This window comes from Osmerus mordax, chromosome 27 (assembly GCF_038355195.1).
Source record: "Osmerus mordax isolate fOsmMor3 chromosome 27, fOsmMor3.pri, whole genome shotgun sequence".
In the NCBI taxonomy this organism is placed as follows: Eukaryota; Metazoa; Chordata; class Actinopteri; order Osmeriformes; family Osmeridae; genus Osmerus; species Osmerus mordax.
Genome location: NC_090076.1, coordinates 1,620,478 through 1,761,888, shown reverse-complemented (window position 1 = coordinate 1,761,888; position 141,411 = coordinate 1,620,478). Strand labels below are relative to the sequence as shown.

At 41.0% G+C, this 141,411-nt stretch overlaps 1 protein-coding gene across 4 annotated transcripts; it reads right to left on the bottom strand.

The window, feature by feature from the left end:
* Positions 1-34,118: 34,118 nt before the first annotated feature.
* Positions 34,119-119,697, bottom strand: lrrc39 (leucine rich repeat containing 39). Of its 4 annotated transcripts, XM_067230689.1 has the most exons (9): positions 119,559-119,697; positions 116,240-116,372; positions 87,370-87,475; positions 87,100-87,256; positions 86,703-86,839; positions 78,625-78,770; positions 78,376-78,528; positions 77,063-77,182; positions 59,509-59,561 (listed from the first exon to the last, which is right to left on the bottom strand). In XM_067230689.1, the coding sequence occupies exons 2-8, from the start codon at positions 116,359-116,361 to the stop codon at positions 77,110-77,112; spliced, it is 894 nt and encodes a 297-aa protein (XP_067086790.1). In that variant the 5' UTR covers positions 116,362-116,372; positions 119,559-119,697; the 3' UTR covers positions 59,509-59,561; positions 77,063-77,109. The 4 variants fall into 4 exon arrangements, with proteins under 4 accessions (XP_067086792.1, XP_067086788.1, XP_067086789.1 ...); XM_067230691.1 differs by lacking the exons at positions 59,509-59,561; positions 77,063-77,182 and adding an exon at positions 34,119-34,501; XM_067230687.1 differs by lacking the exon at positions 77,063-77,182 and having other exon boundaries at positions 58,828-59,561.
* Between the last annotated feature and the right edge of the window lie 21,714 nt (positions 119,698-141,411).

Here is a 141,411-nt window from a genome sequence, read left to right as displayed (position 1 = left end):
GACCTATTGTTTGTATGACACAGACACATTGTTTGTATTGTTAGTATTCTTATTATTATTTTTCCACTTCTCCATGAAATGGCTCAATAGCTCAAAAAGTCCTTGAACAGATTTTTTTGGTCCAATGATGCAACAGGTCACTCACTACTCCCAGATGGCTAGTGGCCCATGTGCGCCCATAGGTGGCGCTATAAGCCACGCCCAAAGTCTACGTGATTTCCCCAGCGCCCCATTACTCCATAATGCCTGAAAATTGGTATACATGCCTTATTTCTCATGGGGAACAAAAAAGCCTCGAGGACCCATAAGGTCCGCCATGATAGATTTTGCTGTACTGTCCAAATTTGGTACAACCTCCAAAACGATCCAATCGATTTGAAATTTGTTACAGATTTGTAGAATACATGTCTTTCTATAGGGTCAAATTGAATAAGAAATGCAATGCAAAATGGCTGAAAGAAGTTTATTTATGTAAATGTCCACATTGCCACAATATCTTTGTGTTTATAAATCAAATATAATTTTGACTGATGGTTTTTCAAACCTTATTGGCTTCAAGAGGACATCATTCTGAAGTACCATACGCAATTTCACATTGATATGTCAAAATATAATTGAATTCAATTGAATTGCTCCACAGCACACGCAGACACCTGCCCCTTGACACACGCGCGAGCTTGGCGAGACACACATATCGTTTCTGGAAATTGTGGGCTGACCAAGACCCCATCCTCACTCCTTGCTCCTGTTTCATTTTGCTTCCAATCGCAGTTCGCCGTTACGAATATAAATTATTTTTCGGCGGCCATTATTCTTAACAAAGACTGTTAAGACTTGGCCTGATCATGCCTCTCAGCAGCTGCAGGACTGTTTTGAAAACACCAACTGGGATATTTTCAAGCACCAGGACCTGGAAGTGTACACCTCAACTGTTCTGTGCTACATCAAACACTGTGTCGACGCTGTCACAGTGGACAGGCGCATCCGGGTGTATCCTAACCAGAAGCCCTGGATGACAAAAAAAGTCAGTGCTGTTGAAGGAGAGGAGCGGTGCCTTCAGGTCTGGGGATGAGGCACAGCACAGGACTGCCAGAGCCAACCTGAGGAGAGGCATTGTTGTGGAAAAAACATCACACTTGTAATTATGAGGATGGGTAATGATTATGGATTTATATGATTGAAAATGAACCTTTTTAATCACTTTTTTTTAGCATATGCTATATTACCGAAAACCAGATGCAAAGCTGTTGACTGATGAGTATCACCAATAATATGTAGAAGATATTAAGCCCAAAATGTGAAAATCTGGATAATTAGCGTCTGAGTGTGAGACGTGTATATGCTTCTTTCATAGAAAACTACAAGGCCTAGCTATCAGGAGGCATAGTTATGGCCCTATGTCCAGACAGGGGCGTGTCTAGAACATTTTGAACAGGATGGCCAGCACAGCCTCAGAGCAGGGTGGCCATCAACCACGAGACTCAAGTTCACATTTTTTTATCTACCCTTTTTGTTGTAGGTAATGAAACACTGCGTGTTATATCTCAATAAACTAAGCATTTTCTATTAACATTTTCCTCCTGTGTGTAGTTGTTAGTAAGTGGTCACATCCATAATCTAAATTGAGCATCCCGCATATGGGATTTCCCTATTGCAAATTATGATTTATTCTAATGTATTTATAATTATTTTCAACAGTCTAGAAATTAGTCTACAGTTTCTTCGATGGATTCCGTAAGTTCTACCAGTCATACACGTCAGAAACATTCTAACTGCAAACTTGAAATGACAGATTTATTATTTGCAGGCCTACTCATACATTTAGAACCATTTATTCAGTAATTTTACCATTATTTATAGATTCCTAGAGTAATAACAAACAAACAATATAACTGATATCATACCTTTACTGTATTACATACTTATTATATCTTACTGATGTTCAGAGGACATACAGTTAGGTCCATAAGTATTTGGACATTGACACTATTTTCAAAGCAACCAAAGAGTTTTTTAAGGCAAAGAAGTGGAATGTTCTGCAATGGCCAAGTCAATCACCTGACCTAAATCCAATTGAGCATGCATTTCACTTGCTAAAGACAAAACTGAAGGGAAAATGCCCCAAGAACAAGCAGGAACTGAAGACAGTTGCAGTAGAGGCAAAGGATTTGCAACCAAGTATTAAAAGTGACAATTAGATTTATGATTATGTTAGTTTGTCCAATTATTTTTGGTCCCTTAAAAAGGGGGGGGGGGCACATATAAAATGTATTGTAATTCCTACACCGTTCACCTGATTTGGATGTAAATACCCTGAAATTAAAGCTGAAAGTCTGCACTTAAAGCACATCTTGATTGTTTCATTTCAAATCCATTGTGGTGGTATACAGAGCCAAAATGATGAAAATTGTGTCAATGTCCAAATACTTATTGACCTAACTGTACCTTGATGAGCAGACACTGCATCAGGCACTGTTGGGGGCTCATTGCTGCCTGTGTCAGTCATTTCTTTGTTCTTCAGAAAGTTCACATTGTTCAATAATATTATGTTCACGTCAGCCCTATGTAGAATTTTTTTTTTTTTTTCTTTTGCATTGTATGTGGAAGTAGGCCAGACATTATTAGAATAATCTGGTGTATATTTGAGAGTTTTTGACACCATTTTGAACGAGTTAAAATTAGTGAGGATTAAGCTATTTTCAGAGATGAGTGATTTTCTATAATTTTGTTTGAAACTTAATTGAAAAAGTAAAGGCTGAAGAAGTAGGCCTACACCAGACATTGTTAGAATACTCTGGTGTCCGTTTGAGGTTTTATATTCATAAAAATATAAGTCATCATTTGACAAAATTGTATAGGTAGTTATTGTGAAGAATCACAATAAAAGAAAAAATATGCTCCGTAGTTTCAATTTCAATTCCACAAAATTGACAAGAGTTTTCAACAATATCAAACTTTGAATTCTTTAGATGGGTATGTGTCATTCATCATTTTAAAATGAAGTTCTTTCACTTTAGGGAGACTGGGAAAGGTAAGATAACTCATTCTCAGTTCCTTCACCTCCTATTTCTCATATATTTGTTGTTGCATTTACATTTATTCATTTAGCAGACGCTTTTATCCAAAGCGACTTCCAAGAGAGAGCTTTACAAAGTGCATAGGTCACTGATCATAACAAAAAGATAGCCAAAAAACATCGCGAGTAGCCAAAACATGAAGCACACATTGTGAACAACCAAAGTAAGTGCCAAAGGGAAGAACCATAAGAGCATGTAGTTAAACAAGTTACAATTAAACAACATGAACCGCTATAAGTGCAAGTGTACCTGTGGAAAAAAGCAAGCAACAGTAATAAAAACAATATATCATTTATTTAACAAGATCATTTATGATCTTTAATAGAAAATTCACCCAGACAAGGAGATGGGAGCGAGAATGTTACAGAGTGATGTGAAAGAATCCCTTTTACCAATAATACTACACTGTAAAAAATGATTTGACCAAGTCATGGTAACTTGTTTATTTAATTTACTTCAACTTAACATGATGCTTTCTGCAATTTCAACTGATTTGTATGAGTTTTCAGTATTCAAATTCAGGTTTGTAAGTCAGTTCAATGGAATGCAAAAAAATCGAGTGGCTGGTGAAATTGATATTGTGAGTACACCACTCACAATGTGGGGGGGGCTGCTCTTTGCGCATGTGCGAAAACACATTTTAGCAGACACCTTACTGAAGGAAGGAGCCAAAGGAAGGAGCCGAAGCGACTTACTTAATATCAAGGTAAACTAGAGAGGGTACAATTTCTGGGGAAATTGTAGGGTGTGCTTGCTTGCGTCGGTTGCACAGGGGTCTGTTTTTGAATTACATTTTTACAACTGATATTTTTGTATATTTTATATAAAAATGCATACTTATTATTTATAAAGATTATAGATTTAAAAGCATTTTTTTTGCTGCTCATTTACAACTGAAAATACGAGTGAAGTGTAGAATGAAATAGATGTCTTCTCATTTCCCCTGCAAGAGGCAGCCTCATCGTTGAATCAAAACGAATAAATTTGGCAGACCGGTGTACAAATTGACCTAATCTCTATGACTTAAACGTCATTTTAAGTTTTTCCCGTCATGATATTTTCAGGCATTTAGCCTACTCATTGCATTCATTAATAAAGAACCCCCTTTGAAGATTATTCTACGACGTTACCCGGCAATAGAAGATGGAATCGCGATTCAAACAGTACCATCTGCTAACTGAAAATATGCCCCCAAAAACGTAAATAAGCTTGACATTTATTTAGTGGAAAATCGCTCATTCATAAAAAGCTCACTGGTAGTGATCATTGTCAGTAACAACGCAAAATGCGATATAGCCCTGTGTGGAGAAGCTGCCCCGGTAAATTGTACTACTACGGTACAGTACTAGACTACTGCTGTGTTCGTCTTGGTAGCGATTGCGTTGGTTGAATTGGATTTAACGTTCCGTTGTACGGTTTAAGCTGAAATTAATTATTTTCATGAACAGATTGACAACGTTTAGGCTGTGGCAATGAAGTTCAGGTTAGTAGTTAGATAGACTTTTGATTTAAGTAAGGGGAGTGCCGAACATGTTCTGTCGCCGTTTGACTTCTTAAACAGCTGTGTAGTGTAGATGTTTTTGTAGTGTCTCGCGTAAGCTACAGCGTTGCAGTGAGCTACACTGGTTTGAAACCACAGGTAATGGTAATTTCACCAACAAATCGTTTACTAATGTCAGAATAAATCCTACAACGAAAATGTATATGTGAGGAATGTTTATTTTAACGATTGAAAACAGATAACGCTACATCATAGACCACTGTAGTATGTGTTGCCCGGGCAACACAGGCTAATGTCATGATGCTAATACTTCAGTGAAATAGTAGACTACTGTTTCCGAAAGTAGATGTACTTCCTTAATAATATCAGCTTATACTGTACATTACACATCACAATTGTGTGTCATATCACAAAGTAAAATGAGTAAATATTTATCACCCTGGCCTCTTTGCTTGTGGCGTTTCTGCAGCTGCCTTGCAGTAAAGCTATAGTTAGCCTAGCTATCCCCCAAGTTAACAGATGCGAAACGAATGTTCTGCCAAAGGTAGTCACGCGTGTTTTCGTGACGTTAGTAACGTCAGTGACTGTGGCTAGCAAATTAGCCACCGTTAGCTTCACTTTTCGCCACAAAAACTTAACTTAAGCCTAAACCATGCAACGGAACGTAAATTCCAATAGAAGCAACTCAATCGCTACCAAGACGAAACTTTTGACACCTACGTTGTCTATGTAGGCCAAATATTGACTGAGTTTTAGGGGGGCAAAAAGAAAAAAAAGAACAAATAATAATAACTAGAAAAGGCTGTTCCTGCGAAACAGCAGTGAGAATGCTGAAAACCTGAATGGGGATAGCTGACCATGCTAAAAAAGCGGAAAATTGTGAAAATTTTGTAGAAAGTTATAAGCTGAAGCTTCAAAGCAACCGAAAGGTATTTTTGAAAGGGGCTGGAGCAGCATTCCAACAATGATTTGAAAGGATTTACCATTACTTTTAAAGGGAGAATAATTTGCACAAAAACCTTAATATTTAAAAAAGTATAAAAGTGATAAATGAGAAAATACCCGCAAGCTGAAATGAATTTCAAAAATGTGTGAGTCACACGAAAGAGGCAGTGTGGAATCTGAACTGCATCATCTAACAACGCTAACAGCTAAAATAGCCTACAATGCGGGAGAAGCTGAAAGCTGAACTGTTAAACAGAAGAAGTAGGCTAGCTAGTCGTAACAAGAATATTATCGTTTTAACAGCTGAAATTATAGTTGGGATAGTAATAGCAGTAGCAGATGTAGCCTACCATTGAGTGTGTTTACTTGGCTTTCTTAGTAGGATTCAATGTGTTGATGGAATGAAACATACAGCAGTAGAGCCGATACAGGAATACACGGCGACACTTTGTTGCAGAAGGATGATGGTGCAAGTTTTGGCCGTGGAGCATACAACGATTAATAAAAAAGAATCATGTAGACGCGTTTATTGAGTAATCGCATAACTAATTACACATGTAAACGGAGTAATCGTATTATTGGTATAAACCGACAATTGCTAGTAATCGGGTTTCTCATGGTCAAGTAAACGTACCAATCACTTGTGTGAGAGACTGAGTGGTGCGTGTCTGTCGTTACGGTGATGGTGCAGCTATGATTGCTAACGCTCTGAGGGCAGATAATAAGAGAAATGTAGCTAGAATCCACACCTCAAACAAGATAACCTAGACGCAGAACTGTACGTCCAATCCAAAATATAAGGATATTTTCCGAGACCCAAGACTCTGCCGAAACCAGAGATATTCTTTATATGTCTGTGCAGTCAGAAATACGACTCTACCTGCAGTTTCAAAAACGTGTTCCTTCTGCTTTCCTGGTGCGTGTTTGTTTGGTTACCACTGCGATGGAGCAGCTGTGATCGCTAACGAGCTGGGCAGAGAGAATAACTAATGTAGCTAGAATCCACACCTCAAACAAGATAACCTAGACGCAAAACTGTACGTCCAATCCAAAATATAAGGATATTTTCCGAGACCCAAGACTCTGCCGAAACCAGAGATATTCTTTATATGTCTGTGCAGTCAAAAATACGACTCTACCTGCAGTTTCAAAAACGTGTTCCTTTTGCTTTCCTGGTGCGTATTTGTTTGGTTGCCACGGCGATGGAGCAGCTGTGATCGCTAACGAGCTAGGCAGAGAGAAAAACGAACATTTACCTAACATCCACACCTCAAACAAGTTGACCTAGACGCAAAACTACACGTCCAATCAATAAAATGAGGATATTTTCCGAGACCCAAGACTCTGCCGAAACTAGAGATGTCCTTTATATGTATGTGCGGTCAGAAATATGTCTCTACCGGCAGTTTCGAAATCGTCTTCCTTCCTGCTTTCTCTGACGGATTTTACCCACCTCTCCATTGAAGTTAGTGAGAGAATTTGAAAGGCTACTCTCGCTTCAAGGCCCATAGCTGAAAATCTGTAAATGTGAGCTCTTTAGTAGTTACATTTGCTGAAAGAGGACAATTTTTCCTATATTTTAAGGTATAACTTGTTTCTGTACGTTAAACTATATGAACGTTAGAGGAATTTGTTTGACAATTTAGTTGAATATCAGAAAAAGAGCAGCCAGCAGAGTGCCACTCTGCTGGCTGCTCATTCATAAAAGTCAAGAAGGAGCAAACATTTTAATGTATTTCAAACTGTCATAATTCAAAATTGGCTGAATATTTGAAAAAGCTGAATCATTTGGGAATAGCTGAATGTCTTGTGAACATTTTAAAGGTTGAATGGTGTCTCTAGCTGAAAGTATGCTGAAGTAGTTACGTTTGAAAGAGGAGGAAGCTTTTTAATGATTTGAAAGGATTTACCATTACTTTTAATGGGAGAATAATTTGCACAAAAACCTTAATGCCTTAAAAAGTATAAAAGTGAGAAATACCAAGTCATAGCCAACATCTCCTGAAGGAGCTGAACGTTTTGATACATAAATTGTAGGAATCGGTGAAAGTATGCAGAACTAGTTAAAGGCCAAAAAACGGCGGAAGAACTAAGAAGTTGATATAATAATAATAATAATAAAGAGAAACAGGAAAACAATAGTGAGAATGCTTAACAGCATTCCCACAATAATAATAATAAAGAGAAACAGGAAAACAATAGTGAGAATGCTTAACAGCATTCTCACAACTAGAGAGGGTACAATTTCTGGGGAAATTGTAGGGTGTGCTTGCTTGCGTCGGTTGCACAGGGGTCCGTTTTTGAATGAAATTTTTACAACTGATTTCTGTATATTTTATATGAAAATGCATACTTATTATTTATAAAGATTAAATAGATTTAAAGGAATTTTTTTTTGCTGCTCATTTACAACTGAAAATACGAGTGAAGTGTAGAATGAAATAGATGTCTTCTCATTTCCCCTGCAAGAGGCAGCCTCATCGTTGAATCAAAACGAATAAATTTGGCAGACCGGTGTAAAAATGGACCTAATCTCTATGACTTAAACATAAGTTTTTCCCTTCTCGTGATATTTTCAGGCATGTAGCCTACTCATTGCATTCATTCATTAATAAAGAACCCCCTTTGAAGATTATTCTACGACGTTACCCGGCAGTAGAAGATGGAATCGCGATTCAGACAGTCCCATCTGCTAAGTGAAAATATGCCCCCCAAAACGTAAATAAGCTTGACATTTATTTAGTGGAAAATCGCTCATTCATAAAAAGCTCACTGGTAGCGATCATTGTCAGTAACAACGCAAAATGCGATATAGCCCTGTGTGGAGAAGCTGCCCCGGTAAGTTGTACTACTACGGTACAGTACTAGTAGACTACTGCTGTGTTCGTCTTGGTAGCGATTGCGTTGGTTGAATTGGATTTAACGTTCCGTTGTACGGGTTAGGCTGAAATTAATTATTTTCATGAACAGATTGACAACGTTTAGGCTGTGGCAATGAAGTTCAGGTTAGTAGTTAGATAGACTTTTGATTAAGTAAGGGGAGTGCCAAACATGTTCTGTCGCCGTTTGACTTCCTACAGCTTTGTAGATGTTTTTGTAGTGTCTCGCGTAGGCTACAGCATTGCAGTGAGCAACACTGGTTTGAAACCACAGGTAATGATAATTTCACCCACAAATCGTTTACTTGTAATGTAATGTCATAATAAATCCTACAACGAAAATGTATTTGTGAGGAATGTTTATTTTAAAGATTGAAAACAGATGCATCATAGACCACTGTAGTATGTGTTGCCCGGGCAACAGAGGCTAATGTCATGATGCTAATGCTTCAGTGAAATAGTAGACTACCGTTTCCAAAAGTAGATGTGGGCCTACTTCCTTAATAATATCAGCTAATATTGTACATTACATTTCATAATTGTGTTTCACATCACAAAGTAAAATGAGTAAATAGTTATCACCCTGGCCTCTTTGCTTGTGGCGTTCCTGCAGCTGCCTTGCAGTATTATATAGTTAGCCTAGCTATCCCCCAAGTTAACAGATGTGAAACGAATGTTCTGCTACAGGTAGTCAGGTAGTGTTTTCGTGACGTTAGTGACGTAGTGACGTTAGTAACGTCAGTGACTGTGGCTAGCAAATTAGCCACCGTTAGCTTCACTTTTCACCACAAAAACGCAATTTCTACTTAAACCATGCAACGGAACGTAAATAAAAATACCACCAACGCAATCGCTACCAAGACGAACCTTTTGACACCGCCGTTGTGTATGTAGTCCAAATATTGACTGATCCTTAGGGGGGCGAAAATAAATAAATATGTGAGAGAACAAAGGTTGTGCTCTCGCCGAAGGCTTGAGCACACCCAACTAGAGAGGATACAATTTCTGGGGAAATTGTAGGGTGTGCTTGCTTGCGTCGGTTGCACAGGGGTCTGTATATTTTATATAAAAATGCATCGGGCCTACTTATTATTTATAAAGATTACATAGATTTAAAAGCATCTTTTTTTTGCTGCTCATTTACAACTCAAAATACGAGTGAAGTGTAGAATGAAAGATGTCTTCTCATTTCCCCTGCAAGAGGCAGCTGACAGGCTGAATCAAAACGAATACATTTGGCAGACCGGTGTTAAAATGGACCTAATCTCTATGATTTAAACGTCCTTTTAAGTTGTCCCTTCTCGTGATATTTTCAGGCATTTAGCCTACTCATATTGCATTCATTCATTAATAAAGAACCCCCTTTGAAGATTATTCTACGACTTTACCGGCAGAAGATAGAATCGCGATTCAAACAGTACCATCTGCTAACTGAAAATATGCCCCCAAAAATGTAAATAAGCTTGACATTTATTTAGTGGAAAATCGCTCATTCATAAAAAGCTCAGTGGTAGCGATCATTGTCAGTAACAACGCAAAATGCGATATAGCCCTGTGTGGAGAAGCTGCCCCGGTAAATTCTACTACTACAGTACAGTACTAGACTACTGCTGAGTTCGTCTTGGTAGCGATTGCGTTGGTTGAATTCGATCTAACGTTCCGTTGTACGGTTTAGGCTGAAATTAATTATTTTCATGAACAGATTGACAAAGTTTTGGCTGTGGCAATGAAGTTCAGGTTAGTAGTCAGATTGTTTCAACTATTGAAAGACTTTTGAGTAAGGGGAGTGCCGAACATGTTCTGTCGCCGTTTGACTTCCTAAACAGCTGTGTAGTGTAGATGTTTTTGTAGTGAGGAGTACTGAGGAGTTTTTGTTAGCTACTCACACTAGTGTCTCGGGGAGGCTACAGCGTTGCAGTGAGCTACACTGGTTTGAAACCACAGGTAATGGTAATTTCACCAACAAATCGTTTACTAATGTCAGAATAAATCATACAACGAAAATGTATATGTGAGGAATGTTTATTTTAACGATTGAAAACAGATACATCATAGACCACTGTAGTATGTTGCCCGGGCAACACAGGCTAATGTCATGATGCTAATACTTCAGTGAAATAGTAGACTACTGTTTCCGAAAGTAGATGTACTTCCTTAATAATATCAGCTTATATTGTACATTACACATCACAATTGTGTGTCATATCACAAAGTAAAATGAGTAAATAGTTATCACCCTGGCCTCTTTGCTTGTGGCGTTTCTGCAGCTGCCTTGCAGTAAAGCTATAGTTAGCCTAGCTATCCCCCAAGTTAACAGATGCGAAACGAATGTTCTGCCAAAGGTAGTCACGCGTGTTTTCGTGACGTTAGTGACGTAGTGACGTTAGTAACGTCAGTGACTGTGGCTAGCAAATTAGCCACCGTTAGCTTCACTTTTCGCCACAAAAACTTAACTTAAGCCCAAACCATGCAACGGAACGTAAATTCCAATAGAAGCAACTCAATCGCTACCAAGACGAAACTGTTGACACCTACGTTGTCTATGTAGGCCAAATATTGACTGAGTTTTAGGGGGGCAAAAAGAATAAAAAGAATAATAATAATATATATGTGAGAGAACAAAGGTTGTGCCCTTGCCAAAGGCAAAGCACACCCAACTAGAGAGGGTACAATTTCTGGGGAAATTGTAGGGTGTGCTTGCCTGCGTCGGATGTCTTCTCATTTCCCCCTGCAAGAGGCAGCCTCGTTGAATCAAAACGAATAAATTTGGCAGACCGGTGTAAAAATTTACCTAATCTCTATGACTTAAACGTCCTTTTAAGTTTTTCCCTTCTCATGATATTTTCAGACATTTAGCCTACTCATTGCATTCATTCATTAATAAAGAACCCCCTTTGAAGATTATTCTACGACGTTACCCGGCAGTAGAAGATGGAATCGCGATTCAAACAGTACCATCTGCTAACTGAAAATATGCCCCCCAAAACGTAAATAAGCTTGACATTTATTTAGTGGAAAATCGCTCATTCATAAAAATCTCACTGGTAGCGATCATTGTCAGTAACAACGCAAAATGCGATATAGCCCTGTGTGGAGAAGCTGCCCCGGTAAATTGTACTACTACGGTACAGGGCCCCGTTCGTCGTAAGGGTTGAAGCTAAGTTAATCAATTGTCCCTTTAGCCCGTTAACATTAGCGAGATGAGTGAGAACAGCAAATATCGGTTCGTCAACGGCTGATCAGCATCCAAATCATGTGGTTAATTTCAATCAGGCTAAACTTATCAGGGAAATTGCACGTGCACGTCCTACTTCAAAAGGCAGGAAAGGTCGATCACCAAAACCGTGATTTTCTAACGGTATGATGGCGGAAAAGACGAAAGAGAGAGCGGTGATAGGCTATTCTCGCCATCCGAGCAAACTATTATAATGAGTCTGTCTTTGCGAAGACAATAAGAATATTATCATGGCTAAGTCAAACACCGCCGCTGCCAGAGCAAGACAAGCAGCTTGGCAAAATTTCCGATAAGCTATAAATGCGAAAGTTTTGGGAAATGTATAGGCTCATCTTAAGTGCCTCATTAGCCCAATCAGATCACATTTCTTTAAATGTGCCTGCTGGCAGTAGGCTTAATGGAAATTAATAATCGAATGAGATCTTGCAAGCGAAAATAATGATCTCAACTCTTTCAGAATAAGTAGGCTAGATAAAAACAAGGCCAAAGAGTATCTAATTGATACGAATTCATAGACACTTATGAGGATATATGTAGGCTACTGAGCTTATATCATGTACTATATATGTGTATATGCATGTAGGCCTATGGGTAAATCCCTCTTTGATTTAATTGACTGGGACATGGCCAGGGAATATGATGAATTGATTCATAAGCTGGTTAAGCGCCTAGTACACTTTTCTTACAGCAACGCATGCTGCGGCTTTGCCAATGTTTTCTGCATCGCCTATACTGTATAAAAATTTCGCCTATACCTGACGCAAAAAACCTCAAGGCTATGCAGAGTCTGAAGCACAGTTAAAGTTTATTGTCAATTTCTTCACATGTCAAGACGTAAAATGGAATCGATATGACGTTTCCCACTCTCCCACAGTGAAACATAAAAAGCACAGGCACAACAGATAAGACAAGACATTTCCTAAAACATAGCGTTACATATTCACATACAGCAGCATAAGCTCATAATAAAGCTTGCTGCGGCGTGTGATATTTGCAATGTACGGCCCGAGAAGGTCTTGCAAATAAATGAGTCCTTGTCCGCTAAATCGATATCGCTCAAACAACAACTCATCCGTGAGAAATAAAGGATCTTGGCAATCGCGAAGAACTCTATTGGTATGGAAAGCTAATCGAACTAAAATATAGCTCCTTGGTCAACTGGGTCTCTCAAAAAGGGAGCTGCCATGTTATTTTCCGGGGGTGTGGCAAGCTTATCCAGCTACACTTACGTTAGCCTGCTCTGGAGCAGGTTAGTGCTAATTGATATGTTACTATGGTGATTTATCGAAAGTTCCTTCCACGAACCAAAAAGAGGGGCGTTTTTTATCTTAGCCTGAAAATTAGCTCGCTAAACCGCTTAGCGAGCTACGACGAATACCCCCCAGTACTAGACTACTGCTGTGTTCGTCTTGGTAGCGATTGCGTTGGTTGAATTGGATTTAACGTTCCGTTGTACGGTTTAGGCTGAAATTAATTATTTTCATGAACAGATTGACAACGTTTAGGCTGTGGCAATGAAGTTCAGGTTAGGAGTTAGATAGACTTTTGATTTAAGTAAGGGGAGTGCCGAACATGTTCTGTCGCCGTTTGACTTCCTAAACAGCTGTGTACTGTACTGTAGATGTTTTTGTAGTGTGTCTCGCGTAAGCTACAGCGTTGCAGTGAGCTACACTGGTTTGAAACCACAGGTAATGGTAATTTCACCAACAAATCGTTTACTAATGTCAGAATAAATCCTACAACGAAAATGTATATGTGAGGAATGTGTATTTTAACGATTGAAAACAGATACATCATAGACCACCGTAGTATGTGTTGCCCGGGCAACAGAGGCTAATGTCATGCTAATGCTTCAGTGAAATAGTAGACTACCGTTTCCGAAAGTAGATGTGGGCCTACTTACTTAATAATATCAGCTAATATTGTACATTACATTTCACAATTGTGTTTCACATCACAAAGTAAAATGAGTAAATAGTTATCACCCTGGCCTCTTTGCTTGTGGAGTTTCTGCAGCTGCCTTGCAGTAAAGCTATAGTTAGCCTAGCTATCCCCCAAGTTAACAGATGCGAAACGAATGTTCTGCTACAGGTAGTCACGCGTGTTTTCGTGACGTTAGTGACGTAGTGACGTTAGTAACGTCAGTGACTGTGGCTAGCAAATTAGCCACCGTTAGCTTCACTTTTCACCACAAAAACGCAATTTCTACTTAAACCATGCAACGGAACGTAAATAAAAATACAACCAACGCAATCGCTAACAAGACGAACCTTTTGACACCGCCGTTGTGTATGTATCCAAATATTGACTGATCCTTAGGGGGGCGAAAATAAATAATAATAATAAATAAATATATATGTGAGAGAACAAAGGTTGTGCTCTCGCCGAAGGCTTGAGCACACCCAATAATATATATGTGAGAGAACAAAGGTTGTGCCTTTGACGAAGGCAAAGCACACCCAATAAAGATTGTATTTTTATACTTTTCTAAGAACCTGTGTCTGTACAGATTATTAGTTCAGAGTTCCCCTTGCTCTGGCATTAGCACAGACAAGTTTAGCTCAAGGGGTGGCGTAGTCTGCTGTATACTAACAGGGCAGATAGCCGATTTACATGGAGCTGAATGAGCCATAGATTTATATTGAATGAGCACAGGGAGAAATGGCTTGAGTTGCCTGCCCTGTTGTAGCAAGTTTAGCAAATGGTTGTCACACATAAATGAAATGTTGTTAATATAGTTTATTAATTATTTATTATTAATTATGCACAAGCATAAAATAAATAAATAAAAATCTCTGCGCCGCGAAGCAGTTTTCTCTTTTCTATCATTTCACTGTGTGGGGAATTGGCAAATTGGCGCCCCCTTCAGGCAGCTGCAGGCACCCCTGCTAGCTGAGAAGGTGCCGTGCACAGAAGCTGTGTGAAAAAAGGGGAGAGGGACAGACAGCTCATCTGACTGGGTTTCCCAAATGGAACGGACAATTCATAATATTATAAATATAGGCCTAAAGTTCCTGCACATTTTTGTTTTTTTTTATTGTGTGAAATGGCGAATAGAAAAAAAAATGGGTATAGGCTAACTCTTACGTTTGTTAGCCTTTTTGCTATTTACATTTACATTTAGTCATTTAGCAGACGCTCTTATCCAGAGCGACTTACAGTAAGTACAGGGACATTCCCCCGAGGCAAGTAGGGTGAAGTGCCTTGCCCAAGGACACAACGTCATCTGGCATGGCCGGAAATCGAACTGGCAACCTTCTGATTACAAGCCCGCTTCCCTAACCGCTCAGCCACCTGACTCCCTGCTATGATGCTTGCTATGCAACAACAGTATTTCGGTTTTAACTCAACAAACACGAGATAACATTTCACCATATTAGTGTGCTTTGCAACAAAACTGTTACAAGTTCAGTTATTATTTATTTTCATTTTTTAGGTTAGGCCCTGTAATTAGCCAACGGAATTTTCAAATCTGTAGGTAGTTTCAAAGACGAAAATTTGCTATTTGCTACAACTATATTTCGTGACAAAGTATAGTTTAACGTCATAACTAAAAGTGTTCCTCCCTAAAAGTTATATTAATATAGCATGTAATAACAGACATTTAGCGTGTAAGGGCATGTTTATGTAACCCTCCTATTATGTTTGGTGTCAATTTGACCCCAGGCTGTTTTAGCTGTATAGAACATAATCGGTCTTACCATAACAGCCTTTTGATTTCAATGGGGGGGGGGGGGGGGGGGGCGCGAAGGGCGTCTCGCCCTGGGTGTAATTCAATGTAGAACCGCCACTGGTTTCACCCACACTTATATCTGATGGAAACGTCTTGTAGCCTATATAGTTCTGTTAATATGCCCCTTTCAAAGGTAAATGTTCAATAAAGTATATTTTAGACACACTTCTCAAGCTTTTATTTATTACATTATTACCAAGTCTTGTTAGATCACGTTATATCCATTAATAGGCGTTTGGTTTTGTTTTGAACATATAAAACACAGGCCACATTTCTACACTGATGTCAAATTGAAGGCAGTGTGAATTTCGTGGCATTTCGTTTAAATATAAAGTTGACAGTAAGCTATGGTAAGTCTGCATTATGGAAGATTTCTGTTACCAAAATAACTATTAAGCTTTCTTTGCCTGGCGAGAACAACGACGGAGCTGTTCATGTTAACAGTTTATTTAACCCTTGTGTTATCTTCGGGTCATTCTAACCCATCAGTCATTGTGACCCACCGTCATATTGCGACAACTTTACCGCATACAAAAACAAAGTGAAGCATTTTCTTTTAACCGTTGGGCTGTCTCAGACCCCCCACATTGCAAAGGTTAAAAGAAAATCATTTGTTTTTGTATTGGGTAGAATTGGGTAAACACAACGATGGTTCGTTATGAATCTTTGGGTCATGTGACCCGAAGGCAGCACAAGGGTTAATCCGATACAATGCGTTGGAAATCATACTCATATCACGAAGAAAAAAAGCAACATATGTGATGAGTTCCATCTAGAATAGCCCTATATTTAGCCCTATAACCTATTTCAAAAAAACAAGTGAAAGGAATACTATACAGTGACAGCATACATTTCCGTAAAGTTTGCATCATGTCTCTGATTCTTATCAGACCTGTACCCCATTCTGCCACTGCAATGCCTTAGATCACACGCTCGCGACCATACAAGTCTATGCTCACGACTGGTTGTCGCAAAGTATGACGTGTACAGCTAGTTGCAAGTGTGCACGACGAGTCTCGGAGCTAGGAGAAAAGCGCGCCACTGTTTAACGCTAAACCGGAAGAGTCGGAAGTGGAAAGATGGCGTGGTCCGGTTTCGCGCTCTCGCTTGCCTCACTGCGCCACTGAGCACTTTTCATAGAAATGAATGGGGATGCCATCTTGGAAGACAAACGTTGCTTCCTCTAGTAATATTAACTCTATGCTCGGAGCTAGGAAAAAAGCGACCCACTGTTTAACGCTAAACCGGAAGAGTCGGAAGTGGAAAGATGGCGCGGTCCGGTTTCGCGCTCTCGCTTGCCTCACTGCGCCACTGAAAATGAATGGGGACGCCATCATGGAAGACAAAAGTTGCTTCCTCTAGTAATATTAACTCTATGGCTGGAGCTAAGGCATTGCAGAAAACTGTCAGAATGTGGTACAAGTCCGATCAAGAAGCAGATACATGTGAACTCAATACTATTAGTACTGTCGTATTATACGTGCAGGGCCTATACGTTGTTCTTTTTGCTTCTGTTTTTAGTTTGACTGCTTAAGTATTGTGTCGGATTAAAGAAACTGTAAACTTGAATATCTGGCTCCGTCGTTGTTCTAGCTCGGCAAAGCAAGCTAAATTAAGCATGTTACTATTACAATGATGATGAGTGTTGCTTACTATTAATAGCTTATTGTTAATGCCATTGTTGTGGTGTTAACTGACATAAAATTCTAAGAATATAACGACCATAACAATATTGTGGTTGTCAGACATGATTTATACATCTTCGTCTTTGCTCCAGAATAACATGTCAACAATCTATAATGACGCCGTAACATACCACGATATTATAACTAATTATATTAGGCTATAATTACGTTCGTCATGCCATGAGCATATAATAGGGTTCATTACAAAATCGTTAAATCTGCTTTAAAATAACGGAAATAAACTCTACAAACAACCGTCATGTATGTGTGCAACCATTTGTAAAACTTGTTAGAAAGGCAGGCAACTGTAGATTATCAAGCCCTTTCTCCTTGTTCTCATTCAGCTCAGGTAAATCAGCGATTTGCTGATGTTCCCTTTTGTGCTCGTCCCCTGTTCGTATCCGCGAGCACGTTAACAGGCAACTTTTCTTGACGTAAGCAAATAAATGGGGTGCTAGTTTACCCATTTCAGATTGGTTTCGAACTTAGCAAAAATCAGGAAAAAAATTTCTATTAAAAAGCTAGTAGTATGAGCCAGGTACAAGAATCAAACAAATTATTGGGGGATATCGTTTTAGATATGTTGACTGGAGTTAATAGAATAAAAACGACCGGACGAGTCAGGTAGCAAATCGGGAATGCAATACCACTTACATCCACCGGGGCTGTTGCCTCAAGTCAAGGGGCGAGGGGTGGGGGTCTGGTCTTCTCTCATGCTTCTCCAATGTAGTTGTTGAACATACCGCTCAGCCTGAACTCCCGCCCCTCATATTTTAGATTTTTTTTCATTGGCCAGTATTCATGCATATGGACAAGACTGTCAGCAAATAGCCGATCGCATGGTAGGGGTGGCACCAGTGGTGTCCAATCACTTTTCAGTGGTGGCCAGTGCCACCCCTGGCCACTCCCTTGACACGCCCCTTTGCCCAGAACCTAGCAGCTGGTCAGAGCAGGCCTAAAAAAATGGTCGAGTTTTCTATGTAAAAAGGCACCTGCTATCATAATGTATTCTGTGACCAACACGTATTGTACCAATGGCAGAACCTCATAAAATAATTGGTAAAATATATAAGACGAATGTCCGGAGAAAAATTCCAGTCTGATCCCGGGATCTTGCTCACGTTTGTTGGAGTCTCTGTCATTCTGAATTCTAATAAACGCTTTGCTTCAAACTTGAGTTACAGTGCTGTTTCAAACTTTGAGAATTGGTTGAAGACGTACAATATTTTAACCACGTCAGCATCAGGGAGGCCAAGACAGCATACAAGAGGAGGATTGAAGACCACTTCAGCAGCAACAATATACGGCAGGTGTGGCAAGGGTCCAACACATACCAACTACAGGTCCAGCAACGGTGATGACTCGCTGGGTGAGGGACTAAACTGCTTCTTCACCCGCTTTGAGGTTGAGACACCGGATGTAACCACACCACTTCCACTAGACCCCAGTAGCCACACCCTCACAGTGCAGGCACAGGAACTAAGGCATGTTCTGCGGGCAGTGAACCCAAGAAAAGCTGCTGGACCAGACGGTGTGACTGGGAGGGTGCTGAGGGACTGTGCAGACCAACTGGCTGGTTTGTTCACCAACATATTCAACCAGTCCCTATCCCAGTGCTTGATTCCACCCTGCCTGAAGTCCTCCACAATCATTCCTCTACCAAAAAAGACCACTGCCAGCACCCCTAACGACTACCGACCAGTGGCACTGACACCTATCATCATGAAGTGTTTTGAGAAACTGGTCCGGAGTAACATCACAACAAGCCTGCCACCCACTTTTGACCCCCACCAGTTAGCAAACAGGGCTACAGAAGATGCCATTGCCACAGCTCTCCACACCACACTTACACACGTGGAACAGAGATAATTACACCAGGCTGCTCTTACATTTACATTTATGCATTTAGCAGACGCTTTTATCCAAAGCGACTTCCAAGAGAGAGCTTTACAAAAGTGCATAGGTCACTGATCATAACAACGAGATAGCCCCAAACATTGCGAGCAGCCAAAACATGAAGCATACATTGTGAAAAAACAAATAAGTGCCAAAGGGAGGAACCATAAGAGCATGCAGTTAAACAAGTTACAATTAAACAACATGAAACTCAAAAAGTGCAAGAGTGTACCTGTAGAAAAACAATCAACAGTTGAATATTTTACAGCGAGTACAAGAATTTAAATCTGTTACAACTAACCAACAAGAGCAACAAGTCTTTCAATAAGAGTCATTGTGATCCTAGAGGAAACTAACATCAGGTCCAGCCAAGCATTCCTAAGTGCCGTTGTACTCCCGGAACAAGTTCGTCTTGAGCCTTTTCTTGAAGGTGGGGAGACAGTTAGTGTCCCTGATGGAGGTGGGGAGTTGATTCCACCATTGGGGGGCCAGACAGGAGAAGAGCTTGTGTTGGGACCGGGCGCTCTTGAGCGGTGGGACCACCAGACGGTTGTCAGAAGAAAACCGTAGGTGGCGGGTGGGGGTGTAAGGCTGGAGGAGAGACTTGATGTAGTCGGGTGCAGTCCAGTTCACCGCTCGGAAGGAGTCTTGAATCTGATACGGGCCATGATGGGAAGCCAGTGGAGGGAGATGAAGAGCGGGGTAACATGGGAGCATCTGGGTAGACTGAAGACCAGACGGGCCGCTGCGTTCTGAATCCTCTGGAGAGGGCGGGTTGCGCATGCTGGGAGACCGGCGAGCAGCGAGTTGCAGTAGTCCAACTTTGAGAGGACAAGTGCTTGGACTAGCAGCTGGGTGGAATGCTCAGACAGGTATCTCCTGATCTTCCGGATGTTGTAAAGGGTGAATCTACATGACCCTGAGACCGCAGCAATGTGGGCTGTGAGGGAGAGCTCGTCATCCATGGTCACCCCGAGGTTCCTGGCAGAGGATGAAGGGGTCGCCATCGCCGATCCCAGGGTGATTGAGAGATCGTGGGAGAAGGAGGGTTTGGCCGGGATGATGAGGAGTTCTGTTTTGGCGAGGTTCAGCTGGAGGTGGTGCTCGGTCATCCAGGCGGAGATGTCTGTGAGGCAGGCCTCGATCCTAGCTGAGATCCCCGGATCAGTCGGGGGGAACGACAGGTACAGCTGCGTGTCGTCAGCATAGCAGTGGTAGGAGAAGCCATGGGAGGTGATGATTGGCCCAAGCGAGGTGGTGTAGAAGGAGAAGAGGAGGGGTCCAAGGACGGAGCCTTGTGGGACACCAGTGGAGAGCTGGCGGGGGCCTGACACTTTGCCTCCCCAGGAGACCTGGTAGGATCTTCCCGACAGGTAGGATGAGATCCACTGAAGTGCAGTGCCAGTGATGCCCATCTCAGAAAGTCTGGCCAGCAGGATTTGATGTTTAACCGTATCAAATGCTGCAGAAAGGTCCAGCAGAATGAAGACGGATGACCTCGAAGCCGCTCTGGCAGACTGGAGGGCAGTGGTGACTGACAGGAGGGCAGTTTCTGTGGAGTGGCCAGTCTTGAAGCCCAATTGGTTGGGGTCAAGCAGGTTGTTCTGAGAGAGAAAGTTTGACAGTTGGTTAGATACAGTGCGTTCGATTGTTTTTGAAAAGAAGGGTAGCAGTGATACTGGTCTGTAGTTCTGGAGGACGGCTGGGTTAAGGGAGGGTTTTTTGAGTAGGGGGCTAACTCTGGCCTGTTTGAAGGCAGAGGGGAAAGTACAGGAAGTGAGAGAAGAGTTAAGGACATGGAGAATATGAGTTATGATGGAGGGAGAGATAGTTTGAAAGAGAGGGGAGGGGACTGGATCAAGGGGCCAGGTGGTGGGGCAATGAGAGAGAATGAGGTCAGAGATCTCTGCCACGGAAAGGGGAGAGAAAGAGTTTAGACATTTAGTTGGGTCAGTCATAGAAGGTGAGTGGGTAGGAAAGGTGGCAGCAACTTTTTTCTCAAAGAAGGAGGAGAAGTCATCTGCTGTCAGGGTGGAGGGGGAGGGTGGGGGAGGTGGGTTAAGAAGGGTGGAGAAGGTAGAGAAAAGTTTGTGAGGGTTTGAGGAAGAGTTAATTTTGTTCAGGAAGTAGTGGGTTTTAGCATCAGTTATGCGGGCAGAGAAGGATTTGAGGAGGGAGTGATACTTATCGAGGTCCAGACCGTCTTTGGACTTGCGCCATCTCCTCTCAGCTGCCCGAAGGATGGACCGTTCTTCACAAATCACATCCATGAGCCACGGGCAGGAGGGAGAAGATCGCGCAGGCCTGGTTGACAGGGGACAGAGAGTGTCAAGTGATGCAGTTAAAGTGGATAACAGGGTGTTGGTGGCAGTGTCAGTGGGGTGGCACATGAAACCGCAGTGACAAGATGTCCACACCCAGGCCAACACCTGAAGTCGGACCAAACGAGGACCCCCACAGCGCATGGCAACAGCTCAGCGGCAGAGGGGTCGTGCACTCAAGTCATCACAAGCGACACACACGTGAAGAACAACAGCAGCACTGGGTGAGAGATGGTGGAAGACTGGAGAGAAGATCCAACCTAAATGACCACCTAGAAGGGAGGGGAACAGAGGATCTAGACGATCCGATCCAGCAATGCCCACTGGTGGTAAAAGGACCTGGACAAGATCCCTTGTACGTGCCATGGTCGTTAATGGGCATGATCGGCCTGGCAGGGAGACTGCCTACACTCACTGATGGAGCTAACAAATGGATAACAGCACTGGAAGAGGGCACAGCAGGGGAGACGCTGGCTCTGGGAGATATAAAGGCTCTGCTGATGCACACGGCCGGAAAAAACAGATAACAGATAACAAAATGCACAACTGCCAAGAGCGGTAACCGGAAACCAAGTGGACAACGTAGGGTTCGGAGATCACCACAACCAAGTATGGGCAGAGCTAAGGAAAAACTACCCAGAGAAGATGGATCCCTCCAAGCTAGATAGCGAAATGCTGAAAGACAACGAATGTCCATCTAAGGTTCTGCATGCTTTTCAACGCAGGTGGAGAAAAGAGACTGGGAGTGCCTGGAATACAAACAACACTACACAGAGACTGTTTATGCTGATGGTGATGAAGGCAATGCTTCAAGATGTACAAATTATCTAGACGGTGTGGTAGGCCTGATGAGAATGTACTGGCCATTGCTCTCAGTACACATAGTCATCACGTCGATAACTGCAGAAAAGAAAAACAGGAAGCGGAGGCCCAGGTTCCCGAGAACCTGACGCCCCTGTGATGTTCCAGCCACCTCCCCACATCCTGCTCCACCAGAACCAGTGCAGGCAGCACCAGTCAACCTCCCAACTACCGCCCTGCCACCAATCCAAGTGCATGGTGGCCCCTCAGATGACAACCACCAATCCTGGAGGGGAAAAGGTGGACCTATGCAATGTGGAGGGAGACCCCGTGGGGGGGGGGGGGGGGAGATGAGGCCCACCCCCACAGCAGGACAGAAAAGCGTAGTCCAACCCCAATCTGACTGACAATCAGCAAACGTGGGTGTGCTGGGGATGTAAACAACAAGGACACTTCAAAAGAGACTGTCCATCAAACCCGTTCTTTGGGCCAGCTGCAGGCTGGCAGTGGAGGTGCCCAGAGGAGCCTGAGGGGGAAAAGATGTCACCAATAATCTCAATACCAGCACAAAAAAAATGGAAGAAAAGGGTTCAATCTCCCCCTCTCAAGTTCATCCATCCGAACTGTAGGCTTTTCTGGGAAAACACAAGTGATACCCCTTACAGAGCCACTCACAATGCAAATTGAAGGAAAAACTATTGTAGCACCTCTACTGTACTCAGCACACACTCCCAACAATCTATTTTTGGAAGAGACATTCTATGCATATTAAAAGCCAATATAGTGTGTACCCAAAGCGGCCTGCAAGTGCAGTTTCAAGAAGATCCCTCAGTAAATCAGATGATGCCAGTGACGGTTCAAAATAAACTACAATATGTCTTAAGTCCACTAATGAATGTAACAACACAAGATCCCCACAGCCAGACACCACCACTAGCGTACTGGCTACAATTGGCACCGCAAGAATCTTCACTGACCCAATCATGGGAAGAATGGGAGCCATGGATCCAAGCATTAGTAGGGAAACCAAGACCACAAAAGATGCCACTGCACTCTTCTTTATGATGAACATCAAGGTCACACGGACTATGCCGACTGTTGGATAGGGTTGATAACAAAATAAAAAATAAAACTGTCCTCTATCATCAACCAGGATATCTCAGGGAGTCAGTTGGCTGAGTGGTGAGGGAATCGGGCTAGTAATCCGAAGGTTGCCAGTTCGATTCTCGGTCATGCCAACTGACGTTGTGTCCTTGGGCAAGGCACTTCACCCTACTTGCCTCGGGGGAATGTCCCTGTACTTACTGTAAGTCGCTCTGGATAAGAGCGTCTGCTAAATGACTAAATCTAAATGTAAAATGTAAATATCTTTGTAGGCCCAGAAGGAGCTGCCACAGCTATAACACTCCCACCAGAATAAAAAGAATGGTATCAAATACAGGATTCTGCCCCTACGTTACATTAATGACAACTGAAGGACATAGATCTTATGAATTAGGACCAATGATAAAAGTAGCTTTACAGGTATTAGAATGGAAGCCCACATAATAATACACATATCCCCTGACACTTTATTATAGAATTTCAGGAAAATTACAACGTAGGGACAGCTGAGACAGTGGTAGTGAATATAAAAACACCAACAAAACTATGTAAATGTAAAAATGTGATGTCTACTCTCAGAGCATGAATATTTGTTAGGACAGGTACCCCCAATGTTACGGTACCCTACCAGAGACAGTACCCACTCCGACACCACGCTATAGATCGGATTAGACCCACTATTAAGGGTCTAGTGAATGCAGGAGTCCTGATATAAACAGAAAGCTCCTGTAATACACCCATCTTTCCAATAAAGAAGCCACACTCTAATGATTATCGATTGGTACATGATCTGCGGGCTATTAACTCCACTGGAGACTTTCCAAAGGCGATTGTTCTAATGCACACATATTACTTTACAACATTCCGCCAGGCACAAAATGGTTAACAGTTGTTGACCTGTGCTCTGCATTTTTATGTTTCAGCACATCCAGACTCACGATACCTGTTTGCTTTCACCTTTGAAGGTAAACACAGTACTTAAACTCTATTACCCCAGGGATTTTTGGACAGCCAAGCTGTGTTTGATCAATGTTGGCCCAGGACCTGCAGGTTACCAGTACCGTTATCCAGTAGGCTACAAGTTACAGTTTTGTCAGACAACAGTTGATTATCTGGGCAGACAGCTTAGTGGGGATAAGAGACAGATAGCCCTGTCACGGATAGTCACCATAGCCAATGCTCCGAAACAGTAGGGCAAATGCTTACCTTACTGGGAATGGCGGGATACAGCAGACCATGGATTTGTGATTATGCCCTCAAATCAGCACCTTTACGAGCCCATACTAGGGCTGCAGGGCAGGCAAGTAATGCTGCTACATTGCAGTGGACCGAAGAGGTGGAGGGAGCTTTTTTAGCTCTCAAAGGTAACATGCAATCCGCCCCCGCCCTTGGCAATCCCGATTAATCGAAACCATTTCATCTATATGTTGCGGAACGATCTGGATATGCTACTGCTGTATTGTTGACAGACACGCCCATGGGGAAAAAACGTTAACCTATCACAGTACATAACTAGATAATGTAGAGGCAAGACTTCCACCCTGCTATCAGGGACTGGCAGCCGCTGTTTTTGCTTTCAAACAAGCATCATCACTGACAATGGGACATCCACTAACTTTCTACACATCCCATCAACTATATGCCTTACTCACAAGCCCACGATTTGTTTTAACAATGGCCAGAAGGACTGGCTACGAGGTGATACTGTCTGCTCCAGAACTAACCATTCAAAGGTGTGGCACGGTGAACCCAGCAACTACCACACACCTGTGTTCATGTAACTTTGCTATTAGGGATGTGCATGGTGGTCACCATTACGCCAGGGGGGTGATTATAGGTCACCTTCGAGTCGTACGGGGGTCATCATATTTAGCAGCCACAGTTGATAGTGTTACGCGAATGCAAAGTATGTGCACATTATAATGTTAGGAAAGCATTTCTGCTCCCATTTCACCCATTCCAACAGCAGATGAACCATTTAGGCATCTGATGATAGACTATGTAGACAATATGCAACATATAGGAAGACTGAGATACATCTTGGTAGTGATCTGTCAGTTCAGTAGATGGGTAGAGGCAGTGCCAACTGCAGGTCCATATTCCCGATCAGTAGCAAAATTCCTGTGCAGGGAGGTCTTTCCAAGATTCGTGTACCAACTGCCAAACGTTTTTGTCACCGCATGAGATGGCTGCTGGAAGGCCCCTTCCAGCACCTAATTTAGAAGGACCCATCGAGGGTCCTCCCCACGAAAAATTTGAAAGGGAGCTGCATAGCTACCTACTGCTCTTAACACAGATACGTAAGGTAGTGTTTTCAACACGTGAAAGGTGTCACCAAGGAAAGGGAAGCAGAGATTCCAGAGAACCTGCAGATGGTTGCACCTGGAGATTGGGTCTACGTGAAGATGAAAATGGAAGACGATCCCAACCGGCTGAATGACCAACAACCCAGACCGCCGGCAGAGACCCATCTCTACCAGCCCTACTGGTCCAAGCCCCGGTGTGGCCACCACCTTTCAGTTCAACAGGACCATCACACAGAATCCAACGGCTCGATGACCCAGGAACCACCAGGCTACGATCCAATGACCAACCACCACCTCCAGGAGTCCAGACCATGGAAGTTGAAGCAGAGGATCCAACGGGAGGAGAATCCCAGATGGAGACACGGATGAAGACACGACAAGCTGCTCACCAGACCCTGGACCACTGAGACCACACGGCGGATTGGGGACGTGTCACTGGCTAAGTTTAAGAGCCTCCAGAGACGAGTGTCCAAGAAGATATCACAACATTTCAATATTGCAAGAAGGAGAGGACGGGCACTTCAATGGTGGAGGCGTTGCTACAAGAAAAAGCGTCAGAGATGAGGTGATGGCATTTCAGCACCGGAACCAGGTGCTAGTACATGCTATATTATTGGAAAACCAGATGCAAAGCTGTTGACTAATTATTGTTATCCATAGACAATGGTAGAAGAAATAAAGCCCAAAATATGAAGATCTGGATAATTAGGGGCTGAGTGGGGTAGAAGAATATGTGTGTGCTTCCATAAAGAACCAGGAAGCCCAGCTATAACTTATGAGACATATTTGTGGCCTTACGCCCAGGAGCCTAGTGCAGCTGGCTGTTACAGGTCAGAGTGGGCCTCAATTGGGAGAATTGTCTATGAAGGAAAGTACCTGGATTTTGAATCCCCTAGAACAAGGGACTAGTTGGGTAAGAATGCATAATGTATATGTAACCAAGTATTGTACCATATTACCATACAATGGGAAGAAGACTATAAAAGTGAAATGTCCGGAGAAAACTTCAGTCTGATCCCCGGGATCTTTCTCACGTTTGTTGGAATCTCTGTCACTCTGAATTCCAATACAACACTTTGCGTCAAACTTTGCTGAGTTCCAGTGCTGTTTTTTAAATTTTGATATTGATTGAAGACGTAGAAGATATTCACAACAGACTGATTAACTAATTCAGGAGATACTACCATAATTTTTTAATTAACCTCAGCCTACCATTGAGTAGTTCTCTTAGTGACTGCTGTTAGACTTACAATATGTTAGGCTATGGTAGATGATGGTCTATTTCCCTGTTATCTAACTAAAAAGGCTATGATCGTTTTCTGTTGCACGAATCGGATGGCACAGACATCAGCTTTTGACAGTGAAATGGATAGCGCGCTCTAGTCTAGCGCTACTCAGCTAGGCATTCACTCAAGTAAATTTGCGTTGAAGATTAAACCAAGGTTGTACATCAATCATCCATCAGCAATAGCCTACAACTATCTTTTGCTTTTCCTATTTCTTCCCGAAGCAGAGTTGAAGAGCAAGCAGGGTTGGTAGCAGAAAGGTAAATGTTGGATGAATCATAATTTAGGGCAGGGGTACTCAATTAGTAATCCAAAAGGTCCACTCACCAAATTTCCATTCAGTCCAGGGTCCGGAACAGTGATGGTTTATTTTTCTGGCCCTTACCTCAGAGTTCTGGGGGTAATTATGTTGTGTCCATGCTTTGTGACGTTTTACATTACCACTATTGACAAGGCGGGCAACTGTCTCCTCAGGGGCGCCGTATAGGGGGGAAAAGTTAGGACGATTCTAAGGGCCCCTGACTGACAGGGGCCCCAAAAAATAGGCAAATAGTAATATAAAATGATATTATATAAACCATCATCGAGTATATAATACATTTAAAATATAATAATACAATGAATGATCTCTTTGTTTTTATTTGTGTTTGGCAATAAAGGTTAAATATCCCTATTGACCGACCATCCCCCTGTATCTGCATGAAATGGTTTGATCCTGCCTTAGCGCACTTATCGGTGACGGTGTTTAGTTGCAGTTAGTAGATGCGCTAGTCGCTAGAATGTCGGGCCGTAAACACAAATCAGGGTTTCGGAAAAGATCAGAGAAAAAAGAAAGAGAGGATAGACAAAAGAGAGGGTTTCAATCAGTAACCCAGTTTTTTTTTTTACCAAGAAAGGTGGGTAGCCAATCTGTGAGTGGTATTAACCTGTTGGTTTAATGTCCATATAAGCTATCTAGCTACCCAGCTAACAAGGGACGTCCTGGGGACGTCATTTTGTTAGCTGGGTACAGTGTTAGCCTACATTTCATCAACATTTAATCAGTGCAGGGAAACATTTAGCAAGATATTCAAATTAAATCATTGTCCCGACTCCCTGCCCCTTTAACAGACTTAACAACAGATGAGTCAGCAGCACCCCAGTCTCCCCATTAGTATCGAACTCCAAGAAGCAATCCATTAACTAAAGAGGGTACAATTTCTGGGGAAATTGTAGGGTGTGCTTGCTTGCATCGGTTGCAGATGGGTCCGTTTATTAACTGTAATTTTTACCACTGATATTTCTGTATATTTTATATAAAAATGCCTACTTATTATTTATGAAGATTGCATAGATTTAAAAGCATAGCCTACATTTGTTGCTGCTCATGTACAATTCAAAATACAAAAAGTGAAGTGTAGCATGTCCCTGTACTTACTGTAAGTCGCTCTGGATACGGGCGTCTGCTAAATGACTAAATGTTATGTAGAATGAACCTAACCTATATGACTTAAACGTCACCTCAAGTTTTTCCCTTCTACAGTAGTGATATTTTCAAGCATTTAGCCCACTCATATTGCATTCATTCATTAAGAACCACATTTGAAACAAGCTGAACCCCCTTGAAACAAGCTATTCTAAGTAACAACGTTGTCACCGGCAGTATTAGATAGAATAGCTATTGAAACAGTACCATCTGCTAACTGAAAATATGCCCCCAAAAAAACGTAAATAAGCTTGACATTTATTTAGGGGGAAATGGCTCATTCAAAATAAGTTTGCTGGAAGCGATCATTGTCAGTAACAATGCCAAATACGACCATTTGATCTTAGACTAGAGCCCTGCACGGTGGAGAAGCTGACCTCGGTAAATTGTGCTAAACTAGCCTAGCTCAGTAGCTGCTGTTGCTAGCCAAACTTAAGGGGATTGTTTGAATGCGCCGGAAATGAAAAACGTCTCTTTTGACATCAAGTTTAGGCTGTGGCATTGAAGACAGCGACACACCACACAAGCTTGAGTTTAAATACATTATTTAATGTGAAATTACTTACTGTACATGCAAGTCTTGAATTACTTAAATGTGTGATGCTGCCAGTAGCCTACTGTGCGCAACAGTCTTACTACATCTATGCACGTTGTAGTTAGAATTTTTGCCATGGGGCCCGAAATTCCTGGCGGCGCCCCTGTGTCTCATTGCAGATTAAACTCATCGGTTTTGTGCTCCCCACCGGCAGCACAAATGCATACTTGTCTGAAATGAGCGATTTTTGGAATCAACTTTTCGCTTATTGTCAGGTTAAAAGCACGCCATGTCTTTCGCCAAGGAAGAAACAGGTACCGTTAGCAAATCGATTAGCCTGCGTTGTTGCGAATGACACACACAACCGTGACCCACAGGTTGCGGCCAACGTTGAGTGAGTGAGTTGTCATGGTGATGACAGTATTACAGCTCCTGATTGGACCTTTGGACTGGACACGGAAGATAGAAACCAAATGAACAAAAAGATGTGCCGGTTAAAATGGAAACGTTCCATCAAAATGAATTAATTCCATAATAATATATCGGTTATAGGTCCGGGTCCGGATAGGGAACTGCCTGGGTCCGGACCCGGACTGCGGTCCGCCAATTAGTGACCCCTGATTTAGGGGATCATTAAGATTTCCTCTTAGCCGTTTTAATATTGGTTGTTTGCTTGCACATTCTTCCAGTCACTCTGCAATTTAACAGAACCACTTTTTTTGACATTGAACACTAGGGACCTGACAGAGCAAAGCAGGAGAAGTGACTGCAAGGAGAGGGAGCCCAAAGACAGGCAGGAGCATCCAGTCCAGACAGAAATAAGGCAGGCAGTTGCTTTCAGAGACAGACTGAGGGAGAGACAGAAAGTTTTCACATGAAATATGTTCTTCAGTTGGACAAATATGATTCCAATAGGTACATTAGTAAACTGAAGCTCTTGTTTGAAGATCAGATTTGTGCTGAAAAGAAAAACACTTACCCTAATAAATGTTTATTGAATGTTGCAAAAATCTTTGTGTACCTCTATGCTCCAAGAATGAATAATACCTTACTAGTTATGTTAGGAAAGGTGCTGTTTATACAGTTGTGGTTTAGGCAAGTTCTAGGTACGGCATTAAGGGGGGAAGAACATGACAATGAAACCAAGTAAAATTGTATACAAAGATAATGGACATTTATTAAAGATGTACATATTTCTCTTATAACTAGGGATGCACCGATACCGATACGAGTATCGGGCCGATACTTAGTTAAAATACTCGTACTCGTATTTGTTTTCAATTGCCGATACCAAGAACCGATACCACTCAACAGTATTTCACTACAACAAACTGGTCGCGCGCGCTATGCGGACAAAAAATTTGATTTGTTGTCCTACCTGACTTCAACGTCTAGGGGGAGACGATGAGCCGGAAACTTGGAGATTCGGTCAAAAAGCTTGTGTGCGCGAAAGTAAGTAGGCTACAAACGGAAGAGTAGCCATGTCAGCGATTTGGGATCATTTTAGGATAAATGACGATGACAGGAGTAAGGCACAGTGTAAAATCTGCACTGCTACGGTGTCGAGGGGAGGAAAGGAAAGTGCTTCGTTTAACACAAGCAATTTGATAAAACATCTGAAGACGCACCATAGTGCTAAGCAGAGGCGTTGTTAGACATAAAACTCAACTGGGGCACAGGCCCCTATTCCTTTTTTCCATATATAGAAACTCCCCTTGCTTAACCTTTAGATGCGCGAGTTCTAAATATTTCCGACGCTCCCACCATAGTGAGTTATTTTTCCGAAACCGAAGCTAGCTAGCTTTAGTTAGCTTCCGTTACCTAGCAACCTAGCATAATACTCGTAGCAATGCTACTACCTGCTAGTGTTACTTGTTAGCCTCCTCATTGTACATTTTGAAGCCATACTATAGCGCTTGTCATGTAGTTTTTGTCTATTGGAAAATAGTAAGTTGCAATGTTCAAAATCGCACATGTGCGACGTTACTCAGTGAGACCCGCATTCGAACGATCACATATGTGCGATGCTACTCCTTAACGGGTTAACCAACCATACAACAGTTCAACGACACAAGTTTGATATCAGCTTTGTCAGGGACATCAATAGTTAATGCGAGCGAGCATGTTTTAGTCAAAATAAGATGATCGGTAGGTCTATCATTTCAAAACGATCTTTAGTTTTGTAATGTTTTCTTAGCCTACCTCAATTCTGACTTGTGTGCCAAGTCCGACACCTGGACTTCTGTGTGCGTCCTGCAGTGGCTATTTGGCAAGCTCAGATGAGCGCGCTGACATGGAATTCTGCGTGCATCGGTTTGTGTTTTCGGTTAAACACTTTTACAAGCGTTGATTGGGATACTGCGTTATTTTTTTAATGCTAAATATCTAAATGAATGCACTGACTAATAAAGAAAATTGTTAAAACTCAAACTTTTGATTTTACTGGGGCACAGCAGATTTATACTGGGGCACGTGCCCCAGTAACAAGGGTCTAACGACGCCCCTGGTGCTAAGTACGAAGAGTTCACCAATGCTAGTGGCGCAAGACCAAAGCAACCAACCTTAACTGAGGTCTTGAAAAAGCGAGAGAAAATGTCCAAAGACAGCTCAAGGGCCATAAAAATAACAGAGGCACTTACTAACTTTATAGTGCTCGATGACCAGCCACTTTCGGTTGTTGATAATCTTGGATTTTGCCGTCTTCTCGATGTGCTAGAGCCGAGGTATGAAATGCCTAGTCGCCCCTACATCACAGATGTGATGTTGCCAAAGGTGTATGATAAAGTGAATAATCACGTTAGGGCCTTGGGGCGTTATGCTACGGCAATTAGCTTCACAACTGACATATGGACTAGCAGTGTTTGTCCAATGTCTCCTCAGTTTGACTGCTCAGTGGATAGATGAAGCGTTTACTCTTCACCACATCACCTTGCACGCAAAACCATTTCGGGGCTTTCACACTGGCCAAGCTATAGCTAATATATTCGAAGACATGCTACAAACTCCGAGATAATGCACGAAACATGATTGAGGCCATGACTGATGCTGTTCTCCCTAGCCTGCCGTGTGCTGCGCACACTCTTCAGCTGGTGGTTCACGAGGGCCTCCTCTCGCAGAGAAGCGTTTACATGATCCAGTCCCTGGTCGAACAGAAACGGGCGCTAGGAATATATGCGTCTGAATACGATCTCCCTGACAATCTCATAACTAGCCAGTGGACACTGTTGGAGAAGACGGCATCTGTTCTGGGTCCATCTGAGGAGTTGACGCGAAAAGTCAGCTCTTCGGATGCTATGGCAGCAGACCTAATTCCCGCGATTACTGTGCTGCGGAGATTTCTGTCTAGAGAGACAGAGGAGGACCATGGCATCAAAACTATGAAGGGGACCTTGTCTGCTGCTGTCATGAAGCGATTTTGCGATGTGGAAGGAAACCCGCTCTACAGCCTAGCAACTCTCCTCGATCCAAGGTAGGCCTACGTATGCGTGTGTGTGTGTGCGCGTACAGAGCAGTGAACGCTAGGATTCCATGCAAGTTGCTTCTTGGCTGGGATTTTTTGGTGGAATTCCTAAATGGCCACACAATGACCCTAAATGTCTGTTTTAGATATAAAAGTGTGTTTTTCTCTAACACCAAACCTGCTGCAAGTGCCAAGGAGATGCTGTTGATCGAGCTGCAGAGGCTGACTGCAGAAGAGGACCAGCAAGAAGATCACAGCCAACCACCTACCAGAAAACCACGCAGGGACCAGGCCAGCAGCAGTTTAGACTGCATATCTGATGAAATTGCAAATGAGCAAGCATCAGTAGCACTAACCCCAGCTGCTGTAGGGGTTACTGCACAATGAGAGACATACCTTGGGGAGGCCCCAATGGCCCGTGAGGTCAAACCACTGCAATACTGGGAGGTTAACAAAGCGCGGTTGCCTTCTCTGGCCAAAATGGCATGCAGATACCCATCAGCACCGTGCAGTAGTGTTGAGAGCGAACGGCTGTTTAGCTCAGTATCACATATTGTGAATGAAGGCAGAAACAGGCTAACACCTGATAATGCAGAGATGATTCTGTTCATCCAAAAAAATCTGCCACTCACTTTCCCCCAAAATGCATAGCCTAGTTCAGAGGTGGCAACATTGTGTGATAGTCATTTGACACACAAAGAGAGAGAGAGGTAGAGAGAAAGACTAATAGTGCCACATAGGTTAAGTATAGATTGTTTGTGTACTTGAGCAGGAGACTCTTTTGATCCTTTTGTAACTGAAATGTAATGTACATGTGCTAATGTGCTAATACAGTAATAGTTCTGTTCACTTTGTTAAGTAGACCGTGTTGTTAACCATGCAGCAAATTGAATTGCCTTTATCTGGTTATAGCATTTTGTCTAATGTGATGACATTGTCTCTTTAAAGGCTTTTTTTGTTGTCAAAACCAGAAAGCTGAGTAAATTTTTGGCTTGGGATAGGCTTCTGTTAATTTTGTACTATAGGCTTGACATAATCTGCAGAGGATAAAATAAAATCTGCCTCAAAATTAATTGCACTTTCATGGAGACCAAATCTAAGAAGTATCTGTATCGGTACTCGGTATCGGCAAGTACACAAATAAAAATACTCGTATCGGTTTGAAAAAAAGTGGTATCGGTGCATCCCTACTTATAACAATAAGATGAATACAATAATAAATAAAATAATCCAAGAGGGAGCGTGTTTTTCAGGATTCTAAAGATCTTGATCCGTTCAATAGCTCGCTCCACATGAATACGCAATGCTGAAAGTTGGCGGACCCTCTCAACATCACACCGAGGTAGCTGCTTTCTCCCCTTCAAGAATGGAGGCATGACCAGTGTGGCATCAAGTCTTGCCAGATTGACAGAAAACCTCTATCTGCCTCTATCCGCCTGGATTAATCTTCATGTAAAAGCCAGACTTACCACTGATCTCTTTATCTGATATCCTCCCTCCCCACATTTTGGAAATAAATGATGTTGAGCCATAGGGCGTGATACCCATTAGATCCTTAAGATTATTATAGTGTTTATAATTTGACCAAGTCTGGTCTCTAACCCTGAGATTGAATGGCAGTCAATGATAACTACGCATTTCTTAAACCTCTTCTTGAACTTCTGTGGCATGTTTGTCCGAAGAACCTCTGCAGATGGCCAGGAGATAAAAAAATTGGAGACCCTTTGCAAGGACAGGTATGACTTTGTTGATAACATTTGAAATACATGCAGAGGACACACTGAACCGGAAACAAAGGTCTAAATGGCAAAGTCTGTGTCGGAGCTTCATCAAAGTTAAAAGAAGTTGATTCTCCTTGGAGATAACCTTTATTTCTGAAATAAGCAGTGCAATTAAGTTTAAAATCCAAATAATTTGACTAGCTGCATCATTCTCTGTGACAATTAAATGTTCTGAAGAGATGGACAATTTTGACAGCTTGTCTTTGTAAGTCTCTCTAAACGCAACTTATGTACCTCTTGCTGTTGCATTTCACACAGATGACATTGTCCCCCATTGTCTTGGTTGTCATTCTTCCTGGTTGTCTTCTATGTCAGGAACAATCTCTGGTTCTGGTCCTGGTCCAGCTACAGAATAAAGCTGTCTCTTTCTCACTACTCGATGGTACCAACCATGTTTATCTGCTGCTCTCTTAGCAGATGCGGTTGGATCGACTAACTCAGGTGTTGTGAAGGAGCAAATTCAAGGTGGTCGGGGTCAGGGTTCGGACAACCTGCATAATAAACATAAAGACATAGACAATTTAAGCATGTGCTCTTAACCCTTGTGTTATCTTCGGGTCATTCTGATACATCAGTCATTGTGACCCACCGTCGTATTGCGACAACTTTACCGCATACAAAAATAAGTGAGGAATTTTCTTTTAACCGTCAGGCTGTCCCGGCCCCCCCACATTGCGAAGGTTAAAAGAAAATCCTATTTGTTTTTGTATTGGGTAAAATTGGGTAAACACAACGATGGTTCGTTGTGAACCTTTGGGTCATGTAACCCGAAGGCAGCACAAGGGTTAACCCTTGTGTTATCTTCGGGTCATTCTGACCCATCAGTCATTGTGACCCACCGTCGTATTGCGACAACTTTACCACATACAAAAACAAAGTGAAGCATTTTCTTTTAACCATTGGGCTGTCTCAGACCCCCCACATTGCAAAGGTTAAAAGAAAATAATTGTTATTTGTTTTTGTATTGGGTAAAATTGGGTAAACACAAAGATGGTTCGTTATGAACCTTTGGGTCATGTGACCCGAAGGCAGCACAAGGGTTAAGTGACTATATTTTACCAAATGTTATAGATATATCCTCTTAACTACTACATTTATTATTTTAGTTCGGATCTCTAAGACAGTGTTTCCCAACCTTTTTTCAGTCATGGCACCCTTAGAAAAGTTTCAAAATGTTGTGGAGGAATGTTTTTAACTCTTCCCTCAGTTCGTAGAGTCGTGCCAAAACCTTGCATCGTGATAGCCATCGAACGGCCGTATGTAATAACAAGCTCTGATGTTCCGCTCCCATTTCCTCGCATAAAATCGAAAATAGATGGCTCTTCAGTGGGCGTGCCTTGATGAAATTAACTATGCCTATATCTACTGCTCTGTCCAGTACATCAGAGTTCCTTCGGGAGCGTCTTTGCTACCAGTGCCTCCCTATGTAAAAAGCAGTGAGTGGCTTTCACATGTGGGGTTTGCGCTCTGACTCTGCTAATGAAGCCCATCGTAGCCTACTCCCCGTCATGGCAGCGGCCCCCAGTCATGGCAGCGACCCCATCAGTACATAAACTGTGACAGTCCTTCCAATTCAACCCCCCCTGTTCAAGATACTCTGTTGTCACACAATATTTTCTTCTCCTGTTGTTTTGTCAGGCATTGATTTACAAAATAAAAAAGTTTCTCTAATGCTGTCGCCATCTACGAATCAAATATTTGTCAGGAGCTGAGCGTGCGTGCCCACTAATGTCAGTCGACTCATCCAGCTACAAGGAAAATTTGTTGAAGGCAGGGACGGACTGGGAGTAAAGGGTTAAAAGTCCCTGGACTTTAATCCAGACTGGCCCACCAGAACCGGCCCCCGTATACGCCACCACAGCTGCCCTGCCAATGCATCCACATTCTGTGTTTGATGTAATGCAAGTTAGGGAGTTTCACAGTTCATGCGAGCGCGCAAGCTAAATTCTTGGGCCTTTATTTGAGCGTTGCTCAATTGGTAAAACGTTGTCTAGTGAAGATGATGTATTTTTGTCTCTTATTTTTCAGCCCCTTACGTTTCTTAGCCTGGTTTTCAATCGTTATATAGTCTCTACTAGCTAGCTTTCGATCTCAGTGTCACTGTCGAGTGTAAAGGCCGCAGTATGCTTCTACGACTCCGTTAACGGATGGGCGGGCTTAAGGCCAAAATATGCTTCTGCGTTTTTCGAAAAACGGACACATGGGAACGCCCTCGTCTCCGTGGAACGCCCTCTACGAGCTCTCCGTCAGCCCTCGGAGAGCCCCGGAGAGCTCGACGTGCACCTCCTGAATTTTCTAACTATCCGTCGTAATTTCGGAGGGCGACGGAGAGCTACGGAGACCCCCTTGGCTGTGATTGGTCAGTATTAAGAATCGCTTGCGTCAGGGGCGGGGTTGCCGGGATAAACAGGACGAACAGAATCCTTTGACCGCCATTGCTGTAAGTTTTAACAATTCATATTTCAGCTAAACAGTACATGTAAATCAGCATCTGAATTAAAATGTGACGAGAAATGGGCAGTGTAGTTGCTGAAAATGTGCGTATTTTATTGATGAAACGGCTAATTTGTACATTTGTTCCGACTTCTCGATAACCTAGGTAAATCATAGAGTTAATATAACTAGAGGAAGCAACTTTTGTCTTCCAAGATGGTGTCCCCATTCATTTCTATGAAAAGTGCTCAATGGCGCAGTGAGGCAAGCGAGAGTACAAAACTGGACCGCGCCATCTTTCCACTTCCGACTCTTCCGGTCTAGCTTTAAACAGTGGCTCTTTTTTTCCCTAGCTCTGAGACCTCGTGCACACTTGCAACTAGCTGTACACGTCATACTTTGCGACAACCAGTCGCGAGCATAGATTTATATGGTTACGAGCGTGTGAGCTAAGGCATTGCAGTGGCAGAATGGGGTACAAGTCCGATAAGAATCAGAGACATGATGCAAACTTTACGGAAATGTATGCTGTCACTGTATAGTATTCCTTTCACTTGTTTTTTAGAAATAGGCTATAGGGCTAAATATAGGGCTATTCTAGATGGAACTCATCACATATGTTGTTTTTTTTCTTTGTGATTTGAGTATGATTTCCAACGCATTGTATCGGATTACATAAACTGTTAACATGAACACTTAGCTCTGTCGTTGTTCTCGCCAGGCAAAGAAAGCTTAATAGTTATTTTTGTAACAGAAATATTCCATAATGCAGACTTACCGTAGCTTACTGTCAACTTTATATTCAAACGAAATGCCACGAAAATCACACTGCCTTCAATTTAACATCAGTGTAGAAATGTGGCTTGTGTTTTATATGTTCAATTGGTTTTGTAGGGTTAACCCTAACCCAAACGCCTATTAATGGATATAACGTGATCTAACAAGACTTGGTAATAATGTAATAAATTGAGAAGTGTGTCTAAAATATTATCTACTTTATTGAACGTGCCTTTGAAAGGGACATATTAACAGAACTATATACAAGACGTTTCAATCAGATATAAGTGGGGGTGAAACAGTCACTGAGGACCTTCATTGTCCCACAAAAGCAGTTTGGCTTTGACACGATCAAAAAAAGAATAATGAGTGTGTTTAACAAAAGCTTCTGAAAGCAAGACTAATATTATTTAAATATATATATCATTTCCTATTGTGGTTATCAGTTAAAGTACTATTAATCTTCGTCTTTGCTCCAGATAGACATGTCAACAATCTATGCTCACGCTTAACATAATATAATATTTGCCATCATGTCATGAACGTTTATACGAAAAATCAAATCTATTTGAAAATAACGGGAATAAACTATATTAACAACATTTAATGTATGTGGGACAACCATTTGCTAAACTTGCTACAACAGGGCAGGCAACTCAAGCCATTTCTTTCAGCTCCAGGTAAATCGGCTATCGGCCAATGTGAACTTTTGTGCTCGTGCCCTGTTAGTATCCGCGAGCACATTTGCAGGCAACTTTTATTGACGTAAGCAAATAAATGGGGTGCTAGTTTACCCATTTCGGATTGGTTTCAAACTTAGCAAAAATCAGGAAAAATTCTTCTATGAAAAAGCTAGTAGTATGATCCAGGTTCGAGAATCGAACAAAAATTATTGGGGATATAGTTTTGTAAATGGTGACTGGAGTTAATAGAATAAAAACGACCGGAAGAGTCGGAAGTCAAACACAAAATGCAATACCACCTACATCCACCGGGGCCGTTGCTTCAAGCCGAGGGGCGAGGGGTGGGGGCTTGAGGTAAGTAAACACTCGACGACGACTTACAAAAAACCGTTGCGCAACCTATTTTTCTGGCGGTGAATTGTTTTCAGCACCCACAGCCTTCGGAGTACTATAAATTCAACCAATCCGTCCGACTCCGTCCGTCTGTCACGGAGTCGGAGAAGTATAATTCGGCCTTTAGACCGTAGAACAGTTTCTCTTCCGTTTTCAGATCAGGTTTTAATGGGTGGGGCCAAAAAGTTACCCATCTACCGTCGTCATTTCGACCCATCTACGTCAGATCACTGAATGGCTCCTCCTGCTCTACTGTTATTGTAGCCTACATCAGCTAGCTAGCCAGCTTACATTTACATTTAGTCATTTAGCAGACGCTTTTATCCAGAGCGACTTACAGTAAGTACAGGGACATTCCCCCGAGGCAAGTAGGGTGAAGTGCCTTGCCCAAGGACACAACGTCATTTGACACGTCCGGGAATCGAACTGACAACCTTCAGATTACTAGCCCGCTTCCCTCACCGCTCAGCCACCTGACTCCCCCAGTCAGGTTCAGGATGTCTCCCTCCACCCGCAACTGCATCTTCCCTAGATGCAAAAACTTCAGCTGTGCTGTAACGCTATTTAATTTCCCTATTGATGAGGAAAGGAAAAATAGGTGGATTGATTTTGTGAAGAGCCACGCTGATGGAAAGCTTCGGATAAACTCCAACAGCCGCATCTGCAGTGACCATTTCACGGCGGATAGTTTTAACATGGACCAGAGACAGACGGGGTTCGTGGACACACGGCTTCTCTTGCAGCGCGGAGCCGTACCGAGCATCACCCTCCCGGCCGTTCATCCTCTGGTCGCACCTGGACCATCCACTGCCGCCAGCAGTTCATCACTCAGTTCTGTGTGCTTGTTATAATTATACTAGATAACTTTTCCAGAGGTATCTCTGCTATGAGTTAATGCAAACCGCTAACTTGATATTAGGCTACTCGGTGTAGAATGATGGTATTTTGGTGAAATGGTAGCTAATGTGTTAGAAGTAGCCTAGTTGAAGAGCTCACTGTCTGCTGTCTCTGGTGTCAATTTTTACTGTTACAGCTCAGGGGAACATTTCATTTATATGCATCTGTATGTTTCACTCATTGAACAAATAAATTCTAATTCTATACGTATTTTTTCGGCTTGACGTAGCGTCCATTATCAGGGTCGTAGGTAGGCAGCGAGGGGCAGAGCTTCAGCTCCTTCAGGCGACACGCCCCCCCAGTCTCAAGCAGAGAAGACTGCTGATTTTCTCACGATTTCAAAGCCTAATTTAACATACTTGTCAGTGTTCTTTTCCCATTTAAATTTGGATGGGTAGTTAATAACACATTATTCTGTGGTGTGGTGAACTTAAAACTCGTTTTCAATTCCACTTTACAGGATCTTTAAAGACAGTGGGTTTAGTTTACATGCCAAATCAGAGATGCATTTGAATGCAATGGTTGCATGGGGTGAGCACAAAAGAATGTCTGAAAACAACACATCTGTCCTAGGAATGATGAGTGAGGAAAATAAGCAACAAGTAATAAATAATCAAAACTATATAAAAACGTTGGCTGAGGTTTTGCTGCTCACAGCCACTCAGAACATTGCACAACGTGGACATGACGAAACAGAAAGCTCAAAGAACAGGGAATTTCGTTGAGATCTTAGAACTTTTAGGTATACATTATCCGTTGGTGAAAAGTAGATTGTCACAGGGGCCCAGAAATGCAATGTACACCAGTAAAAACATTCAAATTAGATCTTAGAATGTTTAGCAGGAATGGTGCGGGAAGAAATCATTAAAGATGTAAAAGACAGCGAGCAATTTTCTATTATAGCAGATTAATCCAAAGATGTGAAAAAAAGAGCAGATATATTTTGTCCTGAGATACTATTATGATGGTGTAATACAGGAGAGCTTTCTCAAGTTCCAGGTAAAAGTGGGGACTGCAATATAGAAAGAATCTTGTCGGCCAAGAATATGATGGAGCAGCAGTCATGAGTGGCAAGCACTCTGGTGTACAAACCAGAGTTAAGGAAGTGGCCAAGTATGCATTCTACGTCCACTGCAATGGCCATTGTTTAAACCTTGTTATTGTGGACTGTGTTAAAAATGTCCATGAAGCTGGATGCTTTTTCTCTTTGCTTGAGAAACTTTATGTATTTATGTCCGCCGGCTCATATGTCCACACAAAGTGGCTTGATGTACAAAAACAAATGTTCAGTGATGCACCAAGGGAGCTTCCAAGACTAAGTGACACCAGATGGGCCTGCCGATTCTTTGCGTGTCGAAACCTCATGGATAGATTGCCAGCTGTTAGAAGAGGGCTTCTCTCCCAAGAGGGCTTCTCTCCTCTCGCAAGAGGGCTTCTCTCCCAAATTCAGTTGAATTTCATAGGGCTACTTGTTGTATTTAGAAAGGTCCTTGTTAATATAAAGGGATTATCTGACATGTTCCAGTCACCAAACCTTGACCTCACAAAAGCAGTAGATCTTATTGAAGCCATTAAACAAACGTTTGAGGAGTATCGCAATACAGATGAAAACTTCAATGAGCTGTGGGATGCAGTAATAGAAATGTGTGATAATTGCAATATTCCCACAGTCATCAAACCAAAAAGGTCCCAACAGACAACAAGCAGACTCCAACATAGTGTTGTCACATCCACACTTGGACAGCGAGCTCCACCTAACAGCAAAGACAGCTTTCGAGTAAACACGTTCTTTCCCATCATTGACGCCATACTTGTTGAGATGAAGAAACAAGTTCCTCCCACCCTGGACACTCCCTGTTTCAGTCACTCCCCTCCGGCAGAAGGCTGCGGTCCATCAGGACCAATACCTCACGCCACAAAAACAGTTTCTTCCCTTCCGCTGTTGGCCTCTTCAACAAGGCCAAGGGACCACACTGACTCTAATGACTTCTTGCTTAAAACACACTGCTTTTTGCACTGCATTACAATAATGGTATCTTGTACATTTGTATTTTTTGTAATATTTGTATTTTTGTATTTTTATATTGTAATTTACGGCAACTTATATTTTATTTTATTGTATATTTAATTATATTCTAATCCCACTTAGTACTGCTAGTTTATGTACCCTTAGTATAGATAGTCCACATATTAAAATTTTAGGTATATGTTTATTGTATGCACCTTCCTGCCAAAGCAAATTCCTTGTCTGTGCAAACTTTCATGGCGAATAAATCCCATTCTGCTTCTGATTTCTCTAAGTCCAACTGCAACATAATGATTGGCATTCAGGCACTAACTCCATCAAGCAGCAACTTCCTGAAAGAAGAAATGGACTTGTTACTGGCAGAGGCATATGGATCTGATCTCCAAGACCTGAAAAGTGAGCTCCGTCAAACTAAACGAGTTATTGAACAGAATATGGCAAAGGGGAAAGACAATTCTGCTGATCTGATTGGATTCATCAAGTTCTTAGAGCCGTTCAAGGAGGTGTTCAGTGAGCTTTTTCGTTTATGCAAAATAGCTGTGGTTTTACCAGTCAGTAGTGCTGGGTGTGAGCGCAGCTTCTCAACATTTAAACTTTAAAAAAAATCACGTGCAAAAGCACTGGACTTGGACAAATTTGTTAAACGTTTTTCTGAACTGCATAACAGCAACCACCGAATTATTTTGCTTTGAGAATGTTGAACAGTGAGAATGTAAATCTAAATCTTTTCAAGAGCTTTATGACAAACTGTTATATCTGTATCCCTGTATTTTGACCCTAAAATCCTTAGTTGTCATGTCGGACGCTAAAATAAAGATACATTGTAGAGTGTCATTTAAAGCAATTCCAAAATGTATTTGAGGTTCTTTTGATTAGTGAGTTTCAACCTATAAATTCTTTTTGTAGTGTATGGCAATGTTTTCATGCTTAATGCAGACAACAGGATAACATAATAAATATGTTTAAAAGAACCAAAAATAAATACTTCAGGTACAATTACAAATGTGTCTAGTAGATTTATGTCATATAACATATATATTCCCTGTTAATATGCTGTAGCATTAAATGTTCAAAAAACACAAATTGTGATATAAAAAGTTGTGTTACACAGACATATATTTCCAGTCAGATAAGTTTGATGTGACACAGTTATGTCTGGTGTACTCATGAATTTCATCTTACCGTACTGTACTAAACAAAAAATGTTGTGTGCAAGCCGTTTCCACAATTTTTTTATGTTGAGTGAGCAAATTGGGGTTTACAGTGTAGGCTATCTTATGTCATGGATATTTGAGGAAAACAGGCCCCTGTATGTAAATACAGCTAACTATATGACACTGTTATATAAATAATAACTGCATTAGCCAAGGTAGTCAATGATCTACTGTTAGCCTCTGACGCGGGTTCTATCTCTGTCCTGGTTCTTCTAGACCTAAGTGCAGCTTTTGACACGGTGGATCATGAGATTCTCTTGGAACGTATGGAGAACTATGTTGGGATTTCTGGTACGTCACTTCAGTGGTTTAGATCGTATCTATCTGATAGATCACAATATGTCCACTATGATGGCTGCTCATCCAGGAGCTCCACTGTAAAATACGGAGTACCACAGGGTTCAGTTCTAGGTCTGATTTTCACTCTATATGCTGCCTTTAGGAAACATAATTAGATGCTCTGGGGTAAATTTTCACTGTTATGCAGATGATACTCAGCTATATGGCTATAGAGTCTGGAGAATTTCCACATGCTATGGAAAAATGTTTTTCTAGGTTGAGAGCTTGGATGAAATTCGGATAAAACCGAGGTTCAAATTTTCGGTCCTAAAAAATATAGAAATAATTTTTCCAATCTGACCTTAGACCTAGACGGCGTCAAAGTCTCTCAAAGCCAGCTGGTAAAAAATTTAGGAGTCACAATGGACCCAGACTGTTAAAGGTAAGTATGTTACTAGTTGGAGGCAACGGGGGACGGGTTGTTTCCATCCTTATTCTATAAGTATAACTTATTTTAGAGTTCTCTTCCCCTGGAACAGATTTCATGTTCCAAACGAGGGGGGCTGTCGCTGTCTTGGTGTGTGGGTTTGCATCAAATTCCCCTTTTTTGCTCTGTTAAATTGCTGCACCAGTCCACACTTGACCGGTGGGGATCTCATTCTATTATGACTGTAACTGTTAGCTGCTCCTGGCATTCTCTAATCCCTGCTCTCCTCTCTCTGTCCCCCCCACACACATCCCTTGTGGTGTGGGGGGTTTGAGTTGTCAGCACCTGCCTGGTCGTCGGTAGGCCAACGCTGGACCTGGTCGCGAGTCTCCCGGTCCTGTCCTACATCTATAAAGTTGAACAATGGATTTTGGTGTTTCAAAACCCATCGACACTGTATGACTATGTTTAGCCTGTGTTCTGCTCCTCTCTCTCACCAACCGTCTCTGGAGGAGGGGATCCCTCTCTGAATTGCTCCTCCCAAGGTTTCTTCAATTTTTTCTCCTGTTGAGAGTTTTTGGGGGAGTTTTTCCTTGTCTTCCTTGAGGGTTTAGGTTGGTTGAGGGGCAGTTCTATGGGCGTATGTGAAGCCCTCTGTGACATGCTTGCGTGTAAAAAGGGCTATACAAATAAATTTGATTTGATAATAAATGAATGTGCCACATCACAAATACCTCCTCCCTGCCACCCCTTTGCCACCCCAGGTGAAAATGTCTATATCCGCCCCTGCTTAGGGGGGCAAAAATAATAATAACTAGAGAGGGTACAATTTCTGGGGAAATTGTAGGGTGTGCTTGCTTGCATCGGTTGCACAGGGGTCCGTTTTTTAATACAATTTTTACAACAGATATTTCAGTATATTTTATATCAAAATGCATACTTATTATTTATAAAGATTACATAGATTTAAAAGCATTTTTTGTTTGCTGCTCATTTACAACTCAAAATACGAGTGAAGGGTAGAATGAAATAGATGTCTTCTCATTTCCCCTGCAAGAGGCAGCCTCATAGTTGAATCAAAACGAATAAATTTGGCAGACCGGTGTAAAAATTGACCTAATCTCTATGACTTAAGTCCTTTTAAGTTTTTCCCTTCTCGTGATATTTTCAGGCGTTTGGCCTACTCATATTGCATTCATTCATTAATAAAGAACCCCCTTTGAAGATTATTCTACGACGTTAGCCGGCAGTAGAAGATGGAATCGCGATTCAAACAGTACCATCTGCTAACTGAAAATATGCCCCCAAAAACGTAAATAAGCTTGACATTTATTTAGTGGAAAATCGCTCATTCATAAAAACTGGTAGCGATCATTGTCAGTAACAACGCAAAATGCGATATAGCCCTGTGTGGAGAAGCTGCCCCGGTAAATTGTACTACTACAGTACAGTACTAGACTACTGCTGTGTTCGTCTTGGTAGCTATTGCGACGGGTGGAATTGGATTTAACGTTCCGTTGTACGGTTTAGGCTGAAATAAATTATTTTCATGAACAGATTGACAAAGTTTAGGCTGTGGCAATGAAGTTCAGGTTAGTAGCTAGTTAGATAGACTTTTGATTTAAGTAAGGGGAGTGCCGAACATGTTCTGTCGCCGTTTGACTTCCTAAACATTTGTGGAGATGTTTTTGTTAGCTACTCACTGCCGTAGTGTCTCGTGTAGGCTACAGCGTTGCAGTGAGCTACACTGGTTTGAAACCACAGGTAATGATAGTTTCACCCACAAATCGTTTACTTGTAATCTAATGTCATAATAAATCCTACAACGAAAAATTATTTGTGAGGAATGTTTATTTTAATGATTGAAAACAGATGCATCATAGACCGCTGCAGTATGTGTTGCCCGGGGAACAGAGGCTAATGTCATGATGCTAATGCTTCAGTGAAATAGTAACGTCACTGTGTCCAATCCCGACCGCTGTAAACTACTATTGTCCAAACCCGAACGGGGTTTGGACACTCAGTTTCCGGTCTTTTTGCCAGCATTTTCTTTTGCTATCGCCAGCAAAGTGTAAGTAGTATTATTTTAGGCATACCAAACAATCTACGTGTAAAATTTCATGAACATATATGGACGTTTACATGTCTAAATAATATAGGAAGTTTACTTTATTATAAACTGCAAGTGGCAGCTCGGATCTAAGATGGATTCGAGAGACCACAGATAGAGTGCGGCTAGTTTTGTTTGTTAAACGTTTTAGATCAACACTTGTATTATTGTTTTTGTTGATTTTATGTAAAGCACTTTGAACTGCAATTCTTGTATGAAAAGTGCTATATAAATAAAGTCTTACTTACTTACTTACTTACTTTGGCCGAAAGACCACTCGGCGACACTCGGGCGACGATCTTTACTCTGACAAGTGTGTCTGTGTTGTCATCGTACTGCTACTATGGGTTAGCATATGAGTGTATTTCAATGCTAGCTTAACACTACTTTGTCTTGCCAATGAAAATACACGATCATGTGTGACATGATCTGTAGTCGAGGGGAGGAAGGGATGGGGGCTAGCAAACTTTGAGAAGAGTTCAACAAAACATCCAGCAGGTGGTGGTATACAGTCAAATTGAGATTTTATCATGTAGTTTGGAGATGTTGAAGCGTGATATCTTATTGTGGAGGACATAACTACGTCCCCGGATATGTTGACAGCATTGATGGTCAGTTTGGTGACCCTGGATCAAGTTAATATCCCCAGAAAAACAGCAGCGGCCAGTGTTTAGAAGTGCGGTCGGGTTTGGACAAGGGTAGCGCACGGCTAATTTACCGGCGCCAGCGTTTTTGACCGGCTCTAGTAAAGGCTAAGCTAACTCTAAATTTTTTAACAACATTTAGCTCGAAAGGTAAGAAGTTAAAGCTTAACGTGAAATCAGTAAATCAGCTGAAAACGTGATACGATTATTTTTATCAATATTTGAATAGGCATTTTATCAGAATGTTAGCTAAAAACCGGTCGGGATTGGACACAGTGACGCTAGACTACATTTTCCGAAAGTAGATGTACTTCCTTAATAATATCAGCTTATATTGTACGCTACACATCACAATTGTGTGTCATATCACAAAGTAAAATGAGCAAATAGTTATTACCCAGACCTCTTTGCTTGCGTTTCTGCAGCTGCCTTGCAGTAAAGCAGTTAGCCTAGCCATCTCCCAGAAGTTAACGAGCTGCTAAACTAATGTTCTGCTAGAGATAGTCACGCGAGTTTTCGTGACGTTAGTGACGTTAGTAGCGTCAGTGACTGTGGCTAGCAAGTTAGCCACCGTTAGCTTCACTTTTTGCCACAAAAACTTAATTTCTACTTAAACCGTGCAACGGAACGTAAATACAAATACAAGCAACTCAATCGCTACCAAGACGAAACTTTTGACACCTAGGTTGTCTATGTAGTCCAAATATTGACTGAGACTTAGATGTGGGAAAATAAACTATAAAAATAAAGAAATATATGTGAGAGAACAAAGGTTGTGCCCTTGCCGAAGGCAACGGACACCCAATAAGATATATGTGAGAGAACAATGGTTGTGCTCGCCGAAGGCGTGAGCACACCCAATAATAATAAGAAGATATATGTGAGAGAACAACCATGAGCCTGAGCCAATTTTGCATGGATTTCTCTACTTCAGCTTCGGACATGTTTGGCAGGACTCCATTTCTAAGAACTGACACTAGAACAGCAAATATGAATCAAAAACTATCTGTTCAATTTAAACAGAGTGGTGATGGGCTGTAGCCTCATTTCTATGGCTCTGGTCCTAACCAGACTCTCGTACATTTCATGTGTACAGAGAGGGTGTGTCTATTACCGAACACTTTAAGAAGTACACTGCAATACAGTGCACTGCAATACAGTGCACTTACATCTGTAGTGCACTCCGTCGCTGATTAGTGCTGTCTCAAATAGAACACTTACGTTAACCACTTGGCAGAAGTGACGGACGCAAATCTGCTCGCGAGTCATTTCGTCCGCCATTATTTTAGAAATGAAATGAAAAGCTGCCGAAAGGGCTCCTCCTCTTCCGCTACGTAGCCAAGATGGCGCCCGTTTAGGGTGAGTAGTGTCCATTGTTGTACACTGCATTTTTTGACCGTTTGCAGTGCGCCATCTGGGTACTTTCAGTGCCCTGAATTCTGCTGGTTCTGTCAGTGTAAGCGCCCTAAGCACTGAAAGTAAGTGCTCGGTAGTAGACACACCCAGAGTCTGGGCTCGCTCCATTGACAAGCGTTGACTTCCTTTTAGGCGGGTACTCTGTTGAAGTTTAAAACTATTGGATCTGCCTAGAGCCACTCTGATCTGTCATAACCAATTGCTAGCGTTCGCCTTAGCCAATTCCTTCACCACTACTGTAACAGAGCTAGCTGCCGTAGCTGGAAAATCAAACTGTTCCCGAACCCCGTTCATGCGTTTTGCAATGGAATTCTAACGATTTTTCAACGTTAGTCAACTCTGATATTTCTACAGACATATCTGATGGAACTACTTAGTAGGTGTACATTATCACCGGATAACGGTGACATCCCTGCAACCAATCAGAATCAAGTATTCACCCAGACCATGGTAGAAAATGATACAAATATTATAAATATTAATAATAACATAATAGCCTAACAAGGATAAGGATATAAATAATAACAACAATATGATACAAACGATATAGCACCATTCTAGATGCTCAATGTGCTATTTGAGGGGAGGGGGAGTAGCCATTTAATCAGCTACAGAGATGATGAAAGGGGGGGGGGAGTCGTGCAGCTCATCCAATACTAACATAATGTGATGCTCAGCAGCCAGTAAAGGTTTGAACTTACACAGTATATTTTCCTTGACTGGTCTTGACTTGATGCCAGTCTTCTGTCCTCTCCCACACTAATTTAATTTGGTGGCTAGTTCAGGTGTGAAGACCCTCCCGCACATTGTTCTTTTAACAGAGTTTCCCCCAGTTATGGACAGTTTTGCAATCTGTAATGAAAATACGGCATTAAAGCATTGAGTGTTACAGACAATGCAAATCCTGTTGTCTTTCAAATATGTCCGTTACTTTCAGAACACATTAGTTCATAATTTCTTGTCTGGATTTTTTCAGCCCAGCACCAACAACTGACTCAACTAATCAGCTCCCCACTGAAGTTGAATAAGGTGAATTTCTTGTCCCATTCCCCAGGGACTTCCAGCCATTTCATATATTTAATGTATTCCAACACTGGAATAACTGGTGGGCCCTGAGGACTGAGTCGAGAAAAAGGCTGGGCTACAACACATGAAGGTTGTTAAGAATTATACTGCAACACAATAAAGCTATGGATACCCCTTTGTGTAGCCCCTCAAAGTATTAGAGTACATAACACACGTTTCTTAAAATCTCTGTACTGGCCAAGTCTTTCATCAAATGTATTTAGCTTTTCTAATGTGGAGATTTGGTTGTGTTCATTGCTTGCGGGTTGTTGGTCTTGAACTCTGTTGTCACTGAGTGACTGTACAATGGCCACCTTGAGGTGAAGTTCCCCCAGCTGTTCCAGGAGGATCCTTTCAACTGCTGTTAGAAAAAACGGTGCAAATTACATTTGTAAACTAATCCTAACACAGCAGTTTTCTGATTTCAATAGAAAGATATGGCCAAATGTACCAGTGCAGTTAGGTGGGATGAGTTGATTGGTGTTAAGAAGGCGAGATCTTGGACCTACGGAAAGTAGTGATACAGGTACCATTGTAAGTACATGAAAGTGGCTGTTTTGTTTGTTTTCCTCATTTAAATAGCTTACGTTCACAAGAGCCCAGTCCATCATCATCATGCCATGCAGTTGGATGCCGGGCATCCATCTCCAAAGATCAAATTCATGGTCACATGTATTTTGATATATACTATAGATGCTCAAAGAAGTCTATAGATTTCTACTGTTTCAAACCATCAACTTCAACTGGTTAGGGATATGCTCACATCTATAAACCATCTGTAAGGGACACTTACGTTCTGATAAAGTTGGCCCTTGATGGCAGTATGTCACTGGTCTGGCCTCCAATTCCGACATTACATTAACTCAAACACATTACATTAACTCAAAACGGAAAGGGTAGGTACAACACTTCGTCGCTGAATGGATGCAGTAACTAACAAGAAATTGATCGACAGAAGTACAAAATGCAATAGCCTGACAGAGTTACGTGCAGGACATTTGTTTGGCTATCGAAGCATGTAGCAAATAGTAGGCTACTTATGCAAAAGTATATATTGCGTGTTAAACGAAAAAATCGATAGCCAAACAATTATCCTTTTTTCTCTGAAAAGTCCTGCTTCCTTCAACTGTGTTTTTAGGGTGCGCATAGGCTACTTATTTTAATGTTGTGAAATGTTAACAGCATATCTAAGATTATTTCATAGGAATGTCCCTGTTTAAAATAAAGTGTAGTGCAAGTCATCACTCTGAATTGTTAACACAATGTTTTTTTCTTTTATTCCAACCAAAACAATCAACTTCATGGTAATGACAGAGTTACGTGGACCAGGATGGTTGTTTCGCCATCGATTTTGACATTTAACATGCAATTTATACTTTTGCATAAGTAGCCTACTACTTGCTACATGCTTCGATAGCCAAACAAATGTCCTGGTGCATGTAACTCTGTCAGGCTATTGCATTTTGTACTTCTGTCGATCAATTTATTGTTAGTTACTGCATCCATTCAGCAACGAAGTGTAGTACCAACCCTTTCCGTTTTGAGTTAATGTAATGTGTTTTTGAGTTAATGTAATGTCGTTTCCCATTTGGGGGAGCGTGTCCTTGTATTGGGGGGAGGTGAGCAAATCATCCTATTTGGGGGGAGTTGACTCGTATTTGGGGGGAGTCTTTTCATTTGGGGGATGCACTCATGTTAGTGGGTGTGATTTGCACTTCAGGGCCACCGTACCTGACTCCTGTTATCTTTTTAAGCCAATTTTAGCAAAGTTGACCTAGCCTGCTGTCAAAGTTCGTCAGGCCACTGAGATAGGGAAGGGCAGCCACAGCGAGCTTGGGAAGTTGAGTGTGTATTTGTTTTTTTTTGGGGGGGGGGGCACCATCATAACTTTTTTTGAGCATTTAAATAGGCTATATCTCTTGTTCTGCCTGTTTTGTAATATATGTGCCTAATATTTCTATACCAAAATAATATCGGCATTATAAGTATTATAACTATGATGATTTTTCAGTTGGCTAATTTTTGGTGCCCCCTCAAGAGTTGGTGCCCTACGCACAGCGCGTAGTGCGCGTTATGGGAGCGGTGGCACTGGCTACTAGACTACATAAACACTGTTTTTGACGTGATTTAACATAATATTTTGATCGAACGAGTTGCAATAAAGTACTCACATTAAGGAAAGTTAGGACTGCGTTCATAAAGTGATATAACATTTTAGTTGACATTGTCCAGGGCCCCTTAAATGTCATGTGCCCCTGGGCAAGTGCCGAGTTGCCCTAATGGTTAATCCGGCCTTGATTGTCAGGTTTTCATCTAAATCTGTTGAATCTGTGTTTTGTCAATGGCAGATTAAATTGTTTTACTATCTTTGACCACTAGATGTCATATTTATGTACAAAGATAAATGTAATTACTGTGTTATAAGTAGGGTTGGGTATCGTTTTTATTTGATTTATACGATTCCGATGCTGAACCGGTGCTTTTAAAACGATTCCGATTCCTAAACCGATTCTTGAGAAACTGAAAAATGAAAGTAGGCTAATCAAAGAGAGGCTCTTTTATACCGTTTTTTAAATGGAAAATTATGTAACATTATGTAACAATATATTAACGTTTTAAAGTAGCCTACTTAAATATATAATAAGTAAACCTAAGTCATCTAACATACAACTACAATAATTTAACAATAAATAACAGTTACACTATTAACAACAAAATAAATGTTGAGTTGGTATGCTAACTAAACCAGCTTCAAACTTTAGAATCAGAAAAGGTTTTAATCACCATGAAAGTGTGCACAGACAAGTAATTTACTTTAGCACAGACAAGGAATTTATTTTAGCAGTTCTTATGCAGAAAAATAACCATATTTGCCTTCTCTGGCAAGATACGACACCTCTCCTGACTTATGACATGTCCTGCACAGGAGAAAACTCTCTCAGATGGTGTCGAAGAGTAGCCTGGTCCTACCAGACTCTCGTACATTTCATTGCTCCATTGACAATCGTTAACTTCCTTGAAGGCGAGTACTCTGTTGAAGTTTAAAACTATTGGATCTGCCCAGAGCCACTCTGGATCTGCCATAACCACTAACGGAGCTAGCTGGAAAATCAAACTTTTCCCGAACCCCGTGGGGAGGAGGGCCACAACATCATGGCCACCAAGAAAACTCAGCAAAGATTGTTCTTGCTCCGGCTTTAACTTCTGGATATTTGGCAGTTGCCACAACGGACCGAATGGCTTTGCTCGCATTTTTCTCCGCCGCCATTACTGAACTACAACTCAAACTAGCGAACAATATCAACGTCATCGTTCTCAGCCACTCCCTCTGTTCGCTGATTGGACCGCCAAAAATGGGGCTGGAAAAAAACGACTAATATACCGAAAGCCCAGACCTAGTACAGAAGGAAAATGAAAATTTTGCAGAAGTACGTAGGAGGGCAGAGCCAGGCTAGTCGAAGACGCCTGTACACACAGGTATGAGTAGGGGGCAGACAAATTGGGGAGGCTGTCCCCGGGACCAGGGACTCATGTCCGCAAGCTGTCGAACACAGTGGATCCCTCTGCTTTAAGAAGTATTCTGTGTGTCGCCGCATGTTTCAATAAATTCGACGTGCTTCCCCCTTTACACGTAATAGTTTTTAAACATTTGTTCCATTTTGCGATGTCGGAATCCTTGGCTGTGAAATACAGCCACACTTTCGACCGCTTTGATTTAGGCATTTTAAATGCACTAAAAGCTAGCTAACGATAGACTAGCAGAGCAAGTGTAATATGTTTACTAGCGATCACGTGCAGTGAATAGTTAATATGCTTTTACATTCGTTTTGGTGAGCCCAGAGGGAAAATATGGCATTTTGAAAGTAGCCTACATTTACGGTAGCTAGCTAAAGGTAGACTACTCAAATAGTGTGATATTTTACGTCCGTTTCGGAGCGACAGAGGGAAAATATTTCAGTCGACACATTAAGTGGAACCGAAATGAGGAACCGAAATGTGCGTTCTAATCCGGTCCGATTCCTACCGGTTGTGTAGGAACCGGTTCCATAGTGGAACCGGGTTTCGGTACCCAACCCTAGTTATAAAACTACTGTGAAAACTACTGTGAAGCAAGGCAGATTGTTTACATGGAACATGTCATTAAATATAAATGTGGTTATTATTCATAAACATTGATATTATGCCATATAGATTTTAAAGTTCAGCCTGGTATTGTTGCCTGAAGGCCAAGGTAGTTAAGAAATACATAACTGAATTTAATTGAATAGCTCGATTAGTAAAGCAGTCGGCTACGAAGTTGTATGTTTTTTGCTCTCGGGCGATCAAACCCCACTTCATGCGGGCTTGCAAATATAGATTTTTTGTAATGTAGTGCTCACCTATAATTTCATATTCGCCGCAGCAAATATGAGATGCGAAAATTGGCAGTAATATGTTTGTGAATTTGTGACAAGTAATTGGGCTCAGAGGGCCAAGGTTTAAGAGTCACGGTTTGCTACTGGTATACCATATGCCAGTTTGGTAGTCTAGATGAAGGCCTATTGACTTTCTCAAATAGGTCTGTATATGACGATATATATGCGATCCTATCCTAACCAAGTCAATTCTAGCTAGATATAGCTACTCAGTAGGCTAGTTCAAGGCTGGCGTCTGGACAGCTGCTTATCACTTCGCATAACTGTCTTTGGGGATTTAAGGTTTTTAAAAGACCAACAATGAAGGGTGTCTGTGTAGTCACAATCAATCATGCAAAGAATAGGCCTAAACTGAATCTTGGAACTTTTGAAAAGAGGAAGATTAATAATCAATATTAAACTGCAGTTTAAGTACTTGAAGATAATCGGGTAGGTGAAGGATGCTACTCAATTTGGATAAAATCCCCTTTGCTAATCCAAAGTGGTAGTATTCAACACCTCCTAGTCTTTCCACAGCTATTTTGGACTGTGTACCAAGTAGTGTCCTTGCATCTTTTGGCAGGTTAGGAAGGTACATTCTTAGAATAAGAAGAAGAGCAGTTACTGCAACAAGAGGCACAGAGAAGGTTGAAGCCCAGTGTTGCAATTTAAGATTAAGACTGATGTCTCCACAAGAGTCACTCTCACAAGAGTCACTCTCATCTGGAACTGATGAAACACTGAAATCTGCCCTTTGGCTAACCTCTTCGTCGATTGTAATTGTGTTATCAACAGGACACTCCTCATTGTCCTCATTAGTCTCACATACTGATGTATTTGATATATTTTCATTTGTGGCCTGATTTGCAATTTGTAATTCAAACAGACTCGATATATAATTTTCTGTTTCTTTTGTTTTGCTTTAGATTCGCCTCCGTTTTGCCCAATAGGAGACCATAATGTTAAGGTCAAGGGAAGAATTACCTATTAAGAAGACAATGCAGCAATAAACTGAGTCTTCAGTCCAGTCATAGGGAAAATGGAGACAAAACGAGTTAGTTACAAAAACAAGGATATCATATTCATAATGTTTTATATGGGTATGTATCTACATGTTAAAAAACAACGCTTTGACAACATTTATATTTTTATTCATAACATATAGTGTTGCTTTACAGCATTAAAGTAAATGTAAATGCAGTAAATGTTCTATTTTCGTTGGTAAATACATTGATCATGGGACTGAAGGGGTTATTTACGTAAAGTTTCGCGACAATTGTTTACTGCTATCTTTAAAGATGCTGTAAAGCAAATTCCATGATTTGCTTCTCAGTACATTATATACGTGTGAAATGAGTTCCTGAAATTAGCGCAAAGCGCGAAAACTTTGTCGCACTGAAATGTGGAGTTAGACCGTTTCTCTCCCGTTTTCAGCTAAGGTTTTGTATAGGCGGGGCAAAAACCCGACCTATCTACATCACAGCGACCTATCTACGTCAGATCACAGACGGTTGCATTCTGTTACTCAGCTGGTACGATGCAATGACAAATTTACATTTAGTCATTTAGCAGACGCTCTTATCCAGAGCGACTTACAGTAGGTACAGGGACATTCCCCTGAGGCAAGTACGGTGAAGTGCCTTACCCAAGGACACAACGTCATTTTGTACAGCTGGGAATCGAACCGGCAACCTTCTGATTACTAGCCCGACTCCCTAACCACTCAGCCATCTGACCCCCCACAAATTAATACACATAAAACACTCAGAGACTGCAAGTAGGTCTGTTCTGATATCTGCAATTGATTTAGCTAGTGTTGCTGTTGTTGCTAAATTCAATCAATTCGAGGGGGCGGAGATTCAGCTCCTTCAGGCTCCACCAGTCTCAAGCAGAGAAGACTGCTGATTTTCTCACGATTTCAAAGCCTAATTTAACATACTTGTCAGTGGGGTTTTTTCATTCGAATTTGGATGGGTAGTTAACAACACATTCTTCTGTGGTGTGATGAACTTAAAACTCATTTTCAATTCGACTTTACAGGATCTTTAATAGTATAAATTAATGGATAAGGATCGTAGTAAGTTTAATCGTTTATGTAAATAGACAACCAGTCATTAAACCTAGCATTACATGGACAATGTGAGTGTTGTCCATCCATCCATCATCTGCCGCTTTTCCGGGGGTCGGGTCGCGGGGGCAGCAACCTAAGCAGGGAGGCCTTGACTTCCCTCTCCCCGGCCACTTCCACCAGCTTTTCCTGGGGGACCCCGAGGCGTTCCCAGGCCAGCCGAGAGACATAGTCCCTCCAGCGAGTCCTGGGTCTTCCCCGGGGCCTCTTCCCAGTGGAGTGTTGTCAATTTGTGTAAATTTGTTGATTTTTATGGATATAGGAATAAGGTGGTGTTCATGTAGTGCTCAATTGTACTACGATCCTTATCCATTAATGTATACTTTTAAGAGTGTATTAACCGAATAATAATAATTAAATGTTGCATAAAAGATAAAATAACTACTTACCAAATGACTTGCGATTGAAATCATCAGCTTTGTAGTTTTCTTCTTATTTGCTGACGTTCTTTGTGTGCTAGACGAAAATGTCCAATGATACTGGACACAGAAATTGCTATATTTAATTGGCTTAGATAGTTTCCCGCCTCCTACAGAGACAAATCTTGTTTTGCAAGTACACAGATCTTTTTCTACAGAGACACAGATCTTTTTCTACAGAGACACAAATCGTTTTTGCAAGTACACAAATCTTTTTTGCAAGTACACAAATCTTTTTTACAAAGCTTCCTCTGCTGGCACTAATTTCATGCCATACAATATAGGCTAGCAACACTAAGTTGATACAGACAAAAGTATGTTTGTTGATCTTTAAGATATTCAGCTGAGAATGGGGCATACCACACTGCTTCACTCTTGGACTTTGGGCTGTGGAAAGGGGACAATTGACTATGCCCTCTAAACTCCTGGGGTAGTTGCCATCGGATTTGTATGTTCCAAGTGGCATTTTGCGCCTTAACGACCGAAAGCTTGACGGAGCTTCTTCAAGAAGTGACCGGTAGCTAAGGTAGGATTGGTCAAAGCTGTTTTGGGGCGTGGCTTTTGCGATAGGTCAATCAGAATCATAATTCAGTTTATTCGCCATGTATGGTACACAAATACGGACTTTACTGTGGCAGGAAGGTGCAAACAATAAACATACGGATCTTAAATTAATTTAAAAAGTACAATAATTAAACTAATTCTAAGAACTAAACAGTTTAAAATAAAAATAAAATATATATATAAAAATAAGAAGAATTTGAATGAGCAGCATGAGTGGGCAAAAGGTGGCTTGTGCGTGGTGCATAGTTAATGTCAGTCGGAGTGCTTGGCTTTGTTGAAGAGGCCAGTAGCAGATGGAAAGAAACTGTTCTTATGGCGTGAGGTTTTAGTCTTGATGGACCGCAGCCTTCTGCCAGAGGGGAGTATCTGGAACAAGGAGAGTCCAGGGTGGGAGGAGTCGCCATAATCTTCCACGCTCGCCTCAGGGTCCTCGAGGTGTGCAGGTCCTTGAGGGTAGGCAGATTGCAGCCGATCACCTTCTCAGCAGTGCGGATGATACGCTGCAGTCTGCTCTTGTCCTTGGCAGTGGCAGCAGCGTACCAGATGGTGATGGAGGAGGTGAGGATGGACTCAATGATGGCTGTGTAAAAGTGCACAATCATTGTCATTGGCAGGTTGAATTTCTTCAGCAGCCATAGGAAGTACATCGTCTGTTGTGCTTTCTTGGTGAGGGAGCTGATGTTCAGCTCCCACTTGAGGTCCTGGGAGAGGATGGTGCCCAGGAAGCAGAAGGACTCAACAGTGTTGACTGGGGAGTTGCACAGGGTGATGGGGGTGAGTGGGGCTCACCCGAGACCGGTCTTGGTCTCTTGTCTCGGAATGGACCACATTTTTACTCGGTCTTGTCTCAGTTTCGGACAAAGAGGACTCTGGATTTTATTTCAAGACCACAACTGCGGGAATATGACAACATTTCCTGTGCATTGTTACATTTATTTGTTAATATCATTACTGTGATATGGGTGTGGCTGCAGAGGGTGTGACGGTAAGGCCACGCCTAAGGCTTGTGCCAATATAATTGGGTGTGCAACGTACATGAGCATTGTTTGTCATGTTCGTTTTTAACGTGTATTAAAAATGTATGTTATTCACCAAATGCTAAACTGCAAATGCAAATCAGTCATGTTGTATACTGGTGTGTGGGTTTATTTGTAACCTGTGCTTTGAAATCGGGGCTGATTGCAGTGAGTGTCGGGAAAGCTGATGTTGTCGTCTTATCAGCTTTCTGTGTTTAAATATTAATTCTGTATGGTTGCGATGTGCTGTGTTGTTGCCTTGTCTTATGTCGAATGTCTTATGTCGAAACACAATGTTTGTGTTTTCTAGATGTGGTCTATGTCACTGCTTCCCGGAGCGATTAAACACTTTGGTTAAATACCCTATCTACTGCTACTGAGCATTATAATAACATCTATATTTTTTTAATTTTTTGTTCAAATACAGTTACAGATCAAATCTAACTTATTACCTAGTCTAACCCTACTGCTTGTGTATTTTGAGTGGTCTGGTCTTGACCCGGTTTCGCCCTGCCTTGGTCTGGTCTTGACTCGGTCTCGCCCTGCCTTAGTCTTGGTTTTGACTCGGTCTCGACCCCTCAAAGTCTTGGTCTTGTCTCGGTCTCGATACACTCTGGTCTTGGTCATGACTTGGGCTCGGTTTAAGTGGTCTTGACAACAACACTGCTAATTAGGCTAAATTTATAAAACCCAACAAACTGAATTGCTTATACTGAGGTTATCAAGCCAATAGCCAGTTAATATTGCTTCAAAATTATGTCTAATGCTATGATGAAAAATACTACTTAGTGATGAGACTAAAGTGACCAACCAACATTTTTATCTACTTATCTAAATATATTTTCATTTTTGCTGACAATTGTTCTTTAAATAGTGAACACAACCAAGCCATTAGTTTCACATGAATATAATGAGAAAGTACCCTTTGCCCACACTGCAGCCCAATAACATTTCTTACAACTTTACACTACCTCCCACTGTCTGTTGGAGGAGCGGGCTATTGTATTCTTCCTTTATGTTGGAAATTCCGAACTAAGAATGCAAGTAGTGGACCTTTTAAAGCATACTTTAAATCCTGTACTCTCAAAGTAATGTCACATGTAGAATACAAATGTGTTTTTATTGGTTTACCTGTTTTCTGTAATAAGACACCGAGGCTCAAGGTGAATGATTTATTTAAATTGAATTCCAAAACGTATTTTCAAAACAAAATCTTAACCATAGATATAAAAAGGAAAAATACTTCAAAATATATAAAGAAAAAACACAGCTAGGTCAAACGAGCATCTCCATCATAGAGTATCTGCCTACCTTCCTTTCCTCCATAAGTGACATTCCATCACTACTTGATGTTTTACCGGTGTATTCTTGCTTCAATGGCAACAACACACTCCAGAGGTTATCGAAAGCATTGAATGAAGCTAGATTCTGAAAGCTTTCTTATACCTGCACTAACAGCAATTAAAAAACTGAGTAATCACAAAGACCTGCAAATCCTTTGTCCAAAACATCATGGTGCCCTGAAAGGGGGGGACTTTTTATGAAAGTGTTGTAGTTTCTACATTGCAAACATTGCATTTCTATTTGCACTTGTGAATTGTTTGACTGCAAATCAAAAGATGCAGTGAAAACAAGTATTTGTCAAAACCATAATAGAGGGCATGGTGTAACGTTTCGGACTTCACCAAAGAGGTGAAGTCTGCCGTTTTCTGTCATTTGAACGTGACCCATACACAGGAAAAAAACATTTTCCTTTCACTTTGATCAGTGAATTTTGTGAAAGGAACAATCCATCAAGTCAGCTTTGGAATCTGGGTGTTTCTTATTGAAATAGTCAAAAGCAAAAATATCTGACAATAACCACTAATTTTCGTGATTACTGTCATTATGTATGAACAGTAAATGCAGTCACCACTTAACAACACAATAGACAACAATTAAATAATGTTTTAATTGACATCACAAGAAATCAAAAAACTCAAATTACGTCCACACAAGTCTATTAAAGAAAACATAATGCACGTTCAAGTCCAGTTCATTAAAACAAGGAAAGATGACACTTAGGTAGCCCCAAAGCAGAATTAACCACCCAGAGCAGGATACAAGTCTGTCAGTTCTGTCAATCGTTTGGTAGCCTACATTAATCTGGCAGAAGCGACGAAGATGTGACTTGTCAGGCGGCTGTGGTCTGCACAGCTCCCATTAAACTGTCACTTCCAATAAAGCGAATACGATGACTTAAGCACTCTAAAATAAACCAAACTATTCACTTATAAACAGGGGTTTCTCCAAGCTCCTTACTGGAGTTTCATGTCCCTCTCCAAAACCTGGTGCCGCCGTTCCCATGCATCAGGTTGGTAGTTAATCAAAAAGCCTTAGTCAGGGCAGAGTTCTGACTTTGAAACCTATATCAAAAAGCATTAATATATGAGTCTCAACGAAAACTGTTTTTGGGTCATCTGCAACATACTGTACTAATAAATTGCAACTAACGAATGACACAATGCATGTTAAGCACAGCATAAACTCTTTTCCGGGCTTCCTGGATGTAGAAGTGCATAAATTCACGTCCAAACATTTCTTGGCTGTCCTCATCCTCATCAGATATGTTGAGGGCTGGCAGTTCCATTTCAAATGTTAAGGGATTGTCTCGAAAATTCACAAATCTGCAAAAATAGATGTAGATCAATTGATGGAAATTCCTTTAGGCAGAAGCACATAACTTTATTTAGTACATAATCACAAATGACTCTTATTGAGAGACTTGTTGCTCTTGTTGGTTAGTTGTAACTGATTTAAAATTATTGTACTCGCTGCGAAATATATTATTGTTGCTTGCTTTTTTCTACAGGTACACTCTTGCACTTTTGAGGTTCATGTTGTTTAATTGTAACTTGTTTAACTACATGCTCTTGTGGTTCTGGCCTTTGGCACTTATTTGGTTTTTCACAATGTATGCTTCATGTTTTGGCTACCCGCAATGTTTGGGGCTATCTCATTGTTATGATCAGTGACCTATGCACTTTTGTAAAGCTCTCTCTTGGAAGTCGCTTCGGATAAAAGCGTCTGCTAAATGAATAAATGTAAATGTACATAAGGAATTAGCAATGGCCATTTCCATCAAACACTGTCTGGTGTTTATGAAAAGCTTTTGAAGATGTCAATCCAAAGACAAAAGTTACATTAAACTTTGTTTTTAATTGTTTGACTTAATATGTAGGCCTATGTAAAGTATTATACATCTAAAAATTAGGGCTGGGAATCGATAAAAATGTTAAGTAATTAATCGCACAATATGCTGTGATTAATCGCAATTAATCGCATTTTCCCACAGCTCGTTATCATCATGTAAAACACTGAATTAGATCAATTAACACAAGTATATTTTAAATAGAACATTTTATGACATTTCGTGAACTGTAAACAGTCTCTCCTGGGAACTAGAGAATAGTCATTCTCATCAAATATATTCAGCAACTTTATAAACAGCAAAGTGTTTAAGTGCAAGTTGAATATTTAAAGTTTAAACCCTGAAGGTTATCAAAAATACTGGACAGGGCTCTACGCTAACTTTTTTTTGATGGAGCACGTGTTCATGTAGGGTTGCAACTGCGGGGGAACTCAGTTGGGCGGTTAATTTTGTTGACGGAAGCATTGTTTAAGTTTCTATTGTTAAACTGGGCTTATTTTGGTATTGTGTCGTGTTGGACGTTAGTTTGCTTAGTTCTATTGTTCACAATGAGGGCCTCATTTACTAACATTGGCGCAGTTTACGCTGCGTCTGTTTTTGCAAGTTCGGTAACAGCGCCCGCTATGCTTCCTCATTTTGCGTAGTATTTATCAAACCTGACACTCATCAGGCAATCAGCGCATACTCCGCCCTCAAGCGTAATTAGCGCGCCTCTAAAAGAACAATGGGCCTGCATGTTTCTATCATGGATCTTCCTACGAGAAAAAGAAAGCGAAAGCTGAAATTTAGTGACGTGCATGAAGTAACAGCAAACCTGAACATATTACAGGGCAGAACATTTACATTTTCATGTAGCAGACGCTTTTATCCAAAGCGACTTCCAAGAGAGAGCTTTACAAAAGTGCATAGGTCAATGATCATAAACAACGAGATAGCCCCAAAAACATTGCGGGTAACCAAAACATGAAGCATACGAACATGAAGAACATCCACACCCTCGGAAAAAAATTGGCCTATGTCTTCGCCTTGCTCGGATCACTGCTGCCATTGAATAAGGTACATTTGTACACACAGGAAAATGTGCTCCTGGTTAAGACCTGCTTTTAAGAGGCGGAGAATTCCCCCCGCAGAATAGAGGCGCACTCTTACTGGCAGTCTTTTTAAATACAGCAGAATATATAATTCGAATATATAATGCGGATAAGAGCGTCTGCTAAATGACTAAATGTAGCTAGATCGCTAGCCAGGCTGTTACAGCGCAAGACAGATGCAGTAAGCTATCGCAGGACTATTAGTAGTTGAAATCTCTCAACAAAAACAAAAAAAGGAATAAACGTTTCCTGTTGCAAATAATGGTTTGAGCATTTTCGGGTTAATAGCGCTAAATTATTTTTTATGCATTAAACATTTCAAATTAATTGCTAAAATTAACGCGTTAACTTTCACAGCCCTACTAAAAATGCTTTCTGCTTTATGTTCTTCAAATTGTCACTAAATCCCTAAACAGATTTGGATTATTTTCACCTATGAAAGGTGGTTGAGTAACATGAAAAGTGAATTTCATCACTTCACTGATTCAAGAATTGGCACACGAAAATGAACGAATGTAATCCCAAGGCGCATTCATCCATTAAGGGTTATATCAGAATCAGAATTCGGTTTATTCTGCATGTATGTTCTACAAACACGGAATTAACTGTGGCAGGGAGGTGCAAATCACTAAACATATACGAATCTTAAATTAAGTAAAAGTACAAAAGTTTAACAATTTCTAAGAACTAAACAATCTAAGAATAAAACTATTTAAATATAAAATATATATAAGAATACGAATGAGCAGCATGAGTGATCAACATAGTGCAATTGCCATCAGATGGACTTATAATAGTTAAATAAATGAATGAATGTCCTTGGCCTTGTTGAAGAGGCCAGTAGCAGATGGAAAGAAAATGTTCTTATAGCGTGAGATTTTGTTCCTGATGGACCGCAGCCTTCTGCCGGAGGGGAGTAGCTGGAACAGGGAGTGGCCAGGGTGGGAGGGGTCGGCCACAATCTTCCTCGCTCTCCTCAGGGTCCTCAAGGTGTGCAGGTTCTCGAGGGTAGACAGATTGCAGCCGATCACCTTCTCAGCAGTGCGGATGATACGCTGCAGTCTGCTCTTGTCTTTGGCAGTGGCAGCAGCGTACCAGATGGTGATGGAAGAGGTGAGGATGGACTCAATGATGGCTGTGTAGAAGTGCACCATCATTGTCTTTGGCAGGTTGAATTTCTTCAGCTGCCGTAGGAAGTACATCCTCTGTTGTGCTTTTTTGGTGAGGGAGCTGATGTTCAGTTCCCACTTGAGGACCTGGGAGAGGATGGTGCCCAGGAAGCGGAAGGACTCCACAGTGTTGACTGGGGAGTCGCACAGGGTGATGGGGGTGAGTGGGGCTGTATTCTTCCTGAAGTCCACAACCATCTCCACTGTCTTAAGAGCATTGAGCTCTAAGTTGTTCTGGCTACACCAGATCCCCGTCAGAGATGAGCCCAATGAGGGTGGTGTCTTCCGCAAACTTCAGAAGTTTGACAGACAGAGGACTGGAGGTGCAGCTGTTGGTGTACAGGGAGAAGAGCAGTGGGGAAAGGACGTAGCCCTGAGGAGATCCGGTGCTGATGGACCGGGAGTCAGAGACTTGTGTTCCCAGCTTAATGCACTGCTTCCTGTCAGACAGGAAGTCTGTGATCCACCTGCAGGTGGAATCAGGCACGTTAAGCTGGTAGAGCTTGTCCTGAAGCAGGGTGGGGATGATGGTGTTGAAGGCAGAGCTGAAATCCACAAACAGGATCCTGGCGTAGGATGCTGGGGAGTCCAGGTGCTGTAGGGTGAAGTGGAGGGACATGTTAACAGCGTCATCCACAGACCTGTTGGCTCTGTAGGCAAACTGCAGTGGGTCCAGGAAAGGGTCTGAGATAGATTTGAGGTGTGCCAGCACAAGGCGCTCAAAAGACTTCATTACCACAGAGGTCAGGGCGACGGGTCTGTAGTCATTGAGTCCTGTTGGCCTTGGCTTTTTGGGCACAGGGATGATGGTGGAGGACTTGAGACAGGCTGGCACATGGCATGTCTCCAGGGAGGTGTTAAAGATGTTGGTAAACACCAGAGACAGCTGGTCAGCGCAGTGCTTGAGGGTGGCAGGAGAGTCCAGCCCAGCTGCTTTGCGGGGATTCTGCCTCTTGAAAAGTCTGTTAACTTCACCCTTCTGAATGGAGAGAGTCGTCACTGTAGAGGGGGGGAGGCCACATGGGTGGGAGGGGGTAGATCAGGACAGTCCAATTGTCTTTCAAATCTACAGTAGAACTTGTTCAGGTCGTTGGCCAGGCGGGAGTCGTTAGTGGAGTGGGGGGCTCTGGGCTTGTAGTTGGTAATCTGCCTGAGCCCTCTCCAGACAGAAGCAGAGTCGTTAACAGAGAACTGGCACTTCAGTGTCTCTGAGTACAGTCATTTAGCCTCTCTCACCGCCTTTCTAAACCTGTTCTTTGACTCCTTGAATCTGTCTCTATCCCCACTCCTAAATGCTTCCTCCTTCTCTGACCTCAACCTTCTGAGCTCTGCTGAGAACCAGGGCTTGTCGTTGTTGAAGTTCACCCTGGTGCGTGTTGGAATACAGCAGTCCTCACAGAAGCTGATGTATGATGTCACAGCCTCTGTGAGTTCATCCAGACTATTGGTAGCAGTCGTGAACAAATCCCAGTCAGTACAGTCCAAGCAAGCCCGCAGATCCTCCATAGCCTCACTGGTCCACTGTTTTGATGTCCTCACAACAGGTTTACAGAGCTTTAATTTCTGCCTGTATGCAGGAATCAGATGGACCATGGTATGGTCAGAGTGACCCAGTGCTGCACGAGGGACGGCGTGGTAGGCTATACTGACTGTAGTGTAGCAGTGATCCAGAGTCTTCCCTTCTCTGGTTGGGCATTTGATGAATTGTCTGTATTTAGGGAGTTTGTGGCTGAGAATACCTTTGTTAAAGTCGCCGAGTACGATAACAAGGGAATCCGGATTTGCTCGCTCCACACTCAGAATCTGGTCGGCGAGCATTCGTTGGGCCTCTTTAACCTGTGGACCCGGCGCCATGTAAACTCCGACCAAAATGAGCGACGCAAATTCACGTGGCGAGTAAAACTGATTCCAGATCCGGAGAACAATGTTGCAGAATCACTGTCACATCTACACACCAGCCACTGTTGATGTAGAAACAAATACCACCGCCTTTAGTTTTGCCGGAGAGTGCAGTGTCCCAGTCAGCTCTCACGAGTTGAAAGCCTGCCTGATGTAAGGCGGTGTCCAGGATCAAATCGCACAGCCATGTCTCCGTGAAGCACAAAACCGAAGATGAAAGAAAGTCTCTGTTTTTCACCATCAGTAGCTGAAGTTCGTCCAATTTATTGCACAGTGAACGTACGTTGGAGAGGAAAAAACGTGGAAGCACTGTTCGGATTCCACGTCTGTGTAGCCGAACTAGCGCTCCCGCTCGCTTTCCCCTTCTTCGGCGTTTCACTGCATGAGCAAAGCCTAGCGCGGCACTGGCTAGAATTCTCACTAAATCTGCCGCTGGAAGCAGAAAAATGGGAAATAAATCCACAGCAGTGGTAGTCCTGATGTTTAGAAGAACTTCTCTTGTTAGAGAGCCCCGGAAATCTTGCCAGAACAATGAATTAACAGACAAAACAAGACAAAACAGAGTGCACCTAACGACCGAGGCTGCCATCATTGGCGCCTTCTTGTACAGTCAATCAGCGCCATCTTGGACATTATACCATAAGACAATCATTATACCTTCTAGTCTTGTAAAAAGTCTAACATAAAACTTGTCATTTTTGAATGCAACCTTGAATGCAAGTTTCACGTCCGCTGTGCTATACTGTACTCTCCAAGTCATCTTTGTTTATTTGACTTGCACGTGAGTTTATTTAGCAAACATCTTTGACCTTAGTCCTTATCACAGTTACTATGCACAGTCAATCCATAATGCACAAATATCCGTCTGTCTCCTGCACTTTTGAGGTTCATGTTGTTTAATCTGTAATGTGTTTGATTACATGCTCTTGTGTTTCTTCCTATTGGCACTTATTTGCTTTTCACAATGTATGCTTCATGTTTTGGCTACCCGCAATGTTTTTGGGGCTATCTTGTTGTTTATGATAATTGACCTATTCACTTTTGTAAAGCTCTCTCTTGGAAGTCGCTTTGGATAAAAGCAAAGTGAAGCATTTTCTTTTAACCGTTGGGCTGTCTCAGACCCCCCACATTGCAAAGGTTAAAAGAAAATTATTTGTATTTGTTTTTGGCTTGGGTAAAATTGGGTAAACACAACAATGGTTCGTTATGAACCTTTGGGTCATGTGACCCGAAGGCAGCACAAGGGTTAAGAAGAAGAATTTTATACTGTTGAATATAGCTATGAACCTATGAAAGAATGACAAGACATTTCACTTTTATTCTTGTGCTGTCAGAATGCATCTTTCTAATAATGCCAGGTATTTCTGTCAGGTGTAAGGCTGGGTGTCAAACCTGCCCCCACCTCTCATATGAGAAAGTCTGGAGTTTCTGGATGGTTTCAACTTGATGGCTCTCACACCTCATTCAAGATTTGGTCTGATTGGTTGGTCTTGTGTATAAAGGGAATCGTAATGCATTGTTCTTTGGATTCTTCATCTCCTGAGACCTTCTCCTCAGTTCTCCCTTGTCCTACTGTCCTACTCCTTGCTCACCTCTTGCTTTCTCTCTGATTTACAATGATCATGGTAGAGTAGGTAAGATTTAAAGCTTTCATTTTATAACATGTTTGCCTTGTAATTGATTTCATTCATTTGCAATGTTATTAAATGCGTATTTCACCTAACCTTACTTTGACCATTCTTGCTCTAATTTAACCCATAGAGTCAAATAACTGTAATTCTATTTGTATTGGCATTATTTGGTTCATGCTAATACACTGTTCAGTTTCCCATCTTCCTTTAAACCATAGGGGAATTCGTTTTGGTTGTTTGGACAATATTTAACCCCTTACAGGAATCTCTGTCTGTGTATTTTTTTGAATGGGATTTTAGGGCAGTGTTTCCCACGATTAACTTGAGAACCGGGTACTCTGCAAAGTTTATATTTCGCAGGTGTCCTTTTTATAATCCAATGGAGTGCAATGTTTACCGTTATTTGGATAAGCATTTTTACATTTTCATAAATGTATTCGCCGCCAGTTTTACAATGAATGTTTTTCAGCCATGTTGAGCTCGCACTATACTGCATTCACAATTAAATTAAACTAAGCGCTTAATGCACTGGAGTTCGTAGTAAGGAAAGGACATTTTGTTTCGTTATGTAGAACCAAATTCAATATGGCCAGGTTAGCAGTGCTGAATGCTGATTGAATCAGCTGCAGGGTTTTCTTTATGGATGAAATGCTGGCTAGCTAACAGAATGACAATATGAAGCAGATACTTTCTGTATAGATCAGTGAATTTTGTTGCATAAATTAATCAAATCAAAATGTATTTGTATAGCCCTTTTTACACGCAAGCATGTCACAGAGGGCTTCACATACGCCCATAGAACTGCCCCTCAACCAACCTAAACCCGCAAGGAGGACAAGGAAAAACTCCCAGAAAAACTCTCAACAGGAGAAAAAATGGAAGAAACCTTGGGAGGAGCAGTTCAGAGAGGGATCACCTCCTCCAGAGACGGTTGGTGAGAGAGAGGTGCAGAACACAGGCTACAAGTTTCATTAAATCCATAATCATTACCCATCTTCATAATTACAACAGTATGATGTTTTTTCCCACAACATTCCCCCCTGTGGGACTTACAATGTCCCATCACAACCCCTACTGGAAACACTACTGTAATTATTCAACAGAAACAATACTGGACGAACATAAGTTCTGATAGAATACAAAAACTTTCAAAAACACCTTAGGCAACAAAATCATACACTTCCCAAGTGTGCATTGCGACAGTAGAACCATCAAAAATACAGAACAGGGTATTATTAATTTCAATATTCCCAGAAAAAATCACTAGAGGAGGAAAAAATTGAATAAACCTTGGGAGGAGCATTTCAGTGAGGGATCCCCTCCTCCAGAGATGGTTGGTGAAAGAGAGGAGCAGAACACATGCTTAACATAGTCATACAGTAGGGAAATGTCAATGTTTTTGAAACACCAAAATCAAATTGTTCAACTTGGTAGATGTGGGAAGGGACCGGGAAACTTGCTGTTGCCCGTATCAATGTGTTTACTGATGTCAAAACTGCCTGTACATTGCAAATGTGCACAAACTCTTAACACCAAATCAACTACAACATTATAATCACCATCTGCATCATGGACATGGGCACTATTCCTACTTTAGCCTCTATGGTCGGTTTTCTTGAGGCGGTTTCTTGGATATAGCGATCCACAAACGGTCATACGACAGGAACAATGTTCGTACGATTTTATTCTCCTTGGTCAGTTGTCGTGTCTTATTTATGCAAATGCAATATAGCAAATACAAGACTATTTTACAGCATTGCATAGCACAAAGGAAAACACCCCTTAGGCAGAACTGTACATGCAAGTGCTGTATGGTGAATTAGGCCTACAATTATGACAACTGGCTCAACCATTGTGCATGTAATGACTTCTGTTATGAACTAGATGTTTGTGGTGGTAAGACAATTTAACAGAGAACCAATATAATACCCTAACCCTTAACCTATATTTGTGTGTTTCACTGACATCTTAATCACCGACTGCATCACAGGCACTGTGCACTAGTTGAACATAATTGCAGGGTCACACTGTCTGTTATAAGTTAGTTCAACAACATTGAAACTCTGAGGTTAACAGTAAGATCAGGGGGGTATTCCAGGTAGCGGGTTTAGTGAAAACTCTGAGTTGGTTAACCCTGAAAAGTGGCATACTTCGGGTTTCACGTTCCAGAAAGAGAGGTAACGAAACCTTTTGGTAAATTTCCATGGTAACTTAATCCGTGAAACTAACCTGCTCGCTAGCAGGTTTTCCATGCCAAACTCTGCGTTTCTACCTATCCCCTCCCTCTTTCTGAGCCTGATAGCGTTGGCAGACATGGGATATCCTTTCCTGGTGTTCTTTCACCTTTATTATAAATTTTGTGTACTAACACGTGTCAAAGCCTACATGAAAATAGAGTTTTTATTAAGTTTGCTGATGATACAGTCATAGTGAGCCTGTTACAAGGGGATGAGTCTGGCCATGGTCCAGTTATGGAGGATTTTGTGACGATGTGATGATTCTTATCTACAGTTAAATACTACTAAAACAAAAGATATGATTATTGATTTTAGAACTTCTACTGTAGATCACGTTACCACAACTATTAAAGGACAGGTTGTGGATAGTGTGGAGTTACATATACCTAGGTATGGTCATTGATTCCAAACTGACGTTTGATTTGAATTGTGAAATGGTCTGTAAGAAAGGTCATCAGCGTCTGAGTTGCCTTAGGAAGCTTGCCAAATTTCACATTGACAGACACATGCTGTCATTGTTTTATTTTGCTTTTATTGAATTCATTATGTAATTTTCCATTGTGGTGTGGTATGGGAGTCTGTCAGTGAAGAACAAGAACTCCTTAAACCAAATTGTCAAGTGGGCGAGTAAGATAATAGGAGTAAATCAACGGACTCTAGAATACATTTATACAACTCAGTTGTACAGGAAGGCAAGTACTATTTTAAGTGATGAGCTGCATCCCTTAACCCTTGTGTTATCTTCGGGTCATTCTGACCCATCAGTCATTGTGACCCACCGTCGTATTGCGACAAATTTACCTCATACAAAAACAAAGTGAAGCATTTTCTTTTAACTGTCGGGCTGTCTCAGACCCCCCACATTGGAATGGTTAAAAGAAAATTATTTTTATTTGTTTTTGTATTGGGTAAAATTGGGTAAACACAACGATGGTTCGTTATGAACCTTTGGGTCATGTGACCCGAAGGCAGCACGATGGTTAAGAAACGGGTTTCAGTTACTTCCCTCGGGTTGCCGGTTTGTGGCCCCGAGATGGAAAACGAGACGCTACAGGAATACTTTTGTTCCTGTGGCAATTGAGGTTTTAAATAATAAGAGGAGAGATGTTTTAGTATGCAATAGTTTGTTAAATACAAGAAGGGATATGCATGTGTTTGGTGCAGCCTGTCATGATGTTATTAACTGGTATATTTGTTGTGAATTGTTGTGTCTTGTAGGTGTTTTTTCTGGACAACGAAATTCTATTTATCTGCAAAACAATTTTACCTGCGAGTACGAAATAAAGATACCTTGACCTACCTTGGTTCAGCCGACCGATCTCGAACAAAATTTAATTTGCTTAGTTATACGCCGGGAGAGGATTTTAAGACTGCGATTTGATGTGCTTTAATTCCCTGATGAATGCCTAGGTTAACGTTACCTTTTCTGTAATTTATTTTAGCAACATTTTCAGCCCTTAGGCCTACATCGCTGATGTTTCTCGCTGTGGACGTGCACTGAGAACTGACCACATGCTTTTTGGCACTGAAATAAAGACAAATAATTGAAATTGTATTTGGTCTTCTTCATTGCCTACAAATAGAAATCTAACAATGAGTATGTTTATCGGCTATTGTTCCTACAATTTACATGATTCACCTGTGACCATGTACCGTCCTGTAATTGGTGTTTCCGCAAATCTATTTCAAGATTGTAGGGGGTCAATATTGACCAAACAACCGAAACTGATTCCCCTATGGTTTGAAGGAAGATGGTAAACTGAACAGTGTATTAACACTAACCAAATAATGCCAATACCAATGGAATTACAGTTATTTGACTCTATGGGTTGAATCAGATCAAGAATGGTCAAAGTAAGGTTAAATAATATAATCATTTAATCATATTGCAAATGAATGAAATCAATGAAGGTTAACTCTTTGTATTTTTTTATTTTTATGTGTTAATTGGATAATAATAATAATGATAAAAATAACGGAAATGAAACACTCAAAACTAGATGGCACTCTCATTGGTACATAGGCAAGGGGTAATTAAACAGTGGGTTGCCCAGCAATTGTACAGGGGTAATGACTGCATGGTCACTTTAGAGCCCTAAGAAATTGGGAGCCCTTTACAAAGTCCAAGAAGAAAGTCCACATTTCTTCAAACTGTGCATATTTTCCTTTCAGTGTATATGATATTTTTTCCATGGCTATAACTTGAACAATGTCCTCCAGCCACCCTTTGGTAGTCGGCCTCTGTATAGATTTCCAACATTTTGCAATAGTCCGTCTGGCTTGCAGTAGGCTTAGGGTAACCATCTTTCTGTTAGCTCTGCTGAGATTAATGTCCTTTGGTATGATTCCGAAAACACACATTCTTGGGCACATAGGAAGAATCACCTCTGATGCATTTGAGAGTGTCCTAACAACCTCACTCCAAAATTCTTGTACTTTTGGACAGGACCATAAACTTGGAAAAATGTCCCTTTATGTGTTTCACATTTAATACATACACCAGAAATATTACCATTGAAACGATTCAGAACCTCTGGAGTGATATACTAGCCTGGTCCTAACCAGACCCTCGTACATTTCATTTGTACAGCGATCCCAGAGGGTCTGGGATCGCTCCATGCGTTAACTTCCTTGAAGGTGGGTACTCTGTTGAAGTTTAAAACTATTGGATCTGCCCAGAGCCACTCTGATCTGCCATAACCAATTGCTAGCGTTCGCCTTAGCCAACTCCTTCACCACGGAGCTAGCTGCCGTAGCTGGAAAATCAAACTTTTCCCGAACCCCGTGGGGAGGAGGGCCACAACATCATGACCACCAACAAAACTCAGCAAGGATTGTTCTTGCTCCGGCTTTAACTTATGGATATTCGGCAGCGTTGCCACAACCGCAGAATAGCTTCGCTCGCATCTTTCTCCGCCGCCATTACTGAACTACAACTCAAACTAGTGAACAACATCAACATCATCGTTCTCAGCCACTCCCTGATTGGACCTACAAAAAAATTGTTTCTGAAAACCGACTGATGCACTGAAATCCCAGACCTAGTACAGAAGCAAAATCCAAATTGAGCGGAAGTACGTAGGAGGGCAGAGCCAGGCTAGTGATATACAGCCTCATAGACCATTTATACTGTAACAGTCTGAAACCTGAATTAGATGTTTGTGTTTGGGTACAAATATTTTGACATTCAGACCCTGTTATCTCCTCCCCCAAGTCTGCGCACCAAGCAAGTCTCTTGTCCTCAGAAGTCTCTGGTGACCCAGATGACAAAATCTTATAAAAGATGGAAATAAGTCTTCTCTGGTGTAGGCTTACCACAATATTTTCCACTGCCGAGAGGCAAGGCCGGATTAACCATTAGGGCAACTGGGCACTTGCCCAGGGGCACATGACATCTAAGGGGCCCTGGACAATGTCAACTAAAATGTTATATCACGTTATGAACGCAGTCCTAACTTTCCTTAGTGTGAGTACTTTATTGCAACTCGTTCGATCAAAATATTATGTTAAATCACGTCAAAAACAGTGTTTGTGTAGTCTTGTAGCCAGTGCCGCCGCTCCCATAACGCGCACTACGCTCTGTGCGTAGGGCACCAACTCCTGAGGGGGCACCAAAAATGCATCACTTTCAGGTAAGCCCATGTTTAATCATTGTTAAATACGGGAAATGTGCTGCTAATTTTATGGTTAGCCTATGCATAAACCTCAAACTAGCTGACGTTATTGCTAATGTTAGCACACTCAAATATTTTTTTACTTAGGTGCAAGCTAAATTGAGATGTTACTGTTAAACATTATCTATGCATTTTACAAGTAACTGACGCCAGCTAGCTGTTACTTTACATTCTATGATGCTTTTATATTCGATTTATCAAATAGTTTTTAAATGAGTAATAACGGTGGAGAGCTCCTTGGCTAAACCAGGCTAAGAAACACAAGGTACGTAGGGCTGAAAAATTAAGAGACAAAAAGACATCACCTTCTCTAGACAAGATTTTACCAATTGAAGAACGGCTTGTAAAATGTTTATTTTACATAAAGCTCAAAAAACTATTTTGCGCTCAAATAAATGCCCCAAAAATTCGCTCGGGCGCATTGCGCGCACGCATTAATTTTTGAAATCGTAACTAGCATCACATCAAAAACAGGGGGGGGGCCTTGAGCCTTGTTGCCCAGGGCACAGAAAATTGTTAATCCGGCCCTGCCGAGAGGTCAGGTATTGACAGCTTTTTGTGGGTCTTATAGATGAAGTCTCTGACTTGTAAGTATTTGAAGAAATGTTTAGCAGGTATGTCAAATAGTTTTCTGATATCTTCAAATGGCATGAGAACACCCTCCTGAAAGAGATCTGTTATCTGGCCAATATCTTTGTCTGCCCATAGTTTAAATCCCTTGTCTTTTGCCCCTGGATGAAAATTGTTGTTTCCCCAAATGGGTGTGAACTGTGATAGCGTACGGGAAACCTTTAGGTAGCTATGAACTTCATGCCAAACACAAATGGAGTTGGAAACAAATGGGTTAGCTGTGAATTTCTTTAGTTTATCCGGTTTATCTGAGTATAGATATCTATGAAGAGGTATGTTGGCTGAAGTCTCTCTTTCCATGGCCACCCATGAGAGGGATGAATTGGGTCTGAACCAGAAAGAGGTTGTCCAGAGCTGGCATGCCCAGTAGTACCATTTGAGGTTGGGAGTTTCAGCCCTCCCCTGTCATATGGCAGATATAGCAGAGAAAGGCGTAATCTTGCTCATCTGTTATTCCATATGAAATTTCTGAAGACCTTAGTCATATTCGGGAAGAAGTTTGTTGGCGGTGTAAGTGGAATGCATTGGAATAAGTAAAGAAATTTGGGTAGGACAGTCATTTTGAGGATGTTAATCCTGCCAATCATTGAGATTGGCAAGTTTGTCATGACTGAAGCTCTTGGGGAGACATATATCAATTTCATGCACCTACAGATGTATTCACCAAACCACCGAAGCACTTCAAAAAGATTGTGTTCCACCCTGTCAAACGCTTTTTCAGCGTCCAGTGAGACTATCGCTGTGTCTGGGCATTCCCTCCTCACTTCTATAATATTCAGCAGTCTTCGAATATTGTGGAAACCTTGACGACCCTTTACGAAACCATTTTGGTCAGAGGTGATCAGAGAAGGAAGATGGTTTTCAAGACGTCTTGCAAACACCTTTGCTATAATCTTAGCATCTGAGTTTATTAATGAAATAGGCCGATATGACTCACATTTTATGTGGGGTTTATCTGGCTTTAAAAACAGTGTTATTTAGGCATTGGATATGGAGGGTGGTAAATGTTCGGCTTCAATCGATTCGACCAACATATCAAGGAGCAAGCATCTCCTTAAAGCGTTTGTAGATATCAATGGGTAGTCCCGAGGGACCTGATGCTTTCCCTCCGTTCATATGGGACAGCACCTCAAACAGTTCCTCCTTTGTAATGGGAGTCTAGCTCCTCTTTTACCGTTTCCTCTAGAGTTGGAAAGGAGAGCTGATCCAAAAAGGGGTGAAGGTCATTAGCATCCGGGGACTCTGACGAATAAAGGTTCATATAATATTTTTGAAACGCTCTGTTAATTTCTGTTGGATTAGTTGTTGTCCCGCTTTCAGTTTCAATCTCAGTGATAGCTAGGGTTGCAAAGGGGCGGAAAGTTTCCGGTAAATTTTCCGGAAAGTTTCCACGGGAATTTTGGCTCGGGAATTTTGAAAGAAAAAAAACGTGCCAAAGTTTTTTTGCAAAAGCATTTGACAGGGAACTTCAATGTAGTTGAGAACAAGACTATGCACGCCTAGCTCAGCTGGACCCTGAATGCAGCTGGTTGGGAACATTGTCTGCCAGAAACATAAACGTAAAACGTTCTGTTGTTTTTGAACGTCTTTGTCATCAGTGTTGCGTCTGAACATTTCAGCCCTATGCCTGGAAAGTGTGAGAGCGCCGAATTGCGTAGAGGCCAAGAGCGGTATTGCAGACAGAGATTTCAATTATAGCTCGCAACATATTGAAAGACATTTTTGGAGCTGTGAGCTTAAACATTTTAACTATGAACTGAACTAGTTCATGTAGAAAGTGAACTTTCCCAACACTGTCATTACCTAGCATATTGATTACTTGGTAAACTGAAGCAATGTCCATTTTAATACCAAGTTTATTTGTATATGGGGGTCAGGTGGCTGAGCGGTTAGGGAGTCGGGCTATTAATCGGAAGGTTGTTGGTTTGATTCCCGGCCGTGCCAAATGATGTTGTGTCCTTGGGCAAGGCACTTCACCCACTTGTCTCGGGGAGAATGTCCCTGTACTTAGTGTAAGTCGCTCTGGATAAGAGCGTCTGCTAAATGACTAAATGTATACAGTAGACTAACTTTTTACAGCAGTGAGGGTAGGATGTATGAATATCCACACAAAAGTTGTATTATAAATGTTTGCATGCATGGCTGCTTCTGACAAGGTAAATACAGTTAAATTAGCCCAATATTTCCAGTTTATTCCTGTTAATTCTCGTATATTCCCATTAATTCCCGTGGAAAGTTTCCAACTTTGAATATTCCCGGAATTTTGCAACCCTAATTGCTACTCCTCTTGCCTGTGAGGAGTAGCAAGAAGCTAGAATTTGGCCAGGCCATCTCCTCCTTATGTGCACAATCTTTGACAATAAATGTGTTTCTTGGAGAAATATTACTTTTGCTTGGAGGTGTTTAAGTCTGGACAGTATTTGCTTAATTTTAACTAATTTTCTCATACCCCTGACATTCCATGAAGAAATATTGAGAAAATGAACATTACTCATAACCCAGCCTAAATAATATTAACGTCATACTATAGACCCCTCTTCTACCATAGGAGACCAGTGTGCCATCAAAACATGGAAGAAAAAAAAAGTAACAAACGCCCCCTCTCTAGAACGGAGATGGAGCTCTCCTAAATCCTTGTGCCCCGTAATTGCACAGACCCCACTCACCCTCTTGCAATACACTGAAATTCCGGACATCTTGCATTGATCCTTAACTAAGGAACAGATACAAAACATTGAACAAATTTGTGTGGAACCCACGTCCGGCAGAAATTATTAAGTATAAAAAAAGAAAAGTAAACCCATGATGTGTAATCACCGATCTTCAACATTATGTAAAATGAAACAAAACGTAGTAAATACAATTAAGCAAGGGCAGCTATAATACAAACAATGTGATACATGACATTCTTATCTAATAAAGCTTAGTCTATGTCGTTCATTTATTTTGGATCCAAGCTAGCGAAATCTAGCTAGACTCACTCACAACATTGTCCCGTTCAGTCTGAGACCGCTCTGTCTCGATCTCTCGGGTGAAGGCCTATACATCTGTTGGAGTAAGAAACGTCTCTACCAAGACGAAACATCACCCGATTCTCCTCGAACTGTAGAGATTTCTACTTGCGAACAGCCTTCATCACCCGGTCTCTGTCGGTCAACCAGCGGAATTTCACGAGAATCGCTCGAGGAAAAGGTTTTAGGTTCGGCTTGTTAGCTTTAAAAGTGGCTTCATTTGGAAGTCTGAAGGCTTGGTCGATGGAAGGTGGAATCCGGAAATGTTCTTGACCAAGGAGGTCGGGTAACCACTTGTTGAGGAAGGATACTAGGTCACCTTTCTCTGCGCTTTCTGGCAATCCCACCAGTCTCAAGTTCAGGCGGCGCTGGCGGTTTTCCATGGTCTCCACTGACCTGGTGAGTGCTAGCATCTTTCTTTGAGTGGTTGCAGACGTTAACTAGGTTGCTCAATTGATCCTCAGCGGAATTTATACGGGATTCTTCTCCACTTAGCCTTTCGGAGAAGGAGTCTAAGGCTTCTTTGATCTCGTGATTTGAGGTGATAACTTCTTTGAGCTGTGCAGAGAAGTCTTTTCGAAGAGCGTGAATAGCTGCTAAAATTCCATCATCCCTAGCTTGGGTTTCTGGAGCCTCAGCTAGCCGCTGAGCTAACTCAAGATCGTCATCTCTCTTCTTCTCTTTACCTCTTGAACTGGGTTTACTCGACTTCATTTTGGATCCTACTTATATCTTGCACTTATATCACTCGACTAAGACTTTTTACCAAATCAAACGAACGGGTTTACATTTATATGTATTTTACCGGAGCACATGGGTTCTGCGACTTCTCACGTCCACGTCATAACCGGAAGCCTGAAGCTTAACTCATACCTACTCTACCATTTTTATTGTAAACCAGAGATATAAAGCAAGATGAGGAAGGAGTAGGATAAGCCAGTGCTGAGGAGAAGGTCTCAGGAGATCAAGAATCCACAGATGCTTCACAATTCCCTTTATACCCAAGAACAACTAATCACACCACAATGTTGACCCTTATCAACATGACTAGCAATGCTACAGTAAGTTACACAATGATGTGTGAGAGCCATCAAGTTGAGACTCCATCCAGTAACTCCATATTTTACCATATGCGAGGTGGGGGCAGGTTGATAGCCTTACAAGATCAGCCTTTATTCTTCTGCCCTAAGTACACCATCTCTTGGTCAAAATAGAAATTCAGCAAATTCAACAATTAATATTCATATAGGCTATTGTTCCTACAATTAACATCACCTGTGACCATGCATCCTCCTGTAACTGGTGTTCCAGTAAATATTTTTCAAGATTAGCCTTTATTCTTCTACCCTAAGTAGGCCTACACCATCTCTTGGTCAGTTTTTGGCACTTTCTTCATGAGGTGCAGTTTGTACAACTCATTTACTTGTAACTGGGAATGCATGAGATTGCATTACATTTCACAGTTCCACATGCAGAATTCACCTGCCATTAAATGAACATCTCACTGTATACTGCATCCATGCTCTGTTCAACAGGATCAGAATGTGCAAATCGTTTTTTATATTAATTATTCACATAATGTCACTGACAATTCCACACAAGCCTGTAAATAAAAGTACATGGGGAGAGAATTACCAATAGCTACTATACATAATTCTCTGCATCCATTTCTGCGGCAGCAGTCAATGTCTCTTCGTCATCTTAATCATCATCATCATCCTTTGATGAAAAGCATTCTGTTGGGGGACACTGCTACTACAAGTTGAAATAGGCACCAATTGATATTTACTTTGTATCATGTCAAATATGATTAAAACCAAGGTGACGTTGAGGCTACAATCACAAGCGTATAGCCTAAGCAAAATATGTCTTACCTGTTCGTAGTATGTTTTTATATTTAATATAACATTGAACATGCTATTTTATTAAGTCCACCACTTTTTCTCCTGTAATATTAACGGACAGTGGGGTTAAATGTTCAATGTATGGACTGGCTATTACATTCAAATGTATGCATTGACTTGGCAGTTTGTCTCCCACGCCAATTGTATACGCTGCTACAGCCGTGTTGCTTTTTTTACGGAATATGTGCTCAGATTGACCATAAACACGAAACACGAAATCTGCTTTTCTGGAACCGAGTTTTTGGAGTTTCCCATTTTTGAGTAACTCAACTCAGAGTTCAGGGTTAGGCTCAGAGTTTGTTAAACCCGCTACCTGGAATACCCCCCAGGTTAGTCAAATGTATTGCTAAAACTCATGCAACCAAGTTGAATTGGTTAAACTCACTCAGTATAAATACCACCCACCCAAGACATCAGAGAACTAGTTTATTGATGGTGTAGCTGGTGAAAGCATTATTTAAAAAGGTAGTAGTTGTGTTTGCAAATCAGAGGACCCGAGTTCAAACCCCAGTACGGGCCAGATTTGGAGGAAGCAAACCAATTGATTTAAGTACTAACTTAAAATGGATATGAAGGAAACAACAGAGATAGATACATTGGAGGAGAGTTTGTTGCAACATGCCCCTATTATATGGGCCAACATTTGTAGCCAAACTCATCATGTCTTGCATTACATCTCTCGAGTGAGAACCCTCAAATTACGTAACATCTGTAACTATGTATTCCTAGTATCCTCGCTGTATCTCTTCCGATTGTTGGATTTGGAAATCTTTAAATTGCCTGTTACTTTTTCCCTGGTCTATGGTTCTATGCCAAGTCTATAAAGCTTTGGACAATTCCGAAGTTTTAGAACCTTTGATTATAAGAGAAATATACATGAAATCAATAAAACTAGTTTTTATGGCAACTGAAACTCCTTCTCCATGGCCATAGTACCGGTCTGCTGCTTACTTATGTGTATTGAAAAACTTTTAACAATGTGAATGGGGGTAGTGGTCGAAGAGTGAAAATACATCAGTGTTGCAACTCAAATTAGACACTTACCTTAGATTGCTCATCCCTTCCATTAGTGAAGGAATGTCACGGAGCTTGTTGTTGCTAAGGACCAAGGTGTCCAGCCTATGCATATAGCTAATATTGTCAGGTAGGTACTCTAACTGATTTCTCTGCAACCACAGTGTATGCAGCTTCTCCATTCTGGAATTCAAGCACATTAATAATTCAAATTCTATACAAAACAAACTCCATTTGTGGGCTGAAGTTTAATGGTGACTCCATGAATGGGGAATGCACCTGTGTATGTTGTCTGGTAAGCTCTGAAGTTGGTTTCCCCCCATGTCCAACCACTCCAGTGCAGGCAGAGTGACGACACAGTCAGGTATTGCAGTAAACTTGTTCATGGAGAGATCCAAGTGGTAAAGCTTTTTCAGGTTCCTAAGCTAAGAACACAGGACAGTACTACACTAGATTTTTCAACATTCAACTGACTGTATTGACTGTTTTGAACCTAAAAGCACGACAATGAAACAGACAATTTTGCAAGGTTACTTCAGTTTAAGGGGCAGACAGGTTGTCCAGAGGCCTATACAACAAAGAAGGTTTTGGAGGTTAGCGAGGCAACTTCAGATTTAACCGTAGGTTTTCAGTGTCATGACTATGGTTCACTTTTTACCAGGGTAAAAAGTTGCCATGGTAACTTATTCTGCACACCTAACCTAGTGGGTGTTCCATCAACGTCGCTAAATCAAGTCACGCTTAGAATAAGTCTCACTTGGGTAAACGTCAACTTAGGCCAAATCCCAATACTACCCCTTACCCTTTGCCCTCGAAACTGAGGGGTAAAGGCTACATATCCCTAAGAAATGGGACGCCACTTGGTTACGGGTACGTCATCTAGCACGTATCGATATCTCCAAAGCAAGTAGTGTTATGCACTGATATCAAACAAATTCGCTGTTAATGGAGTTTACTTAAAACTGTAGACATGCTAGTGAGAGAAATGCGGGACTGTTGTGCAAATCAGAACTGTAACATTAGCGTAGCAAACTAGCGATTTTTAGAAACGTTTCAATTAGGAAAATGGTTGCAAATATATATGTACAGGACTGTGTATAGCACAAAACAAGACTGTCATTTTTAGCAATTATTTAAGCCAAAAATATAACATTTATCGGACTCTTGATGATCTGGCCGCCATTGTTGCCTGTCGCGCAGCATTCACATAGCCCTAGGTTTCAAGTAAGCTTTCGTTTTCACTTGGTTTTAAGGGGTGTATACCTTCGTCTTAGCCCTACCCCTAGCTCAAAAGGAGTATTGGGACACCACTAGCTATCACGTGGACGCGCAAAAGTAAGGGCTAGGGTTAAGGGTAAGGGGTAGTATTGGGATTCGGCCTTAAGCCGTTCCACTAACGTTCCGTTCCACTAACAGGCAACGCTAATTCAAGCTAGACCTAAATAAGCTTAGACTGTGCAGCCCAGATCAGGCGATCGTCGAAAAGAGGAGTTATGTCGCAAAAAGCAAAGCGTAAACCAGTAGAGTGGTGTTGTTTCAGCAGTGTAAATGGATTTTTTTTTGAGTTTTCCCCAAAAAGGGCAATGTTGCCGCAATTAACATGGCAAGGGAGACAACTTGTCAAACCATTACGACTTTTAAAATGCGTAAATTGTAGACCTTCCAAATCTACTTAACATATATGCATTTAGGCCTACTGATAATAAGCGTAATTTGATGAGCTGTCTGAAACCGCTCTGACAGTAGGCTAGCCTATGGCCGATATTCTCAACAGGAGATTGAGAATAATAGCCCAAAAAAGAACGTGGCAGCAATTGAAAATTGTAGGATAAAATTCAAAACACTGAAGAAGGCCATGGTTAATTGCACTTGATGTGGGCTAATAATGTTTTTGTCTTCACATCTTGAACAAAATTAATAAATTACTTCAAAATTACTTTGCCACACGCATTTATTAACTGATAGGCTAAATGCTGAGCTTTAAGATAAAAGGGAAAGATAACCATGACTAAAATGGGGATCCACTGAAATAACTAGTATTGCACAGATCCAGCAACGACTTCAGATCAGAAGGTGACCAAAACACACTTTGCTTGGCAGAACAGTAATTTAAAATTGCTCAGCATGACTAAGAATATATAATTAATCTATATTACGCGTGCATATTTAATCCAAATCCAATTATTACAATTCTGGCTGACAGTGTATGGACAGCTGCCCCATATTTCCAGATTTCCAATTAACATAGTCTGCCTCCACAGATCCAGAGGGGGCTTGGACAGTGACAGACTGTGGCTGTGCCAAGGGTTGTCACAGCCTCACTTTGGGAAAGCATGCCCTATAGTGGGAACATTAGGGGAGACTGTTGGGCACAGCATCTAATCGTCTTCTTTGGAAAGGGCAACATTTGGGACACTGTCATGTAGGGGCAGCATAAAGGGCACTTCATAACAGCACCCTTTTCTATTGGAAGTAAGGGCATGGGAACAGTCCAATTTAGACCATTGTAAGGGCACCTTATAGGGTACTGCATCACATTTTCTCTACTCATTAAGACATGTTTTTACATTTATAGAGGGCACACTGTCATTTATTGCATGGGGCATCCTGTGTTCTCAAGCATATTTCACAATTTGAATGGCAGACAGTAGGGCACTTGGTCTAATTTTTGCCACTCAAGAGGGCATTTAAGAAACACTTTTTCAACCATGGGGGCACCAGGCAGTCACCCCTTGAGTCTTCCAGTGGGCCTGGATACACCCATGGGGACAGTATATTGCACCTATAATATTGGGGAAGCCAGAAGGAGAGGTAATATAGAGGCTTGTCAACATATAGGCTACTTTAAACAATGAAAATACTTTATACAATTGAATAAAATGTCTCCTTGATTCTTTTTGTTTCAAGATGACCTGAAAAACTGATGATAATATTCAGGTACTGCTTTGGAGCAAGGTATACCCTTCATATTTCCTGGCATAGTTGCCCGTTCAAGAATGTCCCACATGCAAAGACACACAGAGATGCAGACAGACTGAACAGTGTCAAGGCTTGGCTACAGTGAGTTTGCTTCCTTGTGTGTGATTCCAGCAGACTACATAGTCTAGGCCTACCTACAGTTAGGTCCATAAGTATTTGGACATTGACACAATTTTCTTCATTTTGGCTCTGTATACCACCACAATGGATGAAATGAAACAATCAAGATGTGCTTTAAGTGCAGACTTTCAGCTTTAATTTCAGGGTATTTACATCCAAATCAGGTGAACGGTGTAGGAATTACAATACATTTTATATGTGCCCCCCCCCCTTTTTAAGGGACCAAAAGTAATTGGACAATTGGCTGCTCAGCTGTTCCATGGCCAGGTGTATGTTATTCCCTCATAAAGGGAGTTCGTTATTTCATTGACAAGGAGCAGATAAAAGGTCTAGAGTTCATTTCAAGTATGGTATTTGTGTTTGGAATCTGTTGCTGTCAACTCTCAATATGAAGTCCAAAGAGCTGTCACCATCAGTGAAGCAAGCCATTGTTAGGCTGAAAAATCAAAACAAACCTATCAGAGAGATAGCAAAAACATTAGGTGTGGCCAAATCAACTGTTTGGTACATTCTTAAAAAGAAAGAACGCACTGGTGAGCTCAGCAACACCAAAAGACCCGGAAGACCACGGAAAACAACTGTGGTGGATGACAGAAGAATTCTTTCCCTGGTGAAGAAAAACCCCTTCACAACAATTGGCCAGATCAAGAACACTCTCCAGGAGGTAGGCGTATCTGTGTCAAAGTCAACAATTAAGAGAAGACTTCGCCAGAGTAAATACAGAGGGTTCACCACAAGATGTAAACCATTGGTGAGTCTCAAAAACAGGAAGACCAGATTAGAGTTTGCCAAAAAACATCTAAAAGAGCCTGTACAGTTCTGGAACACCATCCTATGGACAGATGAGACCAAGATCAACTTGTACCAGAATGATGGGAAGAGAAGAGTATGGAGAAGGGAAGGAACTGCTCATGATCCAAAGCATACCACCTCATCAGTGAAGCATGGTGGAGGTAGTGTTATGGCGTGGGCATGTATGGCTGCCAATGGAACTGGTTCCCTTGTATTTATCGATGATGTGACTGCTGACAAAAGCAGTAGGATGAATTCTGAAGTGTTTCGGGCAATATTATCTGCTCAGATTCAGCCAAATGCTTCAGAACTCATAGGACGGCGCTTCACAGTGCAGATGGACAATGACCCGAAGCATACTGCGAAAGCAACCAAAGAGTTTTTTAAGGCAAAGAAGTGGAATGTTCTGCAATGGCCAAGTCAATCACCTGACCTAAATCCAATTGAGCATGCATTTCACTTGCTAAGGACAAAACTGAAGGGAAAATGCCCCAAGAACAAGCAGGAACTGAAGACAGTTGCAGTAGAGGCCTGGCAGAGCATCACCAGGGACGAAACCCAGCGTCTGGTGATGTCTATGGGTTCCAGACTTCAGGCTGTCATTGACTGCAAAGGATTTGCAACCAAGTATTAAAAGTGACAATTAGATTTATGATTATGTTAGTTTGTCCAATTATTTTTGGTCCCTTAAAAAGGGGGGGGCCACATATAAAATGTGTTGTAATTCCTACACCGTTCACCTGATTTGGATGTAAATACCCTGAAATTAAAGCTGAAAGTCTGCACTTAAAGCACATCTTGATTGTTTGTGGTGGTATACAGAGACAAAATGATGAAAATTGTGTCAATGTCCAAATACTTATGGACCTAACTGTAAATAGACTGCAGTCTACTACCCTCCTTTCTACTATTATAGTCTACTACTCTCCTTTCTATTACTTTCTACAAAGGATGGTAGGCTGCTCTTATGTGTTCATTGCCATCCTTAAGAGTTGCTAAAGTGTTATTTCATATATATATTTTTTTTTTATGTATTTATTTTTTAAGAATGACAATTAAATCTATCTAGATAAACTATGCTGGGCCTGCTGAACCTATACCTGTGTGTGTGTGAGAACCTACACAGATACTGGTCAGGGAAGCATTACTTCTGTCTCTGAAGACCCTTGGGGCTGGTGGGATAAACGCTCTTTGTATAATCTGAGCACCTTCATCCACCACAGGGTTGTCAAAGAACGGATACGCCATAATTGATTGTAACTTGTCTAGACGCTCTGCTTAGTTTCTAAGGCCTTATTTTATGTCAATTAACCAATGGCTTTTGAAAACAGTTAAAGTGACATTATTTCTTAACTTGTTTATTTAAATTAATATATTTTTGGGAGATTAAGTAAACATGTAAATCATTAATGTCTGCACTTCAAAAAGTCTGAATTTACCTTTCCGAACACGGACTAAAGGCCGGTTATTTACCTAGGTTATCGAGAAGTCGGAGCAAATTTACAAATTAGCCGTTTCATCAATAAAATACGCACATTTTCAGCAACTACACTGCCCATTTCTCGTCACATTTTTATTCAGATGCTGATTTACATGTACTGTTTAGCTGAAATATGAATTGTAAAAACTTACAGCAATGGCGGTCAAAGGATTCTGTTCGTGCTGTTTATCACGGCAACCCCGCCCCTGACGCAAGCGGTTGTTAATACTGACCGATCACAGCCAAGGGGGTATCCGTAACTATCCGAAATTACGATGGATATGTAATTCAGGCGGTGCACGTCGAGCTCTCCGGGGTAGTGATGGGAAGTTCGGATCATTTTACTGATTCGGTTCTTTTGAATCTCGTTCAGTAAAATGAACGAATCTTTTTTCTAGTCATTCGTTCAATTCGGGGGGGGGGGGCTATCCGTCCACTGCAAACACGTATCATATTCTCATGTAGGTTAGTGCATGACATGTGCACAAGCAGATACTATTTTAAAAGAAATTCCTGCATTAAAATAATGTATCATGACAGTTTGTATGATTTGGTCATTTATTTTCACACTAGCATTTAATTATAACGGCAAACAATTACACTGCACTAAACTGTAAGTGTAAATGTAAAGTGAAAATAACAAAACCAGTCAGTATGATGACTTGAGCGAATATCATTCACGTCTTACTAAACAGCGGCCACGCGAAAGGGAATGAGGAAACGGTTTCCTCTACTAAAAAATACAATGCGGGTCACGTGAAAAAAAGATCCAAAGACTCGTAGAAAGACCGAGTCGGGAAATGAACGAATCGTTTCTGTTTCCTTGGACGAGCCAATGCAACAGTCCCGATGCGCGGCCACGAGAAAATGAGCGGATCACTCTTTGAGAGGACTCGTTACTCCCGAGTCCTTGTAAGGATTTGTTCAAAATTAACGAATCGTTCACGAACGACACATCACTACTCCGGGGCTCTCGGAGAGCTCGGAGAGGGCGTTCCCCGTAGAGGAGGGCGTTCCCATGTGTCCGTTTTTTGGAAAACGGATAAGCATATATCGGCTTTTAAGTGCTTTGTGCGCAGGAATTTACTCGACGGAACTGTCTTCTGAGATTCTGTTTCCGCCTGTTTGAAATTATTTGAAACACATTTTAGTTTAGCTTGACTTTTAGCCTGACATGGATCAGTCTAGTTCCGAAGTATAAGTTACCTTGGTTACGTAGCTAGAACTAAAATAAGCCACCTTAATGGAACGGAACTCTCGCTAAAGTAAGTGAGACTTGGCTTTTCCTTAATCGACGTTGATGGAACACCCCTCTGATCAGGGGCAGATTATGTTTGAGATAACAGATCTACAAGTATGACAGCACTACCTTCTGACCAGTCAATTATCTTGAAAATGGAATAAATCGCTCCTAGCCTGTGACCTCAGTGCATGAATAGTGAGATTGTGTGAAATACATTTTGGTCATATGTACAATGAATGTGTCTTAAGCGACGTTTACAGTGGGTTAAGAAGCTTGATCCAGTGAATGTTAATTCAACACCTTTTGGCAGAGAAGCCACCTGTAGTTTTATGACACCTAACTAGGAGATGAGTGGTCAACTCCTGTGGCTTTATTATCTACTGGTTTGGAGAGAGATGCCACATCAAAGAAGCTGGTGGCATCATGACCTGAGACTATTGTTTCAATTGTCACTGAGTTGAGTTAGCCAATCACAGAGATCGCTACATTGATTGATTGACAATCTAGGAGACCATTTGTTCTAAGTTTATATAAGGCCATGTTTATGCATGTTCTCTATGTGTAAGATTATAGTTATAAGCTTATTTTGAGTAAAATATGTAGCTCTGGGGCCTGATCCATAAAGCGAGTAAAAGAAAGTGGGGATTACTTGAATTAACCCAATAAATCGGTTAGTGCGAAAGCGGTTCCATACAGGCCAATTGTAGTTCATGCAATCAGACCTTTCGAGCTTTAATTCAAGCCAAGTTATGGTAGTCAATAAATTCTGTGTGCACTCTATTCTTAAGCAGCCTAAGAGGTTGCACATGGATCAAAACGATGCACCATGGCAAAAAGCAATGTTCACGGCTATGTGACCTCTCCCTGAAAGTACGTTCTCTGCAAGCCGTTAACTATGACAGCTATGAGCATTTTATGTAGCACAAGCCTAAACGTTATATAGCCTATATCACATATAATTAAACAGTATATAGGTTTGTATATTATCATTTATCACTGAATATCTTTTTATTTTAGCTGATTGTCTATAAAGTCACATTTTTCATCTGATAGTGGTTAATGAAGGTAAAATTATGGCAGCACGGCAAAAATCTGTAGTAAATCATTGTTTTCAACAATGATTACAGGAATGTATGGTTAACCAACAACACAGGTTAAGCGTGACAGTTAGTCTGCTAAAATAAACTAGTATTAAAGTCCCAAACCTGACTTGAATTAACCTAACAAGTCAATTGGGGCTAAAGCGGTTCCATTAAGGCCAATTCTACTTCACACAATCCGACTAATTTGAGCCAGGTTAAAATTGAGATGTTGAGGTCCTTTTTTTATAGACCTTTACATCATTGATAATAAAAAAAAACATACACCCACTAAACACATCCAAGTTGACTTTTTTGACATTGTTTTAAATAACTGCTATTAACCAATACATTAACCAATAACTTTTTAACATGTTGTACCCTGATAGAGGCATGGATTTAGGTTTGTTTTTGCAATTGTAATGTTAACTATTTATGAAGCTATGATCATTCTATAGGGGTAATTTAGGTTGCCACATATTTTATGTAGCATCAGCCTAAACGTTTGATGGGCTATGTAGGTTTGTATTATTCTGAAATCCTTGTTCATCATTGTATAATGTATTAAATGTTTAATTTCTTTAAGTTGATTTTCTATAAACGTACATTTGAACTGATAGTGTTTAATAAAGGTTTTAGTGGAATTAGTGACACTGACAGGTACCTCAGTGGGTAGCTCATCAAGGTCCCTGTTCATTGCCAAGTCCAATTTCTCTAGGTTTTCACAACATCCCAGCTCCTTTGGAAGACTTTGTACTCTATTGTAACTAACCAGCAACTCCCTTAGCCTGGCAAGTTTACCTGCAATGAGAACAATTAACATTCAACCTATTTCATTGGTCCATAGTTCTGATTCTTTAAACATTTTCATTACTATAACATTTCACTTCATACATGGTTTTTATGTTTTTCTGTAAAATACAGGAGTTGCTATATTGGTAAACAGGAATGGTGGCAATAGGAATTAGCATCAGTTTTGAACATGGACAAAAGCCAAATACAGTTTCACATGAAATAATGCTTGTGCTTTTAAGTAATCATTATTTAAATGGTTTACTGACCAATCTCCTTTGGAATATCTGTTATGGCATTGCGGGAGAGGTTGAGAACAGTGACATTTTCAAAACTAGCAATGAAATGTGGGATTTTCTGCAGTCCAGCCTTGTGTATCTGCCATTCATGAATATGAGGAAGATGTATCAAGGATGGCGGTATAGTCTATAAGAGAAATTCATAAGAGTTAGAATGCACCACTATGATCTTAGTTATCTGTTTAATTTGAAAAAAGTAGAATGAATGAATAGTAGAATGAATGTATAAAAGATATCCACCTTCCATTCTTCCTTTTCTATCCTAAAAATCACACGTCCTTCTTCTATTACCACTCTGTCTCTCAACTTGGCCAAGACTATCCGGTCCTCCCACGGTTGGGCCAACCTATGGAGAATAATGAAATTCTCTTGTGTTCTTGGGTTATATCAAATTTTTTTACCAACTTTCACTTTCAGTATACATCAATTCCAGGACATACTGTTACAAGCACTATGCTACTATATTTAAAAAATTTCAAATGCTTACACATTTTTTTTAACTTGTCCTCTTTTTTTCCAAATTTAACACACAAATCCAAGAACTGCACACACAAAATGCTAAATGCCTCGCTTCTCTTGCAAAATGAAGCACTGCATTCAAAATATCACAAACACGTCTCAAAAGCAAACATTTGTCATCATGTTGCAAACACTTTTACCATTATATTACATTTTTGGATATATCATATACACACAGTTATTCAAAACCTAAAGCTCTTCTTTCATGAGCTCCTATGTACATTTCTGTACAAGGTTGAAAGTAAATGGCAGAGATGAGGAAAAATTCATTCATCAAATTAATTTTTTTACTGTAAGCATTTGTGGTGTTTCTACCATATTGTCAGAATGTCTTCTTACAGTCACTGTACTGTTGCACAGTATGATACAGTAATCCACCAGACTGTGACCAATCATGCAGTGCACTGCAGTCAATGGATGCATGGGTGCTAAAATATGTTTGTGTATAGTATACCGTGTGATGTGCTGAAACAGCTATTATGTGTACATTAGTACATTACAGTAGATTGTTACATACCTGTTATCTTTTCTACAGTAAAGGTTCAAATTATACCCACCACTGTAAATCGACTCAAATTAGGCTATTTATAGGCCTATTCTAAAGCCATGATTAGTTGGTGTTGAGTTAAGCAATGAGTGTTTGCACATGTGAGGAGTTAATGCGAGGCACTGATGAATTAGTGTGGCATTTTTATTGGTTGTGTTTTGAAAAAGGAAATCAAGATGCTTCCTGTTAGAATTTTGTGTGTTACGTGGAGAATTGTGTGTTGTTTTGCAAAAAGTGTTTTATGAAATTGAAACCCGAGTCAAAGGCCAAAAATGTGCATATGGTTTTGCTGATTTGAGGTGCGGTTCTGGTGTTTGAGTGTCAGGCTTCAGAAATGGTGTGAAAAATAAGGAATTTGTGTGTAAGCATTTGAAAAAAAACTGTAAACAAGAATTCCAAGAGGAACGGATTTTCATAATTAGTTCAGCCTTTTCCCAGGGAAAGCACCGGAGGGCATTATGAAATACATTTTGGTCATATGTACAATGAATGCGTTTTAAAAGAAGTTTACAGTTGGTTAAGAAGCTTGATACAATGAATGTTGATTCAACTCCATTTGGTAGAGATGCCACTAGCAGTTTTATGACACCTAACTAGGAGACGTGAAGTCTAGAGACGGGAAGTCTGAGTGACCTGGGAGAGTTCTTGTCACCTGGGGGGAAGAAGCAGATGGTCTGAAGACAATGTGGATTCAACTGTATTGTTCTTAGGAGTTAACCAATAACAGAAGAGATTTGGTATAGCTGCATATTTGTAGTATGGACCAATGACTTTTGAGAACTGTCGTATCTATAAAATGGTATGTTGAAGAATGTTCTTGGGGGTTCAGGGCCATCAGCTGGGTAGTGCTGTTGGGCTGGATTCTCCTGGTTCCATTCTAGAATGCTAGATGGAGCTGTATGGAATTGTCTTTGTGTTATTGTACCAGGCAGTGATGCAGCCAGTCAGGATACTCTCCATTGTTACCTGTAGAAGTTGCAGAGTATCGTGGAGTCCATGTTGAACTTCCTCAGCCTTCGGAGGAAGAAGAGCCATTGCCTTCTCTCTTTGTGAAAGCTGCTGACTCTCTCCACCGTGGTCCCATTGATGGAAATGGGGGCGAATCCTGCTCCCTGTCACTTCCTGTAATCCACAATCAGCTCTTTTGCTTTGCTGACATTGAGATGGAGGTTGTTGTCCTGGCACTAAGATGTCAGGGCTCTGACCTACTCTATGTAGGCCGTCTCATTGTCGCCGATGACAGTCTTGTCTTCAGCAAACTTAATGATGGTGTTGGAGCTGTGGGTGTCCACCTAGTCGTGCGTGAACATGGAGTACAGGAGAGGGCTGAGCACACTGCCCTGAGGGGCGCTGGTGAGTCAGGGGAGGAGGATGTTGTGGTGCCTTTGTGCTCAGCCTATGTGCTCAGCCTGGGGTCTGTTCGTCAGGAAGTTCAGGATCCAAGCCCAGAGAGCGGTGTTGAGTCCCAGATCTCTGAGCTTGATAACAAGCTTGGAGGGCACAATGGTATTGAATGCTGAACTATTGTCCATGGACAGCATTCTCATATGTGTTCCTCTGGCCCGTGTGGGAGAGGGTAGTGTGGAAGTGTGGACTTCCTCATGGTGGAGGTGAATGCACTGGGAGGTAGTTCTTCAGGCAGAGCGGTTTTTGTCTTTTTGGGGACAGAGACAATGGTGTTCTTAAAATATGTGGGTACTACAGACTGGAGCAGTGAGAGATTGAAGGTGTCTGTGAAGACATCTGCCAGTTGATCTGCATACACCTTGAGAGCTCGACCAGGGATGCCATCAATTCCAGGTGCCTTGTGTGGATTAATCCTTTTGACATCCTGTGACACATTTGCCCTGGATATTACGAATATATAATATCCGGGGCGCCATGAAGAGAGGGGCGGCATTTTCCGCAATTTTTGTGTTTGGTTAAAAAAGGTATTGCGATTTTGTTCGTGCCATTCATTTTTCCCTAAAGCACTTTGAGCTGCAATTCTTGTATGAAAAGTGCTATATATGTGAGTCAGGTGGCTAAGCGGTTAGGGAATCGGGCTAGTAATCTGAAGGTTGCCAGTTCGATTCCCGGCCGTGCCAATGACGTTGTGTCCTTGGGCAAGGCACTTCACCCTACTTGCCTCGGGGAGAATGTCCCTGTACTTACTGTAAGTCGCTCTGGATAAGAGCGTCTGCTAAATGACTAAATGTAAATGTATATAAATAAAGTCTTACTTACTTACTTATTGCACCGTTAGGGGTCAAATTGGCCCATGAGTCTACAGACAGGGGCGTTGTTACTGACATGTAATGATAGCTAGATGGTGCTTGTTGCACCGAGCAAAAGCACGGTCGTAAAATGAACGTGCTTTCGTCAATCTGTCATTTATTTCCTTGTTAGTAGGTGATTATTTCATTAGAGCATTTGTTGTCTAGCCCTTCAATCATTAAGTTAACCCTGTAAGTATAATATTACAACGTCACCTTTAGTTGTCCAAAAAAACACATTTTCCCCCATTTTTGGGGGAAAGACTACATTTTCATAGCCATTGGGTCTTATTGTATTGCCTTGCAATGCCATTGGATACTAAATGTGTATATAGATCTGGCTATAAGGCCATGAACTCATTCCACCAGCCAACTTGTTTCTTGTTTTTGAATCTCCTTGTTTCATTGGACTGAATATATCAACATTAAAGTAAGTAAATTCCATGAAATAATTTTTTGGGGTGATTGTTAGAATATGTAGTTCATGTAAATACTAAGTTATTGTGGAATTCATGCATCACATTTGATTTTCAGATTGTTTTGTCTTTGTTGTAATTTTACAACGTTGGGTCAAAATGGTAGCTAAAATAGCAATTGCACCTTGCACTCTACATGGAGACATTACACTTCTCGAATGTTCAGATACAGGATAAATACTTACAGAAATATAATGTATTTGATGATTCACACTTTACAAATGGGTTATTTGTTATAATTTTCAGTTTAGACCAGATTTGAAGATTTCTAAAGCAATGTTATTTCTATGTTAGAAGTGAAATATAGTCAACTGTTTTTTTAAATCTGGACTTTGCTTGTTTGCCCAAATATCTGCTTGTTGCACAAGGCAGATACTGTTTGTGGAATGCTTTGGAGGATGGTTGTTCAGGGACAAATGTAAATGTTTTGGAATGTGGGGGTTGCATGTATGGTGCATTGTTCAGGGACAGTTGTGAATGTTCTGCAATATGGGGATGTAAGAGGTCTGGGGGGTTGTATCTTCCTTTTAGAATGTTAAATAGAGAGCACATTAGGCTAGCCAGACAGTATTGTGTGCCTTCAGTGGAATGTATTGCATGAATAAGATTAATTTGCATTGGAATTAGGTATACTTGAACATAATCTAACTATTATTTCCATTTCAGAATGACACCAGCAAGGAGAGTTTACTTCAGTATGCATGATGTCATTGATGCTATTCAAAATGGAGAAAGTGATATTGACATGGAATCAGACTCCAGTGATTCAAGTGATGAGCAGGTGGTTGAAAATGTCGAGGAAGTGGAAAAAGAGAATCAGAGACCCACTGATTGTCCAACTAATGATGATGATGGTAAGGACATCGAGCAAACCAACACAAGCCAACCAAACCACAACATATGCGCTGTCAAGTGATATGACAACAGGGCAGTCACACTTGTGTCATCCTTTGCTGGCATTGATCCTGTGCAAAAGATTCAAGGCTGGAACAAAGCCACCAAATCTTACATTGAAGTTGAGAGACCTCATATTGTGGGTGCATACAACAAATACATGGGCGGTGTGGATTTACTGGACTCATTTGGAGCCAAATCCAAGTTCCTCATGAAATTGCGCCGCTGATAGTTACATCTTCTGGCACATTATTATCATTGTTGTGATCAACGCCTGTCTCCTCTACAAACGGGACCAAGAAAAATATGTTGAACAGGAGACTGTTTCAGGCGCAACTAGCTTCCTCTCTCATCCTGACAGACAGAGCTGTCAACACACCAAGGAGAGGGTGGCCATCTTCAGCCAGTGGGAGCCCTTTGACATCGATAACTGTGACACCTCAGAGTCCTGTGACTGCTCAGAAGAGACCATCCTCAGTTAATGGGGGTCCACCAAATGGGGTCCCAGCCAAGAGGGCATGTGAACCACCAACGGCTGGTGCAGGGACATGGTCGCACATTTCCGGTGAAGAAAACGAGAGGACGCTGCAGACACTGCATAAAAGGATATTCTAATACGCTGTGCAGAAAGTGCAATCTCCATCTCTGCTTTTCCGAGGAAAGGAACTGCTTTTGGGACTACCATTACACGTGAACAATGGTACCCGGGGTCTTTGAAGTTTTCATTCTGTTTTTATCATATTTATCCAGTATTTTTTTTTTATATTCTGATTCATCAAAATATGACTGTTGGGTGATTATTGGGTGTGCTCAAGCCTTCGGCGAGAGCACAACCTTTGTTCTCTCACATATATATTTATTTATTTATTTTCGCCCCCCTAAGGATCAGTCAATATTTGGACTACATACAGAATGGTGGTGTCAAAAGGTTCGTCTTGGTAGCGTTTGCGTTGGTTGTATTTTTATTTACGTTCCGTTGCATGGTTTAAGTAGAAATTGCGTTTTTGTGGTGAAAAGTGAAGCTAACGGTGGCTAATTTGCTAGCCACAGTCACTGACGTTACTAACGTCACTACGTCACTAACGTCACGAAAACACGCGTGACTACCTGTAGCAGAACATTCGTTTCACATCTGTTAACTTGGGGGATAGCTAGGCTAACTATAGCTTTACTGCAAGGCAGCTGCAGGAACGCCACAAGCAAAGAGGCCAGGGTGATAACTATTTACTCATTTTACTTTGTGATGTGAAACACAATTATGAAATGTAATGTACAATATTAGCTGATATTATTAAGGAAGTAGGCCCACATCTACTTTTGGAAACGGTAGTCTACTATTTCACTGAAGCATTAGCATCATGACATTAGCCTCTGTTGCCCGGGCAACACATACTACAGTGGTCTATGATGCATCTGTTTTCAATCTTTAAAATAAACATTCCTCACAAATAAATTTTCGTTGTAGGATTTATTATGACATTACATTACAAGTAAACGATTTGTGGGTGAAATTATCATTACCTGTGGTTTCAAACCAGTGTTGCTCACTGCAATGCTGTAGCCTACGCGAGACACTACAAAAACATCTACACAGCTGTAGGAAGTCAAACGGCGACAGAACATGTTCGGCACTCCCCTTACTTAAATCAAAAGTCTATCTAACTACTAACCTGAACTTCATTGCCACAGCCTAAACGTTGCCAATCTGTTCATGAAAATAATTAATTTCAGCCTAAACCGTACAACGGAACGTTAAATCCAATTCAACCAACGCAATCGCTACCAAGAAGAACACAGCAGTAGTCTACTAGTACTTTACCGTAGTAGTACAATTTACCGGGGCAGCTTCTCCACACAGGGCTATATCGCATTTTGCGTTGTTACTGACAATGATCGCTACCAGTGAGCTTTTTATGAATGAGCGATTTTCCACTAAATAAATGTCAAGCTTATTTACGTTTTGGGGGGCATATTTTCAGTTAGCAGATGGGACTGTCTGAATCGCGATTCCATCTTCTACTGCCGGGTAACGTCGTAGAATAATCTTCAAAGGGGGTTCTTTATTAATGAATGAATGCAATGAGTAGGCTACATGCCTGAAAATATCACGAGAAGGGAAAAACTTAAAATGACGTTTAAGTCATAGAGATTAGGTCCATTTTTACACCGGTCTGCCAAATTTATTCGTTTTGATTCAACGATGAGGCTGCCTCTTGCAGGGGAAATGAGAAGACATCTATTTCATTCTACACTTCACTCGTATTTTCAGTTGTAAATGAGCAGCAAAATTTTTTTCCTTTAAATCTATTTAATCTTTATAAATAATAAGTATGCATTTTCATATAAAATATACAGAAATCAGTTGTAAAAATTTCATTCAAAAACAGACCCCTGTGCAACCGACGCAAGCAAGCACACCCTACACTTTCCCCAGAAATTGTACCCTCTCTACATTTACATTTACATTTAGTCATTAAGCAATCCATACTCCAAATTAACCATTAGTTGTTTAGTGTATTTGTTCTGACAGTTTGAGAGCAAATACTGAAATTCTGCTCCCAACTATAGGTCCAACGTTGCATTATTACAACGTTTCCCTAAAAACGTACATAAACATATTTTTTGAATTAATCCTTTATCTTCATCAGAAGACTCTTAGAACATCATCTGACAAAAAAACAAGCAGTTGGTCTATAGTAGCCTGACACAGGCCTGCCAACTCTCACACATTGGCCGTGAGACACACGCATGACATTGTGTGTAGGAAATTGGGATTTCCTGCGTACTTACATTATTCCCTAATCAATAGAACTTTCACTAATCAACAGAACTAGTCATTGGATACTAGTTAGTATGTTCTTATGTAAGTTTGCTATTGATAAGAGTAGATTGTGTCTAATTGTCAGGTTGAATAGATGTTAAGGGTCTAGAGAAAGTACTGTGTAAACGTCTCGTGATGACGACGGGGAGAGCTCCACCTGTGATCTCTCTCTGCCCTGAAAGTCGTCATGGGCTGGGAGCTGTGACTATCTTTCTCTGAGACTGTTGTAACTTCATTAATGCCTGACTGTCACTATCTAAGTTTACATTCTTGTGCCCTATAAAAGATGGTCCTCCGGCCTCCAGAGCTGAGAGAGACATGATTGAGACCTAAGCCTGGTGTTGTGTTGTGATTTATTGTCAGAGGTCTGGTTTTCTCTCCCAATCTGCAGATTGATAATACTTCTAAAAATCCAGAACTCAACTGACCTTAGTCACTCTGTTAATGAAGACGGACAAAACACTTTCTTCATCACTTGCCAGGGATTGAACCAGGGTCCTTTGACTCATGGAACTAAGCTCTCATTAACACCACTTTAGCCAGCTAGCACAGCATTTTATTTTCCATAGTTGTAAGATTTTTTAAACCTCTGCTTATGAAAATGTGAAAGGGCTTCTTAAGCAAGATCATTTTGTCAATGTAAAAATTAGGAATTTGAGAATTTAATTTGAGAAATACAACAATCAGTTTAGCCGAGCTATACTATTGTAATAGCAGATCTTCTAAACATGATTGCTGCATATCTGTTGGATTTTCTGTTCTGTAAAAATGTATGTTTTATATCACACTGGAGAGCTTGTGTTTATTAACTTAACCAGGGGGTCCATGGGAAAGCATGGGGGATGCTAGCCACAGGCAATGACTAGGGGTTAAGATGAGTACATAAAAGACTGAATCATGGCTACGGAGATGTTAAACCGATGTGATCTTTTGTAAAGAAGAGAAGATGTTTAGGTTAAGGAAACAGAAGCTTTATCAGGGGGGTATTCCAGAAAGTGGGTTCAACAAACTGTCAACCTAACCCTAAACTTGAGAGTTGATTTACCCTAAAATGGTAAACTTACCCTAAAATGGGAAACTTTTCTGGAACCAAACTTTTTGGTTGTGTCCTACTTCACCACACTTCAGATAGAAGTGTTAATATGTGTTTATGGTGAATCTGAGCACATATCCCAGAAAAAAGCAACACGGCTGTAGCAGCGTAGGAGAGACAATTGGCGTGGGAGACTATTGCTGGCCAAGTCAATGCATACATTAGAATTGTAGGTAGGAGGATTGTAAGGCCGGAGACGCTTGGTGTTTGTCCCCGGCTTGGGAAACCCAATTCAATTCTGGTTAGATGTTCAGGGAGATAATTGACTCGTTAATATCTGACTCCACTTTTAGAAATGTGCACAAGTGCGTTACCTGTGACCTTGAGCGCTAAACAGTTAATGACATGAAACTCTGGCGTAGGTAAAAATCGTCTGCTTGATCAGAGCATCGACCCTAAAGTATGCGTGTTCACTAATCAGTCGTTTATCATTACTATAATATGGATGTAACCATAGTAGACCTTTGTAAGACGTGTAAACCAATCACTCAGAGGCTCCGGTAAATGCAAAAAATATGTTTTTGTACGTTTTTAGGGAAACGTTGTAATAATGCAACGTTGGACCTATAGTTGGGAGCAGAATTTCAGTATTTGCTCTCAAACTGTCAGAACAAATACACTAAACAACTAATGGTTAATTTGGAGTATGGATTGCTTACATAGCACTATAATACATTTCATTAATAACTAGGGAGTCAGATGGCTGAGCGGTGAGGGAGTCGGGCTAGTAATCCGAAGGTTGCCAGTTCGATTCCCGGTCATGCCAACTGACGTTGTGTCCTTGGGCAAGGCACTTCACCCTACTTGCCTCGGGGGAATGTCCCTGTACTTACTGTAAGTCGCTCTGGATAAGAGCGTCTGCTAAATGACTAAATGTAAATGTAGAGAGGGTACAATTTCTGGGGAAATTGTGGGGTGTGCTTGCTTGCGTCGGTTGCACAGGGGTCCGTTTTTGAATGACATTTTTACAACTGATTTCTGTATATTTTATATGAAAATGCATACTTATTATTTATAAAGATTAAATAGATTTAAAAGCATTTTTTTTTGCTGCTCATTTACAACTGAAAATACAAGTGAAGTGTAGAATGAAATAGATGTCTTCTCATTTCCCCTGCAAGAGGCAGCCTCGTCGTTGAATCAAAACGAATAAATGTGGCAGACCGGTGTAAAAATTGACCTAATCTCTATGATTTAAACGTCATTTTAAGTTGTTCCCTTCTCATGATATTTTCAGGCATTTAGCCTACTCATTGCATTCATTCATTAATAAAGAACCCCCTTTGAAGATTATTCTACGACGTTACCCGGCAGTAGAAGATGGAATCGCGATTCAAACAGTACCATCTGCTAACTGAAAATATGCCCCCCAAAACGTAAATAAGCTTGACATTTATTTAGTGGAAAATCGCTCATTCATAAAAAGCTCACTGGTAGCGATCATTGTCAGTAACAACGCAAAATGCGATATAGCCCTGTGTGGAGAAGCTGCCCCGGTAAATTGTACTACTACGGTACAGTACTAGACTACTGCTGTGTTCGTCTTGGTAGCGATTGCGTTGGTTGAATTGGATTTAACGTTCCGTTGTACGGTTTAAGCTGAAATTAATTATTTTCATGAACAGATTGACAACGTTTAGGCTGTGGCAATGAAGTTCAGGTTAGTAGTTAGATAGACTTTTGATTTAAGTAAGGGGAGTGCCAAACATGTTCTGTCGCCGTTTGACTTCCTAAACAGCTGTGTAGTGTAGATGTTTTTGTAGTGTGTCTCACGCAAGCTACAGCGTTGCAGTGACCTACACTGGTTTGAAACCACAGGTAATGGTAATTTCACCAACAAATCGTTTACTAATGTCAGAATAAATCCTACAACGAAAATGTATATGTGAGGAATGTTTATTTTAACGATTGAAAACAGATAACGCTACATCATAGACCACTGTAGTATGTGTTGCCCGGGCAACACAGGCTAATGTCATGATGCTAATACTTCAGTGAAATAGTAGACTACTGTTTCCGAAAGTAGATGTTCTTCCTTAATAATATCAGCTTATACTGTACATTACACATGACAATTGTGTGTCATATCACAAAGTAAAATGAGTAAATAGTTATCACCCTGGCCTCTTTGCTTGTGGCGTTTCTGCAGCTGCCTTGCAGTAAAGCTATATAGTTAGCCTAGCTATCCCCCAGGTTAACAGATGCGAAACGAATGTTCTGCCAAAGGTAGTCACGCGTGTTTTCGTGACGTTAGTGACGTTAGTGACGTAGTGACGTTAGTAACGTCAGTGACTGTGGCTAGCAAATTAGCCACCGTTAGCTTCACTTTTCGCCACAAAAACTTAACTGAAGCCCAAACCATGCAACGGAACGTAAATTCCAATAGAAGCAACTCAATCGCTACCAAGACGAAACTTTTGACACCTACGTTGTGTATGTAGGCCAAATATTGACTGAGTTTTAGGGGGGCAAAAAGAATAAAAAGAATAATAATAATAATATATGTGAGAGAACAAAGGTTGTGCTCTCGCCGAAGGCTTGAGCACACCCAATAATAATATATATGTGAGAGAACAAAGGTTGTGCCCTTGCCGAAGGCAAAGCACACCCAATAAGAAACAAAATCATATCAAACATGACATTAAAAGCTGTTTAGAACAATATTTACAAGAACACAACTTTTAATGATAATTTCAGTCTTCCTTGGTCCACCTTCCTCTTCAACTGTTGAGACCACCCTTCCAGAGGTGTATCATTAAGGTGTGATTGTCATTTTAGCATTCATGCAAATCAACGACTGTCCCTGACGAGTGTCTGGGTGACCAGTGACAAAGGGGCTGCCAAAACAGCCCTACAGAATGCATGCCAGTCCATACATTGAACATTTAACCACACTGTCCGTTAAAGATCCCATGACATGCTGTTTTTGGATGCTTTTATATAGGCCTTAGTGGTCCCCTAATACTGGGAGTCAAATGGCTGAGCGGTTAGGGAACCGGGCTAGTAATCATAAGGTTGCCATATCGATTCCCGGCCGTGCCAAATGACGTTGTGTCCTTGGGCAAGGCACTTCACCCTACTTGCCTCGGGGGGAATGTCCCTGTACTTACAGTAAGTTGCTCTGGATAAGAGCGTCTGCTAAATGACTAAATGTAAATACTGTATCTTAAGTCTCTCCAGAAATTCAGCCCTGGTGCAGAATTACAGCCACTAAGAGCAGTCCCACAATGAGCTTTCCTCAGGACGTGCCGTTTCTGTGCAGGGTTTCCTCTATATGGCGGCCCGCCACGGCTAAATTTCTGCCGCCAAGGTATTAGAAATAGGGCTGTACAAAATTTTTGTCCGTCTATCAGCAGTGATTGTTAGAGTGCATGTCGGAGAATAGCACGGACACGCGCTTCACACCCAGAGGTGTCAAAAGTATTCACATTCATTACTCAAGTAGAAGTATAGATACTAGGGTTTAAAAATACTTCTGTAGAAGTTGAAGTATCAATTCAAGCTTTTTAGTCAAGTAAAAGTATGAAAGTACTGGTTTCAAAACTACTTAAAGTATAAAAGTAAAAGTAGTAAGGGGAAAAAATGCCAACTTCAGAGGCATGTTATCAATAGCCTTTATTCAAATTAGACGGCGAGTTTGTGAAAGCCTTTAGCTCGTGGTAGCCTACTTGGGTGCGCAGAGCTTGCAGCGCATTCGAAAGGAGTTGTTTTTGCATCCAAATATGTCGAAAAATTCTTCCAGGTACGGCCAGGGATGTAGAAGGGTTGGCTAATCTTCCTAGCTACCAACCCATAGAGTTAATATTACTAGAGGAAGCAACTTTTGTCTTCCAAGATGGCGTCCCCATTCATTTCTATGAAAAGTGCTCAGTGGCGCAGTGAGGTAAGCGAGAGCACGAAACTGGACCACGCCATCTTTCCACTTCCGACTCTTCCGGTCTAGCTTTAAACAGTGGCTCTTTTTTTCCCTAGCTCCGAGACCTCGTGCATGCTTGCAACTAGCTGTACACGTCATACTTTGCGACAAACAGTCGCGAGCATAGATTTATATGGTTGCGAGCGTGTGAGCTAAGGCATTGCAGTGGCAGAATGGGGTACAAGTCCGATAAGAATCAGAGACATGATGCAAACTTTACGGAAATGTATGCTGTCACTGTATAGTATTCCTTTCACTTGGTTTTTAGAAATAGGCTATAGGGCTCAATAGGCTATAGGGCTATTCTAGATGGAACTCATCACATATGTTGCTTTTTTTCTTTGTGATATGAGTATGATTTCCAACGCATTGTATTGGATTAAATAAACAGTTAACATGAACAGCTCCGTCGTTGTTCTCGCCAGGCAAAGAAAGCTTAATAGTTATTTTTGTAACAGAAATCTTCCATAATGCAGACTTACCATAGCTTACTGTCAACTTTATATTCAAACGAAATGCCACGAAATTCACACTGCCTTCAATTTAACATCAGTGTAGAAATGTGGCCTGTGTTTTATATGTTCAACCTACAAAACCAAACGCCTATTAATGTTGTCAGTTCATTTAAGCCTGTTATTGTATAAGTCTATAGTAGGGGGGGGGCTTCGGACAGACCTGCCCTCACTGCAAAAAAAAATCCTATAGGAAACACTGCTGTGTCTGTAGCTTTAAATGCTATGAGGAAGAAAGAGGTGGGGCTAACTGCCATGCTTCTGTCGTTTGCGAGCCATGATGTCTCTTGAGAAAAAAACTATATCGTGCTCGCATGATCGTAGCTTATTTTTTCATTGGTGGGCCAAATTCTCTGTGCGGGCAAAGCAGAGAAAGGGGAGGTAACCTTCCCTATTATGACATCATAATAGGAACATTTTCAAAACCGAGCGTTTGAGCTTTCACTTTCTCAAAGGCGGAGAAGAATACCCAGGGCTTGGTTTACCCATATCAACATTTTTTGCCACTGGGGGACCAAAGGCAGGCTAGGGGAACTCATATTAATGTTAAATAACCTCCTAAAGTGGAAATTTCATGTCATGGGACCTTTAATATAACAGATGAAAAAGTGGTGGACAATGTTATATTAAATATAAAAACAAATGAAGACGTATTTAGATAGCACCCAATTGCTGTGAAAGTACCAAGTCAATGAAGTGAATAGCTACGTACAAGTTCAAGACCAAATCAACGTATTTATTACACATATGTAAGGTCTGATACACTCAAGTTTAGTATCTCAGAAGACTGGACAATGAATACAGGAATCCAAGGGTTGTTAAATAGTATCACAATATGGGAGGATACGAGACGATTAGCATAGCCTTCGCAAGCACAGAAAAAGGACACTGCATGTTAGATAGTTTTTGTTCAGGTCTTTAGATAGGGCTCCTTGACGTTTGACCTTCTATTTTCCTCGTTCAAAGTAGCATGGCATTATACACCTTGGTAATATTGTGATCTCTGACCTACACTAGCGTCACAGGCATTAATCTGTGTGATTAATATCACGGAATTAATCACAATTTTTTTTTCTATTCTAAATGTCCCTTGATTTCTTTTTGTCCCATAATTTTTTCTCATTTTAATGCTCTTATCAACATGGAAAAGTGGATCGGATTGCTTAGTGCAAATGTTTTTTTAAATTGAAAACAACATTGCAATCGGCTGGCTTTGACGAGGGGGCGGAATTCGCATCAGCTGTGTGCTTGGCCATCAAGTGGTATTTCAGACTGGACGTGCTGCGATGATAGCTTAGTTCACAACGACAAAACACACAGATCACTTTGGTCTTGTCAATGGAACCATTTGGCAACTTTTTTTAAGTAAACTTTCCTTTCAGAATCTTATTGGCATCCATTTCGGCATCTCGCGCTCGCCATCCACTCAAAACGTAACGTTAGCCTACTACCAGAGAATGTCTAATATAGAGAGAACTGCCACTGTGGAAACTTCTGGGTTCTGAACTGGTTGCAGTTCCACTCTAGTTCCATATGAGGGCGCTAACGGTCGAGTGCAGAATGAATGGAGGTCTATGGAGCTATACCCCTCAAAATCCACTTTTGTCAGGATATAATTTTTTTCTAGTAACTTGAATTTTGAATTCGAAAGGGGAGGCAAAACAAATACACACTGCTGGGTGTTAGACTTTTTTGAAGTCGCCTTTCTGTTCGAAAAAGCCTTTTAAAATGTCATTGACGTCATACATTTCGTACGACCAGAGATATTGTTTTACAGCAAGCTCTGGTCACTTCCTTTTTTCTCTCGAGCTATCGACAACACAGCTGACAGGTTAGGCTCTCCTTGACAATACACATGCTAGAAAGAGTTTTGGGTTGCTAATGTTGTTGCTAATGTTGCTAATGCTCTGACATTCTGATTCTGCTTCGGATGCCATCAAGCGGGATCTCTGGTCGTAGTCAGTCCTTCACTAACCAATCAGCATTCATTAGCAGAATGCTAGCGTGTTATGGGCAACAACGACTCACCCTGTAAGAAATAGAAAGGACATAAGTTCATTCAATTTTCGACCTATAATCCATGTTGAACATATAAAAACTACAATAAAATCAGAGATTTCTCAACGACAATCAGCTGAAAGAGACAAATGTAGCCGTTTAGCTCCATAGACTCCCATTCATTCTGCACTCAACCACGTTCACTCCCAGTGGAACTCTGGTGGAACTGCAACAACATTCGGTACAATGGGGCTTGATAGGGAGTGGCCAGGCTCTCCTTAAACCGGCTCTGCTACTACTCTTTAGCCGGCTCGCAAGCCCAGTGTGTGCGGCATACCTGTTGTTTTGTTTCCGGTCTAGCTAGATCTGGTGGTGTTGTAGTTTTTCTAACTTCAGTAGTTGTTGCAACAGCATGTGAAAAAAACGACAGTTTGCTAGGCCAAAAAGAACGTTAATCTTGCGCTAAAAAAAATTACGCCGTTAAAATGGGTTTGCGTTAACACCATTAATAACGCGTTTAACTGACAGCACTAATAATAATAACTAGAGAGGGTACAATTTTGGGGGGAATTGTAGGGTGTGCTTGCTTACGTCGGTTGTAGATGTGTCCGTTTATTGATTACTGATATTTCTGTATATTTTATATAAAAATGCGTACTTATTATTTAAGAAAATTGCATAGATTTAAAAGCATACATTTGTTGCTGCTCATTTACAATTTATCCAATCTGACCTTAGACGGCGTCAAAGTCTCTCAAAGCCAGCTGATAAAAAATCGAGGAGTCACAATGGACCCAGACCTTTCATTTGAGTACCATATTAAGCAAATTACCAGAACTGCATTTTTACATCTACGTAATATAGCCAAAATACGAAAATTCCTCTCAAAGGATGATGCTGAAAAACTAATACATGCATTTGTTACATCCCGACTGGACTAGTCCACACTTGACCGGTGGGAATTTAATTATAATATGACTGTAACTGTTAGCTGCTCCTGGCATTCTCTAATCCCTGCTCTCTTTTCTCTGTCCCCCCTCCACACATCCCCTGTGGTGTGGGGGGTTTGAGCTGTAAGCACCTGCCTGGTCATCGGTTTGCCAATGCTGGACCTGGTTGCCAACCGGAAACCAGTCTCCATGACGGGCAACAGCGAGTTTCCCGGTCCCTCCCTACATCTACCAAGTTGAACAATGGATTTTGATGTTTCAAAACCCATTGACACTTCCCTGCTGTATGACATGTTGTTAAGCCTGTGTTCTGCTCCTCTCTTTCACCAACTGTCTCTGGAGGAGGGGATCCCTCACTGAATTGCTCCTCCCAAGGTTTCTTCCATTTTTGGGTGTGCTTTGCCTTCGGCAAGGGCACAACCTTTGTTCTCTCTCATATATATTATTGGGTGTGCTTTGCCTTTGGCAAGGGCACAACCTTTGTTCTCTCACATATATATTTATTATTATTAGGGTTCCTCCGGTAGGAGGAAACCCTATTGTATTCGTTAGTTTTATTATTAGGGAGGAACCCTATTGTAATTGTTGGTATTATTATTAGGGTTCCTCCGGTAGGAGGGAACCTATTGTTATTGTTGGTATTCTTATTAGGTTCCTCCGGTAGGAGGGAACCTATTGTTATTGTTGGTATTCTTATTAGGTTCCTCCGGTAGGAGGGAACCTATTGTTATTGTTGGTATTCTTATTATTATTTTTCTTCTCCTTGCGCCCCAATATCTCAAAAAGTCCCTGGTCATAAATGTTCTAATTTGGCACATTGAGACTACATCCAAGTGGGTACCCCCACACCAAATATGGGCCACATCGGACCATAGGGGGCGCCACAGGCCACGCCCAAAAATCCGATTTTCAAAGTGATGGCATTTCCACCCCATTGCTCCAATTCTTCTGAATCCTGGTGTGCATGCCTCATTTTTCATGAGGAACAAAAAAGCCTCAAGGACCCATAAGGTCCGCCATGATGGATTTTCCTGTACTGTGATAATTTTGGAAAACCTTCAGAATTTCTCTTCTCTTGAACCAAAGGTGAAATTGACTTGTGATTTGAAGTTGTATGTATGTGGTGAAGGGGGCCTGTGAGCATGTCCAGGTCTGCCGTGGATACATGGATGTCGAATGTCCACTCTGTGGAGTGACGGTGGGTTTTCCCCTATAACATCATTAGGGTTTTCCCACTGTGTCCAGTGTATCCTCACCACTTGGCCATAACGCTGCATAGTCTCATCATTATTGTTGATTTGTATGCCAACATTGTGTAATCAGTAATGGGATATTTTTAAATTTGTGTTTGTTGTCACACCCTAAAAGGGTGTGAAAGGAGGGATTTATTTGAACTTTAAAAATATCCACTTTAAATCCTTAAATGGGTTCTTGATTTCAATATCTGTGTTTAATCATTGGTGTTCGACTGTTCGCATCTCATTTGACTCAGTTACTGCTTGATCATGGGAGATAAGGTGATGCTGGGACTGTAACTCTTTTCTGCTTCAGTACGAGTCAGACCGGCGGGTCTGACTACCTAACCCCTGTTCTAAGGCCCCATTCCCCTGGAGACCCTGCCCCATCTGCCCCTATGCCTCATCAGACCTATGAGTGGTCTGCCCCCCCCTTCCCCTTGAAGACCCTGTCCCACCTGCCCCAATACATCATCAGATGTTCGGGGAAGCCTGTTGTACATTTATGGACAGGACCATTCAAGGTCATCGAGAGAACCTTGCACGCCCTAAGGGTGCTGGGGAAAGGAAGTACGTGGTACCACTGGAGCATGTGTTGTGCTGCTCCAGAATCCAGTTGTACGTTGCAGGAGTTGGTTGAGAAGGGCCAGTGAACCTTTTGCTATTGCTACGAATGTGAGAGTCCGGAAAAGAGGGTTACGACAAGGCCAAGAGTGATACTGCTTGACCACACTAGAATTGTACTGGACTAAGAAGGTTTCCGCTATTTTACTTAAGAGTGTGCTATATCAATATCAACATGACTGTTGCTGTATCCCATGTATCAGGTCCCTGTGTAACAGGATCATTGTCTCGGCTGAGGATAACCCGACGAAGGGGTTCCAAATGCCATTGCTGGGGCTGGCTGACCAGGACGAGGAGGCGGTGGTTGGTCCGGGCTATGTTGATTGATCTCTGGTGTTTTCAGAGATCAAAAGAGGGATTAAAGAATGTATAATACATTACAACACATATTCTAGAACTGTAATCACCAGCTGCATATCAGGCACGGCACTAACTATGATCCCAGTTATTAATATGTGTGGCATTTTAATCACTGAATGCATCACGGGCACTGTGCACGAGTGAATATAACAACAGGATTTATGAAGGAGGCATGTCTTAAAGAATATATTGTGCTTATTAAAGTTAAGCATTGTGCTTATTAAAGTTATGAACTTAGAAGTGTGCTCAGGCTTAAACATTGGGTCTCACACTGAGTGTGGGAAGCAGGCTGTTCTTTGTGTCTCTATCTTTTCATTTTCAGAAACAACCTTGAATCTGGGTGGAGATGGCACCCGAGCAGGTGGGACGCGGAGGCAAGAACAACTCCCTGATGCACGAGAGAACAAGCTCAACCCTCTTTTCATCTTTCTGTTTTAATTGCACTGTATATTATATGCTGGGGAGGGACAGATAGCCAGTTGGACTTCGTGAACCAGCCCAAACTCTGTTGCGGGTAGGGAAACGTAGACAGCCCCAGAGCTCTGTACTTGTTGATTTCCAACTGCTGCATTAAAGCTGAGATTATCGGACCTCTGTGACTCCAGACCACTCTTTCTAGAACACAGATTTGTGTCATAGAATACCATCATTACATATTGGAATAGACACAAAGATTTAGAATCCTTCAAGTACTGTACTAGTACAATTTACCGGGGCAGCTTCTCCGCACAGGGCTAAATCGCATTTTGCCTTGTTACTGACAATGATCGCTACCACTGAGATTTTTATGAATGAGGGATTTTCCCCTAAACAAATGTCAAGCTTATTTACGTTTTTGGGGGCATATTTTCAGTTAGCAGATGGTACTATTTGAATCGCGATTCCATCTGAGATAGCTACTGCCGGGTAACGTTGTTGTTAGAATAAGCTTCAAAGGGGGTTCTTTATTAATGAATGAATGCAATATGAGTAGGCTAAATGCCTGAAAATATCACAAGAAGGGAAACATTTAAAATGACGTTTAAGTCATAGAGATTAGGTCCATTTTTACACCGAGCTGCCAAATGTATTCGTTTTGATTCAACTATGAGGCTGCTGATCACCATTCCCTCTTGCAGGGGAAATGAGAAGACAACTATTTAATTCTACTCTTCACTCTTAGTATTTTGAGTTGTAAATGAGCAGAAGAAAATATGCTTTTAAATCTATGCAATCTTTATAAATAATAAGTAGGCTATGCATTTTTGATATAAAATATACAGAAATATCAGTTGTAAAATTTTCATTAAAAAACGGACCCCTCTGCAACCCCTCTCTAGTTATTATTGGGTGTGCTTTGCCTTCGGCAAGGGCACAACCTTTGTTCTGTCACATATATATTATTATTATTATTGTGAGAATGCTGTTAAGCATTCTCACTATTGTTTTCCTGTTTCTCTTTATTATTGTGAGAATGCTGTTAAGCATTCAGCTTTGTACCTCTTATGCTTGAATTAATATAAATCAATATTCATAATATTTTTAACATGGGTTTCCAATGGTTTTCTTCCAAATCCTCTCAAACTTCTTCAACTTCCAAATCCTTCTTCTTCCTCAATCTTTCAGCTAGAGCCACCATTTAAACTTTATAATGTTGACAAAACCCTAAACTATATTTAAATAATTCAGCTTTTTGATATCTATTCAACTTTTTTCAATATCACTGATTATGTTTCATGACTTTTTCAAGCCGTTTCTGAGATTTACATGGGTGTGTACGTGAAACACTTGAGTGCAGACTGAAACGCTTACGGTGCTTGTCCACTGCAGCGACGCGATGCGAGCGACGCGATGTTTTCCATTCATTTTCAATGGAGCCAGGCGAATCGCTTGCGTGGTGCATTGTGGGTAGCGACGCGATTCAAGCAATTCGAGTTGAGATTTTCTCAACTTGATGCAAATGAGGAGCGATTTTCGCTAGCGATGGCCAATCGGATTGTTTTCCTGTTTCTCGTAACGTAGCAACCATGGTAAACATTTCTAGCTCTCAGTTTCAGAATGGAGGAGAAAATAATTGCTTGTGTAGCTGCTTACCCGGTGTTGTACGACACATCTCTGTATTCGTACAGAGATGTTAATAAAAAAACGATGCATGGCGCAAGGTTGCCGAAGTTGTTGGTGCTTGTACTTTCAAATTCAGTCTAGTCACATTACGTAACTTCGTTCTGTGGTAACTACAGTAGCTAGCTAGCCCGGCTGGAACTCCCTATCGTATCGACAGATTAGCAGACTTTGAGTAATATAATAAAACGTTTTTTACACATGTCAACGTTTATGTCTATTAAACAGTTTTGTATTTTGTATACAAGTTGTATTTTGATCGATGTTGCGAGTATGTAAACCCAAGTCTGCACACTTGGCCATGACAACTACAACAGTGACTTTAGAGAACTACATTTTACATTAATCTGTTTGAAACGCCCCTGAGCGTGGTGAACTGTGGGAAGGCGAGCGATGGCAAGCGATTCGCGTCGCTGCAGTGGACAAGCACCGTCAGAGTGGAGGCCTGAGCTTCTGATGTCGTTGAAAAAATATTTCTAGTTTGCCAGCATTGCCACAATTTTCGCTCTTCATGCTTCATTTTTGGATCAATAGATAGCTAATTTTGTGCTGGTTGTAGACAGTTGTCTGTTGAATCCAACAGACGTACACATTTGTTCAGAGCCCCACGAAAGCGAGACAAAGTCCAACTCTCGCCCCATAGAGACCAATGCAAATCTGGTGACAAAATCGTCAGAGAAAGCAAAAAGAACAAGATTTCGAAACTGCCGGTATAGACATATTTCTGACCGCACAGACATATAAAGGACATCTCTAGTTTCGGCAGAGTCTTGGGTCTCGGAAAATATCCTCATTTTATTGATTGGACGTGTAGTTTTGCGTCTAGGTCAACTTGTTTGAGGTGTGGATGCTAGGTAAATGTTCGTTTTTCTCTCAGCCTAGCTCGTTAGCTATCACAGCTGCGCCATCACCGTGGCCATCAAACAGACACGCACCATGAACGTTTTTGAAACTGCCAAAGGAGTTGTATTTCTGACCGCACAGACACATAAAGGATATCTATGGTTTCGGCAGTCTTGGAATGAAATATACGTAATTATGTGGGCAATGTAGAACAGCGGACAGATTCGATATTTGATCTTTTGTTAGTTATGGCCATTCTAGTGACGCTACTGTCATCATGGCTGCTAATAGAACGGCGAAACCAGGTCACATACGGTCTAATAACTATCATTCATTACCTAGCTACAAACAAATGCTTCGTAACTGAAGAGTATTTACTTTTTATTGGCGATATTGACAACAGAGGTTAAGGAACTTGTTTTTAATAAAAAGATGGTCTCCGTTTTCAATTTGAAGCAGTAGATCTAGCTTATGTAGGAAATTTTCCATTGAATCCTCTCTCTATAGCTTCACGCCTTCGGTTATTATTCAAGCCTACGGTGTTAATACAGTCTGTAAAAATACCACTTTAACACACTTGCAAGAAATGATCCACTGGTTAGATGTAGCATGATCTTATTATGAATTATTATTTTGATGTCATCTTAAATTAAGTGTCTGAACAGTACTGGGTGTGCAGGCACACATGATTAGTTTCTCCTCCGTCTTGAACCTGAAACCTAGATTCTAGGTTAGAAATGTTGCCAGTCTGTTGCCAATGACCAACGGTTGCTACTTTTTTCCAGCAAGTTCAAGTCATTCCAGTGTTGTCGTTTTACCTTCAAATTCGTTCAACCCAGACTTCAGCAACTGGTTTTCTGCTCAATTTTAACATTTTCCTGCAGCTCATCTTTCTGAATTTTTGCCTTTATTGTTTTGCATTTTTCTTCTTCTTTTCTTCTGTTTTCTGCCTTCATCTTGCTTCAGGTCCTTTCAAAAATACCTTTCACAGCATTACCTTCCAACTGTCAGTACTTTTGCATTTTTCTTCTCTTTTCTGTAGTTTTCTGCCTTCATCTTGTTGCAGGTCCTTTCTGACATACATTTCAGGCCTTTTGAAACTTCAAAATTATTTTGAAAAAAATAATTTTCTGCTAAATTTTCAAATTCTTCAGAATTATTTCTCTTTTTGCATTTTTCTTCTCTTTTCTGTAGTTTTATACCTTCGTCCACCTCCAGCCCCTTTCAAAAATACCTTTCAGATGCTTCAGCTTATAACTTTCTACTAAATTTTCACAGTTTTCCGCTTTTTTAGCATGGTCAGCTATCCCCATTCAGGTTTTCAGCATTCTCATTGCTGTTTCGCAGGAACAGCCTTTTCTAGTTATTATTTCTTTTTGCCCCCCTAAAACTCAGTAAATATTTGGCCTACATAGACAACCTAGGTGTCAAAAGTTTCGTCTTGGTAGCGATTGAGTTGCTTGTATTTTTATTTACTTTCCGTTGCACGGTTTAAGTAGAAATTGTTTTTTTTGTGGTGAAAAGTGAAGCTAACGGTGGCTAACTTGCTAGCCACAGTCAATGACGCTACTTACGTCACTAACGTCACGAAACTACCTCTAGCAGAACATTAGTTTAGCAGCTCGTTAACTTCTGGGAGATAGCTAGGCTAACTGCTTTACTGCAAGGCAGCTGCAGAAATGCCACAAGCAAAGAGGCCAGGGTGATAACTATTTACAAATTTTACTTTGTGATATGACACACAATTGTGATGTGTAATGTACAATATAAGCTGATATTATTAAGGAAGTACATCTACTTTCGGAAACAGTAGTCTACTATTTCACTGAAATATTAGCATCATGACATTAACCTGTGTTGCCAGGGCAACACATACTACAGTGGTCTATGATGTATCTGTTTTCAATCGTTAAAATAAACATTTCTCACAAATAAATTTTCGTTGTAGGATTTATTATGACATTAGTAAACGATTTGTTGGTGAAATTACCATTACCTGTGGTTTCAAACCAGTGTAGCTCACTGCAACGCTGTAGCCTACCCGAGACACTAGTGAGTAGCTAAGAAAAACATCTCCACAGCTGTTTAGGAAGTCAAACGACGACAGAACATGTTCGGCACTCCCCTTACTCAAAAGTCTTTCAATAGGTAACTATCTGACTACTAACCTGAACTTCATTGCCACAGCCTAAACTTTGTCAATCTGTTCATGAAAATAATTTATTTCAGCCTAAACCGTACAACGGAAGGTTGAATCGAATTCAACCAACGCAATCGCTACCAAGACGAACACAGCAGTACTGTAGTCTAGTAGCTAGCTAGTAGTACAATTTACCGGGGCAGCTTCTCTACACAGGGCTGTATCACATTTTGCGTTGTTACTGACAATGATCGCTACCAGTGAGCTTTTTATGAATGATCGATTTTCCACTAAATAAATGTCAAGCTTATTTACGTTTTTGGGGGCATATTTTCAGTTAGCAGATGGTACTGTTTGAATCGCGATTCCATCTTCTACTGCCGGTAACGTCGTAGAATAATCTTCAAAGGGGGATCTTTATTCATGAATGAATGCAATATGAGTAGGCTAAATGCCTGAAAATATCACAAGAAGGGAAAAACTTAAGGACGTTTAAGTCATAGAGATTAGGTCAATTTTTACACCTGCCAAATTTATTCGTTTTAATTCAACTATGAGGCTGCCTCTTGCAGGGGAAATGAGAAGACATTTCATTCTACACTTCACTCGTATTTTGAGTTGTAAATGAGCATTTACATTTAGTCATTTAGCAGACGCTCTTATCCAGAGCGACTTACAGTAAGTACAGGGACATTCCCCCGAGGCAAGTAGGGTGAAGTGCCTTGCCCAAGGACACAACGTCAGTTGGCATGACCGGGAATCGAACTGGCAACCTTCGGATTACTAGTCCTACTCCCTCACCGCTCAGCCACCTGACTCCCATTAAAAAAATGCTTTTAAATCTATGTAATCTTTATAAATAATAAGGATGCATTTTTATATAAAATATACAGAAATATTAGTTGTAAAAATTTCATAAAAAAATTGACGCCTGTGCAACCGACGCAAGCAAGCACACCCTACAATTTCCCCAGAAATTGTACCCTCTCTAGTTTCTCCTGCAGTGAGTTTTTCTGGGAGTTTTTCCTTGTCTTCCTTGAGAGTTTAGGTTGGTTGAGGGGCAGTTCTATGGAAGTATGTGAAGCCGTCTGTGACATGTTTGCGTGTAAAAAGGCCTATACAAATACATTTTGAATTCAAAATACAAAAAGTGTGAAGTGTAGAATATGGACGCAAATCGTGACCAAAATGAAAATGCATTTGCAGAAATGCTTTTTCATTTTAAGAATGTGTATGCATTATTTGACTCATAAATGAAATTAGTAATCAATCATCCTATTTGCATTTAAATTTTCTTCAAGAGTGCTCAATCTTTCACTCAATTAAAATGAAAAAGAAATAGACAGTTGAGATTTAATTTTCAAAACATGCTCCAGAAAATAGATACCAAAATTCAATTTGAAATGTAAAATTTGAAAATTAAAATGCATTTGCAGAAATGCAAAATGCACGAAAAAGCATTCTGAGCGGCGCAGCAGAGTGACGTCAGTAGCCGCTCTTCTTCAGGTCCCTGCTGACCGAGCTACCCATCTTGTTCGGTAGGGGGCGGTGTGCACATCTGCATTGCATTACATTGCAAATGTGCCGGGACATTTATTGAATTGCCGGGTCTATAGAGGACTTATGCTTTTAGGTTTCCTTTAAAAACATCTGTTGTCTGGGAGGCTCTAAAATGGTCAGGAAGGGCATTCCACAGCCTAGGCGCAGCAGACGAAAAGGCCCTATCACCCATGCTGCAGAGCTTGGTTCTGGGGGCTTTAAGGGTGTGTATGGTTGCAGACCGGAGGGTGTCTGTGTTGGTGTTTGTGAGCCAGGGCCTGCCCATAAGGGGGGAAAGGGGGAAAGCTTTCTGGGGCCCAGCCACGCTGCCAGCAATAATCATGTTCATCCTAAATATTTTGCGAGCGCAGAATTTCGATAAAAACCTGCAGAATTTCAAATAGAATTCATTGGTCTGAGGCAACATTTAAATAATCTTGTCAACTCATATTACGTCTCTAATCTTTCAAAATATTTTACCTGTAAACAGAGCCCATTGCCACCAGTGTAGGTAGGTCTGTGATAGCAATCGAAGGAAGTCTGTCAACCCATAAACTGATACAGTAACGTTCACATTAGACTAGCTACTGTAACCAATATTAAAACGTTAGCCAAAAATCCCAAGATTCAGCCCTGAAGATAAATGACACGGAAACACTTATCAACCAAAATTACAGCAATAGACAGGGCCAGGGAGTTTTCAGGTGATCTTTATGAGGATGGATCAATACTCTTTTGCAACGTCTGTCAACATTCAATCGACCATATTTGGCGTCAAACTGTTGTGGAACATCTTCGGTCGCTCCGACATAAGAACAGGAAGGCTAGTGGAATTCCACAGATTTTCAGTCTTAATAACCACAGAAAATGTGAAAAAAATCTGCAGATTTTGTTTGGGCTTGCTCATCACTGAGTAAGTCTCTCTCGATTGACATAATGTTTTAGAGAGAGAGAGCACACATGCACATGCGTTAATATGAGAAAAGCCCTATTTGGGGTGGGCCCATTCACTGGACCTTTTCAGGGGCCCAGCAATTTCTATGGGCGGGCCTGTCCTGGGCACCTGGTGGCTCACCAGGAAGAGTGTGTATCATGTATTCTATGGCCTGCCTTGGCTATTTCCTGCATCCTTCTCACCTTCTCACGTCTCTCTCTCACCTACATTTCCTGTCTCTCTACACTGTCTCTATCATAATAAAGCAGAAATTCCCTAAATATGTCTTTGACAAAACAGGTTTTACCCTTGGCCATTTACCATTGGCAAGGTAAAATTATGTAAAAAGTAATCAAAAAATGTTTAAAACGATGTGCATTATTTAGTTTTTAGAAAGGACTGCCTTTTAGTTAGTGAGTACTGTTAGAAATGGGCGCAGCCAGCTATGAGGTCACAAGTCTGGAATGTACTTAGGGCGTCAGATGGCTGAACAGTTAGGGAATCAGGCTATTAATCAGAAGGATTCCGGGCTGTGCCAAATGACTGTGTCCTTGGGCAAGGCACTTCACCCTACTTGCCTCGGGGGAATGTCCCTGTACTTACTGTAAGTCGCTCTAGATAAGAGCGTCGGCTAAATGACTAAGTGTAATTATTTCCACAAAAAAATTCTCCATAATTTATTTTAGCAACATTCTCAGCCCTTACATCGCAAATGTTACACACCGTGGTTGTGCACTGAGAACTGACCAAATGCTTTTTGGCACTGAAATAAAGACAAATCACTCAAATTTAATGTGGTCTTCTTCATGCCTACAAATAGAAATCCAACAATGAGTATTTATATAGGCTATTGTTCCTACAGTTAACATTATTCACCTGTGACCATGCACCCTCCTGTAACTAATGTTCTAGCAAATCAATTTAAAGATCAGCTTTTGTTCTTCTGCCCTAAGTACACCATCTCTTGGTCAGTTTTTGGCACTTGCTTCATGAGATGCAGTTTGTACAACTCCTTTACTGGTAACTGGGAATACATGAGATTACATTCAATTCCACAGTTCCACATGCAGAATTCACCTGCCATTACATTAACATCTCACTGTGTACAGCATCCATGCTCTGTTCATCAGGATCAGAATGTGCAAATCGTTTTTCTATTAATTATTCTCATCATTTTAGTGTAACTGACAATTCCACAAAAGTACATGGGGAGAGAACTACCAGTAGCTACCATACATAGGCCACCCTGCATCCATCTCTGCGGCAGCAGTCATTGTCTCTTCATCATCTTAATCATCATCATCATCCTGTGATGATAATAATTCTGTTGGGGGTTACTGCTACTACAAGTTGAAATAGACACCACTTAATATTTACTTTATATCATGTCAAATATAATTAAAACCAAGGTGACGTATAGGCTACAATCATGAGCTTATAGGCCTAAGCAAAATATGCCTTACCTGTTCGTAGTATGTGAAGAGGTCTGTCCTTAAGCACTGAACAGTTTACAATAATTAAAGATAATGATTACTTTATTACTTTTATACTGTTTGAAATGCTCTGAATTGAATTAACAATGTTTGATCTATACCCTGTTATATTTAGCTCATGAGAACATAACCCCAGGGTTTCCTGCAGCACTTTTCAGTTAAGGCGGCTGCCTAAGTAACACACGCCTGCCGCCTTAAACCCTGTAACCCTCTTATGTCCAGGAGAGAAATATGCCTATCTATTAATTATTGATAGACTGGCATTATGCTGTTTGCTTATGCCTGCATAGCCATAAGTTAGTTCTTTGTAAGGTGCGACTAGGAAATGCAAATCACATACCCACAACGTCACCTGCGGTGTCCCTCAGGGCTCTGTGCTGGGCCCCACCCTCTTCTCCATCTACATGCTCCCCCTTGACAAAGTCATTAGCAGACATGGTATATCGTTCCATTGTTACGCTGATGACACACAGCTTTACCTCAGGACAACCCCCACTTCTTCTGCTCCCCTGCCAACATCCACACTGACCACCTGCCTGAAGGAGATAGAGGCGTGGATGAAGCTCAACTTCTTTCAGTTGAATAGTTCCAAAACGGAAGCCATCTTAGTTGGCACACCACATCAGCTCTGCCTTTCCACCATCACCAGTATCACCTTCTCTGGCTAAAAAATCCCCCTTTCTGCTTCTGTCACCAATCTGGGTGTTAAAATGGACCCTCAGCTCACCTTTGACACCCACATCAAACACCTCTGTAAGACATCATTCTACTACCTCAAGAACATCGCCAAACTCTGTCCAACACTCACCCTGGCAGATGCAGAGAAGCTTGTCCACGCCTTTGTCTCCTCCAGCCTGGACTATTGTAATGCACTCCTCATCGTGATCTCTGGCAAGAGCATCCAGAGACTGCAATACATCCATAACAGCGCTGCCAGGATCCGGATGAGGGTGCGCAAGTACGATCATATCACCTCCATCCTGAAAACTCTTCACTGGCTCCCTGTCCCATTCAGAATTCAATATAAGGTCTCCCTCCTCACCCACCAGTGCCTTCACGGACATGCCCCCATTTACCTACAGGAACTCCTCACCCCCCAGAGCTCCTCACGCACCCTCTGGTCTGCAACCATACACACCCTTAAAGCCCCCAGAACCAAGCTCTGCAGCATGGGTGATAGGGCCTTTTGGCTGTGGAACGCCCTCCATGACCACCTAAGGGCCCCTCAGACTACAGATGTTTTTAAACAAAACCTAAAAACATATCTTAAAAAAAAAGCTTTTGACTAAATGTATTTTATAGGTTTTGCTTTTAACTATTTATTGACCTTGATCTATTTTTATTATTAACTTTGATTTTTATTTGCATTATTATATGCTCTGTAGAACTTTGAGATTGCTTTAATGTAAAGTGCAATACAAATCAAATGTATTATTACTATTATTACAATAACAATCCAATTCAAATTTGGGGGGGCTAAGAAATAGATCTCTTCTTGTTGATAAATAAATTACTGTGCCAAGTAATATACATTATAGAGTGAGTAAACGTATGAGTCGGTAAATATTAAGTCCATGAATGAAAAAGCAATTATATTGAAAGTAGTCAGAAATTGTTATGATATTGGCAATAGCAATATCGTTACATAAATAATTTTGTCCATCATGTTTGACAACTTACCCTGCTAAGGACCAAGTTGTGATGTCTTCTCAATGTGTATTTAATTAATACTAATGTAATTTTGCTAAAGTTAGTATATTTTGCCAAAGCCTATTCTGCGCATAACTGACAAGTCTTTCTACCCCTGTAATTCTGGCTGTAATGCTGTCCAGCAATTTACAATACAATGATAAACACTCACCTACCCACAGCACCCTTTGTCCTTTTTTCTTTTTGCAGGTCTTCTTTGCTTTTTTTTATTCTTTTCTCCCAGATTGCCTTTATAGAGCTGACAGAGCCAATACACTTTGCCACTCCAGTCATATTGGTCAACACTAGAAATAGAAACAAAATTCCATCTCACAAGACGAATTATGTGTTTTAATATTATCATATGTAATAATCAATTTAACTTCCATGGGGAAGTCTAAATTGTACCGTTACTGACAATTTCAGAGGATAGAGCCCGCCTGACAGGGGCAGACTTAGCTATGGGTGACATGGGCAGCTGCACAGGGCACCCACACACACAAAAAAACTCTGTATGATGACATTCGCGCGATCAGTCTCTGTCGCTCATTTGCAGGTCACGTAAATGATAGGCTATACTGTCACAGTGTGGGACAATTCACCTTGACGGAGTGGCCTCCTGATTCTGGTTTGTGAGCTAGGCAGACTACTGCCTGGGCTGGGAAGGTCTTCCACTCAGACGCATGAGATGGGGAGGTGGGCAGGGGGAAAGTGGAACTCGGGTCTCCCCCCTGGAAGTCCGAAGGGGGAGCGGGGGAATGCATATAGTAAAATCAGTCACACTATAAAATGCTACCAAATAAACCACAACTTATTTGTAATACTGGGAATACATAGTTTCTGTTTTGTGTGAAATCGTTAACTAATATAAAACCAGTCTGCACACCACCAAGGTGAATTGGTTTAGTCTTGACCCTTGTTGACAGTGTTGGTCATGGGCGGTGGCTTCGGGGGCTTGAGACACAAATGTTTTCTCTAAAGCCCCGAATCTTTTAGGTAAAAATGTGGGTTGTCATTTTTGGCATTTACATTTAGTCATTTAGCAGAGACTCTTATCCAGAGCGACTTACAGTGAGTACAGGGACATTCCCCTGAAGCAAGTAGGGTGAAGTGCCTTGCCCAAGGACACAACGTCATTTTGCATGGCCGGGAATCGAACTGGCAACCTTCAGATTACTAGCCCGATATATAACAAGATGAGTCTGATGTAATGTAATATCTAAGCTCACATCAAACCTAGACTACATTTACATTTAGTCATTTAGCAGACGCTCTTATCCAGAGCGACTTACAGTAAGTACAGGGACATTCCCCTGAGACAAGTAGGGTGAAGTGCCTTGCCCAAGGACACAACGTCAGTTGGCATGACCGGGAATTGAACTGGCAACCTTCGGATTACTAGTCCGACTCCCTCACCGCTCAGCCATCTGACTAGCTCCTAGGTTTGGGCTAAAATTCCTCCATAGAGGACAGATCAATAATTTTCATCATAATTTTTTTGACAATGCAAGATGTTTACAGTCTATAGATATGGAAGCGAAAGGTTAATTCTCAGAAAGTGTCAATCAACAGCAAGGGCGTCACTAGACCCTTTTTACTGGGGCACGTGCCCAGGTATAAATCTACTGTGCCACAGTAACATCTGAGTTTTAACAATTTACTTTATAGTCAGTGCATTCATTTAGATTGATAATCGAGAAAAAAAGAAAAAAATCACAATCAACGCAGTTTAACTGCAGAATTCCATGTCTGCGCGCTCTTCTGTGCTTGCTTTAATAGCCACTGCAGTGGCACACAGAACTCTAGGTGTCGGCACGCAAGTCTGAATTGAAGTAGGCAAAGAAAACATTACAAAACTAAAGAAAGTTTCTAAATGATAGGCCTTCTGATCATCTTATTTTGACTCAAACATAATAACAACATGAGTCCAACGTATTATATTACAAAAAACAGTATTTGTCAAAGTTACAAAACTTTCCAGAGAGTTACAAAGTGTCCTCTCTGGAGACATGCCATGTGCCAGCCTGTTTCAAATCCTCCACCATCATTCCTGTGCCCAAAAAGCCAAGGTCAACAGGACTAAATGACTACAGACCCATCGCCCTGACCTCTGTGGTAATTAAGTCTTTCGAGCGCCTGGTGCTGGCACACCTCAAAACCATCACAGACCCTCTCCTGTACCAGTTTGCCTACAGAGCTAACAGGTCTGTAGACGATGCAAAAAACATGGCCCTCCACTACATTTTTTGCTAAATAGCGAGCAACATAAATCTACAACATAAAAATTGTAGTTGTGGTGCTCCTTAATATTCAGTGGGTGCTCCTAAATTTTTGCTGGTGCTCCTAACTTTTTAAAGTTGGAAGCACCAATGCCACCAAATAAAAAAATTAATTTCAAGCCCTGCTGTGGCAGCTAAAGAATTTAAATCTGCCAAAGACAATGATGGTGCACTTCTACACAGCCATCATTGAGTCCATCCTCCACTCCTCCATCACCATCTGCTATGCTGTTAGCATTTAGTTGTAAATGTTCTACATTTTATATTTAAAGACTGCAGCCACTTTAATAGTCTTGTATACTTATTTTATGCACCTGCCCACCAAAGCAAATTCCTTGTTTGAGTAAACTTACTTGGCAAATAAACCTGTATCTGACTGATATACAATGCTTGGTTTTTCTTTCTGGGACCTTAAAACATAAAGCTTGTATTTTTTTTTCTTTCTCATCTGCACTAATGCAGTTATAGTTATCTCGAGGTAGTTGTTAGACTTATATATAGATATTTACAGAAAAACAAATTATTTAAAATTCACCAGACATTCCTACTATGCTATAGCCTGACGTTGTCATACTCATAATTCCAGTCAGAATATGAGTCTGATACCGCTCCGTTGGGCTGTATGGGGCGTGTTTCAACCGAACCCGGAAAAAAATGCCTCTTCACTCAATTGGATAGACCTACAACCAATCAGAGCAACGTAGTATGTTGTTTGTTGAAAACGAATTCAACCCAAGCGCTCTTTGGTGGTTGCTTACGTTACTGTTGATCATCTGTCCATCATCGTATAAAGCCCGCCCTGACAATTTGATTGGTCCGAACAGCTCTTGTTCGGACATAGTTTTTCCCCAACCTAGCGACCCCAGACCCAACTTCCCGACCAAATTTTTTTGTGGGCGGCTAAGTTTGGCTGGCACCAAGGCTAACTATGCTATGTAATCAGCAGGGGTATCAGACACTGAAGTTTTCTAAAATTATCTGTAGCCTTCTAATACCAACCGTGGTCAGTGAGGATCCCTCTGGTTTACTAAGATCTTTCCATTTTCTAGTTACTTTCAACTGGCAAGTTTTCTAGATACCCATGTTAAACAATTTGACATTTTAGCACAACAAACTATCAAAAAATACAAGGTTCTGGTGAAGTTACTGAAGATACATCTGGAAAAAGTTGTGAACCCTGTTCAATCCTGTTGAATACCATCTAGTACTCACCTTATTCAAGTCCAAAGTGAAATTAAAAAAGTATACTGCTTCAGTTTATTTTCCAAACTCATGTAATTCATCCAGATACTGTACTTCTTTAAAGATCTTATTGCAGTGTCAACATGTTTGGCACTGGTGTTCTTTGACGAACTGTGACTCTACCCAGGTTCTAATTTTAGCCTGGCCAAAACACATGGTGTAGTGGTGGTCACATGCTAAAATTGGCATGTGGGAATCTGTTTCCCGAGACATATATCAACAGAGGTTGTGTCAATGGTGAGAAGTCCATCACAGACAGTCTCATACTAAAGATTATCAGAATCATAGCCCGGAAGCGCCTTGATCGGCTACGAAGGGCGCAAGGCTGTTCACCCTAGATGCGCATTTCTCCGCGCCGGTCACCAAGCCATTCACCAAGCCTTTCACCAAGCCTTTCACCTCCTCTGACCTTTCCTTTTTCACGTGTGTAGCGCCCCAGCGCCTATCATATATAAGTATTATGTCTATATATAAAAGGAAGTAAATAGATGGGACGTTTGGGCTCTTACTATTTCCAAGTTAACGAGTTACCTTTTCTTCAAATATATGGTATTATAGACCAAATGTTTAAATGCCTATAAATAAGTAGGACCAGACACTGTATACCAAACAACTAATTTAATCAAAGGATTATAGATTATGTTTAAAATGTTCAAATGATATTGACCAAAATAATTCAATTAATTAAAATATTTAGAACATTGTTAATCCAAATGAATGTCCCTTTTTATCACTTTACAATACTAGGATAATTTACTATTTCACATTATTTGACTATATCCCCTTATGTCTCTCCTTAGTTCTGAATCTCCATCAAATAAAACAATACAATATATTTGTACACTCAAATATACTTCCCTACTCCAACACACCTGATTCAAATGCATGTTCGTTACCAGGCTTCTACAGAGCTAGATAACGACCCATTTATTTGAATCAGGTGTGTTGGAGCAGGGAAACGTCTAAAACATGCAGGACAGGTGGTACTTGAGGACATGTTTGAGAACCACTGGCATAGAGGATACCGCAGGTGCAGGGGGTGCTTTTGCACCCCCTACTGTTGGGATGAAAACATTTCATTTTCAAATTTATGTAAAAAAACGATGAAATGTTTTCAGAACATTTTTAAGTGATGTCAGAATTGTATGTTCTATCTTGGTTGGTTGTACTCTAATGATTAATTATACATTTTAAGATCTAGTATTAATTTTGAGCATGTTTTTGCACCCCCAGTTTTAAAACCTAGAATCACCTCTAGCCTGTAGTATGCTCATTGTTTGTAGCCTATTCACATTTTGTTGGTGTTCCTTTGTCCTATTGTTGCAGTGGATATGACAATTATACATTGATATGTGGATATAATAATTCAAACCTTTCAAAGTGCCAATACACACATCTGTATAGGCCCGGCATTAGGTGTGTAGTCAACCAGTGCTTGTTTAAAATTGTCATAACCGGGTTCATAGGAAGATTAGATAGATACTTAGGAACTTCAGTAAGTGACAAGCAACGGAAATAAGGATAACAGTGTATTCATTCAATAAAAAGTGCTTACAAAGAAACGGTTGGATGTGAGGGTCATGTAAATTAGTAGTGTGTAGGGAATGGGTGTGGGATGTTGTTATATGTTTTGGAAACTGCAAAGGCAGCTCGAGTCTAAGACGGACTCGAGAGACCGCAGATAGATTGCGGCTAGTCTGGGTTGTTATATGTTTTGGAAACTGCAAAGGCAGCTCGAGTCTAAGACGGATTCGAGAGACTGCAGATAGATTGCAGCTAGTCTGGGTTGTTATATGTTTTGGAAACTGCAAAGGCAGCTAGAGTCTAAGACGGATTCAAGATACCGCAAAGACTGCGGCTTATGTGTTTTGATTCCCGCAAAGGCGGCTTGTTTTTTGTTGTTACATTTATTTTTTATTATTATTCTTAATTTAATTACTTTTATCACTTGTATTATTGTTTTTATTGATTTTATGTAAAGCACATTGAGCTGCAATTCTTGTATGAAATGTGCTATATAAATAAAGTCTTATTATCAGTGCAAGTGATGGTCTACAATCTACCCAGACGCTCCCATGTTACCCCGCTCCTCATCTCTCTCCACTGGCTACCTATCATGGCCCGTATCAGATTCAAGACCCTGGTATTGACCTTCCGAGCAGTGAACGGGACTGCACCCGTCTACATCAAGTCTCTCCTGCAGCCTTACACCCCCACCCGCCACCTACGGTCTTCTTCAGACAACCGCCTGGTGGTCCCACCGCTCAAGACCGCCCGGTCCCAACACAAGCTCTTCTCCTGTCTGGCCCCCCAGTGGTGGAATCAACTCCCCACCTCCATTAGAGACACTGACTGTCTCTCCACCTTCAAGAAAAGGCTCAAGACGCACTTGTTCCGGGAGTACAACGGTACTTAGGAACGGTTCGCTTGACCCGATGTTAGTTTCCTCAAGGATCACAATGACTCTTGCTTAGAGACTTGTTGCTCTTGTGGTTAGTGGTAACTGATTTAAATTTTTGTTCTCGCTGTGATATATTGTTTTATTACTGTTGCTTGCTTTTTTCCACAGGTACACTTGCACTTATAGCTGTTCATGTTGTTTAATTGTAACTTGTTTAACTACATGCTCTTATGGTTCTTCCCTTTGGCACTTACTTTGGTTGTTCACAATGTGTGCTTCATGTTTTGGCTACTCGCGATGTTTTTTGGCTATCTTGTTGTTATGATCAGTGACCTATGCACTTTGTAAAGCTCTCTCTTGGAAGTCGCTTTGGATAAAAGCGTCTGCTAAATGAATAAATGTAAATGTAAGTGTAGAGTGTAGAGAATCATTACAAACTAAAAAGCAAACAGTGATGATGTTCCTGCTAGTACATTTTAGTCATTTTAGCAGACGCTCTTATCCAGAGCGACTTACAGTAGGTACAGGGACATTCCCCCGAGGCAAGTAGGGTGAAGTGCCTTGCCCAAGGACACAACGTCAGTGTGTAATGGAGAGACCCAGCTTGTTAGGGCACAGCTCCACAAGATCCTGTAAGGTGGAATTGAAAACGAGTTTTAAGTTCACCACACCACAAAAGAATGTGTTATTAACTACCCATCCAAATTCGAATGAAAAAAACCCACAGACAAGTATGTTAAATTAGGCTTTGAAATCGTGAGAAAATCAGCACTCTTCTCTGCTTGAGACTGGGGTGGCGTGTCGCCTGAAGGAGCTGAAGCTCCGCCCCTCGCTGCCTACCTACGACCCAGATAATGGACGCTACGTCAAGCCGAACAAAACAGTATAGAATTAGAATGTATTTGTTCAATGAGTGAAACATACAGATGCATATAAATGAAATGTTCCCCTGAGCTGTAACACAGGAGTAAAAATGGACACCAGAGACAGCAGTGAGCTCTCCAACTATTTCTAGCACATTATACCATTTCACCAAACTACCATCATTCTACACCGAGTAGCCTAATATCAAGTTAGCGGTTTGCACTAACTCATAGCAGAGATACCTCTGGAAAAGTTATTTAGTATAATTATAACAAGCACACAGAACTGAGTGATGAACTGCTGGCGGCGGTGGATGGTCCAGGTGCGACCGGAGGAGGAACGGCCGGGAGGGTGATGCTGGAGGGTGATGAAATGGTCACTGCAAGGGCGGCTGTTGGAGTTTATCCGAAGCTCTCTGTTAGTGCCATTTTCCATATTGTAATCCAGATTTAGATATTATACTATTTAAATTCATATTTAGTGATTGTTCATTATAGTGATTGCATAATTGTATTTATATTTCTCATTTCAGTTTAGAATATGTTTAGTGCACATGCATTGCATTGCTTAGAATAATCAGAGGTGAGCTGTGACGTAGTGAGCTCGCACATTGATGTATCAACGGTCAGATTTTTCATTGTTTCAGAATTCAGTAAAAGACGGAGCGAACACACTGTTTTTCTACCGTTGTTGAAACACATTACACGCGTAGACTCGTTCTTTCCGTCCAAGAGTGGTTAATTGAATGAATATGTTGAGAAATAATTACTGACAACAAGAAGGGAATTTAGACATTACACTCTCCATCAGTGTGGCTCTTCACAAAAGCAATCCACCTATTTTTCCTTTCCTCATCAATAGGGAAATTAAATAGCGCTGCATCGCAGGTGAAGTTCTTGCATCCAGGGAAGATGCAGTTGCGGGTGGAGGGAGACATCCTGAAGCTAGCTAGCTAGCTGATGTAGGCTACAATAACAGTACAGCAGGAGGAACCATTCAGTGATCTGACGTAGATGGGTCAAAATGACGTAGATAGGAAAAATTTTGGCTCCGCCCATTAAAACCTGATCTGAAAACGGAAGACAAACTGTTCTATGGTCTAAATCATGGAATTTGCTTTACAGGATCTTTAAGGACTGAGGCACAGATCACAGGTTGCAGCAATCACATCTCCTCTACCTGCCTGCCATCCTGCAACAGAAACAAAGACACAGAAACAGAAGACAAAGGAGAGGAGACCCAAACATTGCACAGAGCCAACAGTCTAACATGGTTCATGCCATCATCAGAACAGGCATAACCTCCCGATCACTACAAGTCATTCAGGTAATGGTAATGTCCTATTGACTCATACAGCTGTGAACAGTATCCTTTCTCAAGTAGGATTTAACAATTATAGCCTACTGAAGAAGCCATGCTTTCACTGAACCACAACTTAGAATATTCTAGGTGACCACAATACAGTGTGTTTCATGCTTGTAAAGTTTGCATTCATTAAATTGGTTATATAGCTTGTATTTGGTTATTTCCCATCATGTGGCAACAGTGTAGTTTAATTGTATTGAGTTTATTTGATGTGTTTGCTAACTTGGTGGTGCTAATGAGTTACTAATGCATGTAGCCTATTGCTAAAGGAGTTTTAATTTATAATTTTGTATTCTGACTACACTTCTCTGTTTAGCACTGGTGTAGAAGTGCAAGACAGCTAATTAAACATCTTCAGACCATCAGTAAAGGTTTCCATTTTTTGGTGTGGACGCTACACTAACAGAAACCAGCAGACTGTTAGAACATGATACAAAAGTTTATTTGTCACTAGCCTATTGATATTTCTCATAATATTAAGCTTTAACACATGATTCTAAACCATTAAATTCACAAATGCAGACACACTTACAGGGTTAATACTGAAGACATATTAGATATTACCCAATTGCTGTGAAAGTACCAAGTCAATGGAGTGAATCACCAAGTACAAGTTCAAGACAAAATCAACGTATTTATTATAGATCTATAAAGTGCAGGTGTCTGATACACTGAAGATGAGCATCTCAGAAGACTGGACAAAGAATACAGGAATCAGGGCAGTTAAATAGTATGACAATATGGGGGGTTTTACTCTCACAACAAACGTAGGGGTGATAATCAATTAAGTGTTTGCAAGCACAGAAAGAGGACGCTGCATGCTAGATATCTTTTGTTTAGGTCTTTAGATATCGGGCTTCTAGAAATGGCCTTGACGTTCCAACTATTTTCCTTGTTCAAAGTTGCATGGCATTATACACGTTGGTAATATTGTGACCATTGACCTGTCACAGGCATTTCCTAGTCGTACCTTACAAAGAACTAACTTATGGCTATGCAGGCATAAGCAAACAGCAAAATGTCAGTTTATCAATGATACAAGCAACATAATTCATAGATAGGCATATTTCTCTCTTGGACATGACCAAGGGTTATGTTCTCATGAGCTTAATATAGCAGGGTATAGATCAAACATTGTTTATTATATTCAGAGTATTCCAAACAGTATATAAGTAATTACATTTACATTTAGTCATTTAGCAGACGCTCTTATCCAGAGCGACTTACAGTAAGTACAGGGACATTCCCCCGAGGCAAGTAGGGTGAAGTGCCTTGCCCAAGGACACAACGTCATTTTGCAGAGCCGGGGATCGAACCGGCAACCTTCTGATTACTAGCCCGATTCCTTAACCGCTCAGCCACCTGACTCACTCCGTCACTAAATAACCATTATCTTTAATTATTGTTAACTGGTCAGTGGTTAAGGACAGACCTCTTCAATACACAGTAGCCTAGGGGTGTAGGGTCAGAGGCTATGCCTCTATAACAAAATGTAAAGCAGTATCAAAAATGGAAAAAATAACAGTTAATAACATGTAGACTAGCCTACATATTAATCTATTTTCTGTTTTGGCTACACAAAGGAAAGAATTAAAGTGACATAAATAAATATGGCTATGAAAACATTTATGAAATTAAAAAAAGATGCCAATACATGTATAAATATAGCATTACTATATAATTATATAGCTGAATCAATTTACCGACATCAATAAATAAATACATTTATTTATTTCAAAATGACGTTTTTGTAAAGACAACATTTATTTATTTCATGGGACTTTTATTTCCTAATGCCAAATTTATTTATTTTGAGAATTTTACACACCACATTTATTTCCACACCACATTTATTTTTGTGCTGTATTTATTTCCAATCTCACATGCAAACGAGAGGGGTGTGGTTATCTTCGGACCAACGCAGCTGCACACAAGATCGAAGGCAGATAGGGACACCTAGATTCGGTAGATGATGGAAGACATTAGTCGTGTCAGAGATCGCATGCTGGCCTTATAGATCAAATTGATCAGCATGGCTTGTCAGGATGTATTATTTTGGCACACATTGTAGATTTTGTAGAGGTACTTGGGCGGATAAGTGCTAAGTCTTAAATGGTTTGAGACTTATCAAGCACCGTGTTTGTGTGCAAGACGGCAAGTGTAGAAAGCCACAACAAGAATCTTCCTTTAGGGTTTAGCGTATTTTGATCGTAACCTATTGTCTGGGTTCACAGTGACGATTTAAGTAGGCTAATTTGTAAGATGTAGTTTCATAAGGGGCTGTGGTATCGTGGGAAATTTGGTTATTGCCTCAAGACAACCCCAAATAGGCCTACACGATTAGCCTACACATTCGGGTATTTTCTGGTGTGCCCACGATAACCAGCTGTTTTCGATTAACCCAGGCCATACAAAATGTTGCTTAAATACCAATAAATTTGTGACTACAAGCTCCTTTCATCCATGAGCCTGAATAACTTCAACAGACCAACAATCATGTATTTTTGCTCTAGTGAGATTGAATCCCACTTCATGCCAGCTTGCAACTGTTTTATTTTCTTAGCCTACAGCAGCAAATATGAGATGCGACTTGAAAATCGCCAATAATGTTGAATGTTGTGTGAATTTGTGATGGACGATGGCCAACGGCAGCTGCTGCTATTAGGTTCCCAATGGGTAGAGATGGGTCGTTCGCGAATGAGCCGGCTCTAAGAGCCAGCTATTGTAGGTGAACGTCGGGAGCTGGCTCGCATATCTGAAGACACTATGTTAAATAGATTGATATAGCCTATAGAAATTAAATAATTAAGTAATAATGATATAATGAATGATTTATTGTATTTAAAATAATTGACTAATTCAATGAACAACAAAAAAATAATTATATAGGCCTAAGGCGCTCACACGTTCAACCAATTATACTGCATGAGGGAGGGGAGGGCCGACCCAACTCATAGACACAGTCAGACGAGTAGTCGAAACTCGGAGGAGAGCCATAACAAACATTGTGGTTAAGGTAGAGTATGATTTCATTGAATAATTTAATTATAATTGTTTTCACACCTATCATAGTCAAAGTAATAGTTAAAACATAAATTTTTTAAAGAGCCGTTTGGGAGCCAAAAGAGCCGGCTCTGTTCAGTGAGCTGAGTCAAACGAGCCGACTCACGAAAAAGAGCCGGAATACCCATCACTATTGCAGCGACCTAGTATGTGTGGGGACTTTGTCTTTAGGTGCGTTTGACATGGACTGACTTCATGCAGCGCTGCAGGTGGCTGACTTGAAACAGTGAATTCTGGTTAGACTTTTTGTCCGACTTGAGACGGGGCAGGGGCTCGGTCACTGTGACGTAGCCATCAAAGTACCGTGAGATCGATTCGAGAACTGCCGGCTGTGTAGCTGAGCGCATTTTCTCAAGGACAACTGCACGGGTTCTAATGACGACACAGCTATTTCATGATTGGCCAGACTCACACACGACAACTTTGACGCATGCTTTGTAATTATTCTGACACCTTCAGTTTCGCCAATGCTCAAATCCGGACCAAACTGTTTAATTGAATTAAAAATGTGTTGAAGAAAGAGTTTTAGTCTGCCTCTTCACTAACGGAAAGATTATGTTTAATTATAAATAAAGTAAAGTAAGCAAACAACGCTTAATCGGCCGTGACTGACGTCAACGCAGCAACACACGAGAAGCTGGAATTTCCGACTTCACAGAGCCGATTTTAACTCCTCCCCGACTGCAAGCGGCTACTCTCACCGTCGTTTCATGCAGCATGTAGTCCATGTCGAACGCACCTTTTGATAGCTGCCACGTAGCGCTGAAGTTCGACATCGACTGCGGCTGCATGAAACGACCGGCGAGAGTTGCCGCTTGCAGTCGGGGAGGAGTTAAAAACGCCTCCTTAAAGTCGGACATTCCTGCTTCTCGTTGCTGCATTGATGTCATTTAATTGGGTGTGCTCAAGCATTCGGCGAGAGCACAACCTTTGTCTCTCACATATATATTTATTATTGTTTATTTTCGCCCCCCTAAAACTCAGTCAATATTTGGCCTACATAGACAATCTAGGTGTCAAAAGTTTCGTCTTGGTAGCGATTGAGTTGCTTCTATTGGGATTTACGTTCCGTTGCATGGTTTAGGCTCAAGTTAAGTTTTTGTGGCGAAAAGAGAAGCTAACGGTGGCTAATTTGCTAGCCACAGTCACTGACGTTACTAACGTCACTACGTCACGAAAACACACGTGGCTACCTGTAGCAGAATAGTCGTTTCGCATCTGTTAACTTGGGGGATAGCTAGGCTAACTATAGCTTTACTGCAAGGCAGCTGCAGAAACGCCACAGGTAAAGAGGCCAGGGTGATAACTATTTACTCATTTTACTTGATGTGAAACACAATTGTGAAATGTAATGTACAATATTAGCTGATATTATTAAGGAAGTAGGCCCACATCTACTTTCGGAAACGGTAGTCTACTATTTCACTGAAGCATTAGCATCATGACATTAGCCTCTGTTGCCCGGGCAACACATACTACAGTGGTCTATGATGCATCTGTTTTCAATCGTTAAAATAAACATTCCTCACAAATTTTCGTTGTAGGATTTATTATGACATTACATTACAAGTAACGATTTGTTGGTGAAATTATCATTACCTGTGGTTTCAAACCAGTGTTGCTCACTGCAATGCTGTAGCCTACGCGAGAGACACTACAAAAACATCGAGCTACACAGCTGTTTAGGAAGTCAAATGGCGACAGAACATGTTCGGCACTCCCCTTACTTAAATCAAGTCTTTCAATAGGTGAAACTATCTGACTACTAACCTGAACTTTATTGCCTCAGCCTAAACTTTGTCAATCTGTTCAAGAAAATAATTAATAAAAATTAATAATTAATTTCAGCCTAAACCGTACAACGGAACGTTAAATCAAATTCAACCAACGCAATCGCTACGGTACCAAGACGAACACAGCAGTAGTCTAGTACTGTACTGTAGTAGAATTTACCGGGGCAGCTTCTCCACACAGGGCTATATCGCATTTTGCGTTGTTACTGACAATGATCGCTACCAGTGAGCTTTTTTATGAATGAGCGATTTTCCACTAAATAAATGTCAAGCTTATTTACGTTTTTGGGGGCATATTTTCAGTTAGCAGATGGTACTGTTTGAATCGCGATTCCATCTTCTACTGCCGGTAACGTCGTAGAATAATCTTCAAAGGGGGTTCTTTATTCATGAATGAATGCAATATGAGTAGGCTACATGCCTGCAATATCACGAGAAGGGAAAATTTAAAAGGACGTTTAAGTCATAGAGATTAGGTCAATTTTTACACCGGTCTGCCAAATGTATTCGTTGATTCAGCTATGAGGCTGCGTCTTGCAGGGGAAATGAGAAGACATCATATTTCATTCTACACTTCACTCGTATTTTGAGTTGTAAATAATCAATCAGAAAACAAAAGAATACGCTCACACGTCGAATTGATAGGCTCCCAATTTGATAGGAGCTCTGAAAAAGAGCAGTTCTGAGCATCAAAAAAAGATGCTTTTAAATCTATTTAATCTTTATAAATTATAAGTAGGCCCTATGTATTTTTATATAAAATATACCAAATATCAGTTGTAAAAATGTCATTAAAAAACGGACCCCTGTGCAACTGACGCAAGCAAGCAAGCACACCCTACAATTTCCCCAGAAATTGTACCCTCTCTAGTTGTTTTTGCATTAAAACTTGCACGAACCAGTGCACTGAAATTTGTCATTTTATGTATTGGCAGTGCCGCTGCTAGCCATTTTGGTGCCCAAGAACCAAAGAAAGCCCCCCGAGAAAAAAACTTTTGTTTTTGCCAGTTCACTTTTTATTACCAAACATATAACTCAATACCAATAACACAATAGCAGAATCACAATCTGGGGTTGATGTGTGAACTGCTGGTAGATGGTTGCTCGTCGTCTGTATTTCCTCTTGGCCACGTGCTCCTCCTTGTACATATCTCAACATTTCACCTTGCATTTATTTAGAAATACAAAGAAAAAGGATCAGTATAGAGAGACAACATATTCAAACAAAGAATCTTATACTGAATTTTTTAAATTTAAAACTGAAAGCATGCAGCCAAGGAGATCTCCACCTTTAATACTTATTCATAAACTATTTGATAAATCGAATATAAAAGCATAATAGAATGTAAAGTAAAGTAAAAGCTTGCTGGCGTCAGTTACTTGTAAAATGCATAGATAATGTTAAACAGTAAAATCTCACTTTAGCTTTACACCTTGTCTGTGTATTGCTTGTTTTTTTGTGTTTTGGCCACTCGAGGTCCTCATGCCCGGCTTGCTCAGCTGTAATTATGTTATTAGGTTCACCTGGGCCTCGTTCTGCTAGGTGTATTTAAGGAACTCTGTCTCATACCTGCCTTGCTTGATGTTTAGGTGTTCTGATGCTGGTTGCCTATGTAAGTTTCCAAAGTCATTGTGGGTTTTTTTGTTGCATGTGTAATATTTTTGTGAAACGTCCTTTTGGGACTGGTTTTGTTTTGGAGTACTACTTTTTGCTATTCTTTGCCAACCTATGACCTTTGCTCAAACTGATTAAAACATTCAGCATCTCCAGTTCCGTGTGCGTCTTTCTCTTGGGTTCACCATCATCCAGTGGCTCAAGGAGTGTGAGTTGGACCCTCACACGGCAGATCCGAGTTCGAGTCCCGGCTCTGACACACCTAAGTTATAACATATTTGAGTTACATTGTCATTTAGCAGACGCTCTTATCCAGAGCGACTAACAGTAAGTACAGGGACATTCTCCCCGAGGCAAGTAGGGTAAAGTGCCTTGCCCAAGGACACAACGTCATTTGGCACAGCCAGGAATCGAACCAGCAACCTTCGGATTACTAGCCCAATTCCCTAACCGCTCAGCCACCTGACTCCCTTAGAGTTTGCTAACATTAGCAATAACGTCAGCTAGTTCGAAGTGGATGCATAGGCTAACCACTACATTAGCAGCACATTTCACGTATTTAAGAATTATTAAACATGGACTTACCTGCAAGTGATGCATGGGCACCATCTCGCAGTTTCGTCTTCTTTCTTTTCTCCGCTCCTTACTCCTGCTGTCTTTTCGAGGCCATTTCCAAAACAGTTGACTTTTAGCCTACTGTCAAACTTCGTCAGGCATAATCCAACAGAACACTGAGGAAGGGCACCCACAGGGAGGTTGGGAAGTTGAGTGTGTTTGTTTTTTGTTTGTTTTTTTTTTGGGGGGGGGGGGCACCATCGTTACTTTCTTGAGCAATTGAATATTTCTCTTGTTCTGCCTGTTTTGTAATGTACATGACTAAAAAGTGCCTAATATTTCTATACTGAAATAATATTGGCATTATAATTATTATGACTATGATGATTTTTCATTAGGCAGGCTTTTTTTGGTGCCCCCTCAGCACTTGGTGCCCTACGCACAGTGGCGGCTGGGACTTTGCAGAGGCCCCCGCAAAGTTGGAGCTCGAGGCCCCTCCCCTAAATCCACTCAAAATGTATCTCCATCCTATCTTATACATTGCTGTCTACCTTTAAATATTGCCTATATTCACCAATGTGAGAGAAATAAAAAAGTTAAAAAATAACAAAAGCACAATAGCAGCCTCTTTGTGTGGCATTCTGCGGAAACCCGTCGGATGTCGCGGTCGCGCTGTCATTGCTGGCTATAAGCCATAAAAGATCGAAAATTGTTTTCTGTCAAAATTTAGATTTTTGATGTTTTCTATAGTTAACACCCTAAACTTCATTGTAATGTACAAAAAGTATAGCTTCTGAAAAACTGTTAATTTCAAAGTTTTTTGGACATGTCAGCTAGCAAGATTTCCAAGCCATTTCAAATCAAATGCTCAGTTTGCTTGCTCTTTTGAGTGCTGCAGCAGCCCCTAACAACTGATCAATGAAGTCAGGCTGTTAAACTTAAAAATAACTTGCTGAGAAGTTATTAATGTAGCCTATACTTAAACTGACATTTACATTCACAACGTGATTACGAACCAAAGGATTTACTTTCCATATTCGCCACAGAATTAGAATGAAAGTGGAGTGGAATGCAATTTTCTCGGTTATCACTTTATTGACACAGGTCAACTTTAAAATTATGTAACTTCAGTTGTGATAAAGATATCTGAGTGATTTAAACATATTTGTATTCAGGATAGTTTGTAGTTTCCAAATATGTATAATACCCAGAAAGACCCAAATGTTCACGATGTGAAGAGTTTCCGCAGGCCGCCACACATTTGTCATTGTTCAAAACCAAAGACAGCACTAGCCTTCTGATAGTTCAGCACCAAGGATAGCATCGTCGAAATAACACACAATCAATGGAGGAAAGGAAAACATTTATTCTTGCCAATAAGTAGGCTAAGCAAGTATATTTATTGTTGGTTGCTGGTGAAGACGTGCTGCTGCTAGCTACCTGCGGCTGCGGTAGTGTTTCGTCTGGAAATGTTGATAATATTCCTCTCTGGCTGGTCTAAATAAGTGTGTAATCTTCGGGTGTTTTGCTCGAGCTTATTCAGACAACAGTTTATTGCTGCGCTTTTGAGCACCGCGAGCATATTTTCTTTTACTCATGTCTCTACCGTCATCTAGCAGAACGTAGCCTAATGATTAGCATTTTTTAAATGTGCGCGTTCAATAGGCGTAATGGCCCAAAAGGCACGTAAGATACGCAAAAGCCATTGTTGCCAGATTCAGGGATTTTGAGACTATTTAGCCTATTTAGATCTGTTACGTTGCCTACATTACGGAATTCCTTTACCTGGCAGTTGAAACTTGGGGCTCTAAATGACCGCCCTCAAAGTGTTTTCCTTGGTTTTTTTTATATATTTTTTTTTATATAGGCCTAGTCTGTTTTTTGATATGCAGGGCGGGGCCCGTAGGGCGTGGGGGCCCCCCGCCTTGCGGGGGCTGCGGGGGCTTCCCAGCCGCCACTGCCTACGCACAGCGTGGAATGCGCGTGGTGGGAGTGGCTGCACTGTGTATTGGGCTATGTTAAACTCTTTCTCCAATCTGCAGATTGATAATACAACCAGAACTCGATTTAACTTATTCTTTCCGTTAGCGAAAAAGCGGACTAAAACCCTTCAACAAATATTTAATTCAATTAAACAGTTTGGTCCGGATTTGAGCGTTGGCGAAACTGAAGGTGTCAGAATAAATACAAAACACACGTCAAAATAGCTGTGTCGTCATTAGAACCCGAGCAGTTGCTCTTGAGAAAATGCGCTCGGCTACACAGCCGGCTGTTCTTGAATCGATCTCATGGTACTTTGATGGATACGTCACAGTGACCTAGCCTCGGCGCAATCTCAAGTCAGACAAAAAGTCTAACCAGAATTCACTGCTTCAAGTCAGCCGGCTAGAGCCGGCTGCATGAAGTTGAACACACCTATTGCTTTAGCTCGTGCGACGTGTAACTCGTCTGCAAAGCTAACAATCACTGCCACCACTACGTTTTCCTAGGTGTTATGTTAGCTATAACCGTTCTCAAGTCGACAACTGTAGGCTAAGTGGCCGCCTAGCTATCAATGGGAAAAATGATAAAGGACGACATCAATGTGGCCATTTCAGCTAGTTAGTGTTGGGCTGTATTGGCACAGACCTGAACAGCCAAACCCGTTTTGTCACTAACTGGTCATTAAAACGAGTCGACTGGGAGTGATTTGATTTAATATTGAAGAATTACATAAATTATAATATCCGGGTTTGGGTATTGTGTACCGTGTTGAATGGGTCTTGGTCTGGACACGTCTTGGTTAGTTGCAACTTTTCATTGCCAATATTGACAACGCGTTAAGAAACTTGACTTAAATTTGAAGCAGTAAATCCAAAGGTATGGGTAATGTCTTCAGGGCTTTCAAGTTTTAAAGACAGGCAAGAGTGACCCCCCCCCCCCCCCCCCCCCTCCAAATACATGTAAATGTATTTGCATTGTTGTTCACTTATATTGATCAATTTGAAATGTATTCACATTTATAACATGTAATGTAAAATATATGACAAAATATATGGTCATAAAATGTTTAGCTTGAAGGGTCGAAAATGTATTTTGGTCAAAGTAATTCCTCTACATTTTCCACTATACACAACAGTAGGCTACCATATATCACTACTGTATTATGACAGCTATAATACATACTGTACTTACATTTAAATGAGTGCAATGTAAAATGATTTTTGTTGTGTTTTATTTACATCTTTCTTGAAGTCATTTAAATATTGAAAATATGCACAATATTTATGATGCAAGTATAACAGTGACTTATGACCAACAATGAAGTACACTTAAACAATAGATGGAACTCAGTGTCTAACACTGCATACACTCACTGCTAAATAACTATTACATTCTGTAAAAAATAACTCAAATAATAGTATTTCATATACAATATATTCATTTAGTTTACATTTATATACATTCTTTGTATATTTATATACAATATGACAGTAAAACACAGCTGTAATCTCACACAAAATCCATTAAAACATCATCTCCACACTATTCACAAATCTTAATATGTAATTCACTGGCAAATGGGGTGTAGAAAGGAAAACACATTTACCTTTAATTGATGATGCAGGAATAGCTGTGAGATGCCCAAGACACCTCATCACAGGTATAAAGTAGGAAGGATTAGGTCGACTACTGAAGAAACTATGTTTTGTTTTGTTGAAGTACTGCCCTATTGCATAACAAGTGTTGTCAGTCTCAGTATGTAACATGAGGAAAGTTTTCACTGAAAACAAACTGTCATCGTTAAGTACAACAGTGTACGAGTTGCGTCTAATTGTCCTAGTGCCCACTATTCTCCTGTAATATCTCACAGAGATCCTATCGAATGTATGGAAGACACTGTGCATTGCCAAGCAATCATCATTATCAATTTTTTTCCTTTTTGGTCTGCCAAGAGCAGTCACACCATTACCACGGCTACTACGCTCAGGAAAGCACCTCTGAAACTTCAGAATCTGATTCTGATGAGCAGGAGTAAATTGTACTGGGAGTGGGGAGGATGGGTGGAGGAATGTTAGTTTGTTGTTTAATCTGCCCTACTCATTTAATTAAATGTATATCAGTTCGTGGTTTGTGTATGTATAAGAGAGAAAGAGAAAGTGTCAGTGTTTCATTGAGACTTGAGATTAAATAAACTACTCTTGTAGTATTAATTTTCACATGCAGTTACACATTGTCGGTTAAAAACAAGAAAGTGGCTGGTAAAAACATTGAGTGGCCGGTAGATTTTGAAATCCACCAGCCACAGTGGCAGGTGGACAATTTTTTTTATTTCCATCCCTGATTTCAACATAATAGTGTCGTCTCATATCGAACATCAAATCAGTGCACTTAACGGAAATGACGATTGGAACATTTAAATGTAACTTTATTACTGTCCCTATACAACAGACATGGTCGATTTATTAATTTTGACTGAGTTAGTGTTTATTTCCACTTAGGTTGAAATTGGGAAGAACACGCATGTACTATGCAACAAAAATGCCTGGAAGGCAGCAGTCCATGCATCAACTGCAACAGCTATGGACTCTGCTGCTAGGGGTGTTTCCAGTGGATGTCCTCCTTCAAAGTAACCTCAAAGGTATTGTTTCCTTTGTTCATATAGGCTTCATATAGGCTGCATTAATAAAATAAAATGTATTTATCTCAAAAGAAGAAGGGTGGGGGAGGGGTTGGGCTTAGACCTTCACCAAGGCCATATGCTGTTTAGTGCAGTATTGAGGTCCTTGAAAATTGGCCTGTAGTTGTTACGTAATCCTGCACACAGACAGACAAACAAATAACTACACCAAAAACAACCCTAATTAAATCCCATAAATATTCTGTACTGTTTATACTTTGTCTTAGGTGGAAAATCCAGAAGGGATGAGACTGATCTGCAGCGGGAAGCACTGGACTCAAACACCATCAATGTTATTTTTGGTGAGATGGCAATTGATTTACTTAACATTCAGTCAGGTGGTGATAATGTTACAATGTGAAATGTGATGTTAACACAGTTACACACTCAGTTGCCAGTTTATTAGATATACTGAAACAAATGCAGTTGCTAACTATGCTGAAACACTGATCACATCTAATAGCTAAACCTAAACAAAGTGTTTATCCTTCTACCCCCAGACGCAGTGTTGAAGAAATGTCCACAGGCCACCAAGGGACAACTGGGGACAGCTGTCAACTCAAAAATAGCTGAGCTCAGATTTAAAATGAAATAAATTAAAATAAAAAATAAAATAAAAAATGTGATTACATTTACATTTAGTCATTTAGCAGACGCTCTTATCCAGAGCGACTTACAGTAAGTACAGGGACAGTCCCCCCGAGGCAAGTAGGGCGAAGTGCCATGCCCAAGGGACACAACGTCATTGCATATGCAGGGAATCGAACTGACAACCTTCAGATTACTAGCCCGATGCTCTATCCGCTCAGCCACCTGACTCACCTGACTCCTGTTTAAATAAATGTTAACTTTTTAAAACATATATGAACATATGTTGTTAGTAAATATATTGACATATAAATTCACATATTTAATTAAAATATATTTTCAAAAATATATATATATTTAGATATATTTAACTAAAATATATTTATTGGGCCAATTTCTAATATTTGCATATATTCCAAAAATATATTTCAAATCTATTCTGAAAATATATTTCAAATATATTTCTTTTGTGTATGGGTAGACTCAAGGGCGATTTTTAGGTGATTTTAGACCCTTTTTAGAGGGTCTAAAATCGCCACTGGCTAGACTACTTGTTCTGAGCAGGTGTTATCAGTGAACAGGCTGTAAAACTGTTGGTTAAGTTACAGACACTCATGAAAAACTGATGCTAATTATCTGGGAAATATTTTCTAACATTTTTAAGTTGTCATTATTTGTGTCAAACAAGTTGTGAATAAGTTGTAACATTAAAACAGGAGATTATGACTTACTCTGTGCTCAAAGTGATGCTCGAGCTCCAGTGGTTTGCTCTGTGGGTGAACGAAACTTTCGGAAGACGTTGTAGCAGAATCACGTGAACAATTCCAGGATATGCTCTTTTTTTTTGCGGGAGTGCGTGACAAAAGACCGAAATGAGTGACTGTCACGCTCAATGCGTGACACTTGAGAGCCCTGTGTCTTGAATGGTCTGGCTTCACTTCAGGTCTCGTCTCACTAAATGGCAATGGCCGCGTTTCCCAGATAAGAAGCTCTTAGCGCTAAGAGCTTCTTAGCGAATCTGGGAAGCGCGGCCAATACCGGTGTTATGTCCCTACTGGTTTCCAAACTAACAGACTCACTCAACCAAGATGGCGCCGATGATGGCTGCCTCGGTCGTTAGGTGCGCTCTTTTTTGTCTTGTTTTGTCTGTTAATTCAGTGTTCTGCCAAGATTTCCGGGGTTCTCTAACTAGAGAAGTACTTCTAAACTTTCTCCTCTGCTCTTCTCCCTGTACACCAACAGCTGCACCTCCAGTCATCCGTCCGTCAAACTCCTGAAGTTTGCGGACGACACCACCCTTATTGGGCTCATCTCTGGTGGAGACGAGTCTAATTATAGGTAGGAAGCGGCCAACCTGGTGACCTGGTGCAGCCAGAACAACTTAGAGCTCAATGCTCTTAAGACAGTGGAGATGGTTGTGGACTTCAGGAAGAACACAGCCCCACTCACCCCCATCACCCTGTGTGACTCCCCAGTCAACACTGTGGAGTCCTTCCGCTTCCTGGGCACTATCCTCTCCCAGGACCTCAAGTGGGAACTGAACATCAGCTCCCAAAGCATCATCAAGAAAGCACAACAGAGGATGTACTTCCTTCGGCAGTTGAAGAAGTTCAACCTGCCAAAGACAATGATGGTGCACTTCTACTCAGCCATCATTGAGTCCATCCTCACCTCCTCCATCACCGTCTGGTACGCTGCTGCCACTGCCAAGGACAAGAGCAGACTGCAGCGTATCATCCGTACTGCTGAGAAGGTGATTGGCTGCAATCTGCCTACCCTCGAGAACCTGCACACCTTGAGGACCCTGAGGCGAGCGAGGAAGATTGTGGCCGACTCCTCCCACCCTGGACACTCCCTGTTTCAGTCACTCCCCTCCGGCAGAAGGCTGCGGTCCATCAGGACAAATACCTCACGCCACAAAAACAGTTTCTTCCCTTCCGCTGTTGGCCTCTTCAACAAGGCCAAGGGACCACACTGACTCTAATGACTTCTTGCTCAAAACACACTGCTTTTTGCACTGCATTACAACATGGTATCTTGTACATTTGTATTTTTTGTAATATTTGTATTTTTATATTGTAATTTACGGCAACTTATATTTTATTTTATTGAATATTTAATTCTATTCTAATCCCACTTAGTACTGCTAGTTTATGTACCCTTAGTATAGTTAGTCCACATATTTAAATTTTAGGTATATGTTTATTGTATGCACCTTCCTGCCAAAGCAAATTCCTTGTCTGTGCAAACTTTCATGGCAAATAAATCCCATTCTGATTCTGAACAGTACGTTCACACTGCAGCGACGCGAGCGATGCTTTGGAAAGCAATGCTTTCCATTTATTTTCAATGGAGCCAGGCGAATCGCTTGCGTGGTGCATTGTGGGTAGCGACGCGATTCGGGTTGAGATTTTCTCAACTTTATGCAAATGAGGAACGATTTTCGCTACCGATGGCCAATCGGAGTGTTCTTGTTTCTCGTAACGTAGCAACCATGGTTAACATTTATAGCTTTCAGTTTCAAGATGGAGGAGAAATTAATCGCCTGTGTGGCTGCATATCCAGTCCTGTATGATACCTCTCTGTATTTTGTACAAATACATTAACAAAAAGAATGAGGCCTGGCGCAGGGTTGCCGACGTTGTCGGTGCTCCTGGTGGGTTTTTTGTACTTTCAAATTCAGTCTCTTCACATTACGTAACTTTGTTCTGTGGTAACTAGACTCTAGCTAGGCTGGCAGGCGTAACAATGCACTCGGGCGGGCCTGAGTGCAGATCTCACCGACGGGCCCCTTAACCAACCTATCGTCAGGTGAAATTATTGAGTGTTGAGCTATAGTCAAAAAAAAAATACTGTAATTTTAATGGTGAATGTTTGATTTTATTTTCGTTAGATATGCTAGCGTAACGTTTAGCCTATCTAGCTTTAGCTATTTTCCGACTACATCCTGCACATAGTTTACAATAGCCTATCTAACCTGGCTGCTGCCTTAGCCTATAGATGCATTTTATATATCTAAATGCATTCAATTAGGCTATACCAGACAGTAAACGTTATGTGATTAGCCTACCCTGGTGGCTGAGTTTCACACTCATTGCTGTTGGGCTGGGGGTCAGACGTAGCGTCCTCTTGAACACACTTCGCCACAAATCCAAATGAAGATAATTTTGCCAGTTTTGCCACCCTTTCATTCTGCTCTTTGTGTTCGTGCCGCTTCCTGCAGCCACTTTTGTGTTTGAAGGGCATGGGGTAGCCTACTTATCGCTTACTCAACACGCAATGCAACATAACACAACAGGATGGGAAACAATCGCAACATGTGTGGGTGGGCGGGCTATAGAATCTTTGACAACAATATTAATATGTTGGATTGGAAATAAATACAGCACAGAAATAAATGTGATGTTCGGAAATATATGTGACGTTAAGAAATAAAAGTCTCAAAAAATAAATACATGTGTGTTCTATCCCTAGATGTAAACACTGGTACTAGTATTGTAGTTGAGTATTGTAAAATAAGAACTTGGCAGGAACGTGCACCGTATATTCAACGTCCATACTTTATCTGACTTCTTCATTCAAGTCCAATGGCATTACACACAGCATACATAACAGGCTACAGCGCCCTCCGGTGGCGTGCTGATATTGTAATGAATGAACAATAGGCTATACAATATAGACCGAATACACAACAATTTGGCATTAGGAAATAAAATCCCATTAAATAAATAAATGTTTTCTTTACAAAAACGTCCTTTTGAAATAAGTAAATGGATTCAGCTATATAATTATATGGTGCTATATTTATATATTTATTGCCATCTTTTTTTTAATTTCAGGGTTTATTTCATAGCCATATTTATTTATTTATGTATTTATATATTTATTTATTTACGTAGCTATTTATTTATTTAATTTTGACAAACACAGCATTCCATAACTTGGACCGTGTCCTGACAATAAATGAAGAACATTAGGCTACATGTTTTGCCAGGATAACTTGCTAGACCATTGAAAGTTATGATGTTCCTGTGTGTTTATTCCTTTGAATGGGTACAACAACGCGATCAGTCCACCGACTATAAAATGTTTTTAAAGTCGGGATACGCATTTATAGAACAACTTCTGTCTGATACGCAACGTGTGTGGCATCCTTTAGCCTATATTTTGCTGAGAGATTGAAGGGATAAACAATGTTCGAATGAATCACGACTAACAACACGGAAGTGAATGACACATTGAGAAGGCAAGTTATCTTCTGACATTGTCTTTGCTACATGTTCAAAGCTCTAAAATTACGAACTGGCAAAAACGTTTTAACTATAAATTTACTGTAAAATGTACTTTAAAATATGGCGACGACATACTTATCCACAAGTAGATGCAACAGCGTAGGCTACTTATCCAGAAGTAGATGTCACACGACAGTCTCCTTACGCCTGGGACACACTTCCTGCGATTAGCTGCGATCTGCTGCGATCGTTTCGGCAGCTGGTCGGATTGTTTTGCGAGACGATTGCGAAAGCGGCTGCAGGATGAGAAAATACACCGTATTAGTTGATATTTGAATTAAAAAACATGTTATTAAGATTTTACTACATTAATTGTAGACTACGGTGAACATTTGTAAAGTTGTAGACTTTATATTTCTTTTTTTAATTTTACTTTGGAGGCCTACGTAATATTCACTCTATATAAAACCTAACTACACAATGTTGGTAACGAACGGCCATTCCATGTGGTTACCATGATAACAACGAATGAATATAAACGGATTGATCTGTTGAGCCAGCATGCCCGTAGTTGTTGTTTGTTTGAGAGAAACGAGTTGTCACGCGTTGCACACAACACACACACGTGCAGACATAGTCTACCGAGAGAGAACCCCCAAGTCGATTTTGAAAATCAGCGAGAAATTC

Bases quoted from the DNA above. Each gene is read 5' to 3' on its own strand.
- lrrc39 (XM_067230687.1), bottom strand. From the start codon at position 116,361: ATGACTGGAGTGGCAAAGTGTATTGGCTCTGTCAGCTCTATAAAGGCA. The intron at 78,771-86,702 runs GTACCTGTCAGT...CTGTGTTCTTAG, and splicing joins TTGATGAGCTACCCACTGAG to CTTAGGAACCTGAAAAAGCT. The intron at 78,529-78,624 runs GTGCATTCCCCA...CTTGAATTCCAG, and splicing joins TTACCAGACAACATACACAG to AATGGAGAAGCTGCATACAC.